At 51.2% G+C, this 137,557-nt stretch overlaps 9 protein-coding genes across 12 annotated transcripts; 3 read left to right on the forward strand and 6 right to left on the reverse strand.

Annotated features, from left to right (window-relative positions):
• The first annotated feature begins 7,657 nt into the window (after positions 1-7,657).
• FITM2 (fat storage inducing transmembrane protein 2) lies at positions 7,658-12,438 on the forward strand. Its single transcript, XM_050313785.1, is given in 3 exon segments — positions 7,658-7,709; positions 7,712-7,829; positions 9,719-12,438. Coding segments are annotated over 3 exon segments (813 nt in total). The 3' UTR covers positions 10,362-12,438.
• A 6,630-nt stretch (positions 12,439-19,068) lies between these two features.
• GDAP1L1 (ganglioside induced differentiation associated protein 1 like 1) lies at positions 19,069-31,650 on the reverse strand. The gene is made up of 6 exons (XM_050313779.1): positions 31,191-31,650; positions 28,190-28,382; positions 24,719-24,892; positions 23,439-23,536; positions 23,202-23,316; positions 19,069-20,466 (listed from the first exon to the last, which is right to left on the reverse strand). Exons 1-6 carry the CDS (start codon positions 31,368-31,370, stop codon positions 20,123-20,125), a joined length of 1,104 nt encoding a protein of 367 aa, XP_050169736.1. The 5' UTR covers positions 31,371-31,650; the 3' UTR covers positions 19,069-20,122.
• Positions 31,651-35,652: 4,002 nt separating this feature from the next.
• LOC126639180 (oxidative stress-responsive serine-rich protein 1-like) lies at positions 35,653-40,477 on the reverse strand. The gene is made up of 4 exons (XM_050313784.1): positions 40,403-40,477; positions 39,518-39,638; positions 37,938-38,048; positions 35,653-37,289 (listed from the first exon to the last, which is right to left on the reverse strand). Exons 2-4 carry the CDS (start codon positions 39,592-39,594, stop codon positions 36,605-36,607), a joined length of 873 nt encoding a protein of 290 aa, XP_050169741.1. The 5' UTR covers positions 39,595-39,638; positions 40,403-40,477; the 3' UTR covers positions 35,653-36,604.
• Positions 40,478-40,512: 35 nt separating this feature from the next.
• On the forward strand, positions 40,513-46,194 carry LOC126639179 (oxidative stress-responsive serine-rich protein 1-like). 3 transcript variants are annotated; one of them, XM_050313781.1, is made up of 4 exons: positions 40,513-40,561; positions 42,779-42,895; positions 44,528-44,641; positions 45,381-46,194. In XM_050313781.1, exons 2-4 carry the CDS (start codon positions 42,816-42,818, stop codon positions 46,069-46,071), a joined length of 885 nt encoding a protein of 294 aa, XP_050169738.1. In that variant the 5' UTR covers positions 40,513-40,561; positions 42,779-42,815; the 3' UTR covers positions 46,072-46,194. The 3 variants fall into 3 exon arrangements, with proteins under 3 accessions (XP_050169738.1, XP_050169737.1, XP_050169740.1); XM_050313780.1 differs by having other exon boundaries at positions 40,530-40,561; positions 42,782-42,895; XM_050313783.1 differs by lacking the exon at positions 40,513-40,561 and adding an exon at positions 40,839-42,311.
• Positions 46,195-46,304: 110 nt separating this feature from the next.
• Positions 46,305-77,635, forward strand: JPH2 (junctophilin 2). Of its 2 annotated transcripts, XM_050313756.1 has the most exons (7): positions 46,305-46,669; positions 49,748-49,878; positions 55,305-56,088; positions 69,421-69,539; positions 72,736-73,496; positions 74,580-74,677; positions 75,150-77,635. In XM_050313756.1, exons 2-6 carry the CDS (start codon positions 49,797-49,799, stop codon positions 74,658-74,660), a joined length of 1,827 nt encoding a protein of 608 aa, XP_050169713.1. In that variant the 5' UTR covers positions 46,305-46,669; positions 49,748-49,796; the 3' UTR covers positions 74,661-74,677; positions 75,150-77,635. The 2 variants fall into 2 exon arrangements, with proteins under 2 accessions (XP_050169713.1, XP_050169712.1); XM_050313755.1 differs by lacking the exon at positions 46,305-46,669 and having other exon boundaries at positions 49,290-49,878.
• A 2,241-nt stretch (positions 77,636-79,876) lies between these two features.
• Positions 79,877-87,382, reverse strand: LOC126639177 (thyrotropin-releasing hormone receptor-like). Its single transcript, XM_050313778.1, has 2 exons — positions 86,606-87,382; positions 79,877-82,823 (listed from the first exon to the last, which is right to left on the reverse strand). The coding sequence occupies exons 1-2, from the start codon at positions 87,380-87,382 to the stop codon at positions 82,437-82,439; spliced, it is 1,164 nt and encodes a 387-aa protein (XP_050169735.1). The 3' UTR covers positions 79,877-82,436.
• A 6,383-nt stretch (positions 87,383-93,765) lies between these two features.
• On the reverse strand, positions 93,766-96,287 carry OCSTAMP (osteoclast stimulatory transmembrane protein). Its single transcript, XM_050313777.1, has 2 exons — positions 95,205-96,287; positions 93,766-94,181 (listed from the first exon to the last, which is right to left on the reverse strand). The coding sequence occupies exons 1-2, from the start codon at positions 96,246-96,248 to the stop codon at positions 93,840-93,842; spliced, it is 1,386 nt and encodes a 461-aa protein (XP_050169734.1). The 5' UTR covers positions 96,249-96,287; the 3' UTR covers positions 93,766-93,839.
• Positions 96,288-101,585: 5,298 nt separating this feature from the next.
• SLC13A3 (solute carrier family 13 member 3) lies at positions 101,586-127,230 on the reverse strand. Its single transcript, XM_050313758.1, has 13 exons — positions 127,063-127,230; positions 117,809-118,074; positions 117,313-117,476; positions 112,964-113,030; positions 112,054-112,239; positions 111,051-111,176; positions 108,629-108,724; positions 107,223-107,327; positions 106,147-106,244; positions 104,793-104,905; positions 104,307-104,468; positions 103,835-103,972; positions 101,586-103,237 (listed from the first exon to the last, which is right to left on the reverse strand). Exons 1-13 carry the CDS (start codon positions 127,171-127,173, stop codon positions 103,052-103,054), a joined length of 1,818 nt encoding a protein of 605 aa, XP_050169715.1. The 5' UTR covers positions 127,174-127,230; the 3' UTR covers positions 101,586-103,051.
• A 5,697-nt stretch (positions 127,231-132,927) lies between these two features.
• TP53RK (TP53 regulating kinase) lies at positions 132,928-134,380 on the reverse strand. Its single transcript, XM_050313786.1, has 2 exons — positions 134,056-134,380; positions 132,928-133,542 (listed from the first exon to the last, which is right to left on the reverse strand). The coding sequence occupies exons 1-2, from the start codon at positions 134,378-134,380 to the stop codon at positions 133,064-133,066; spliced, it is 804 nt and encodes a 267-aa protein (XP_050169743.1). The 3' UTR covers positions 132,928-133,063.
• Positions 134,381-137,557: the final 3,177 nt, after the last annotated feature.

Here is a 137,557-nt window from a genome sequence, read left to right on the forward strand (position 1 = left end):
AGGCTCAGGTGTTTGCAAGAACCATTCTGCTCGAAGCTGGACAAGCAGAAATTGAGACTCTTGGGATGCTCTGAACGCACCCAATATAGGAGGGGTTCTCTCCATGTCTCTCTCAGTGGGGAGATAGCCTTCCCAGGGTCCTTCCTCCCCAACCCCTGTGCCCGGTTTTCCCTGCCCTGAAATCAGGGGAAGGGAGAGCTGTTGAGGGGAGCACACCCAGAGCCTCCCCGCAGCATCTTCCCAGCTCATGTCCCTCAAAGACACCCTCAAGGGCTGTGCACGCTCCCAGCTGGACCCCCTTTACAGCCCCTGTGCTTTCTTTTGTGTTTTCAACATCCAGCTGCAGGTCCCTGGCTGAGAGAAAGGGAGGGTGGCATTGCCCCAGGGCCCGTGTCCAAGCAGGAAGGGTTCTGGGTCAGGTTTGGGCAGGGGGGTGAAGAATGAGCCGAGGCTCATCCTTCTCATCTGGTGCTCAGCTGTTTCTACTTTTCCCTTTCCCTTTTCTTATTTAAGCTGCATTTTCATGCCGTGCTGATAAGCAAGGGGAAGCCTGGGAGTGCTGGTGGGTGGTTTGGAGTCTGGGGCTGGCTGATGGGTGTCCACATTTCCCCCTCTGCAGTACAGACAAGATGCATGGAGTGGTCCAGCAAAGCCCTCTTTCCAAAACCAACACCTGAAACCCCTGTAAGTGGCTTGGGGGGGAATGTCAGAAAGTAGAATTTGATGAATTCATGGAAGTGGGATATGGTGGTGTGTCTCCTGGCATAGGTGACTCACAGTGTTCACCATTAAACCTGCAACAGCAGGAGGGAGATCCAGTGTGCTCCAGGGCTCTGTGATGCCCATCTGGATTAACTGGGATGAGTAAATGGGTTATAAATGGATGGGTTATAAAGCTGCAGCAGCAGTGCCGGGAGCTGGACTGGTCTTCTCCCCAGACAAGAAGGAGACCTTCCTGCAGTGGTGGAAAGGATGAGGTGTCTCCAGGAGTTCATGGGCCGTGCTAAGGGGAAAACCTCCAGGTCTCCTGGCCTCAGTGTGCCGTGTCTGCCCTCCTGAAGTGGCTCAGCAAATCAACAAGGCTCCCCTCTGTGCCTGCTGAAACCCCTCCAGCCGGCTCGCACAGATGACCGTTGAGGTGGTGAGGGGGGTTAATCGACTCTGACAAATATTTACCTGTTTCTCTGGGTTGACAGAAACCTTGCTCCAGCCCCAGCTTTGAAGTGGAGTTCAAAGCCCCAGCAGCTCTGACGTCTTGGGAGGAGCGAGCTCTCTCCAGCGTGCAGAACTCTGCTCTACAGGGAGGGGAACTGCATCCCCCATCCTCCTCCTTGGGCACCTGGTGCAGTCCTGGTATTTTCCATCAACTCACAGGGCCCTGCTCATCTCCCCACACCAGGATAAGAGCTGCTTAGCCAATTGTTTGGGGCCTGCATTAAATAATCAGCCCAAAGAAAGGTCTTCTCCCAGCAAAGAAGCAGAGTATGCTTCCCATATATTTTTTTTCCTAACCTCTGAATGATGTCAACAGAGATTGGGCTGAGTTGCACATCTGTGGTGGGGTCATATTTTTAAAAAATAGCTTGTTTGAACTGTGCAAATAAACACTTGTGAAAAGAATCCTGTTTCTTTACATGAAGTTGGTAAATGCTCTGATTTAGTTAAAGCACTAGGACTTGGCTTTAATTTTATTTTTCACCAGACTCAGAGCTAAAGGAGGAAAAAAAATGTTGTGTATTCTCAGAACAGATAGAGTCTAGGCAGCAGGAACACAGCCTTCTTCACCCACCTCCTCTTCCTCCTCCTTGGGCTGTTGGTGCCAGGGGGTGGTCTCTGTGTGCTGTTGACCACCCTCATACCTTCCTTGCACTTGGTAAGATGTAGCCTGGATCTCTGTATTTTGGGAGATGCTCAGACTGGGATGTGCTGAAAGGTGAGAGCAGCCAGTCTGGTCCACTCACACTGAGAGACTGGGCCAGACCATAATGAACCAGTAATGGTCCTGCCAACCCCTCGTGCCTGACAGCAAAATGTCATGAGATGCCTTGGAGAAGGCAAAGAAGCTGCCAAACAAGCACTTCAGGCTTAATCTGATGTTTGGGAGCAGTTTTTCTATTCCTGGTGCTCCCAAACTCCTGCAGAAGACAAAGGGAAGAGTCCTGGCTGGGAAAAAGTGTGATAAACTGGGGCCCAGGCACCACAACAGCTCTGGGCTTCTTCCTGAGGCGAATTCATTCCCTCCCTGCCCTAACCCTGGGGATGGCTGAGCTGGGCATTGCTCAGCACACTTCACACTCCCCTCACTGTCTTTCTGCCTGTCTTGGCTTTCAGATGACACCCATGGCTGATGACCACACCCATAAACTCCACGCCCTGGGGCATCTTGTTTCTTCTGCCGAAGGTTGAGATGTGGTGAAAGAGCAGGGCAAGGTGAGCAGAGGTGTTGAGTGGTCATTATGGTCAGGACAGATGCAAATCCCACTTCCAGCCAACGCTTTTAACATTATCCAAGCCAGTAAAGCCCAGATTAAATATTATGTATAAATATATTTTAGTTTTACACTTAAATATTTGTAATTACATGTTGGACTGAAAGAGCCACAGCTCATGTTTTGTGTCTGGCTGTTCCAGGTACCCAGCCAAGAAACCAGGACTGTGAACTGTGGGGCTGCAGTTCATCACCACAAAGTCACTTCCAAATTTTACACCTGAGTACATGACTCTGATTCTTCCCTGCAAATATATGAGCTAAAAATGCACCACTAAGGTCTGCAAAGTTCATATTTCTGAATCTGAATTAATAAGCACAGACCGTTTCTGTCCCATATTTGATCACTTGCAATAAGTGGCAGTTTCTTCATCTAAAAAAAGGGCAGTGTTTTGGTACAGTAGCTCAAGGGCCACCCAGCAAAGGATTTTGTGGAAGTTGTTGTCAAGTTTTAGGTGTTCATTTAGGTAGGACTGACAATCCTTATAGAAAGGGAATAAACAACAAATAATGCTTTTGGTACGTGGGCAACAGAAAGGTTAATTGGTCTGGGCAGGAGTTAACTCCCAATAACTGCTGCTGGGACAGCACTGCCTGCTCAGCCTGCAGGGGAAAACCTGCTCAGCACCTACCCCTGAAAGACATCGGGAATCAAATTAATTCAAAAGCCCAGGTGTGGGGGGTGGGGAGTTTCTCTGGCAAACACGGAAGGTGTGAATTTTACACTGCGCGAAAAAAAGGGGAATATTTCAGCGAGGAGCTGCAAGTGCAGCCACCACAGCTGCTCAAGGAAGTCAGGCACTTCGAGACAAACATGACTAATTAAGGCCATTTTATGCCCAAGCACATGTACACTTAATCACATGAAATATATTTTTTTTCATGTGTAATCTCATTCCCACTTTGTCTGCTAACGGGCTCCTTCATTTGTATTGTAGGCAGAGTAGCTGTTTTACATCTTTGTGAACTCTGCTTATTTTGAAGCTCTTCAGCCCATTTTTGCAGCCCTCTGCAACCTCACCCTTTTCTCTGACAGAAACTGAAGAAGGAGGAGAGCAGAACCTCTCCCATATTCTTTTCAGGGTGTGGGGATACAGAGATTAAGGGACTTGCCTAAGGCTGGAGAAGGAGTTTGTCAGTCACAAATGAAACCCAGCTCCCCAGAGTCCATCAGAAGACCATTCTCTCCTGTGAATTAAACCCCATCATTAGTCTGCTCTGCTGGGACCTGGCTGTGCCAAGCAAGAAATGTAAATATTTTGTAGCAGTAGGTATTAATTTGTAGCATTAATAAAGTATGAGCCACTGAAAACTGAATTGGCTCTTTCTTATGCTTTGCCCCATGTCCCAAAATATTTTGATCTTTGGATATAACCACCAAACAAGCTGCAAATTCCCCGCAGCTCAGATCATACCCTTCCTATTCACCTTGGGAGAGTCAGAGGGGAAATGTGTAACCTGCAGAGGTTTTCAGCCAGGGCCCAGCAATGCTTCAGTCTGTACAAATTGTCTGGGGTTCATTTCCACACCTTTTTCTAAAATTCTTGGGGTTTCAGCACAAGGGAGAGACCTTTCCCATTAATTCGTGCAGCCACACAGGTGGTGAGTTACCAATGTCTTCCTTCTGTCTCTCCACTGAGCATCTCCACTGTAAATAGCACATCATCCACTCACAGGTCAACCTTGGCTCTGCCTGGACCGATGACAAGTCTGGGGCTTGTAGGAAGGGCATCCCTTCCCATCAGAGAGGGGCAGCAAAGATCCAGGCCACTGTGAGGGAAAGGCTGCTACGCCTCCACCCTGGGCTGCATTTCAAAGGCATCACTGACACAAGGGAACAAAGCACAATATTATTCTTTTCATCTTGTTTTCTAAGCCGACAGTGAATAGAGAAGGCTGCGGAGCTCAAACCACTGCGTTTGATGAACAGCGTCTCAGCAAAGGGCCAAAACTATCTTCAATTCCAAGCTTAAGCTCCCATTAGGCAAAGAAAATTCAGCTCAAATTATGCTTATGTAGCACCTCTCATGCAAACATCCCGGGATGCTCCAGGATCAAACTCAAACACGATCAATCATGGAGATGTGAGCAGAATCCACCAAGGAAAACAGAGAGCAGGGGGGGCTCAGCAGGAATGAGCGGCACGGCTGCCGTGAGCCCTTGGCTCCCCCAGGGAAGGGCTGGGGGCTGTGAGGGCCACTGGCAGGCAGGGATGGGTGAGCAGGTGCCAGAGGGCTGTGGGAATTGCTGTGAGGCAGCAGGACAAGCTGGAAAGAAAGCAGGTGGATCCAAATGGGCTGTTGGTAGAGGGGTAAGTCATCCCCACCGAGTGTGTGGACGCAGGCTGGTGCTCATGGCAGCAAATGCACAGCCTGAATGTAGAGATTTACTCTAAATCTGCAGAACACCTGGACCCGGCTGAGCTCTGCTCACTGCCCTTGTGAGAATCGGTGATTTACAGGGATAATCCTCAGACATTTCAAGCTGGGCTGGGGATAGACACATTTCCAGCCCGTGCCATCAACTCTATTCATCTGGAGCAGGTGCCAAGCTTACGAAATCCTCCCGGCGTGTGGCAGACACCACAACACGCCTCATTAGCAGCCAGCTGAGCAGCTCCCACCTCCAGCGCCGGCACTGCAAACAGTCTGGGGATCACAGGCCCAAACCTGGGAGGCAAGAGGAGGCAAGGTTTCAAAGGCAGAGGGGATTTAGGCAGACAATGAGGGACTCTGTGAAACCTGCCCCCAGCCCCTCTCATCCCCGCTCGTCTGGGTGAGCGCAGCTGCCTGTCGTTTCTCATCCGGGGTGCAGTGCCGGGGCTGCAAGTGCTGGACCTGGCTGTGGCAGCCTCATTAAAAACAACGTCTAATAAATTGCCAAATGCCATTTACCCCGGATAACCCCCTTAGCTGAGAGTCCCTGTATCTGCTGGGGCTGCTTTGATCTGCCCTCTCAGCCCAGATGTTGTCATAGATTTGCTGACGATGATGTCGAAACTGTTTTGAAATGCGCTCTGGCAAGAAACACTTTCCCATCCCTGTCTCAGATGGGGCCTGCTTTTTTCCCCCGCTCTCACATTTTTCTTACTAAGGCCACTGGGGTGAATAAAGGCTCTTTGTTCATTGAGCCATTTCTCTGCTTGCTGGTGCTTTTTTTTATATTTTAAAAACTAAGCTGAAATGACAGCGGCAGCGGTTCAATAGATGAAATGGGTCTCGAATACCACAGTGACGGCCAGTGCTTGGACACCACTTTCATAAACATGGACAGTGAAAAGGCATGGGAACCTTAACAGCTCCAGAAATACCTTCTCCCTCTCTCTTAAGCCCCAGGAAAAATTAAAATAATTCTACTGAGTGAGAAAATTCTCAGATTTCCTCTTGAGTATCATGGTTATCACCTCCCTTTCAGAGGTGCTGGCACCCTACTTAGAGGTAGGCACAGAATCATTGTGTTCCACCAAGAACTGTTACATTAGTTCTTTATTTTATCTTGTTTGGGTCTACAGAGCTTAGTTTGTGTCCTCTTAGTTTGAGTACATCCTTATCAAATCCTCCAAGACTTTTCTAAGATTATGTTTTTCCTTTGTTGGGCATTTCGGGATACTGTGAGAAAAGTTTCTATTCCTCCTATCTATCTATCTATCTATCTATCTATCTATCTATCTATCTATCTATCTATCTATCTATCTATCTATCTATCTATTTATCTATCTATCTACCATCTATCTATCTAAATGAAACACTGGCTCTTACTATGTGAGACTTTGTATTAGTCTTAACTCATTAGGATATTAATGTAAGACACACTGAGAGGCCTTAAAGGACATCCCTTCAATGTGATCTTGCACTGATACATTTGAGGGGTGTTTTCCATCGGTCGAGCACGCCAGTCACGTGGCTCCAGGCTTCAGAGCCTCAGTGAGAGTTGCTAACACTGACACTCTGGGGTCCCGTTCAAAACTTCTTGGATGTTTAATGCCACTTTGCTTAGGAGCAGAATCCGCGCTTGAAATTAGCGGTTAAAGCTGTATTTTAGTTGTTTTTAAGATATTCGCTATTAAAATGCTGCAATGCCATTAGGAACGAGCCCTTGGCGAGCTTTTGCCGTTTTGCGAAGGAACAAATGCTTAGACTTTGGCGCCTGGACGGGAGTTCAGTTACTCTCACCTGCATAGATAATTCTGCATATATATAAATATATATAGATGTATAAATATAATATATAAATATATAAATTATCTATATAATATGTAAATATTTATATTATACATAATATAAATATAATATAATTACATATATATATATTTATATATTCTTTGGAGCATCTCTTCTTGACGCCCTGCTCCGCCAGCATCGCGCCGCCTGGAAGCGGATGCAGAAGCGCGTGTGCGTTCTCAGTGTTAAGAGGCGGGCGGGGGACAGAACCACGCGGCACTCCCGAGCGCAGCCCTGTCCCCGCGGGAGCGCGGACCGTCCCCCGCGGCATCCCCACGGACGCGGGGTCCGTCCCCCGGGGAATCCCCACGGACGCGGGGATTGTTCCCCGCAGCATCCCCACGGACGCGGGGTCCGTCCCCCGCAGCATCCCCACGGACGCGGGGTCCGTTCCCCCGGGGAATCCCCACGGACGCGGGGATTGTTCCCCCGCAGCATCCCCACGGACGCGGGGATTGTTCCCCGCAGCATCCCCACGGACGCGGGGATTGTTCCCCGCAGCATCCCCACGGACGCGGGGACCGTTCCCCGCAGCATCCCCACGGACGCGGGGTCCGTCCCCCGCAGCATCCCCACGGACGCGGGGATTGTTCCCCGCAGCATCCCCACGGACGCGCTGCCCGCGGGGCCCCGCAGAGGGCGCGGGGCGAACCGCGCCGGGCGCTGCCGGCGGGGGCCGGGCGGGGGCGCCCGCGGGGCGGCACCGGGAGGGCGGCACCGGGGGCGGCACCGGGAGGCCGTACCGGGAGGGCCGTACCGGAGGGCGGCACCGGGAGGGCGGCACCGGGAGGGCCGTACCGGGAGGGCCGTACCGGGAGGGCGGCACCGGGAGGGCCGCACCGGGAGGGCCGTACCGGGAGGGCCGTACCGGGTAGGGCGTTATCGGGGGTGTTCCGGGGTGTTCGGGAGAGGGCGGTACCGGCGGAGCCGCGGCCCGGGCGGACCCGCCATGGAGCGGCTGGAGCGCTGCGGGCGGTGGCTGCGGGCCGCGCTGGCCGGGGCCGGGTGCGCCGCCGCCTGCCCGCCGCGCTCCTCGCCATCGCCCTGCTCGGCTCCGCGCTCAAGGACGGCGAGCTGGTGCCCGACACGCCGCTGAGGAACAAGCGCAACCCGCTCAACGTGTGAGGAGGGGCGGGCGGGGGGCGCCTGGGGCCGGGGGTCCGGGAAAGACCCGGCCCGCGCTGGGTCGGGGCTGTGAGGGGGGAATAATGCTTTAAATGCGTGTTTCTGTGCTGTAAATGGATGTTTCCGGGCTTTAAATGTGTGTCTCTGTCCTCTAAATGTGTGTCTCTGTCTTTTAAATGGGTGCCTCCGTGCTTCGAATGGATGTTCCTGGGCTTTTAAATGGGGCTTTCTGTGCTTCGAATGGATGTCTCTGTGCTTGGAGTGAGGGTCTCTGGGCTTTAAACGAGTGTTTTCTTGTGTGGTTCGGATGGGTGTTCCCCCTGAGATCTCGACTCCCCTGAAGACCTGCAGGACTGGGAGGTTTCAACACCTCGGGGGTTTCCGAGGTGGCGGGGGAAGGATTTTTTTTTGAGTGAACTGATTGTTACTGAACTGATCTGTATAGAAAATGATTTTCTGAGCTGCGGAAAACAAGTCTTTTAGAATAATAGAATCGTAGAATGTGCTGAGTTGGAAGGGACCCACCAAGGATCAGATCGAGTCACACTCCTGGCCCTGCGCAGGGCACTCCAGCAATCCCACCATGTGCCTGAGAGCATCGTCCAAGCACTCCTGGAGCTCTGGCAGCCCTGGGGCTGTGCCCACTGCCCTGGCGAGCCTGTTCAGTGCCCAACCACCCCCTTCAGCATCTTTCCTAGAAGCAGAGTGACTGCCATCCTCTTTTAGCACTTGAGCAGTGACTTAACTGCCTTAGTCATTCTGCAAAACTGCGTTTGAACATTTTGGAAGGGCAGGAGGAAGTGGTGAGCTGGGCCAGAGCACGTGCGCCGTACCTTCTGCAGGTCAGAAAGTGAAGCTAAAATCGCTCTTCTCACCTGTGACTTGGGGAGTTCTGTACTTTATTGATTCACATTTGTCATTTGGTGACATGTAGGAGAGGAGCTGCTTTTAGTGTGATTGAAAGAGCATTGACAGGAACACTTAGAGAAATTGATCTTACAGTGAAGGCATGCTATGGTTCAGTTCTCCCTCTTAAACAGAGGGAGGTGATCTGCACTGACATTTCCTGAAGGAAGTTTTTATCTCTACAAATTACTTGCCCTGCTGGTTTGTCAGCAATAAAGTTGAAAGTAAAGCCTTTCTTTGCTTTTAAATAAAATGGGGATTTTATTTTCAATTGCTATTCCGTGGTACATCATTTGTTGCTTTTCAAGATTTTACAGGCATCACAGCAAAAAATTTCAAGGCAGAGAGTGAATTTAAGAGATGGAAGGATTTGTGTAAGCCAAAGGAAGGCTCTCGTCGGCTGAGAGGACAGCAAAGGAACACTGTGCTGCTTCATTTATTTATAAGGACATGAGGGGGGAAAAGCTTCGTGGGCTGATTAGGGGAAAAGAGCCAGCCCTTCTGGCTGTCTCAGTGTTAAGAGGTTGAGGTTCTGAAGGGCTTTGGAAGCAAAGAGGGAGGAAGGGTCACCGTGGTCAGGGTGGCAAGCTAAAAATACATCCTTTGGAGCTGCAGTTTGAGTAGGGCAGAGTTGAGCAGGTTTGTGGGGTCAAAGTGATTGCAAAACTGAACTGCAAGTCTGCTGCACCGAATGAGGGCTCTGGGGCCGGGGGAACGCTGCCTGGGGTAGGAGGACCTGGCCGAGGAAGGGTTCAGGTGTTGGGCCTCAGGGAAGTCCTGGGGAGAGGGTTAAGATTTTAGCTAGGCTGTACTTTGAGGGGAGGGCACGAGTGTCTAGCTCAGATGGTTCTGAACGCTGATCTCGAAAACTCGAAGCACCGGCGCCCACCGCGGCTGCTGTGAAGCTCCGCTCGCACTCATTTCACTCGCTCTCGTTTCACACGTGCTCCTTTCTCTTTGGCTTTTTTTCCTCTGGCAGATACTTCGTGAAGGTGGCCTGGGCTTGGACCCTGTGGCTGCTGCTGCCCTTCATCGCTCTCACCACGTACCAGCTGGCCCGGACCAAGCTGCTGTACGGGCGGGCGCGGAGCGCGCTGCTGGCACTGCGGCGGCTGAGCGCGCTGGCCGTGGGCACGGCCGTCTGGTTCGTCTGCACCCAGCTCTTCGTGTACATCGAGAACCTCACCGGGGAGTGCTCCCTGCCCGCCAGGCCCGGGGACACCCCCCGGCTCTACGCCACCAAGCGCGAGTGCCACCAGGACAGCGGCGTCTGGAACGGCTTCGACATCTCGGGGCACTGCTTCCTGCTCTCCTACTGCGCCCTCATGATCCTGGAGGAGGTGGCCGTGCTGGAGGGCCTGTCCATGGACCACAGCTCCAAGCTGCGCGTGGTGGTCAACGTGCTGTTCGTCTCCCTGTGCTTCCTCACCGTGATCTGGGTGTTCATGTTCCTCTGTACCGCCCTGTATTTCCATGACTTCAGTCAGAAGCTCCTGGGTGTGCTGATAGGTCTGTCAGGCTGGTATGGGACGTACAGGTTTTGGTATTTGAAGCCCTTTTCTCCTGGACTACCTCTTCCAAATATACCTTTGAGTTCAAAGAAATACAGCTACAGCAGATAAAGTAGGGTTTTTTTTTTAAAATACTGTGGATTTTGCTTTCAGTACTGGAGTAGTTGAATGTAGGAATGGTTACTGTATTTCCACTGTAAGGAGGAAGGTGATGGGCTGGAGGAAACCAAATCTGTACTAGCCAGTGGCTGGCAGGTGGTAATGAGCTTCTTCCTTGGGAGAAAAAAAAAAGGTACTGGAAGATGTCTGCTTTTGATTAGGAGCTGATGACTGCCATTGTCAGCAAAGAAATCAGAAGTTGAATCTGATTCTTTCGCTAATAAATGAAGGAGCAGACCCAGGGCCAACAGAGGCCTTTGCTCTTTAGGAGCTTACTGATCTCAATTATTTCTCCCTCTTTCCTTTTGATTCACATCAAAATATTGTGGATGATCCAAACCTCATACTTTTTTTGTAATGTTCCTATTTATATTGCCTTATGGGAAAGCTCTAATAACGACAGTGCTGCTAAGCATTGCAAAAATATCAATTGTTAAAGCAGTCCTGTTGTGAAACTGGAACATCTTGTGTTTTCAAGTGTTAAAAACACTAACTTGCCACAAATGCCTCATAGCTGTCTGCACCTTCTGCAGCAGAGAGTAAATCTGAGGTGTAATGTCTGAAGCAGACTGTGACTTTAAATTCATGCCTGCCTCTGAAAAGGGAACTCCTGAGAAAACAAGCCTTAACTTTCTCCTTAGGTGAAGTAGAGACAATATTTTGTGATTTTATTCTTGAGAGAAAAACCCTAAACTCCTTCCTAGAGTTTTGCTAAAAAGTCTAGTTATGAGGATTGGGGTTTTAATTTTTAAAAAATCTAGTGAGTTGCACACTTTGCAACAACAATTTCTTTGTTTTTTTGTTCTTTCTTCTAGAAGAACAGTGAAATTCTGGTGTTCTGAACAAGCTAGCTTAGCCTGCTGTTTCCCAAATAGCCTGCTTGGTTAATGAGTGAAATGCATTGCTTATCCTGGGAGCTGCAAAGCAGAGTGTGCTTGAAGCAATATTTATTCTTTCTTATCCAGCAATATCAATAAGCTACTTAATTTTGATTGCACATAAAGCTACGGCCACTTTTGATGTGGCTGGAAACCCACTACTGAAAACACTAAAATAAAACACTATTAGATAATGAATAGGGGTGAGATGGGTCTATTCATCATACCGATTAGATGTTTAGCATAGTTTTTATCTTGGAAAGCTTTTAATTATTTGATAAAGGCTTATTCGTGACGCGGTTGCACAAAACGTGCTTGATGGTGATGAGCAGGACAGCCAGGGGGGTCTGTGGGCACCTGCACTGACCCCACAGCGGGCTTGGGGTGGCTCCAGGGTGGCTCTGATTGCTGAGTGCAGGGTGTGAGGCACCGCAGGTTAATCTTGGCACGTTTTGCCATCTCCACGTCTCTCTCCCAGCAGGGGAGTGGGAGCGTTTGCAGTTAATGCAGCAGTGTTAGTTCCACACTGTGTTCTGCCTCTGAGGAGGGCTGAATTCACTGCAGTTTCCGCTGAGTTCAGTGGAGCTGGGTGTCCTTAGAAAGAACAAATCACCTCTTGGAAAGAAGCTGTCCAGGGGGTTGTGTATTTTCTGTCAAGTTCCTCTTGGTTTTTGTATTAAATTGCCTCTTAAGCTGCCTCTTTGAAAATTGCACTGATTAACTCATATTGGGTTTACCTAAATTTGTTTGAACAATGCAAATTTATTTGCAGACATTCTTTTGATGTAATGTGAGCCTGCTCCCAATAGAGTTAAGATAGACCACAAGCCACTCTCACCATGAAAAAGGATTATATACCCAGAAGGTTTTCTAATTAATTTCATTAAGTTTCTGTTTTAGGTTATCTTTATGTAACTTTGCTGTACAGACAAGCCCTTGGAACAGGAAATGCTGTTTGCTTAAACCAACTGACTCGCTGAAATGATGTTCATTTTCACAAATGTTTTGTGCAATCACTGTGGATATTTCTGTCCACTTTAACCAGTGTCATACAGATTATTGTTTGTTTTTTTTTAATGGAAATAATGTGGGATATGGTTGTTCTCGAAACTTTTATTTAAACAATGAAAGAAAAACATCTGAAAACTTTATCAGTGTTTGTGTCTTTGAGAATCTGTTTCTGATATCTGTAAAGATGCTGCTGTTGCTCTTCATTTCCCTGGATGCTCCAGCCTGCCTGTGTGTGGTTACTGAGGTGTGGGATCAGACTGACAGTGGTGATTCTGCACTGTTTGAAAGGGTTAACAGAGGTTCTCAGGAGTGCAGGGTATAAAAAGAAGCAGAACAAAGCCATGGCTGACTAAAGCAGGTTTCCCAATGTGGGCCTGTTACACCAGGCAGCTCATTTCGTAGAGCAAAGGGAAAGCCTAATCCAATGAAATACATGGGAACATTCCCGTGGGCTGGGAGAATGCTTAGGAGTTTGGAAATCTTGGTGACTCTCTCAGTACCCAGAGACTGAGTGCCAGCTCTTGGCTTAGAGAGTTCCCCTGAGCTCCAGACCTTTCTGTGTGCTTTTTGGCAGGGTAGGAATCTGCTTCCCTGCACTTCAGCTGGAAACTAAAGGTTGCACATTTTTTGCTCACGTGCTTCCCATCCCGTTTGTCTGAGTTCCTTTCCTCTCCCAAATGCACTTTTATCATTAAAATAAAAATGCAGCCTCTACAATGGGATTTGCAGCCACAGAGAAACAGTGCTGGGAGCAGCTGGGTTTGGTGTCCTGTGCCAAAGGACACAAATCAGCTGTCAACAAGTATCACTGATTTGTTTCACGTTCTGGGTTTTTTTGCTTTTCTGCATTAAAGTCTCCCTCTTATCCCCACAGAGCTGTATTTCTGTGTCTGTAGAATTGCTTAGGGAATTTTTGTCTCCCAAGACCTTACTAGCATATTATTTATTTCAACATCTGCCTGCTAATTTTTCCCTGCCTGTCTTTGGCCTATTTTTGGGCTCTGTTTCACAGTTCTTTCACAGAATCAGCAGTTGGCCTGGCTGATGTGGGCAAGGCAAGTCTTGGTGCCTCAAACATTTTCCTCTGCTGGGAACAGCAATGAAAGGAGTCGTGGTTGGAGCACAGCGGGCTGAGTAACCGGCTTAGGATTCATTTCACTCTTCACTTTCCTGGGACTCTTTCAAGTGTTTGCGTCACTGGAGGCAAGACCAGCAAACAGGAAAGTTGAGGTCTTTCGTAAGAGCCACGTGAGCAGTTCAGGCTTCAAACACACCTGAGCCCAGGGTTTGATTCTTCCCCAAAATCTGTTCAGAGCAAACTTGGTCCACGAACTCCCTGCTGGTGCTAAATGGTGTTCCTGGTTTGCCAGTTTATTTGTGTGTGCTGAGGCTTGGGTTGTGGGTGGCTGCAAAAGAAAAAGAATCCTGTTTTCTGTTTTGGTGTGTGGCATTTGGTGAGAGTGAGAAACACCCAGTCATGCCCTGAGGTGCACTTTAATGGGAAAACCTGTAAGGGCTGCTGGGATAGATTAAACATTGGGAAAATCAGTCTCTAGCTGTGAGTACAAGTCTGTGGTCACTTCCCTCAGTGAAACAGTATCTGATTTTTCCACTGTAGCTTAAAGTAAATCCCTGCAGCTTCTCTGCACTCGGCCTTTTCCAGCTCTTTGATCAGCCTGTGTTTATCTCCATTTGCTCAGAAACCTGTTTCCTGGGATTATTCCTCTCAGAGCTTCATCTCTTCTCCTGGAGCATAGATTAGTAATAAATGCTCTTCACCTCTGCTTGATGTGTGCTCTCTCTCGGTGTTTTGCCTTCCCTTCTTTTAAGTGTTTTGATAAAGCTCAAGATGAAAACAATTAATAGAAGCAAAGAAAGGCTGTTGTGACTCTGAACTCGTGTTCAGCTGCTGTTAAACAGAGCTGGTCTGTCACTGTGACGGTGTTTACCTGGAAAATAGCACGTGCTTTATTTATTGAAGCACAACTACACCTGATGTGCTTGAGCTCGGGGAGGGAAAGAGGGTAATGTGACAGTAGAGCTCATACATTGGTAGAGTTCCCATGGTTGTTGGGGAGTAATCACTGCTCTCCAGTAAAGGGTGGTTTCACCAAGTGTTTAGGAGGAAATTATTAATTTGAATATGGGAAGAGTACCTTAGTGCTTAAATGAAGTGTGGAATGAGAGCATAAAGGTTACAAGCTGGAAAAGCAGAAATGCAAGTGACTGTCAGGGCTGAGTGCAGTCCATGAAATATCAGCCAATTATGTAATTGTGATATTTAGTCTGAAAGATTATTTATATTTAAGCTGCCTCCTGCCCATCACAAAACACAGGCAAGTGCCACGGGCATTCAGAACAGGCTTGAATAACTTCTCTGTGAAGATTTGGGACTAGAACATGGCACAGAAATGAAGAGGTAGGTGAAGAGCTTTACCAGCCTTTCAGGGGGTTGGATATCACGGGAAAGCATCACTCAAAAAACCACCCTTTTACGGACAAGGTGTGCAAGGGCAGAAGATCTGCAGCTCTACTGAGGATCTCCCCAGTGGTGAAGGCTGAAGATAGGAAAGCATGGAACAAGAATAAATACAAATGAGGATATTTCTCCAAAGCCTTTTCCCCATGTCCAGTCTGGGTTGATTTTTTGCAGCTTTGGGCCGTGTGTGCCCTCGGCCGTGCCATTTAATGCGTTTAATCCGTGGGAAGCTCGGCCGGTGCCAGAGCAATAACGAGGCACGGCCTCAAGGTAAATGTCAGCTCTTCTGAAGTGCCTTCCCTGATCCTGTGCTGCCTGCAGAGCCTTCCCCAGCCCCTGGGGACTGTGCTGGGAAGTTGCACGTGGCGTGAACTGCTTTTTAGAGGAATGGGGGTGATACAGGTTTGAGTTTGTTTTTTTGTTGTTTTTTTTCTGTTGATCAGCCTGATTTGGAAGTTTAGAGAAAAAATTATACCAGTGGTTTTTTGTTGTTGTTGTTGTTGTTTATTTTGTTTCCTGGGGATTTCTGTTTGTTTGTTTTCAGACTTTTTTGTTTGTTTTTTTTCTTTTGTGGCCAAGCATCCTCTCTATTGCTGTTGTGTACTGGTTGGCTCTAAGGGCAAGGAATGGAAAGAAATTGCTTTCAGTAAGGAAAAATAGAAGAATGTTCAGGAGGGTGGTGGTGGAGGGACACGACCTTGTGATGTAAAGAGCATGTGCAAAACAGCACTTAACTATGCAGGATACTTGGTTCTGTGTCAAGAACTGCCTGCAGCATTACACAGCACCCTCAAACCTGGTTACACTCTGTTCTGATTGCAAAGTAGCTTTATTTGGATAACTCTCCTGGAGCTAAAAAGGATTTAGGTCGCTGGAGAGACGAGGTGCTGGTAGGAAAGGGCTGAGGCAGGAGGCAACGAAAGTGGGGGGGTGGATGGTGTTATTTTTAAAGAAATCTTTTCTAAGCCATTGATCTGTGCTGTTTGATAAGAGGTTTTCAGCAAGATCCCATCTCCTTCATTTCTTAGCATTTCATCCTCAGACGGTGGAAATGGGAGGTGCTGTGTCCACCGATGCAGAACTTGACAGCCCACAGGCCCCTGACAACAGAAATGTCCCTGAAGGTGGTCACGGATTGCCAGCTGCCTGTGACAGCAGAGTGACACCAGGGACTGCAGGAGACAGGAAAGGGGTAGCACAGCACAGAGGGGTAAAGAAAAACGGGGCTGAAAGTAGGTCACTGTGCAGAGGGGGCAAAAAGGAAGAAGAAAACCTACTGTGAGCTCCCAAGGAGTGGGTGGAGGCTGACACTTGGCTCACCGATGCTCTTCAGCACCAGAGTGACGTGGAAACAGAAACAATCTGCTCCCTGCAGGTAGAGCCTGGCCAGCAGCACAGCACCCACAGCTGCTGCAGGGATGGACACCTGTGTTCTGGCAGAGCAGTTCTGCAGCCACGTTATTTATGGCAGATCTGGCATTCCTGCTCTCTCTGGGAGCTGTTCAGTGCAGGCTGGTTTCTCTGTTTAATCCTTCAGAGGAAAGTGTGTCAAAAGGAGAAGGAAAGGCAATGATAGTGAACATGGCATCTGGGCACATTTGGGGATCAGCCTGAGGGGAAAAGCAGGAAATGTGTCTGTCATGAATGTGCTTTATCTGAGATACAAGTTCCTGTGTGTTTTCACTGCTGTTTATTACTTTACTTTCAGCATTAGAATGGCTTGGTGTGAAACCTCTACAATTTGCCCACCGAGGCCCTGCTTTGGGAAATCCTGCAGGGGTACAAATCTGGTCCTGTTCTCCACATTCACAGATGTTTTCAGTCTCATTCATACCTGTGGGTTTGTGCATGATTTACTGGTTCTTTGGTTATTTAGTTTTTAATCTCATATTATCATCTTTTATATTATCCCCCTCAAAATACTATTTTCATATTATCTCATATTATTTTAATCCCATATATCTTTCTGAAGCCTGAGAAATTTAGCTGCTGTCACTGCCTGCATTGTGGATCCAGTCTGGGTGGTTTTGGCTTTGATCTTAATGACAGCAGTGAGTGCCACCAAACACAACCTGAGGTTAAATATTTTCACAAGCTTTAATGTTTTCTGCCTGCCGTCCTTACGTGGGGAAATCCTTCATTTATTTTCACAGCAGAAAGGAAGTTTCCCCTCAAAGTTTTGCATTTCAGCACAGATACAGATTTTAAAGCCTACCTTTGAGGTACCTAAAAGCACGTTTGTTTCTAAAACACAGGGAATTTTAAGGATAACAATTTGCTTGGGTAAATAAGTACACCCAGAGTAAAGCCTAAGAAGGACCCTGGCTGGGGTGGGATGAGATACACAGAGGGGTTTGGTGCAGGATGCAATGAGAGCCGTTCCCTCTGGTGTCTGAAATACAAAGTAGCACCTCTGAGGTGCCTCAACTTCCAACCTTACCCCACACCTCACTGAGAGCAGAGCACAAAGCCCTGCAGGGAGAAAACAGATTTTTGCCATCATCTCCATATTTCTGTGTACAGAACACGCTCTGGGCAGCGACCGCCGGGCCAGGGCCTGGCTCATGGCCAGGTGGGGTGGTGGGCTCCCCTCTGCAGTGGAACTAGAGCAGAAAAGGTCTGGTTAGGCTGAGATCAGCTAGAGCAAGACCAGCCTTTTCTGATGACAGCCTGTGATCACCACAGGGCTGCTTATAGCAACTGGCTGATCTGGATGGGTCCAGGTGCTGACATTCCTCTCCCCCAGGCTTCAGCAGGGTCTTGTACATCAATCCAGCCTCTGCCTGCCACAGTAATTGTCTTTTATTGCTCTCACGGATTGCTTTTCCCTGGAGCAAAGTCCTGCTACTTTTTCATTACCGGGGCAGGGAAACAAGGCTTAGCGACAGGGAGTGGCACCAATTTTCGCTTTCTTTTTAGTTTGGTACAAAACAAAGGCTTGTCAGTGACTATTCCTAGCTGAGAACCTGTAAAAACCCCTCACCACAGCATCTGTGGCTTCCCAGCAGCCCCCAGTGCAGCAGGGGTGAGAGCTGTCACACACTGATCTGGACCAAACCGTGCCTAGTTCCAGCTGCTTGGATGTGTCTGGTTTCCTTGTCACAGTTGTATCTTAACAGTGTGCTCCAAACAAAGCAAACACCTGTTTTCTCCAGTGTTTAGGGTTCTGATTTGTCTCATGATTTTAAATTTATTCTGAGGTTATAAGAAAAATAATAAATAAATAAATAAAAAATTGAGGAGCAAAGTAACCAGCAGCAGTTCTGCTAAGCAGCTTCCTTCTGCCTAATTCCTGGGCTAAAATCCTGGGAGTGGGGCACATATTTGCTCTCCTTCCCTCAGGGTTCCCTGGTCTTGCACCCCGTTAATATTCCTTTCTACAGCTGATCTGTGCATTTTATCAGCTTTTGGAGATCATCAGGGAATGTGTGTGTAGGACAAGGGACAAAGGTAAGAGGGTGAAATCCTGGTCAGGGTTTTGTGTTGGTGTATCTTTATAAATCCCTGGGGAGGTGAGGATCAGTTAGTGGACCAAACAGGTGATGACCCATAGTTCATCTCTGCGTCTTTGAGCAAAAGGAGTGACCTCAGGATACCCTCTTGCTTCCCTCTTCAAAAAGAAGGAAAATAACTATTTCTTTTGGGGGAATGTGTGTCTGCAGGGTTTCACCCAGCAGTCTCAGCTGCAGGTGCTGGGTGTGCATGAGCTGATGGTGGATTAAGGTTCTCACCCCCCGATTTTAAGGGCAGCTCTGATCCCTGGGGGGGTAACACAGAGCCTTTGCAGCCACACAGCCTGTTGTACTTCAGAAGTATGTCAGGCCAGCCCACACAATTGTGACAAGCACAGTATAAATGTGTGTGTTTTGCACTGTCTAATCACTGTGTGCTGGTTCCTTGTAATTCCTGCCAAACATTCCCAATCCTGTGGCTGCTGGGTTGTATTAAAATCTCCTGGGAGAGCTTGCTGCTTTCAAATACGTAAAGATAACTTTTGAGTCGAAGGCAAATGCAATTCATATTATTTCAGCCACACTTGGCACACATTTCCCAAGCCCAGAGATGCAGCACGGCTCGCTAGGGATCACTGGAGCGCCCGGAAAGCCAGCCAGAAGAGACCCTAGCAGGCTGAGTGCTTACAGAAATGAGTGCCTTGGAAGAGGAATACATCCTGTTTCCATGTGAGTTTTATACCAGTGCAGTACAGGAGCCAAAGCACGAACCACCTGCACATCCTGCTGCCCTGGGATGACAAGGATGTGGAACACATTCAGAGATGCGAGGCCGAGACTCCTCCCACATGGTTTATTGAGGATCTCAGTTTCCAAAGCATGAGTAGCAGTGAGGCCCGTTATTCTTTCCAGCATGCAAAAGGCACAAGAAAGTCATCAATGTGATTCTGTGCAAAGTGTCCCTAAGAAAACACACAGCGAGGAAAGGACAGAGAAGAGCCCCGGATGGAAGAAAGACAAAGCGCCTTCAGGGAAGTGCTGAAAAGGTCTGAAAATGGTTGTACTTTTTCAGAGTCCACAATATGCTCGGTCGGTGAGAGATGCTTTGCAAATCCGTGAAGGACAACTCAAGAGACAGAGCCGAAAGGCTTAAACCAATAATCTCCTTCATGTGCCAAAATCCAGGATGGAAGTCAAAATGATTTATCTCAAGGAAAAAAAAGCGCTGCAGTTAAAAGACAGACATTAAATTCCTTTAAAAAAAAAAAAAAAAGAATCCCACCGAAACCAGACGTAGAAAGTGGATACATTCTGAGAGCAGCTCAATAAAAAATATTCCTTTCGGTGAAAATAACTTTAAAAATGGATACTTGAAGAACGGAAATCCACCTTAAGCATGACCAGCTCCTGCACCCTGCTCCCAGGAGAGCCTCCGAGCACCACAACGCAGCGCCTTGAAAGTCCCCGCTCCCCGCACGTGTGAAATGTGGCCGTGAACAACTGGGAAACACAAACGTAGAGGACCAAGTATCCAAGTCCCATTAGTCAACTTGGGTGCCAGGAAGCTTCCTGGGATTCCTGTCTCTCCCACTGGAGCCAGCTGGTGCTGGAGGCGGCGCCGCTTCCCAGTGGGCTCGTGAACCCCTGAGCCTCTCACTGGAGTTGAACACTTAAACCTAAAAAAAGGCATTTACAAGTTGACACTTTTTGTTCTTGTTCTTGTTGTTGTCGTCTTATTTCCTTGAATATAGGTTTCTACTTCTAGACTATGGAATGTTACATTAAACAATATAATTATTCATTACCTTGCTTCAAATTTCATTACAGTTACTGAGGCTTCATCATAATTTCACACAGCACAGAGACACCAAACTAAACACCAAGCAGTCAGCACTAGATGTATTTTTTCTTTAAGTACCAATAAGCAAAATATCCCATTCCCCCCAGGGATCCCATGAGGAAGGAGGCTCCAAGGAAGGAGGGGGGTTTCCTCTTGACCAGCCTGAAGGCGTTGGGCACCACTGCAGAGAGGAGCGTGGTGTGGATGTCTCCCAAAACTTTCCTGAAGGCGAAGCGTTTCTGTATCCTGTCGAAGAAGGACTGTAGGTTAGGCCTGCTGCCATCTTCCCAGTATTTCTTAGAGAGTCCCAGAAACTTGAGGCGGTGCAGGGTGGCTCCTAACAGGACATCGGCCAAAGTAAAGACGCATCCGCAGAGCCAGAGTTCACACTTCTGCCCTGGAGAGGGAAGAGACAGAGCAGGTGAGGAAGGGATCCCTTGGGTGGGCACCTAAGGCCTTGCTCAAAAGATCCATGGGGGCAGGAGCATCTGTTTCCATTCTGGGATGGTTTTTCCCAGGTCTTTAATGGGCCAAGAGATCAGACCTCTCCTACCAGGCTGTGGGATAGAGGGTATGGGGATCGTAAAGCTGGGAATATGAGATGATAATTTATAGCTACAAGTGAATATACAAATCCCTGTCAGCAATATGGCTCTGCTGTCTCTCCCCCAAGTCCAGAGCAGCAGGAGATGACATCCTCTTGTACCCAGAAGGTCCTTGGAAAAGAACCCTGGAAGAAGCAGTGACCCCTTCTCCTGTGCTGGAGCAGGGGGAGAGCAGCAGTGTTTGCCCTTGGCTGCACCAGGAGCTGTTTCAGGAGTGTCACATCAACTTGTCCTATTTTAGGGATGCAAGAAATCCTCAGGAATCAAAACCATTTGCTGGCTGGCCTGGCTGCTCTCCCTGCATGCTATTTGGGGGGGTTCTGCCTTTGTTCTCTCTCCTGCACTAGGGACCCTGCTCCAGGACACCAAAACTGGCAGCATGTCTGTGCCAAAATCCAGGCTTTTGGGGGGGCAGAGCTTGATGTGGGTGCAGGGCATGAAGAAAGAAACCAAAGGGTTGGTGGCTGCTGATAATGGGTGACCCTGGAAATAACCTCACCAGAGAGACATCTAGAAATAAACCAAGCTGCTGTTAGGCTGGAAAAAGCAGTCTCAGGCCAGGATTGTTAAGCACTCCTTCAGTGCCCTTTCAATACTAAGAAGCAGGGCTGGGATGGAGCTGAGGGAGGTGAAGGTAAGGAAGAACAGCAGAAGGGGCACAAAACATGGCCCCATCCAGCCTCAGCCCCCAGCATTGCTCCAAATCCTTAATTCTGAGGCTCTTCCACTGTCCTGTGGCTATTATATCACAAAAGGGGAGAGAGGCCCTTGTACTGCACCCCAGTGCAGGCAGTGGTGCTTCAGGACTGCCTGCAGGACCAGCCCAGGGCAATTATGGATAATTAGCAGCCCTCATTTGTAGCTGCTTGGCAGCCTGCCTAATCCTGCTGGAGGCACTGCCCGAGTGGACAGATTGCCTGCGCCTAATTAGTCAATAAATGTTTTTGGTGAGTGATGAATTGTGGGGGTGCTGTAGCCATTCTCCTGGGTGCTGTGGGACCTTGCGGGTGCTGCGGCTCAGAGGTGGCTGCCTGACCCCAAACACTGCTGCAGGGGACGGAGAAAGCACCTCTGAGGATGGGGTGACTTCAGGAGAGATCCACCCCTATCCCTCCTGGCTCTGGGCTTACACCTGCTGCTCAGGCCTGGACCTGCCTGTGGGATGCCCCAGCCCCTGGCACCCCTTGCCAGCACCGAGGTGGGGCAGAAGCACAGGCCAAAGAAACTCGTCCCCTTTGCATCCACAGCGGCCCCAGCTTGGATCAGCCTGTCCCAGCTGAAGGGGGTACCCTTGGCAGGGGTCTCCCAGTGCTCCTGCAGCGTCTCCCACCACCCTCCCGCCTGCCCTGCCCTGCCTGCATCGCCGGCAGCCGGGGCTGCGTGGGAGGAGAGCTGCTGCACTGCAGATCCTGGGACCTTGCCAAAGGGCTGGTGCTTGTGCCCACTGCTCAGATCCTGACCTGGCCCTGGGCACGGCAGGGCCGGGAGCAGAGGGCAGGAGCAGCAGGCAAGGATGGAAGGCAGTGGAGCAGCCGGTGCTGGCAGAGGCAGCCACCCCTCTGCTCCGGGCACCTGGGGTGTCCCCAGAGGGCACCTCATTAGGCTGAATTCTGCTGAGCTGGCCCAGCCCTTGGGTCAGTTAATGAGGGTGTTGGAGGAAATTAGGGCAGCACAGGGGTCTGCTGTGAACACCTCAGGGCTCTCAGCAAATCCTCACCCCGTGCCCTGTAGGGTCTGGCCTTGGCAGCGCCGAGGGCCCCTCAGTGCAGCCCCGAGCGTGACGCACGGCTCCCCAGGGCCCAGCTGTCCCTCAGGGCAGGGGCAGCTCTGGGGCCATCCCCTGATTAACTGTGTCTGGGCTCTGCTCTGGATCTGGCACCGTGGCACTGGCAGCTGCCAGCCCTCTCAGGGCAGGGGTTTTGAGCCCTGCCAGCAGTGGGGACGGGAGGAGGATGGAATCATCCCGGGGTGACAGCAGGACAAGCTCTGCCCAGCTGTGCCCAGGCACCCCTGACTGCCAGGGCATGGGGGTGGCCCTCAGCAGGCACCCAGCACCGCGTGTTTGCTGTCAGGGATGGCTGGTGTCGCTCTCTCCCACCCGCTGGTGTGTGACGCAGGTCCTGTAAGGGCTCCCACCGCTCCAGGGCCCATCAGCTTCCTTGGCTTCCCTGCCCATGTTCCAAGTGGGATGTGCCACAGCCCCGTGGCCAGAGGGGGCTTGGCTGCAGCACATGTCCCCAGCCCTGCACTTTCAGCAGCCTGTGCTCTTCCTGCTGCAAGTGCCTGAGGCCAGCCTGCTGCTTCCAAAACCAGACAGAGCATCTCAGCCCCTCCATCAGGCAGAGGGAGACTGCATGGCTGCAATGACATCAGTGCACCCAAAACCAGATGAGACCAGAGGCAGCCCCAGGCTCACCACAGGTTCCCTGTGGAGGATGTTTATCAGGCACAAAGCTGTTGGCTGTTCCTGGTGTTGCACCTCAACCTCGTGTGGAAAAACACCCCATAAACACAGCCCAGTGCCTACCTTGGTACTCCAGTTTCCTCTTCTCCAGCTCGGCCTCAATCTGGTCTAGCACCATCCCCAGTTCTCCCAGGATCTTCTTCAAGTAGTTCACGTTGTCGTGCTCCAGGATCTTGGCCTGGGTGGAGAGCAGGGTCAGGATGGGGAATGGATGGATGCAGGGACAAAAGGCATCTGTCACCCATGGCAGGTCCGTGGGTCGTGTCCCCCCCACCAGCAGTGTGGCTTTGATCCACTCACCATGAGCTTCTTCTGCTTGGAGAGGTAGGGCTCAGAGAGCTGCTGCTCCTCTTCGTGATCCAGCTTCATCAGGTCTGTGCTGGCATTAGCTAAATGTCCTGGGGGGAGACAGACAGAGGGGCTGGGGGGCTGTGTTTGGCAGGGCTCAGGGTGACCCTTGTATCTGATAGCAAAGCACCTCCTCCTGCATTCAAATACTGTCTTACCACCAAGAAAAACACCCCAGAGAGCCAAAATGGGACGAATTCATGGCTTGCTGCTGCCATAAGGGTGGTGGCTGGGGCACTGCTCAGTGTCTGAGGGCACGTGGCTCTGTCAGCCCTGCCATCCACCCAGAGGGCAGTGCTGGCTGCAGGGCACGGCACATCCCCCTCCCTGGCCTTGGGGAGTCCCAGCTCTGCAGGTTTCAGGGAGAGTTCCAGCTCTTCATTTCCTCTGCTGAATTCCTATTAGACCTGCTGGGAGATCTGTCTGTTGTGAGAACATCCCTGAGCTTCCCCATAACTCAGCTCCTGCAGCTCCATTCCCAGCAGGGTTCACCCTCTCCCTGGGACAAAACTACATTAATTTTTCCTCAGCACCCACTGCAGCTGAGTCATCCCCTGGGTGCAGGAGATGTGCTGGGCAGGAAGGGCACCCTGGGCCCATGGACCTGCTCACAGCCCCTCTGTTGGCTCGGGAAAAACACCACCAGCGAGGGAGGTTTGGACAAGGGGATCTCAGCAGGGTGCTGGGGAGGTGATGTGAGGCAGACAGGGGCTGAAGCCATCACAGCAGCACCCTTTGGGGAGGGGACAAGGAAGGGAGAGACGTGGGACATGCCAATACCCTCCCGACAAGGTCGCTTTTCCGGCCAGGAATTCTCTCCAGGAGCAACCCTTGCCGTGGAGTTATATTAAGCATTGTCAATGTTTCATGAGCACTTGAAGGTCAGGTACACAGACTTATGCCGATTCATCCACTGCCTGCAACTCAATCTGGCTATGCTCTCCTGCCTGTGCCCTCAGAGCTCTGGGAGGAGAGGGACTAATTCCTGCGCCCCAAAAAGAGCTGGGGAGAATCGTGCATGGCCCACAGGAGCCCAGACACCTCCCCGAGTCAGGAAGCCTCTGCAGGGTGCCTGCAGCTCTCAGATCAAGCTGTGCTCTGCCATTTCCCAGCTCTGTCCGTGCCTGCATTGGTGGAAAGGGGGGATGAGCAGGAGCAGGGTGTCTGGCTGGGCCGTGGAACCAATCCCAGCCGAAGGGAGCCTGGGCAGCCCTGCGGGAAAGGCGACTTACTGCGGATCTCAGTGGTGGCGTACTTTGGGATCATGGAGTCGGTGGTGAGCTCGGGGTGCAGGATGCAGCCGTGCGTGTAGGCATCCATGGGGAGCGAGTCCAGCAGCTCCCGGTACTGCAGCACGCGGGAGTGCAGCAGGCTGCCCGGCTCCGGGATCAGCTGCGTGACGTTTTCTGCCGGGACAAAGGGAGAGCTGTCAGTGGCACCTGGGGTGCTCGAGGAACTCGTTAGTGGCTCATTAGCCTGCGCTGGACACCGGTGTGAAGTCCAGCCTGAGGTACCTCCCAGCAGGGCTGGCTGAGGCGGTGCATCCACTCAAATCTGTCACTCACACTCTGCCCTGTCCCCACTGCCCATCCCATCCAGGAGCACATCCAGCCCATGCCCAGCGATGGGCAGACCCACAGGACCACAGGGAAGTGTAAGGATGCCATCACCCAGCCCCACAGCACCCATGTCCCCGAGGGTCAGTGTAGCAAGCCCTGGTCTCTACAGCCCCTGAATCTCCACAGTGATTTCACATCTCTTAGAACAGGAGCAAAATCTTCATGTTCTGCAGAAAAGAGCTAAAAGACAGGGATTTGAGTTTGGGATCTCCTGAGTTACATGCTCTTTACACCAGTGGCAATGAGGTACCTCATTCTCTTGGGCTTCCTCGTAAATCCCAAAATGGGCAATCAAGGTGATCAAAGGACAGCCCAGTGGATTTTCTCTCCATGCTCAGCCAGTGCCTCATCTGCAGGAGCTCATCCCAGCCAGCTCTGCTCCTCCCTGCCTGTGTTGTGTTTTAGTCACTTCTCATGGATGGCAGTTTGCGTTGTGCCCTTTTTATTACACTTTCAGCTCCAAACACATGACAGATGACACCACAGGAAGAGATGCGTTGCTCTTGTCTCCCCCAAGAACACCAAGTCCATTTTTTGATGGGATCATAAATGTTTATGGTGTTTGCAGAGAGCAGCTCCCAGGTAGTGAGTAAATCTCCCACCAGGACTCAGTGAATCTGTTGCCCACGTGCCAGTGTCTCCACCTGAGCCAGGGCACACTGGCAGAAGGACTTTGGCAGGTGTGGCCAATGCAGCCCCTTCTTTCAGGGCCTGAAATGACAGCTCTGCTCTGCCCAGCCCTGCTACCAGGGGGCACAGCAATGCCCTCCTGGCAGGGATGCACATCTCGCCTTGCTATCGTCCTGCCTGCCGGTGTCCGTGGATGGATGGGAGCCAGGGAAATTTTGGCAGGTCCTGCATGGCAAACCTCCTCATAGCTCTGATCTGGACTGTCTCAGCTGGAAGGCTCCACAGAGTTGTTCCCACTGTCGGGCATCAGCGTCCCTGTCCCCTGAGCGAGGGGAGAGATTTTGGGAGCTCCTCCCCGCCCGTGAGCTGCTCACTGCCTGCACTGCCTGAGCTCCAAGCGGGGATTTTCCATCCGAAAAAAGCGACTGGATGAGTGAAATAACAATAACTGACCTACAGCCTGAGTGTTCCTTCCATAGGGCTCCTGGCCAGCCCTCGAAGGGCCAGGTGGAGGCTGGAAAGCAGCACATCCCCAGTGACTGCCCGGTCCGGCAGGAAGATGGAGTGACCACAATGAAATTGTGGCGTGCTGGCTGCTGGCCTGCGTCCTTCAGCGTGTCCCAGGGAGGTTTTCCAGTGGGATGGTGCTTGGCTTGCCTTTGCATGCCGTAGCAGGCCTGCATGTATGGGGTGCTGTTGCATACAGCCAGCGAGCAATGGGCCAGGCAAGTGGGTGCAGCCCTTGGAGGAGACCCTTGTCCAGGGGGAATTGCCCTGGTCTACTTGTTGGTGGTTTCTGGGCACTGCTGGGCACTGCCCAAGTGAGAAGCACCCTCAAAGGTGGCTTATTGGCACTATTCAGTGCTATTTTGGGGAAAGGAAATTATTTCTCATCACACCACCCTTTACTGATAGCTGACACTCAGTGTGTGTGTGAGCAGCTGAAAAGATCATGCTCCCAGCCCTGGGGAAAACACACCTCAGAAAATACACCTTGTAAAGGCCTTCTCAAGCTCTACACATTTCTGCAAGGTGGGTGATTCCCCCTCAGACTAATGCCACGGCATCGTGATAATGCCTTTCCCAGCTGCATTGCTGGGCGATGGCTGGAGCAGAGCATGGAGCAGGGAGTGATGCTCTGGGCCCTCTTCCCTGGAGATTCCCCTCTCCATTTCTCAGCAAAAAGGGTAAGAAACTGCACCTGGCTGGAAAATCTCAAAGTCAGGAGTTTCCCAGTGCTCCGGGCAGCTCTGTGTCCCCCTCCTGCTGGGCACAGCCTGTTGTCACATATGTCAGACCACCTGCCCTGCGCAGAGAGCAGGGGAAGCTGTGTGGGGACCGCAGCCCTGTGGGTCAGCTCTGCCCGATGCCCCTCGATCCAGGGATTGCTGCCAGGCAGGAAAGCAGCTGCCATTCCCTAGGACCTGCTGCTGGTGTGGGATGCTCCTGACAGAGCCCAGCCCTGCTGCCCCACTGGGAGGGAGCTCCGTGCCCCCCCTGAGCAGCAGCAGGGTGGCGGGGCCGGGAGAGGACAGCAGCTGAGCTGGCGAGGCGCCCTTGCTTCGGGAGCTATTTTGAGATGTTTTTGATGTCTCTGTTGCAAGGGGGGATGGATGCTGGGGCGAACGTCGTGATGGCACAGCCTGAGCTCCCTGTTCGGCTTTGAAGCCTCCCTGGTGGGTTTGGGGACAGGAGAGCAAAGGGGTCTGAGATGCCAGGGAGAGGCTGAGAGGCTGCTCTCTGCAGCAGCTGAGCTAACAACTGACTCTGAGCGCTGCCTCAGCACCCCGGTGAGCCAGGCTCAGCCTGTCACTGCCTGCAGCCCTGCTCCAGGGGGAATAAGAGCTTCCTTCTCTTGCCTGTCCCTTCCTCTGGGTTTGTGTCACATCATCCTCCCATGGTCCCCAGCACCACTGGCTGTGTTTTTAAAGAGGCTGTTTTCTCTGAGGCACAGCAGCACCAGGGACAGCAGGGTCCCCTGCCCAGGGGTCTTTGAGGAAGGGGAGAGGGGCAGCAGCACCTGGTTTAAACCCCAGCAGGGCCCCTTACAGCCACTTTTATACAACTATCAAAGGCCAAAGTACAAAGGTGGCCAAAGCCAGAAATGTTCCCACGGGCTGTGCCCCAGCACTGGCTCTGGTGAGACACCACCACGCACCACAGGAACTGACATGGGAAATGGTCTGGTTTGGGAGCATGGATGCCAAGGCAGAAAAAAGGGGGACCCAGCCACGCACCCCTCAGAGCCCCTCTCACAGCATTCCACAAAGCATTTGGGGATTTCTGCTGGAAAATCTTCAATTTCATGGGAAAACATAGAAGCCTGTGGAGAGACGGTGGCTTGCTGCTCCTCTGGGGTGAAGGGGAAACTTTGAAGTAAGAAATGGGTGTGTTTGGCAAACAGCATCTGGGCTAGACCCGAGTTTTATCTGAGACACAGCCACCCCTCGTTACCTCCCGTGAAGTTCTTCTCCATGTAGTCGATGATCTGGTTGTAGTCGCTGATGATGTTGTCCCTGTGGATGATGACGGGCACCTCCTCCCCCAGGTTGAGCCGCATGAACCAGGGCTCCTTGTGCTCCATCAGGGGCATGCTGACATCCCGCTCCTCGCAGGGCAGCCCCTTCTCTGCGATCACCAGACGCACCTGGGGCGAGAGGCCGGGGACAGAGGGCTCAGCCCCACGCACTGAGCTGCTCCCCAGGACCCCCAGTGCCCCCCACCACCCCGTGGCACCCCCAGAGCCTCCCCTGCAGCTTCAGCACAGCCATGTGCCAGGACACGTGCTCGTCCTGCAGGGAGCCCAGCAGCTGCTGGCGTGGGGCAGCTGCAAAACCCAGGCAGCCAAGGAAAGATTTGCTTTCCCAGCAAGGAGGGGATACCCAAACCCATCCTATATTTTCAGGATCATGAACCATTCGCCCTCTGTGGCTGGTGGACTGTGTGGCAGGCAGAGGGGCTGGAGGGCTGAGATCCAATCCCTCCCAGGTGGGAGGAATGAGTGATGCTGCTGTGGACCCCAGCACATACCTGAGGAAGAAAAGAAAGAGGAAGAGGAGGGAGCAGAGGCTGCAGCAATGTTATACCTCACACTTGCACCCAATGGGTCCTGAGACCTGGATGCTGACTCAGGTATGTCCCACTCTCGGGAGTGGACTCTGGCTTTGGCAGCACGTTCTGAGCAGGGGAAGGCTCCATTTCATGGGGAATTTCAAGCAGCCCCTGTGGCCCCACACAGGATTCCTCCTCCTCCTCCCCTTCCTTCTCCATGCTGCTGCCAGCCCGAGGCCATCGCCCACACTCTTTGCAGGTCTTGTGCCAAACCTGCTGCCTCCCCCTTCCCCTGCCACTGCCCTCCTCCAGCCCAGGGCCAGCCAGCAGCACTACTGGGGTGGTACCCACCCGTCTCATGGGTGGGAAAGCTGACTCCAGCCTTGTGGGAGGGCAGGATGAGGCAGGAGTGGGGCTGGAGGTAGGACACCATCCCCATCCCCATTGCTGTGCCTCAGGGCTGATCCTGCTGCTTTGCTCTGGGTGTGAGATGGTGTTGAATATGCACTCAGGGATGGCATTTTAGGCTTCCGGGTTATAAAACCTGACCATTATGAACTAAGTATGTCACACACACCAAAAAAAAAAGCCCTCGGGGGATGTGAGAAAGCCACGATTTACAGAAACACTGAATGAGAGAAAAGCGCTTGTTTTCATCCAGCTAGCAGCAGCTAAAAATACAACTTAACATATATAAGCATTTCTATGAGTACTTCAGAGTTTCTGGGGAATTAGTCATTAATTATTCACAGGGCTGGCAAGTTAATTTTTTCTTTTAAAGTCAAACAAGAGAGAGCCTGGGTCCCTCAGCTGCAACTTGCTCAGGGCCTTTTCCTCCCAGCTGATAAATAAACCTTAACCAGGACCTCTTGGGGTATCCAGCCCCAAGCTCCCTGTGGTTTCCCTGTTCTTCTCTCAGGAGCTGAGGCTGAAGGCCTGGCAGGAGGCAGCTGCTGGGCATGAGGCAGCACAGGCTCCCAGGGTACCCCAGAGCCTGAGGGCCAGGGGAGCCTCGGGTCCCAGACAGGGGTGATGAAACATTCCTGTTCCTCTCAGCACTGGGATATGGCTGGCATCCTGTGTAACACTCCAAAAATCCCTTTGCAGACAAGGCCAGGTCCTGGTGGGGCTCAGAGTGGCTCCCACAAACAGCCCTGTGCTCACAGAGGGTGGTTCCGAGCGGCTCCCGGGGCAGAGCAGGGGAAGCTCTGCCTGCAGCTGACTCCAAGCAAACCCCCTGTGCCCGGGGGTCCTGTAGAGGCCCCGCTGCTCCCCACCCTGTGATGTCCATCACACCAGCTTGTGCCCCTCCTCCTCACACCAAGTGCTTTTTCCTTGCGAGTGACCTCAAAAGCAAAGCCTGTCACGGTGCTGGAGACCAGCAGGTGTGGTGGCTCCAGGTGTCCCCTGCCTTGTCCCCTGCCCAGGCCTGTCCCCTGCCCCACAGAAAGAGGCCGATCGTAGCAAACCCAGAACAAGAAGTGCCTCAGCCGCTGCCTCCCAACCGTTGGCGGCCAAATGAGCAAGACAAAAAAATCACAACGAGCCCGGCGCGGGGCGGGGAGCACCACGAGCATCCCTCGCCAGTGCGGATCCGAAGCTGCCGAGGCCGACCCTGTGCACCCACCCTGCTGCATTGGGCATCCTCCCTCCTTTGTGCCTGCAGGCAGGAACGGGCCCCTCTGCCCCCTCCTTCCCACTGGGCTGAGGGGCTCGAGGAGGCCCTGGCACCGCGGAACTTGGTGTTCCCCCACCCCTCCGAACAGCCCATTCTCCGTGTAGTATCCACGGCATGGGAATTATGGGGAGGCTGGGTTGGGGCTGTGGAGAAGGTTGGGTTTGCAACACAGCTGCTGTGCTGCAGAATGAGCGTTTACTATTGTCTGGAAAACGGGATTTCTTGCTGGGGCGCCCCGGGAATAGAATTTCCAGGGCACTGCTGCAGTGTCAGGGGTGAATCATCGCTGCGTGCGGGGGTCCGGGATCCTCTCCCTGGCTCGGGGCTTCCTCCCCTCTCCCAGCAGCATCAGGGTGGTCCCGGGGCCCGGCTCAGCCTTTGTCTGCGCTCCCGGCCACGCCAGTGTGGGGATGCGAGCGAGCACAAAGCCGAGGCGGCTCCCGGTGCAAGCCGTGATCCCAAAACAAAGGCAGGATTTGACCGAGCTCCCTATCCCCATCCCTATCCCCATCCCCATCCCCATCCCCATCCCTATTCCGGTCCCCAGGCAGATGCTGGTAAAAGGTACAAAGAGCTGCCCGGCCACGCTGCTGCCCTCGCCAGCCCCCGGGGCTGAGCCCCTCGCTCTTCCCCGAGCGCATCCATCCTCCCGAGGCAAGGGGATGTCCTGCAGACTGGAGGTGATCCTTGCCGGGGGAACCCGGCCGAGCGATTGTTTTCCATTACCTTTTGCGAGCTGAAGGACTGGGTCCAGTGGTACAAAACCAATCTGTCCTGGGATTTGAGAGCGGGGTCCGTCGGGTCCTGATTTTCCTCCCCCTCCGTGGATTTCCCCGCGTTGTTCTCCAGCGCCGAGATGGGCCACCAGCTGCAGTTGGTGGGAGTAACATTATTGGGAGTCGCCATGACAGCCTGCGAGCGAGCGGGAGAGGCACGGGGAGCGAGCGGCGCTAGCCCAGCATCACATGGGCTCCTCCAGCAGCATCACTCCCGGGGCAGCTCCGTCTCCCCGGCCGGGGTGGGCAGCGCGGGGCGGTGGGCGCCGGGGTCACAGCACGGGGTGGTGGCAGCGCCGGCGGTGCTGGGGGTGGACTCGCAGCCCGTCCCCGCTCGTGGCGGGGCTCCCACGGAAACGTGCAGGCATCGCTTCAAGAGAGGAGCCAGCAGCCGAGGCTCCTGCTGCCTGCCTGCCTGCCTGCCTGCCAGCTCGGCAATCCGGGGCACCTCCAATCCCTGTGGCTCTTTAAGAACATTTTTTTTCAGCAGAGATTAAGATTTTTTTTTTTTTTTTTGGACTGCTTTAGATATGGTGGACGTGTAATAGACAGCCACAGGGATGGATACCGGCTTTAGAATGCCTAGGAGGTGTCCTGCCTGCCTTGCAACCTTCATGGGAAGAAGCAGCAGCAATGGCTCTTTAAAGGTATTCGGTGATTTTTGGAGAGCACAGATTAATTTCTGCCCAAGGGTGTTATGCAGCCTGTACTGGGGTAGAGCCCAGGAGCCCTTGCTCTGTACTGGAGCCCTGGGGTGCCTTCCCAAACTGGGCTGCTGTCCTGTGCCAAAGTAGGCACAGCTGGGGGTCACTTCCAGGATTAGCAAGGTGTGTCGCAATTCCAAACCAGCCAGGAGAGACTTGGAGAGCACTGGGGCTTCTGGAACTGCTGCTCTCCAGGTCCTGTGAGCATCACCCAGAGGTTTGCAGGTAAAGGTAGGTAGGCAGCTGACCCCTTTCTGGACACAGCGACCTGGACACCTGGACCTGTGCTTTGTGACACTTGGCTTTGCCATGATCCATCTCCAGCACTCTGGAAGCCTGGAGATAATTTCCCACACGTGGAACTGTTGCCAGTGCTGTTGCCCAGTCATGGGGGTTGTAGGAGCAGGTTCTGGAGAGGATGGGGAAGAGGGCTCTGCAGGCTCAGGGAGCCAGCCTGTGTCTGAGGGCTGTGCAAGGGCTCTCACTACAAACCCCTGGAGCTGGTGAGGTTGGAAACAGGGCAGGGTTTGGAAGAGCTGGTTCTAGTGGGGAAACTGAGGCACGTTTTACCCAGGAGCACTGAGAGGGTGTGGGATCAAACTGGTACCCAGCTACATCAACATACTGCCAGGAGCAGTTTTTTGGGGGACTGGGAGGTGAAAATGAATTCTTTGAAGTTGTGATGTCCCTCTCCTGAGGGAGTGCAGGAAGGTGATGGGAGGAGTGAGAGTGGGAAATGCTGTGCTATGCTCTGGCTCCTCTCTGCCTTCTCTCCCATAGGCAGCAGCCCCCCGAACCATCCTCCATTCCCATCCCTAGAGACCCTGCACTGGCCTCAGGGACACCCACAGGGACAGGCTCTTGCTTGGTCTCTGCTTTTGGGCTGCAAACTCATGGAAAACTGAGCTTTGAAGAGCTGGCCTCACCATGCAGCACCGTCCTGCCCTCCCCTTGCTGCCCAAGGAGCATCTTTTGGGGCTTCTTTCACTGGAAGGGGACACTTTGGGTTTAGAAAAGGCAAAGAGCAGGTTTACCAGGGAGCAGTTGTTCTCCCTGGATTGCTGTCTGGAAGGCCCCATCTAGTGGTACATTTTGTGATGAATTAATGCTGCACCATGGGAATAAAAAAATGACAGGTCACTGCATCTGCCTTGGTCTTGGGAGCACGTGGTGCCTCTGGAGGGGGTTATTTCTGTAGGTGAGTTTTGGCTTGCTAAACTGAGCAAAGCTTGAAGGGCAGGAGCGGTGACAGCCCTGTTTAGAGGTGCCCTGACCTTGTGTGACCTTGAGATCCTCCTCAGTTCTTGTCCACAGCCTTCCTGACCGCCAAAGGGGTCGGTGTGGGGCTGCCTCATGGGATGCTGTGTGGCTGGACCTGGTGGCACTGGCAGAGCTCTGGCAGAAGGTGCCATCGGGGCAGGATTGTGGATGCTGGTGGTTTGGAAATACAGAAACCAGGGTGTCTTGTCTCAGAGCTGTTGCAAAGGTCACTGAGAGGAGAGAACAGGAGGCTGGAGTCGGTCAAAGCTCTTTGCAGGCACAGAAGAACCTTCCCTGTTCTAGCAGGAGAGCGTGGAAATCGGGCTGTAGAAATGGCTCCATTGATTTTTTTTTTTTCCTGGTGGCCTGATTCAGCATCTGCCAATGCAAAGCTTAGCTTGGACTTGCTTTGGCTGTCATTGATCCAGAGTGCCCTTCTGCATCCCACTTTGGTTGAACTAGTCCTGGAAATAGAGAGGCAAGAACTTGTAAAGTGCTGGGAGTGGGGGAAGTCACTGGAAAACCCCCAGGCTGGACCTGCTGAGATAGGAAACAGAGAGGTGGGATCCAATCTGAGGGAAGTCCTGGAGCACTGCAAGCCCACTGGGGCTTTCTCAGAACATTTTATTCACATTCCTCCGTAGATTGTCTAGGGGCAGATCCCAGGGAATCTGTGGATAGGAAAAATCCCCCAGGGTTGTTGGGGCAGGGACAGCAGCAGGCTGGGAGCAGCGAGGCTGCGCTCAGCACGGCTTGTGCTGGGACACCTCTGCTCATCAATCACGCTGATGGTGCTGCACAGGCATTCCCAGAGGAGAGGCACTTCTCCAATAAATCTTGAGGTTCCAGGCAGGCAGAAAGCAGGAGTCACTGCGTTGTCAGACTGATGTGGATGAGCTGAACTGAGGCAGCTTCCAAGGGCACAGCAAGTTTGGGCTTGAGGCCTCTCTTAGGGCCCATCACTCACCCCAAGGGGTTGGTTTGTGCCGTGCCAGTGTCAGCAGCAAGGTTTCAGTGCATTGGCTGAAAACCTCACAGTTCCAGTCAAGAACCAAAATATCTGCCTTTCTTCTGCCCCAGGCAGCACTAGATGTGCTTAAACACTAGCACAAATGGGGGTTCAGGCAGAGCACAAAAACACTGACTTATTGTCTCTGTTTTCCCCCTTTTCTTTCCCCCCTCGCTACCAGTTATTTCAGCCCTCCACAGGACACCATGGAAGTGTTCCCTGAGAACCTGCTCTCAGACTCTTCCCTCTCACCCAGCCTTTTGGCAACCTGAATTCACTTCTTAGCCCTCAGTTTCAGGGCAAGCCTTGGACTAGTTGAACCTCCACGATTTCCCCAGTTCCTCCACTCTCCCTGGACACTGCATGTCCTGCCCCACAGCTGAAAACGTGCCCTTCCAGCAGCGTGGATCAGCACTGGGTTTATGTAACACCAGCCCAGACACTCCCAGGGTTGTGCACGCTTTATTAAAGAGCAGCACAGCAGAAACGGCCTGAGGTGACCTTGGGCCAGGCTGCCACACCACCCTTCTGGGCCACAGCCTCCCCAGGCCCCTCCACAGGGCTCCAGCTGCAGAGCAGAGTGGTGACAACCAACCCTGGGGCTTAAACAGCTGTATTTTTGTGCTCGTGGCAGAGCTGTGCCCCAGCCTCACACACACACACTCCGGGAGACACTCACACAGAGGCAGGGGAACTGTCTGAGTCCAAACCCTGCCTGTAGCAGCAACACCTTCCAGGAGGGCACAGAATGAAAACATAAATAAAAGCAGGAGTAGACACTCTCTCCCTGAAGCAGAAACACCCCTCAAAAAACCGCAGCAGCAGCAAAGGTAACTATTACTAAATATTTGTGTGTAAAAGGAAGGTACATGTTATACCAGATTTTCTGTAGGAAGAAAGAAGGGAAACTGGAGAAAACCCAAAGTGTGTGTGGGGGTATCACAGAATAGTGTTGGGAGAGGGAAATGAAGGAGACAGCAAAGTACTAACCCGAGAAAATGCAGAAATCAGTTAAATTTAATTTGAGTAGGAGCAAATATTGCATGCTAAACAACTGCATGAGACTCAAGAGCAAAGTAACAGTTTTAGCTGTCTTCTTGTTTTTTATTTGAGGTTTAAATCCGAACTTCCTGTAAATTTTAAAGATGGTTAGAATAAAATCTACAGTGATTATCATCTACAATGTCTGAGCCTTCTCCAGCACTGAATACAAGGCCAACTGTCCACATCTGCTATCATCTATTTTTACACAACTGCTTGTGACTCCCTGGCTTGCTGACCACTCATTTTTAAGCAGGTATGTAAACATCCCAGCACTTCACTCAGACATGGTTGTTGAGCATGCACAGCTGACACTGAAAGCAGTTTTGTTGTGGGGTGTTATTTTTTAGAAAAAAAAGGTCTTGAGGGGAGATGAGTGTAAGTCAAATTATTCAGTCTTTAGTTTGCTGGGTTTTGACAAACATTTATTAATGCAAGTCTCGGCAACAAAGTTTTTTATTGCAGTATTTTCAACCAGCAGGAATGTCACAGCTCTACAGCACAAAGCCAGGACGATACACACTTCTTGTTCACCCTGTTTCCACACTGCTTTGTGTACCAGACGTGCTCAGAAACAATCTGATGGCTCCACCATCTCCACTTCTGAGACAGCACAGCCCAAAAAAATCTGTTAGCCTGCTTCACTCCCCCCTAAATTATTCCATCTGTAAAGCACAAATAACAAAATATATTTTTTACTTCTAAGAGCTTCACTTATCTGCAGAAAAATAGAACTGCTTAAGAGTGAGCAAGTTAGATTATGGGAGGGTCCATGCACACACCAGCACGTTCTGGACCCCCCAAAAAATTTGTGAGGAAGAAGCATTCACAATTTGATCCAACTAAAAATGAGCCAGCTAGTGTTCCAGGAAAGGAGATTCATCCTATCCAAAATGCTGAATGCCTTCTCATCCTCCCTAGAGCAGGATGAGGAGCACAGAGCTGTAGCTGTGAAACTTTTCTCTTAAGTACTGGGACACATTAAGAATGAACCTTCCAAACACTGCAAAATTTCAGAAAAAAAACCCCTCACGTTTTTTGGTTTGGTTTTCTTTTTCCAAAACATAGTGAAAAAGCATACAGAGCTTCAATATCCACAGCACAAACCAAAAATCAAACAGAGCTCCTCTGATCTAGAGTGCTGTTGTTAAGGTATTTAGAGACTTTAGTGCATTCTTTTTAGAACTAAGCTTGGAAACTATATTTAATTTTTCATTTTATTAGAAAACTAAACTGTGTGAGGCAAAGAAACATTTAATCAAACACACAACAGTGAAAACATGGCACTGACAAGGCAATTAACCCAACCATTGTAACAAACTCCGCTTCAGGATTCTCTATTGCTCGCAGTCAAGTATACATCATCTCCGCCATGTGAGACATTTTCTTGGGAATATATAAGTAGTATTCCATGTATCCCGAAAGATCTTCAATAGTCACGTCATCCACAAAGGCTCGAGCTTGCTCGGAACAAGACCTGGGAGAGCTGGCTGAGGCTGTCCCACAGGGGGATCTGCTTTGGAGAGAGTGGGCATGGACTCCCAGGACCGCCTTCTCGCACTCGGACAGGACGCTCCGCAGGCCGGAGAAGGAATACACCTCCATGGTTCTCCACCGCTGGCACTGGCACTGCTTGTCCGTGCAAGGGCACTGCCTGCCGTCGCTAAGCATGGATAAGGACTGGAAATCCGAGGTTTGGCTAGAATGCAAGCTGGTTTCAAAGGAGGAGGGCGGAGCAGGGCAACGCTCTCTCAACTTCTCCAAAGGCTCTTCAGCGGTGAACGCTCCTGGCGGTTCCGTTCCGTCCTCGCCGGCCTCCGGGGGAGGATCCTGCCCGTCCTTCGTACCGTGTTCTGCCGGGACAAAAACGTCTGAGCTGATGATGCCCTTCGATGTGTCTGCCTGGGATTTGTGTTTCAGCTGGCTGTTGGCTTTCATGTTGCAGTATGTAAACTTGGGAGGGTGCAGGACCGGAGACTTGGAGCGCCGGCGGCGCGGGACTCTGGCCGATCCCCGGGAAGGCTTTCTCACACACCTGCAGGGTTACAGCAGGGGGGAGCAAGTAGGTAACTCCAGAATCGACACCTGAGCTCAGCAAGCTCTAAAATGTGGCTAAAAATGCTTCATAGGAATTTTTTTTTTCTGCTTAGAAAAACCAGGTGACTGGTCACTTACTATCTCTGATGGGGACAGAGAAGGACTCTGAGGAAGTTTGGGCTCTCCCAAAGGGAAGACATGTACAGAACAGCCCTTATTTAAGGTACTTCCCCCAAATCTCCTGTGTTAAGAAAATGATACTTTGTCATCCCAAGCTGAATTGTAGTGCAGAACCTGTATCGGTTGGAGCTGCTGGCAGAATCACACTGAATACCCAGACACTTCAATACAGATATAAAATAACCCAAGAATGAGGTGAGAGGAGGTTGCAAAGGTTTAAGGCCTGAAAAAAAGGACTACTGAGGAAATCAGTGGAAAAGGAAGTTTCAGGAACCCTCTCTAAGAGAAGAGGCAATTTGGTTCAAAACAAGGTTTTGAAGCCTTTGCTGAAATCCCCTCACAAACATCGTATCGATTATGGAAAAGAAATTGCAATAGAAAGGAGAGAAGAGACATGTTGAAGCAACTAATTGACAACAACTGGCACTGAAAGCAGCCTGCAACTGTTAAATGTCTCATGTTTTACCCATGCCACGCTTCCTTGGAACAGACAGTCTGTTGCTTGGCTCCATCCACGGCTGCTCTTGTTGTTGTTCTGAGGATCGTCCCGTCGCCCACGGCCAGAGCTGCAATACATCTGGGGACGAAGGGAAATGCCACATCACAGAAATGCCTGAGCACACAGCTCCAGAGGTCCAGACTCAGCCTGTTCCCTTTGGATGCTCAGATAATACGGTCAAATTCCCAGCCTTGACTTCCTCTGTAGTCAGTGGGTAAAAACAAGGCATTACAGAGTTTAATCCCATCCCTCTCTCCTACTCTGGCCTCAGCAGAGTGGCTAAAGATAGGTGAGATGAAATGAAAGGCGGCCAAAATGCCCACAGCCTGATGTCATGCCCTGTTTGTAGCAAAATGACACATTAAAGGAATGTAAACTCAGGTTCCAGGCGTTCTGGTCAGACAACAGTCGTTAAAATAACCTCCCACTCGTGCGAAATGCAAAGTCAGGAACCAGGAGCAGCAGGGTGAGGGGGAGTCAGTGGGGAAGGGGAGGAGGTACAACAGACAAGGACAGATTACTGGTTCACTTATCACTAAATTTCCCAGACAAACATGGACTGACCCTGGAGGTCCAGATGACAAACATAAACACCTCAGCACACGAATCTGTACTTATGATGGCTGTAGGTATGAACTGGAACACGGGATAGGAAATTGTAGGAAACGAAGCTGAAATTCTAGCAAAGAGCCCCAGCACTCTGCCCAAAGCTGATCTTAAGGGATGATCCACAAGACCTGAGCAGTTCAAAACACACGCCTGCAAAACAAGACCTTTTCTATGCCTAAGAAGGCATCATCAGTAATCACCCAGAATCCCACACAGTCTGCCACTGGTGCTGCATCAGAAGTGGGATGTTTAATAAGCACAGCTCCTTGTTAGAGAACAGCCATTTTTTTCCACACTTCTCAAAAGACCTCCTGAAGCAGAGTAGCAAAGCAAAGTGTATTTCCACACGCAGAGGAAGTCCTGAGTTTGCAGTACTGATGGCTGTGGAGAGGAATTCACAGGGTAACAATGTCAACACAAAGCTCTCTCTTGTGTCTGTGAATTCCTAAAAGACTTCCAAGTGAACTGCCTCGCAGAGTGTTAGACTGCATTTATTAGCTCCTACTTTTAGAGAAATCCTGCATATAATCAGCACACCCAGTGCGTTATGGAGCAAGTTTTTAATACAAGAATGGCTGCATTTTACTCCACAAAATCCCCTGAAACCAGAAACCAGCTGTGTATCACAGCAGGTGACCACAGCTACCCTGACAGTTAAGAGTGGGTTCACTGCTTTGGGCGAGTCACTCATATTTCCATAAAATCACTGTGCAATTTCAGCTGGATATTGTGTCAAAATTAGTCTGTAATAAAGTACTTCTTTGACAGTTACAATTACTATACTTCATCTGAAGTGATGCAAGTTGTCTTCTCCTGAAGAGCAAAGAAACTCTTTTTTTTTTCACATTTTCTTTTTGAAATGCAAAATAACAGCAAACAAACACAAACAAGTAACAAAAATCCGACAGATGACATGGCCCTTTTGATTGCTCACTCACCCTGCTGCATCCACTCTCAGCTTTTTGAATGCTGTTTGTAGACTCTCCTCCTCCTCATCTTTAGCTTCCAAGTCCATGGATGTGCTCTCAGTGGGTAACCAGCCGTGTCATGTAGAATAAACTGGAACACAGAGGTTGGGATTTGATGCTGAGGTCTGAACCCACGAGGTCTGTACAGAACTGACTGACCCTGCCAGGGGGGCAACACCCCTCCTTTGTGGTCAGGCCAGCCCAGGGCTGCTCACTGTGAGCCCCGCGTTTCTCAGAGCAGGCCCAGCCTGTGCCAGAAACAACAGGGAGACTTTTCACCCACGGGTGGAGAGATGTTATGGATCCTGCCAACCCGCAGCCGGGAGCAGGACACAGAGCTCCAGGAAGGACAGAACCCTAGGCTGGCTGAGCCTGGAGGGGATCCCTGGGGGTCCTCCCTTACTGCTCCAGCAGGGCCGTCCCGAGCTGGCTGCCCGGGCAGCTCCCGAGTGTCCCCAGGGAGGGGAGGCTGCGGAGCTGCCCCGGGCTCAGCCCCCTCCGCGCTCCCCCCGGCTCGGGCAGCACCCCCCGTGTGTTGGGGCCTCTGCTCCCGTCCGGGCACCGCTGAGCGCAGCGCGGCCCTGGCCCGTCCGCCCCACACCTCGCGGAGCCCCCTCCGGGCCCTCCTCCCACCGGGGCGGCCGCGCTGCCCCCCGTGAGCCCCCCGTGACCCCCCCCCGCCCCTCAGCGCGGGCCCCGCCGCCCCCGCCCCGCGGCCTCTGCGCGGGAACACCCGCGGCGGCCCTCCGCGGCCCCAGCGCCGGGGGCGGTGTGGGGGCTGTCCCGGGGTATCCGGGGTATCCCGGAGTATCCAGGGTATCCCGGGGTCCCAGGGGTCCCGGTCCCGTCACTCACCCTCCGCCTTCCCGGGGGCGCGCAGCACAACAGGACGTGACGTCACGGCCGCCTCGGGGGCGCGCCCGGGCCCCGCCCGCCCCCGCCCCTCGCCGCGCGCGTGCGCGAGCGCGAGCGCCGCCTGTTCGTGAGGGGGCGGCGGGCCCGGCCCGGAGCGCGGTGAGTGCGGGGCGCCCGCAGCCCCACCCCGGCATCGGCCCTGTCCCCTGTCCTTGTCCTTCACCCTGTCCTTGTCCTTCACCCTGCCCGCTCCCCCGGGGCCGCTGCGCGCTGCCCTGTCCCCCCGGCGAGCCCCCCCGCGCTGGCTCTGAGGGTGCCGGGGGAGCCCCGCGGGGTCCGCGCTGAGTCACGGCCTGCTCGGGGGGTCTGGGGTGGGGAGGCGAGCAAGGGTTGGGGTGGGGTGGGTGGTGTTAAAAACACGGGATTTAAAAAAAACAAAACAACAAACAAATAGGAAATTCGAAAGCGCAAAAATCTGAAAATGGGAGATTTAAAACAAACCAATTAAAATTAAACGAACGAAACGGAAGATTTAGAAATGAGATTCAAAGATGACCAAAAAAAACCAAAAACCAAAAACAAAACCAAAAAAAATAAATTTAATGCGGGTCTTAACGCAAAAATTTTTTAAAAGGTAAAATTTTAAAAGCGTACAATTTATAAGAGCGTAAAACTGGAAAGCTTTAAGATGTTAAAAGGCGAAATTTTTAAAAGTGTAAAATTTTAGTGCTTTGAAGTTTTAAAAGGCGAAATTTTTAAAAGTGTGAAATTGGAAAGCTTTAAAATTTTAAAAGGCGAAGTTTTGGAGATATGAAATTTGGGAACCATAAAATGTTGAGAGATAAAATTTTTGAAGATGTGAAATTCGAAAACTGTAAAATTTTATAAGATAAAATTTTGAAATATTAAGGTTTAAAACTGCTTGTCCTGGGGGCCTGTGTCCCTGCTCCAGATGCAGGAGCTCGTGATGATCCAAAGGATGTGCTTGCGCCGTGTCAGTGGTGGATTGCCCTGCCAGTGCACCGATCTGGGTTAATTGTCCAGTGTTGCTGGGAAATATCCAAAAATTAAATGGAAAAGGGTGGATGTGTATCCTCCTAGAAGACAGAAAACATCAGTCTCAGCGTGGTTTTTGGCACGACATTGAACTTGGGCTGTTCTTCGCAGTAATTGATTTTTTTAGAATCGGTGCTAGTTGGCTGGTGTGTCTGAAATGCTTCACCTGGAGGTGAGCGGGGTTTTATCCAGCTGAGCTCTGCTTTGTTCTGAGGGTTTGCTGTGTTGGTGATGAAGGGCAGCATGATAAAATATTTCATCAAAAACTGGTACTGTATTTTCAGTCGTGTACAGTGATTTTAAAACTTCTCATCCTCCCCTTAAGGTTATTCAATACAGGAGTTTGGTATTAAAAAGAGTAAAAAATATGTAGCCTGATTTTTTTTTTTTTTTAAAGCATCATCTCAAGGTGATTAAGGGGGCCAAGGAAAAACCTGAAGTAGGGACCATCTGTTTCACCAGAGCAGTAGTATTTGGCTAAGAGAATATTTGAAATAGTAACTTGCTCAGATTCCTGTTGTCAATGTCTGTGTAAGTTCCTCTGGTGTTTACTCACTCTCTGACTCACTGGACAACATGTGCCTTGAAATTGTTGTGATACATCGTCCTTCTGCGTGTGTCATCAGAGCTGTCTGCAGTCCAGGGCGTCCAGGTGAAATCACAGCTCAGGGAGCAGCCAGAACAACAGCGGGCAGAGCTGCCACCTCCACGGGGACTGGGGGGGTGAGGGAACAGAGATTGCCCCTCTCTGCATAAGTCACTGAGCTGCAGAGGCTCAGACAACCAGTCCCTTCATCATCTCAGTGGCCCTTTGCTGGATCCTCTCCAGTGTGTCAGTCAGCGTGTGTCTCCTGTACTGTGGAACTTTATCTTGTTCTAAGAAAAGTCTGTTGGTTTGAGTTTTTTTTAAAATATGTGTGTAACATCGAGTCCCAAACGTGGGAATAACAGTTGTGACAGGTTGACTCTTTGTAATGGTGGTGCTCCTTCTCACTTTCACCTCTTCTGCAATTATTGTGGTAACACTGTAAGACAAGTGGGAGACTTACTGGACTGTAATGGATGTGCAAGATGCTTTTTGACACCAAAATTTTACTTGGAATTGCTAATTCAGCTACAAGAGACTGTTTGTTTCGTTCTTGGGTATGATAAAGCTGCTTCTGAATCAGCTTTGAAAAATGTTCTAGTAGAATGACCTCAGCTTAGTGTGCTCAGGGTGCTATTTTGAGTTTATTTTCATGTGTTACGGTGCTGCCGGGCAACTCATGTTTTCAACAAGGATTTGGCCTTTATTTTCTTATGCCTTTTTTCTGCTTGTAGCAGTACATGGTAATTCCATCACCTCCTGGCCATCCCAATGATGAAATCAGAAGCTAAGGATGGAGAAGAGGAAAGCCTGCAGACAGCATTCAAAAAGCTGAGGGTTGACACAGCTGGGTAAGTAACACCACAGGGAGGCAGAGAGTTAACATTACAAATGGACTTGAGGGGAACACCCTGGCTGTGAAATTTGAGGGAATGAGGTAATTGCAAAAGGTTAGGCATGGAAAGCCTTCATTATAGTTAAACAGACTGAAATGAATTCCCTACCTGTGGACTGCACTTCTCAAGGAATTGTAATTTGCTTGATTGCTGTCAGCTTGCAGCAGGGCTTGAAACAAACCTCACAACCATCAGCAGCTGACAGCATGCTTGAAATGAATTTTGGCATTAATCTGCCTACCAGAGTCCATAGTGCCAGAACTCTGCTGTTGAAGTTAGCCTGTTGTCGTGGCTCAGAAGGCCTGTCATGAGAATCAACTCCCATCTTTTCCCAGGAGAGAAACTTTCTTTCCATGTCAGTAAAAGAGTGCATGAGGTTCAGTGCATGATTCCCACACAAACTATTTTCACTGCTGTCACAGATTTTCTATTTATAACCAAAATCACTACATGGGAAAGAATGCTTCCTGTATTGTCTTGTTTTGTGGGAGATCTGACATGTGGCACTTACCCTGACTGAGCCAGGTGAGAGAACACAAACACCATGTGTTTTCTGGTGGTGTTGATCATTTTTGTGATCAGGAAGCTGTTGTCAGTGTAGGTAAGGCAGCACATAAAGATCCAGGTGTTTACTAGAATCACCACAGAGCTGAGATTGTGAGTAGATGGCCTTCTAAAGTTATCTTTCTCATTAGGAGTGAATTGCCTCTCCTTTCTCCATTATCTCTAGTCCCACCCCCTAGCTGGGCATACTTAGTTATTACTTCATAATTTTTACTGGTGGCCTTCAATAGTCTTCTCTGTGTTCACTATCTTTTAAATGGAAATTAGTTTGGACTCTCTTAACCCCATCCCAGATTAGTGTGTGGGAGACTGGTTTTCATTTCTCAGGTAGTCCACCCTGCTTACGAACTAATTTAATACAGGATTCGGAAAATAATTTTCTTGTGAATTCCAGTGTAGTGTGTGAAGTCACAGCTTGGAAAAATTGTTCTTATTACAAGTCATTTAAAATGGGAGTCTGGGATGAACCTACAGCACCAGAAAATTTAGTGAATCTTTTAAGGTCCCTGACTTGAGTAGAAGTTGAGGGTCCAACACATCTGTGTTGCTCAAGTGATTCAACTTGCAGTAGCATGAAGAGTTTTAGCTTATGTTGCCCTAGACAGAGGCTCAAGTGTTCTTCATCTAAACAAAGTCTATTTATGTCCAAAGAACGTTTATTTTTAGGAAAGAAAGGCTTATTTGTCTCTGGAAAAAGAGACATGTTTCTTCAGTGATGGTGTTTTTCCCCTCCCCTCTCCCTGAAATTTAGTCATTGTGTGTGTTCGTCATTGACACGTGGGGTTTGGGTCTGCTGCTGAATGGCATCCCTTGGTAAAAGAGTCTGTTGTACAAACCTTTGAGATAGGGATTTGTAAACACTTTTCCTTCTGATTGGGGCCTTTGTGGGCAAGATTTTAAGACATATTCTAAATGTTTTGGAGCAATATTTGCTGGGAAAGAAGATTCATAAGGTTGGGGTTTTTTTCATAAGCATATTGCTAACCAGTCTAGGCTGTTAACTGTTCATCCTGTCTTTCACAGATCTACTACTTCTCTCTCTGTGGGTGAAGGGATGAGTCCCAGAGCACTAGTTAGAACAGTGGCAGATGAAACCAAACCTAAGACTGTGTGTGCTTCTAAGGAAACCTGGCATGGGTAAGAGGAGCTTGGGATTATCAGACTACTTCAAATGATACTGCACTGGAAGGGAATTTTAAATAGACAAGGTTTCTAGTAAGTACACCCCTAAACAAGGAACCTGAATGTGCTTTATTGAAGAACTGTTTCAAAACTGCACCCCACCTTTTTCTGTTCATATAGGACTGCTATTCTTATTTGCAGTTATGTGAAGTGAAATGAAATGCTGGTCAGCTGTAGGTTGCTAAATGTTAGAGATGTTTCTCAGAACAAGTGGGAGTTGCTGGTTTTGAATCAGACAATGATGAATGCACCTCTTTCAATCATCTTTTGACATTGCAGAAGCTCTCATTGTGCCTTGGGAACTAGATTAAAATAAAGAATTGATTTCTGGGGTGTCTATGCAGAACTTCATGCTCATCTGAAACAAAAGCTCCCTTTGCCCTTGATTCATTAGTTTTGTGCTGCCTTCTTGTGCTTTGTCCTTCTTAGGGGTTATTTTGTCATGTCTCACATGCTTTACTCATTTTCTAACCTTAAAAACCCTCTCTTTTGGGTTCATTGCTCTAGTGTTCCTTTTGTATTTTATAAGCTGCTTGGCTAGTACGAAGTCAGATTCCAAGATAGCAGAACACTCTGCGCTTAAGGCTCTTGCATGCAGTGTAAATGCAGTAGGGATTTTGCCCAGTGCTATTTGTGACCCAGCAGTAAGTCTTGTGGTGAACCTTCACTCCCCCTTTGTGTCTTTCCCTGGCAGGTCTATGAAGAAGCCTCCGAGAGGAGTCGTGAGAACTCAGCGTCGCAGGCGTTCCGAGTCTCCCATCCTTCATCCTCCCAAGTTCATCCACTGCGGCACAAAGTCGCATTCCCCGTGCAGCCAGCTGGTGCAGAAGAGCCAGGTGGACACCCAGAACGACAGCAGTGGGTTTGGGATGCCAGTCCCCAAGGAAGCCGGTGCACAGGAACGATGCAGCGCAGCTCCTGACCTTGGCCAGAAGGGAGCTGAGGTTGAGTCCGGGAGGGTTTCTGTTATGCAGTTGACGTCGGAGAACAGGCAGGAGAACTCTCCAGCTGCAGCTGCTCCGGTGTCCAAAGCCAGCCTAAAGACTACAGAGCTTTCTGACTTCCAGTCCATGTGCAAGCTGAACACGAGTAAGCCGTGTGCGTGTGCGGGCAGAGCCTGTCAGTGCAAACTGTGGCAAGACATGGAAGTGTACAAATTCTCTGGCTTGCAGAACACCCTCCCAATGGCACCCGACAGAACAGTTCCTGAGGATCACTCCCAGCCTTTGCCATCAAGAACTCCCTCAAGTTCTCCACGCTCTTGCTCTGAGCAAGCCAGGGCCTTTGTGGATGATGTGACAATTGAAGACCTTTCGGGGTACATGGAGTATTACTTGTATATCCCAAAGAAAATGTCTCACATGGCGGAAATGATGTACACCTGACAGCAGTGAGCACCAACGAGCACCAGAAGGGCGGCTGGTTTAAATCTGCTGTCACACTCATGTGAGGATCCAACCCACTCCCTGCTCACTGTGCTTGCAATAAAAACACTTCTTTGCATCTCAGCTGATGGTTCATTATTTAAGCTGGACCAACAGTTTAGTTTCAGCATTATAATTTAAGCTTGGAATAGGTAATGAGGTAAAATGTACCCTGCCTGTACTTAAGACCCAACACTTGGGAAATTCTGGTTTTGTTTTCAAAATCTTGGTTTTGTTTTGCTGGAGGGAAAGAGTCCCTGTTTTGTATGGTGATTAGAGCCCTTACTGTCAGACACCTGGTGTAATTCAGTTTGTTTGAAATCACTTTGACCTCAGGTTTTAACACTTAGGCTCGTGCTTTTGGATGCTTGTGCCTCTGATTTCTTTATTTTTTTTTCCATAAAGGAGTGTGACCATCTCCCCTTGGTGCTGTTACCACTCTGGGCAAATTTCAGGAGATGCAGTCACCTCTTCTTGAGTGGAGGCAGTGGTATTTCTTTGTGCCTAAAGAGGCTTTATTTCTGGTGGGCTGATCAGGCATCCTCCTTCCCTGTCTGGGGTAAGGTTAATGTAGTCAGATGCTCTTGGGTTAACTGCATCTCCTTGCTGGGCTACCTGTTGAGAAAAGAAACTTGGGTGATCAAAGCCAGATTGTTTCAAGAGGTTTCTGATCTCTGTAGCATCACTCAGTGGAAAATATTAGGAAAGTGGAAAGCAAAGCTTTAGAGACTCATCTGCAGCAGGAGAAACACCCTGTGTCCTTGAGGGGAATTTCTGCTGCAGTTAACCAAAGAAAATGAGTCTGTGGGCTCTGTTCAGTGGAGTTTTAATGAAGGTCAAAGCAGCATCCTTTCTGTGTCCCTGCTCTTCAATAGCTACATTTCTGCCCCCCTGTTCTGGATTCAAGGCAGTTATCTGCTAACTGTTTTGGTAACTATTGTCTGCAAAGTGACTTTATTTCTCAAACAATTATTCTTTACTGTTCCCAAATGCAAATTCCAACCACAGCACCGTTGGGGGGCTGAAAATGCCTTTCAAGACCGAGCTGCTTTTTACCTTTTCTTTTGTTAGTCACAGACCTGCAGGGTTTAGGATTGCACTGCCCACTGCTCAGTACTGCGTTAAAGGGGCTTGAAATCCAGGAGATAATGCAAAGACGCAGAGTAGAAAGACATGAACTGGTGGTGACTGTGGAGGGAGAGGAGCAGTGCTGGGCCACTAGAGGTCAGTCCTGGCCCTGTCGGTTGGCTGCTGACACGGGCTCAGCCTTCAGGGGAGAACGTGAATTTTTCTGCCAGAATGAAGGAATAAGACCAGCTCCGTGTGGTGCCCGTGTGCACACACACTGTTAGTGCTTTCTGAAGTTTGGCTTTGCTGGTGGTCAAAAAAACCTCTTTAAATGCCAACATCTGCGTAAGCTATTGATGTTTAAACAAACATTAAACGAGGTGTTTAAACACTGAAGTGTGCAATCCCTTCACAACTGTGCTATGTAATTAGGAAAAGTTGCTAAGTAAATAATTACGTGGTCCCGAACTTGGCATCCTCTTAGGACAGTTACGACATCTCTGGGCTCCTGAGTGCTGGAACACCATGGGTAGCTGCAACTGCTGCCTTAACACTTTCCCTTCTGTTACTGCGAGGTGTTTCAGGATGTTTTGGTCTTCCCAGAAACCTCAGAACTAAAACCTCTGGTTTTGCTTTGAGAAAACAGGAGTTTCCAGCCCTTGATCATGCAGCAAGAACTTTGAAAACATGCCTGAGTAGTCTAAAAGCTTGGATTCACAGGAAAAAAAAAAATCAAACTTAAGCCAATTTCAGGGTCTGACTCTTTTTTTTTTTTTTTTTTTTTTAATTAAGAAAGCTCTTGAGGGCTGGTTCTGCCAAGCAGCACTTCTGAGTAGCGTTGGAGTCCCTTACCAAAGTGCCTCTTCCTGCCTGTGGCTGAATAGAAGTGAAGCCTTTTGTAATTAGCTTTGTAGGTGACACTTGGTCCTTCTCACCTGTGCCTGCAGGTGTTCTGTGTTTATGTGCTGGCTGCACACACCTAGCTTTTCCTGCAGTTATGTATACTGTGTGGTTCCTCTGTACATCTTCCTCCTAGAAATGCCAATAAGGTTGTCCAAGCGGTAAAACTGTGCTGAGTGAGTCTGAAACTCCCCACTGCCTGTGGCAGCTTTGCCCCAGAGCTTGGGGTGGGGTTTTGGGAGCTCCCCTGGAAGGGCAGGGCGTGGCACGGAATGGCACAGCCTGCTGACAGCACCCCACAGCTCCTGCAGCTTCCCAGCGTGCTGGGCAGGGAGGGAAGGTCATCTCTCCGTGGTCTTGCTGTGAGTGTCTTTAGTGAATTGTTACAAAGTGGGCTGTCACTGCCCACTCTCTCTGCAACTGTCCCAAAGACACGGTCTCACCTTTCTTTTCCTCACGTTGTGAGGCTCAATCACGCTGCCAGCTGTTAAACAGAAGATTTTGGGAAGTGTGTTGTTTTTGGGGAGAGAAGAGTAAATGATTGCTAGTGAATTCCTTTCCTTACCCTAAAGCAGCTTTGGAAAGTCACTGTGACAGAAGCAGAGGGGCAGAGTGAGCCGTTCGCTGTGCTCTGGGTGATCGCTGTGCTCTTACTCCTTCCACCTCTGCACACTTTTACACACCCGCGAGCGAGCTGGCCCCGGGCGCTCCATCCCCGCATCCCGCGGGGCTCGGCGGAGCGGACTCGGCTCCCGGCGCTCCTGGGGGGGAGAGAAGCGGCCCCTTCCCAGGCTCTATTTTAAGCAGACATTTACTTTCCCAGCCTCTTCTCCGCCTGGATCCCTGCCCGGGGCGGGGGACGGCGGGAGGGGTGGGATGTGTCTCTCTCCCTCCTTCATAAAAGGGCCCCGAGGCGGGGGCCGGGCTCCGGGGGGTTATTTTTGGGAGCAGCTCCTGGGATCCGATGGCCTTGTTAGGGCAGCGCTGACCTTTCTCCCGGCGGGGGAGGAGAGCGGAGCGGGCCGGGGCGGGCGGCAGCGGCCGGGCGGGGGAGAGCGGCCGGCTCGGGACCCCCTTCCCTTCCTCCGCCGTGGGCTCGGGACCCCCTTTCCTTCCCCGTGGGGCTCGGACCCCTTTCCCTTCTCCGCCGCGGGGGCGGCTCCCGGGCGGCCCATGCCCGTGCCCGCCGGGCAGGTACCGGCGCGGAGCGGCTGCCCCGACGGGGGGGCTGGGGCTCGGCCCGCCCTCCTCCCCTCCCTCTCTCCCAATTTCTCCTTCCTCCCGTGCCCCAGCCCCTCGGCCGGGCCAGGCGAGGCAGGAGCGGCCGCTCCCGGTGCCCATCCCGCTCCCCCCGGGGATGCGGCAGCCCCGGAGCGCTGCCCCTGGGAACGCTGCCCGGCTGAGGGGCACCGGAGGGCACCATGAGCGGCGGCAGGTTCGATTTCGATGATGGAGGCGCCTACTGCGGGGGCTGGGAGGGGGGCAAAGCCCACGGGCATGGCATCTGCACCGGCCCCAAGGGCCAGGGCGAGTACTCGGGCTCCTGGAACTACGGCTTCGAAGTGGTGGGCATATACACGTGGCCCAGCGGCAACACCTACGAAGGCTACTGGTCCCAGGGCAAGAGGCACGGGCTGGGAATCGAGACCAAAGGACGGTGGGTTTACAGAGGCGAGTGGACCCACGGCTTTAAGGGACGGTACGGCGCGAGGCAGAGCATGAGCAGCGGAGCCAAATACGAGGGCACCTGGAACAACGGCCTGCAGGATGGCTACGGCACCGAGACCTACGCTGATGGAGGTGAGGGTGGCTCCGGAGGGGCTGGGAGGAGGGGATGAACACCAGGACAGCCGGCAGAGGTTGTGTGTTGTCCCTGCTGAAGAGGTGACCTAGTCCTGTCCCCACTGGTGAGATCCAGGCGGGCACAGTGGTCTGCCGTGAGCCATTGGGGTGCCTCAGTGAGGAGGCAGAGCTTGTGTGCGTGCCCTGATTTTCCCAGCTGGGCACAGCGTGCGTGGCTGGCTGTCCACAGACACGAGGGAGGAGCAGCAGGAGCACTGCCCCGCCATCCCTCCCGCGGGACCTGCTCTCAAGTGTCCATATCAACATTTAACACCAGCCAACTTGACTTGTGTAGTCTGTGGCTCCTGGTTCCCCAGGGACTGGGTATTCCTGGAGCGGCCCAGAAGCTCCTGGTTGGTGCACAACCACAGTGCACCAGGCAGTGAGTTGTGAATGTTCTCATGTCAGATATAAGCCACCCATGGCACCACAGCGCTCTTTGCCTGTGCATTGAACGCTGCCTGCACATCTCTGATGGGCTGCCTGGACATCTCCTTTGCCAAACCGTTTTGATTGAGTCCATCTAAGCTGTTTAGAATATGTGGTCACACCCCTTTCCCTAAAATAAATCCCTCTGATTACTTGGAAGCTTTCAACCCCTGCTACTACACAAATGCACCACGTAGTCAGATGTTTGTTGTGCTCTGTAAATGCTCGGTCTAATTGTGTTCTTGCATTAGTGGCGATTTTTGGGGTTAGAAACATCGCAAGAATTTCTGTGCGAGTAATTCTGTAGCTCTTCAACGCTGTAATGTTCCAGGCTGCCACATTTAGGATGGCTAAATAGGGAGGGTGATTTGAAAGAAATACTCTTCAAAATAGGGATCAGAATTGCATCTATATTTATCTAGGACAGGCATTGGAGTTAGTTTATAAAGCAAAATAGCTATAATAGTATAAATCTTCAGAATGAAAAGCATCACATTTGTAGGCATTAGAAAAATGGACTAATTCAAGACTGACTGTCAGGGCTATGCTTTTACACAAATATTTCTCAATCAGTTGCATGGGTTTGTGGCTAACTTTAAAAACTGGGAATACAGCCTTGAAGTTGACCCATTCTCTTTGTGCCATTGGTGGTTGTAGGTACAGACACGAACTGACACATCCCTCCAGCTCCCGAAATTTTCTCCCTTCTCTGTCCCGTGGCCATGGAATGGTTTAACAGGTGCAGCCTGCACGGCCACAGTGAGAGTTCAGTGCACAGAACCTTCCCATGAGGCCCTGAGAAGTGTAGGTGACATGTGAGGTGTGCTCTGATGAATGAGGAGCAGCGATCAGGTAACTGTCAGCAACAGCTGCTGTTGGGACGTTCATTCTGGAGGTGGCAAGGTCTGCTGTGAATTGGCAGAGCTGCTTCCTCACTGCTTCCTAAAATGCAGGTTCTTCTCAGGGTGAAAGGCTACTGGAGTTCCAGTTAATGGGGAAGAATTTTGAAAGGCAGAACTTGATGAAGGATATGAATTTGATTAGATCTTGGACTGGAAGCTTGGGAGAGAAGAGCAGGAAAGATGAGTCAATGTTTTCTCCTGTAAGGATATATAATATACTGCTTCTGTCAGCACAGCTCCCCGGGGTGTTGTCCCACACCCAAGAACGTGCCAGCTGCATGATCCCTGGTGCCACCCGAGGTTGGCACTGAGGTCCTGCTCCGTGAAGATGAGCCCTGCCAAAGCCACCCAGGGCAGTGCTGAGCTGGGCTCCCCAGGGCTCACGAGAGCTGTGCCCTGGCGCCCAGTGACTGCTCCTTGCCTTGGGCTGTTCCCTCCTGGCTGGTCCGAGCTGTTCATTCAGCACATGAGCTTCATTCAGCACATGGAGCTTCTCTGATGGCCCAGGAACACGCAGAAAGCTGCATCCAAAGCCAGGGTGGGGATCACCGTCCAGCATCACATCTGTAGGACAGGGTGACCTGCAGGACCTTTTCCTGTTCTGTCTCCTCACCTGCACACAGTAACCACCTGCCAGATCCAGATGTGGCCAGGCTGGTTAATGGGACCTGTTAATATCTGAATTTGAGGTTGCCAAGATAAGCATCTGGAAAGGCTTTGGAAATGGGCCATCCCTCGACGAGAGGACACCATTCCCAAGCCCCTTGGAAGCCAGCCACACGAGGAAGAGGGCTCTGGGAATATGCAGCTCTTGCCAGGCCAGCAGAAACTTTAGGTCATGGTTGGGCTGCCTGCAGATTTCAGGGAAATGTAGCTGATTCCAACGTTTTAAAATTAACTTTTTATATTTACATATATATATATATATAGACATGTATAAAAAATTTATACTTCAAAATACACTTATAGGGTTGTCTGTGTTTGGGTCTTGTGTCTGGCCAAGACTGGTGGCTAAATAAAGCCCATATCTGGAGTAAAGCTTTTTGAAATTCCATGTGATTTTTGGTGTCTAGTAAGAAGCAGAGTCATGGTGGAACTTAGCCCAGGCACTGTGTGGGTCATTCACTTTTTCTCTCTGCTACCAAAAGCCCATTTTTGTGAAAGCTGTGGGAGACTGATGGTTTAAAGGAGCCTTCTGTAACACCGAATGAAATCAGCCAAGGGGTTCAGAGCTCCTGGTGTGGCTGGGCAGAGGCAGTGACACTGTGATAGATCTCTGGGTATCCAGCTGGATATACTTGTGTCTGCTGCTGTCACCAGGGAAGGGGGCAGAGCCCCTCACAGGGGCAGGATGCTCCAGCTAAAGTGGATGGTGAGTGGGGGTTGTGAAAGGCACAGAAATAAGGGATTCATCATTTTGCACCATAAGCTATGAGTGAACACCTAGTTATTTGGTTTCCACTGGTGAGTTTGGTCCATGCTGTAAGGAAGGCCTCATTTTTTGGATACTTTTTTGTGTTTGACTCTGAGTCAAAACCCAGTGAAGTGTTACTGCAGAAAGCAATCTCGCTGCTGATGCTGAATCATGCTGCACACCCAGGATTCAGCCTTGTCTTTGCTGTACAAATAACTGCTTATGTATATCTGTGTGGGTCAAAAAACTCACTGGCAATCAAAGCAACCTGAAACCAACTGATTTTTGATGCTGCAGTTTGTTCTCCAGGGCATTAGGGAAAACAGAAGTGTCAATTAACCATGAGGAAACAATTAGACCAGTCAGTGATCACAAGACCACAGAAAAGGGGAAGAGAAGTGCAGAAGTGTGCTTTGCTGGGGAGATGAAATGGGTTGATATGGAGCAGCACAGCTCCTTGAGTGCCTGTGGCAGGGAAAACACAGTGGGAAGGGGCCTGGGCTGGGACAGAAGGAGCAGCATCCATGGGACTGCAGCCAGGAAGGGAGGAAGAGGCTCTGGAGCATCCCCTGCTTTGGTTGGGGATGGGCAGAGGTGATGAACTGCATCCCTGGGGGTCGCAGAGGTTTTTGTCATTACGACAAGTAAAAATGCAGGCAATAAAGGCTTAGGGCTGAGGAGTCAGGGGAGTGGGCTCTGTCCTGTTTTCATCCTAAATAAGAGATTTATTTGTTTCACATCCACTGCTTTTTAACGATTTTTTGCAGAACCTCAGGCACGTGTGAGCCCGTGCTGCCAACTCTGTGTCCCTCCTGTCCCCCCTCGCCCAGGCTGTTTTGACACTGGTGGCAGTGGCTCAGGGATGTGCAGCTCTGCTGCAGAGAGGTTTTGCACAGCCCCATTGTCTCTTGGACTGGCTGTACTGGGACGTGTTGGCTCCGCTCAAACCTTGCGTGCCCTGACACGGCCGCCGGCGCCTCCAGGCGCTCCCAGCGGCCTCTGGCTCCGCTCCAGGGGTGGTTTATGGCCCTACCCTGGCACCAAGCCTCAGGCAGACAGGGGATTGCAGCATGGCAGGGGCATGGCAGTGGTTGGGCAGCACCGTGTGGGTGCCCTCCCTTCAGCCAGGAGGGGTTGGCAGGTTTGGTCCCACCACGAGTCACAGGGATGGGGTTACTTGTGCTGAATGGGCTGAGATCAGGCAGCAGGAGCAGCCTGCAGAGCTGGTGTTGAATCCTGTGTTGAGGGCTGTCCCAAGAAGTGGCACCCCAGTCTCTGCTCTGTGAAGCCCCACTGTGCCATGTGGCTTTTCCCATCCGTGTGGCTCCAATGCTTTCAGGGGAACAGAGTGGGCCAGGGACTTGCTGGAGTGCAGTGGCTGCTCCAACCTGGCTCTTAAGGAGTAGCTGAGCCCCCCTAAACCTGCAAGACTTTTCCAGGGAATGAACGTGGCAGCACTATCAGCTGCAGCCTGATACGTGTGAAGTTGTTCCCATCCTAGGAGAAGGTCTCCAGTGTCACCCTGATCGTGTGTCAGCCCCGCTGCCTGTCTGGGCGGGTGGGATGGAGCACTGACCTCATGAGCTCTCACTGGGGGCACTATGGGGGTCTCTATAACTTCATTTTTCACCAGGGGCACTCATCACCATTTTATGGAGAGGGATTTAGGAGCGCGGTGAGGAACATGTTGAGGTGCCTGGGCATCTCCAGTGATGGTTCTTGGCTCCTGGATCATGCCCAAACCCACACTGCCCACCTTATTTTTCCCTAACAGAGCTTCAGGCTCCGCCAAGAAACTGGGCAAAGGCCCCCTGCTCTGGCAGATGGCTCCCCATGGCTGCCTGCTGTCTGCAGATGCTCTGCACCACCTGAACCCCTACTGTTTTTTGTAGGGGAGGCCAACTGTTTGCAGGGACCCCAAAATACCGTGTGCTGCGGGGTCGGCAGGGGCTGGTGGGGGGCGGCTCACTCGGGGCAGCAGCTGCTGCCTGCTTGGGCACTTCTTGTCTTTCCTGGCCCTCAGCACTGTAAGTTAACACTCCACAGGCGGGTCCAAAGAGGATTTTAACGAAACCTGAAGCTTGGGAGGAGAGATTATTCTGCAGAAGTGGCCTGGGAGACTGTAAAATATGCACTCCCACAATCTCCAAAGAAGGAACTGGATTTGCTCCTTGGGGAGCAGAGTTATCCCTGGGCTCAGCAACAGTGTCTGAGAGGGCAGATGAATGTCTTGAAGAGGGGTCACACCCTTCCATCTCATCCTGGTCCTGCCTGAGCCTCCCCAGGACTCTGGGAGTGCCTGCTCTCCCAAAATCATGTGCAGGCTGCCTGCCTCCTGCTCTGGTTGCAAATCCCACGCAGGAAGTGGCTTTGAGTTTACACCAGTGTTGCCTGATGCCCCAGCCCCTTTCCAGTGAGCTGTCACCTGCCAGCAGAGTCTCTCGGGTTAGTGTCCCCTGCTCTTTGCTCCCTGGGGGCTGATGCTTCCGCGTGTGGGCGAGCACCGGTGGGGTTGGTGCTCCCCTTCGAGGAACAGTGGGTACCTCTAGGTCAGCGCCGCCCCGCAGCCCCCTTCCTTCCTTTGCCGGCTCTCCCAGGGCCAATCCTCTCGCTGACCCCGTCCCTCTTCTCTCCCGCAGGCACGTACCAGGGCCAGTTCACCAACGGCATGCGGCACGGCTACGGCGTGCGCCAGAGCGTGCCCTACGGCATGGCCTCGGTGGTGCGCTCACCTCTGCGCACCTCGCTGTCCTCGCTGCGCAGCGAGCACAGCAACGGCACCCTGCCCCAGCAGGACTCCCCCGCCGCCCACCCCGAGAGCCTGCCCCTCTCGCCCACCATCACCCGCGGCGGCTTCGCCCTCAGCCTCTACGGCGACGCCGAGGCCGGCAAGCCCAAGAAAGGGGGGCTCTTCCGCAGGGGCTCCCTGCTGGGCAAGCTGAAGAAGTCCGAGTCCAAGTCGTCCCTGGCCAGCCAGAAGAGCCGCGTCAGCTTCCTCAAGAGCGAGAGCGGGATCAGCTCGGCTGCCAGCGACGCCACCTCCACCGTCAGCCTGGGCGAGGGCGCCGAGGGCGAGGAGTACACCCCCTTCGAGTCCGACATCGACGCCACCACCACCGAGACCTACATGGGCGAGTGGAAGAACGACAAGCGCGCCGGCTTCGGCGTCAGCGAGCGCTCCAGCGGGCTCAAGTACGAGGGCGAGTGGCTGGACAACCTGCGGCACGGCTACGGCTGCACCACGCTGCCCGACGGCAAGAAGGAGGAGGGCAAGTACCGCCACAACGTCCTCGTCAAGGGCATGAAGAAGCGAGTGATACCCCTCAAGAGCGCCAAGATCCGGCAGAAGGTGGACAGGAGCGTGGAGGGGGCTCAGAGGGCCGCGGCCATCGCCCGGCAGAAGTCGGAGATTGCGGCGTCCAGGTGGGTGCTTGGAGCTCCAGCGTGCAGGTCCCTGTGGTGGTGGTGGTGGTGGTGGTGGTGGTCCAGTGGCACCAGCCCTGGTGCCATCCCAGCAGGATGGGGAGCGTGAGCTGGAGGGATGGGGAGCACCCTGGTGCTGTGCCAGGCTGCTGGAGCTGCTGGGCACTGATGGGGCAGCATGAGAACCAGTGGGGTTTGAGGGTGGTAAACCCAACAGGCCCCACAAGCAGCAGGTGAGACGTGTCCAGACAAACTGGGGCTGCAGCAGAGCACGGCTCAGCCCCTGGTGTGGCTCTGTTTGGGAGCCTGTGGGATGCATTAGGGTTGTCACTTAGTTTTTAGCAGCTCAGTGTAATTACTCCAATGTCCCTCATGGGACAGAGGAGGGAGGAAATAAGAGTGGCTCCAGGGTCTGCCTGGCGAGGGCAGGGGAAGTTCTCCATCTCCAGCTTGCATCCCTGCCTATGTCCAAGCTGTGTTGGCAGCATGCTCCTCCTCCTGCAGGATTCCTGCAAGTCTCAGAGCCCACCTGGCAAAGACCAGAGATCTGTGAGGCAGGATTGCAGCCTTCCTCTTCTTTTCCTTGGGTAAATGGGGTTGTAACACATCTTGGGGTTTCACCTGGCCTCTCCATCAAAACCTCCCCACTTAGAGGCTTTGCTCAGCTGCTGGGTGATGGCTGCATCTCCACATCTGTCCTGTCTCACTCCTTTTAATTCCTGTTTAATTATCAGTGACTTCATTAGCAAGCAGAGAGGGGAAATAAGCAAGGAGGACACCTCTTCCCAAACCCCATCCCTCCCCTCCAAGGAACCCCAGCTTTACTCTCCCAGCCGCCGTTTCTGCTCCGGAGCTTTGTGGGGAGCGTGGCTGAGATTTTGTAGCAAAACACAGTTGCCTCAAAGAGTGGTGGAGGAAACCCAGCAGGACTGCAAGTGAAGCTCCGTGCAGGGCTAGCTAGGATAAAAATAACAGGCTGGGGCAGCGTGGGGCCCTCTGGATCCTCCTGGCAGGGCGAGCTCAGCCCAACACCAGCCCCGCCGTGCCCGGGAAAAGCGTGTGGATGCGGCGTGGATGAGGGGGCTGGAGCTGCAAACGCCGCTCCCCGAGAGCTTGGCCGGTTTACACAAACCTCTTTTTATTATACACTATTTACACTTTGGATCAAAAGCGGCTCTGCAGTGTTTTCCATCAGGGGCTGGAATGCGCCCGCTGCCCTGGCGGGGACTGCATCCCTCCCCAGTGCAGCCGGGGAATGATTTCCTATTAAGGAAACCTTGGAGCTGGAGGAAATAAGATGTGAGAGCCGGTTTCCTCCCGGGAGTCCTGGGCTATCAGACCCTGCAGTGGTGTGGCTGCTGGGGCAGGGAAGGGGTTGCTGTGCTCCCTGCCACTGTGGAACCCCAGTGCCGTTCCTGTGGCACTGCTTGCAGCTGAGGTGGAGCCACTGAGAGAGAGTTCAGGCTCCTCCATCCTCTAAACTATTACTCAGTGTTTATTTCTGGTGTATGTTGCTCTGGGCAGAGCCACTCTCTCTACTTGATGTCTCTTGTAAATCTGACTTGTGCTCTCCTCGCTCCCCCCTTCAGCTCAGTTTTGGGGTTGAGAGTAAATACAGAGAATTTTGTCCCGAGAGGGTCCTTAGGTTGTCCCCAGCTCTGCCCCTGACTTTTGCTTTGGCCTTGAACCTTTCCTCAGTTTCCACACTTAGGACAGAGTAATTGCAGAGAGATTGTGAAAATGCATTATTGCAGTTTATAGAGGGGCTGCACTATCATTAGCATCGCCCGAGCTCGTCACTGCGAGGTGGGGTTTTCTGGATGGAGCATTTATGTTTCTCCTCTGATTGCAGTGTGAACTTTACCCACAAAAATGCCTTTGAGGCTACACTAATCCCTTTCTGGGGGAAGACGTGGCCTATCTGTAGGTTAGATTGTAAGTAAGAATTAACTGGAAGGACACAGCAGGCTGTGCAGATTCCCAGCTCTCCCTGCATGCCTGTGCCATTGTACGTGAATGTTTGAGTTTCATTTGCTTCTGACACTCAGGGGAGCCCCTCGCAATAAAGAGCTAAAGTAACATCCAGCCTTCTGTTGTCTGGGGGTGAAATGTCAGGAGAAGACCAGATTTCTCCCTTTTGCACCATAAAAGGCTCTTTAGGGATAGAAATCCTGGGGAAAACAAGCCCAGGGGCTGGAAGCTGCCTCGGCCAGTTGCACCGCAGGAATGCCGGGCACGTGCCCAGCTCTGGGGGTGCTCTGTGGGCAGCAGAGATGGGAGCCCTGCCTGGGGCTGCCAGGGATGATGGTCAGTGTGGTCACCGAGCCCTCCCTGTCCCATTTCCACTCCAGGAGTGTCTGAGGTGCCAGGCTGCTTCACAGCTCCAGTCCCACCTGCCAGCTGGTGCCGTGGGCAGTGCCAGCTACTGCCTGCCCTGCTGCCTGTCCTGCCCCAGCAGCGCTGTCCTGGCCTCCTCAGCTCCCTCCTGAACCCCCTGGGTCAGCAATCCAGCTGCTTTCCCCATTGTGCAAGAAGCTGAGGACATCATCTCACGGTCAGCGGAGGGAACAGTGATTTTTTTTTTTTTCCCCATTCCGTTTTTCATTCTTTCAAAATGTGAAAAATCATCTGGCATAGGGTCCTGCTGTCCTGAGCAGCCCACCCAGGTCAGCCAGCTCTACCCCAGGCAAGATCTCTTGGTGCTGCTCAGATACAAACCCTGGGCATGTCTATTGGCAGCACTGGGGATCAGGTACTGGGATGGAGCTGATGGAAGCTGAGGTATGAATCCTTGCCCAGGCTGCTGGCACTTTGGGAAAGAGCCATCTTGGAGGGCAGCCTCTGTGGCAGGCAGCAGACGTGGCTTTCTCCCTGCCCAGGGGTAACACGAATGGACGTTGGGGTTTTAGCACAGTTTTAGTGTTCATTAGCTCTGCTGGTGCTCCAGGGCTTGTCCTGCTGTGATCCCAAGGGATTCCCATCAGAACTGGAGCACAGCTGTTCCCGAGGTGCAGGGTGAAGGTACCTGCTGTGTCTCTCCACTCTCTGCCCTGCTAATTGAAAAAGTGTTGGGGTGGATGGGAAATGCAGTGAGGGCCTGGGATCACAGCCAAGGAGACAAACTGGCTGGAGGACAGTGAGGAGGGGGCAGCCACCACCCAGCTGTGAGTGAGGCAGTTCAGAGCCATCCTGAGGTGTGCAGTGGGAGTTTTCTGGGTGCCTGGGGAGCAGTGTGTGCTTGCCTATCCCATGGGGAGGATGGTCCCACTGAGTACAGGGAGAAGGAGCATGAAAATGGTCAGTTTTCATCTCTTCACAACAAAATAGAATAAAATAAAGCAAGAGTAAGGGCAGGACTTGGCTGTAGGGGCAATCTTTGATTTTTTGAAAACTGTGTGCTCACTAGCTGGGCAGCTCATACAGGGGTTTTCCTTCTCAGTGGTGCTTTTGGGGGACAAACCGAGTGTAAATACTGCAAATCCCACCTCTGTCCCACTGCAGCAGTGTCTGACGTGCTCTGCCTCTGCATGTGGTTGTGCTTCCCGGTGACTTGGACTGAAGTCAATGGAGGGACTTGGCCATGTGTCCTGCAGGGCACGGGCCTGGCCAAGCTCTGAGATCCTCTGACGGATGCACGTCCTGGCAATAACACCTCAGATGTATCTGCCAGGTGTCACAGGATCAATAGGAAGGCAAGATAGTAGAGGCAATAATGGCTGCTGTGCTTCACCCTTTTGTCATCGGGTGCTGGCTCTGAAGCCCCTGAGGGGTTTATGCCTGGAGAGTACAACTACAAATGAATACATCTTGGATTAGTTTTTGTTTTAATGTAATATCTGTAGATACCTGTAAGAATTTCTGGACTGCACTCTGAAGCGTGGGGCGCCAATTCCTGATTAAGTAGGGTTTGCTCACCCTGGTGAGCCTGGGCTGTGTGGAAGCACCGCAGGGCTCCCGGTGTCAGGAATCACATCGGCTTCCCCGGCAGTGACACACGGGCATCGTTCACAGCGTGAGCTGCTGCCTGGCTTTGAAGCCTAAGTCGGTTTTCTGTCTGTCCCCATGGCTTTGGGGCACATCTCAGCTCTCCCTTCAAATAACAGGAGTGCTCCACGGCTCCCGTATCGCTTTCCAAAGCTCCCCTGCCCGGCCGCATTCCCGGCGGCGCTGCCGCCGTCTCCCTGTGCTCAGCATTTCCAGGCTGCGTGGCCGGGCAGCAGCGAGCGTCTCCTTGGGGAACGCGGGTGTGTGGTGCAAATGACGTCCTGAAATCGCTGCAGTCAGCACAGGCTCCTGACTAAATAAGGGCAGGCAGAGCAGGGCTTTATCGGCCCAGCGCGACAGCTGAGCCGAGGCCGTGGCAGCCCACGCCGCTGGGGTTCGGCCTCACAGCCCCACCAAGAAGGTGCTTTATTTGGCACAGCGAGCTCCTGCCCGTGGCCCCACTGCTCTCGGGGGTTCAAGGTGCCAAGGGATGTCTTCAAGAGGCACCTTTTGGTGAGGCACAGTGCGTGTCCAGCGCAGAGCTGGGCTGGACTGGTGGCCGCGGTGGCCTCGGCCCTCCTAGGGCTGACAGCACAGCTCAGCTTCCCCGAGGCCGGATTTCACATCTGGGATTTTGGGTCTGTTGAATCAGGCTTGGGGTTTGCTCTGAAAGTTTTAGGAGTTTGGTTTTTTTTAAAGCATGCATTGATTTCTGCTTTCCTGAGGCTTTTGGCCAGTGGCACAGGCATTAGACACTTCAGGAGTTCAGCACATTCCCAGACCCCCAGAGGGCAGGATGCTCATGGCCACCATGGAAGGGCAGGCAGCAGCAGTGGTTTGAGGCAGCCCCTGCCAGGAGGGCTCACTGCTCCTCTGCTCTCAAGGTGTCTTTGCTCTGGGACTCCACACCTCTGTGTGATGGATGGACATGTAACGAGGAGGCAGCAGCAGGCAGGAGATGGGCAGAGCTTGTCCTGACCCCAGGTGGGTTGTTGGCTGTGATTTGTCTCCAAGTGGGAGCTGCCAGGGAGGGACACAGGAGCTGGGAGCAGCATTTCTGCAGCTGTATGATCAGACACCAAGGATGTCACAGCCTGACCTCTCTTAAAACACAAGTGCATCAGGTGAAGAGGTGGGACAAGACTACCCCTCACCTCCCCATGGGGTGCAGGGCAAAGCTCACTCCCAGTAAGGTGCAACCACCCCTGTAGGCAGTGGAGTGGCCTGAGCTGAGGACAGGTCCTCGATGGCTGGGTATTCTGGCTGGCCCAGGAATTCTGGCTGCCCAACAGCCCCCACAGTGGGAATCTGCACCTCGGTGCTCCCACAGGCAGGGCTCAGAGAGAGCCAGTGCACACGTGAGCAGGGAGAGACACGGGCAGCCAGGTGGCTCCTGCTACAGCTGAGGGCCAGGACACAGCAGTGAGGGGACGTTCCTTGGTCCTGCTGTCCCAGCAAAGACCTTTCTCACAGAGCTCAGTGTGTTTATAAAGAGAATAATCTTGTTTCATCACTCTTGGTAGACAGAAACCCAGTTGGTGGCATCTATTTCCGCACCAGCCGGGGCTGGGACTCTCCCACTTTCTTTGTGGCACAGCAGCCTCCAGCTCTGCACAAGTACTGCCCTTTTCAAACCTCTCCTGACCCTCATCCCACCTGGACACTGGAGCCATGCAGGGAGAGGGCTTCTGGGTGTGGGTGAGCTCCTCTCCATCCCTGCTCCCGTGTGGCCTTGGGGACAGCGAGCCAGGATCAGACACCCACCCCAGCTGTGAGACCCCCGCAGTGTGTCCCCCCCATGTGTGGGCTGGAGGGGTTCAGGGTTGGGTGAGTGATGCTGAGATGCCTTCACCCCTTTCTTTGAGCCCCCTCCTGGAACAGCCCCATCCCCAGCCCGGGCTGGCTGCGCTTCCAGCACTGACACATTTTTGGCCCACCCTGCTCCTTACGCCGAGATGCGTTCGGACTCCAGAGGAGCTTTATCTGTTTTCCACCCGCCTCACAAGAATTTCTTCAGGCACTTTCATGCCCTATTAGGGTAAGAGGGAACGTGCACTTTTAGTAGCTCCAAGGAGAAAGCATCTGCTGGGCAGCAAACTGCTCTCCCCAGGGCTTCCCGGGTTATCGGGGTTGAAGCAGGAGAGGCTCTGGCTTGCAGGGATCCCCTCAAGAGGAGCAGAGCTGGGATGGCAGGATGCCAACCCCAGGGATGGCTACGACTCTGATACCAAGCCAGGCAGGGAAAGTGGAATTGATGGGCTGTTCATTCCGACCTTGTGGGAAATCCTTATCTCAAAAGCTTACACACACACAGAAAGGGAAAAATGAAGTGTGACTTTAATCTGCAAAAAGGACTGTGGAAAACGATAGCTTCTCCTTCAGCTGATCTGGTGCTGCGTGGAGCAGGAAGGCTCTGACTCCCATCCAAATGCCTGGAATCAGCCGGCAGGGAGCAGGGCTTTAAAATCAGCGGATTCAATCAGGCTTTGCTCAGAGGTTATCATCATCTCAGTGGAATTTGAAACAGGCTTATCTTGAAAAAGAAACAATATTTAAGTAAAATGTCCAATTAAAACAGAAAACCAGTGATAAAGAAACCCTCCCTCCTCCTGGAGGAGGAGCAATTTTTTCAGCTTATCCTGGTGCTGAGCCAGAACCCTTTGGCTTTCTGAGTCCCAAGATTTTTCATTTTGCTCCTGCAAAGCCTGATGAGCCTTCAGTGGCCACCAGGAGGGACCTGGTGTCCCATCCACCTGCGTTCCCTCAGCAGCCTTGGGTGCAGGTGCCTGGGAGCTGCAGGTGCTTAGAGTGAAAACACAGACTTTCTGACCCATTTTAGCTCTGGTGGACCTGACAGTCGAGTAAAACACACTCACTTTATGGATCCATCTGTTTGGCAGAGCTTGGGCCTCTGCAGGAGCTCCTGGGTGAGGCTGGGTTCCCTTGAAACAAATGACTGCTGCATCCCTGATGTTTTCTTGGAAGTGGGACTTCCAAGGGCAGGGCAGGGTGCAGTGCAGGTACAGGCAGGGAGGCAGGAGCACACAGGGGTGGAAAGGCTGGAAGACCCTGATTGCATGTGTGCTGTGAAGATGTTCTGGTGTGCTGTCAGTGGGATAACCTGGCTGCTTTGATCTTACAGTGGTGCCCAATTAAATCTGGGTGCCCAGAACTGAGCCCCTTTGGTAATGGAGTGGTTGGAAGGTGGGATAAATCAGTGGCATTTGTGCATGGCCCCAAGGCTGTGCTGCTCTGGGAGCTCCTTTTCATCTGCACCCAGGGCAGCAGGCAGGACAGCAGACCTGAAATCCAGGGGTAGGAGGAAGGGGTCCAGCTGGCAGCTGCAAATCACCCTTTTGCCCAAAGATATCTCAGTGGATGCTCTTATGAGCCGCTCTGAGCCTGGCTGTGCAGGCAGGACGGGCTCCAACAGAGTGAGGAGCTGCCTGTGCTGCCTGTCCGAGGCCAGGGCAGTGTCCCTGTGCCACGGTGCTGTCCTGGTGGCCCCTGGAGCCGGCAGGCTCTGGCTTGCTCTGCTCCATTTAGAGCCGGCTCCAGGCAGCTGCTGCCTGGCATCCCGGGGCTGTGGGGGAACCAGAGAGCAGCTGTGCTCTGTGCCAGCGCCCCCAGCTCCTCACAGCCCGTGGGCTCCCGTGCAGGCTGGCACAGCCCAGCCCTGAGGGCCGCTCTCGCTCCCGGGGTGGCACAGATTAACTGGGCAAATCTCCCGTGCGCGGGGCTGGGGTGCGTGCAGGTTGTCGTCTTATTGGAGACAGCTGCAGATCTGTCTGCCCTAAGATTAATGTCACTTTAACTGTTCCAAGGGGAAGTATCCCTCGGTGAAAGATGCAAGTGGCCCGGAGCTATTTAGAGCTAAGGATAACATTTCGGTATTTTAAAAATTCACGGAGTAATCATAAAGGCTAACGCGTGCTGAGCTCGTTGGGTGGCAGGCAGCTCTGGCAGGCCTGTGCTCCAGCAGCACTGCACAGGAAAGGATGCTTTTCTCCTGGCTGAATGGCCTGGCCTTGCCCTTTCTGTGGAAGGAAGGAGAAAAGCTCTGATTTATCCAGCTAAGTAGCCTGGGCAGGTACATACAAAGTGCCACCACTTCTGTGTAAGTGCTGGTACCGAGAGTGAAAAGCCTGGGGCATCTCTGAGCTGCTCTGCAAGGTCAGGATGGCTTCTCTTTTTGGATTTCTGTTTGAAGCAGTATGGAGGTGTTTTCTTTAGGAAGCAAGTTGTGTTGATTTATGCTGATTTCACAATTTAGATCACAACTTGAAGAGTCCATATTATAAAGGAGCAAAGGCTCATGCATCCCAGGGATGTCAGAGTCCAAGTCCCATGGGCTGGTTCCAGGTAAATGAGGGTAGCAGAGTTTTGCAGGTATCTGCATGCATGCAGAGGGAGAGACACAAAGGTCCAGATGGATTGGGACTAAGCAGGAAGAAAAGGATGCTCCAGCCCTAAAGGTGACACAAGTCCAAAGACAGGGCAGAAAATGGAGAAGCCAGAAAGTTCTGTCCTGGTCAGGATGTAGAATCATAGAATTGTCTGGGTTAGAAGGGAGCTTTAAAGGTCATCCAGTCCCAGCCTCAGCAAAGGTGTGTGCTGGTCAGGTCTGTGCTCTCTCGCCCTTCATGACTGTGAACACAGAAAGGATTGGTTGCCATCACCAAAAACACTTCTGCAGCCTTCCCTCTATCCCTTCTGAGTGCTGCAAACATTCCTGCCAACACAAACTGCTATCTCAAGTTTCTTCAGAAGGACAAAATGATTCCTGCTGGATGCTGGAGCAGGGATTTGGCTGGGAGTGGAAAAGTTAGTTTCCAGGAGAGGGGAGTTCAGCAGAAGTCTCACTTCCTAGAGCTGAGTGATGAATTACATTTGTTTCTTTGTCTTTTTGACAGCTCACGATACCAGGAATGGCAAGAATCGTGCAATGGGTTGGGTTGGAGAGGTGTTCAGGTGGTCCTTGCTCAGGGTTTGCTGTATCAGTGGGAGGAAGGAGACCCTGGAGAAGGAAGGACAGTTCTGGACAGGTCTGTCATTCCCTTCATAAGCAAATGTGAACAGTTTGGGCAGAGAGCTGAGCTCTCGCCCTATTTCTAGCAGCAAGGTCATTGCTGCACCTGCAGGCACCCCAACCCCGTCTGGTATTTGCAGTATTCTCTGCTAATTCCGATCTCATTTACAGTCTAATCCAATGTGGATGTGCAAAACAGCATAAAGTGTCCAAAGGGCCGGGCACGCTGGCTGGGCTTGGGGCTCACCTGTTAGCGCGGTGCTCAGCTGCGGCTCGGGTGTCCACGGGGGATGGCAGCAGCAGCCACAGGAACGATCCAGGCAGTGCTTCAGGAAGGACAGGAGCAGTTCTCTGTCCTGCACTAGTACAAAAATGATTGGAGCACTAGAGGCGAGCCAGAGGAGCAAATAAAGCAGCAGATGCGTTTAACCCTCCCGTCCCGCTGGGGTGTGAAGCGCGGCAGGCGCGGGGAGCCAGGCGGGAGGCAGCGGCAGCAGGGCTGGGACAGGGGCTGCAGACATTGCCCACGTGCCTCCCTCAACTCAGCTCAGCTCAGGGCTGCTGCTCCTCCTTGCAAAGAATTCACTGGAGCTATTTTTAACAGCGCTGCCCAGGGAGGTGGCTCAGGGTGCAACTGGGAAGTGTTCATCCCAGTGGCACTGCTTGGGTTGGGACAGGGAGCACTGCTAGGGGTTTGCAAAGGCCCTTCTTTGTGTTTATCCCCCCAGGTTGGGTGTGTTTAGTGTTTGTGGCTCGTTTTCCAGCGCTGCCTTGAAACGGGAGTCTTGAATTCTGCTCCTCTAAAACCCATGGGACTGTGTTTCAGTTTCCCCCTGACCTCCTCCATCTCAAGACTTCCTGCTCTGCTGGTTTTTGCAGGGGCTGCTTTCTTGCAGAGGTGCTGGGAGCTGACAGCACAACCAGCAGTAAATAAAAAAGTTTAGCCCTGGTTTAATTGCTGCCTGAAAAACATCAAATTTACATTCACATCATAAAAGGCTGGCATTTCCACTTTGCAAAAGCTGATTCAGCTTTTTCAGAAGATTTTAACCCTGGAAGAAATTTTTCCCTTTACATGTTTCATGTCTGAGGTTCAAAAATCACCCTCAAACCTCCCTGTGCTTTCCCAGGGCAGCTGGTGTTTGTCTCTTTCTTTGCTGCCAGAGCCAGGTTTTCCTCTGTGTTGAGCTCCCAGGCACTGCCAGCCAGGCAGATAAAAAATTCAGGAATACTCGAGGCCGTTAGATGTTATTGTTATGGCTGGGCCCTTTCCTCCAGGCTGGGCTTTGTCACAGTGATATTAAGCCCTCAGCGTGGGTTTTTGGAGGGTTGCAGCAGCTCTGCCTTCACTTGGTGCCCCGGGGCTGTGCAGCACAGCCAGGGGAGATGTACTGAAGAGGCTGTGCCATGCCTCTGAAAGCCAAGTGTTCATCACCTGGCTGCTGCCATAATAAATTATCTCAGCAGTGGAGGGACCCAGCACAGGGGGCATCAGCATCCCTGTTGGCTGGGAGAGCAGTGCTCTCCTGGGATGCCGACAGGGACAGCACGTGGGCTGCTGGAGGTGCCAGATTTGAAGCTGCAGCTGTGCTGACCGTAGTCCCTCCAAATCAAACACTTCTGGATGACTTTACAAGCAAGGAGGTGGGAGCAGAGGTCAGGTGTGTCCTGCAGAGCGAGAGAGCTGGGCAAAGCTGCCACGCGGCTCGCAGTGCCTGGGCAGTGCAGGATGCCAAAATTCTGCTGCTCAGCTTCTTCCCACCGCTCCTGTGTGGAGCTTGGGAGGTGCCCCGTGGCCTCCCTGGCCTCACACCCCTCTGTGCCCAGGAGGGCTCACAGCAGAGCCCTTCCAGCCTTGGGGCCACGGTGGCTGGCAGTGATGGCTCAGCTCCCCACTGCCCACAGTGTCTCACCACAGGCTCTGCAACCCAGGCTGGCATCTCCTCGGTCTTGCCATCTCTTTACCTGCAGGAATTGCAGTACTCAAGCCCCCCACAGCAGCCAAATAGCACCCAGCAGCCTCTCTGGAGGAAAGCAAATGTCCACCAGGAGAAAAGCATAACTGGGAGCTACTTTGTAACTCCAACACTCCCAGGCTGTTCTCTGGTGTTGTTCCGAGATGCTGGGAGAGAGCTGAGCATGTGGGAGCCATCTGCACCCGCTCTCTCCTTACTACTGAGAGCAGACCCCACGTCTAGTCCACTTCCAGACTACTTTTTTTGAGGAGCCACTTTGAGGAAAGCACTTGCCAGGAGCTGCCTGCTGCTCCCCCAGCTGGGGCCAGCTGGCTGATTGTCTGCCTGGGAATTGGTCAGGACGGCATCTGCCCGGCTCAGCGAGCAACTGGAAGGGAGAATTTTATCTCTTGGTGCTGAATCTCATCCTCCAAGACAAAGCCAGGGGCTGGAGCCCATCCTGCAGGGATGAGGAGCCGGGTCCCCCCTTTGCAAGGCTGTTCCCAGAGGTTGGCTCCAGGCAGGCTGTGTGCCCCAGGCACAGAGTGCCCAGCCTGTCCTGATCCCCCAGGCAGGGAGAGCACAGAGACATCCCCCTTGGCCCCTGCCAGATTATAGAGGAATTAATCACGCTGATTATTTGCTACCAAAAAAGGAGGTGCCTCTCTCTGTCTGGAGCTGGCTCAGACCCCCTGCTTGTGAGCAGCAGCTTAAAAATGCTGTTTTCTGCCTCATCGTGTCTTGTCTCTGGATTTGTCAGGAGCTGTAATAATTTTGGATAAAAAGACCAAGAATGACTGCAATCCCAGGCAGCCCAGCCTGCAGAGAAAGCGGGGAGATAACGTGTGAGTGTGGGCAGGGAGGTGAATCATGGCTCCAGTGGAGTGGGATGTCATCCCAGGGAGGGATAGGCTGAGCCACAGCAGCTCCACACCCTCTTCTCTATTGCAGGGCCCTGAACAGTGTTTTCAGCTCCCTGTCAAGTCACACTCTTGCCTGTGTCAGTTGGGATTGATGCCCCACTTTTAGTTCTTTCCTTGCAGCTACTCAGAATGGCATATGTGTGTATCTTCTCCCTTCTAAGGCTCTCAGAACAGCATTTCTATCACTTTTTCATTCCTCCTGTTGAGTATTCAGACTACAGCTAGTCTTGTCTGCCTACTGCATCTCAGTTTAATGGGGAAGAATTAATCCTGATTTCATGACTAACAGTCCAAACATTCCTCTGGAGCATTTTCACTGTAGGCATGAGAACTGCATCTTTTCCTCCTTTTTTTGGTCCTAAAACATGACCAAATACCAACCTGAGTCTGAAAAGGGCTCATCAGACACCTTAAGTCCACAATAAAGATTGTAATTCGGAGTGAATTGGTGTTTGATGAATGCTATAACTCCTTATCTTAACTGTCCACACAAAAATATGTGGATTTGTATGTAAAAGGGGAGCTATGGGGAGCCTTGGCAAACCTGACAGTGAGAGCATGGGGAAGGCAGCTCTTGGTAAGCCCTGGGTGGAACAAAGCAGATGAATATACGGTGCTTCACCCACCCTTATTTTTAAGGTGCAACTTTGCTGTTTGAAGTCAGCTCCTTCCCAGACTGAGCAGCTGGGCTGTAAAGCCACCCTGCTTTTAGCAAAAAGATCACAGGGCCCCGAGCGTGAGGCATGTGAGGAATACGACAGCTGGCCAGTAAAATAACTCCCAGAGCCCTGCAGCCCTATGGAGCAAGGAGGAGATGTGCCGGGAAGAAGTGGAGAGGACTCAGGGAGCCAAGATGGGACAGAGGCAATAGCTCTGTCTTTCCTACACTGATGAGAGCAGCCCCATGGGCTGGGACGAGTAAAGGAGCCCCTGGACAATGTGTGTTGTTTGCTGGAGAGCTCCAGGAGGGACATTTGGGGTAAAAGGTGTCTTAGGGGTGTGTGGGGCAGGAACACGCTGCCTCTGGTGAGGTGCAGCAGCTCCGGGCTGGTGACAGCACAGCAGAGTTCAGCCACCACATATTGTCCCCTTATGCTCCACAGATGCCTGTGGGATGCTCTGGGCATTGCTCTGAGCAGCACAGCAGCAAGCAGCACCTGCTGCTTCACTGCCACACAAAAACACGCTCACATTTGCAAACACACCTGCCCTGTGCCCTTGTGCAACCTTCCCACCTTATCCTTGAGCATCCGGGCCCCTTCCTTGCTGAAAATCTGGTCTTTCCTCCTTGGGTGTCGAGTTTTGGCTCTCCTGGGCAAATGCTGAGTGCTGTTATACCGGATGGGCTGCTTTGATTTTGGTGCTGGACAGGGTTTGGTGCTCGAGCTGGGACAGCCTTGGCTCAGAGGGTGCTCACTGTTGTCCCCTCTTCTCTCTGCAGGACAGCTCATGCCAAAGCCAAGGCTGAGGGGTCTGAGCAGGCAGCTCAGGCAGCCAACAACGAGTCGGGCATAGCCAGAATGATGGCCAGGGAGCTCTCCCCAGACTTCTACCAGCCAGGTAGGATCAGAGGCATTTTCTAAGAGGAGTTTTTGCAATTTCCTTGGGGAATCTGTTCAAATACTTTACCCACTTTATAACTCTACAAGTTACCCTCCTGTCTGTCCTAAATCCTCCTTTGCTCAGTTCTAGCCAGCCCCCTGCCCTGGCTAATTTGCTGTCCTCCTTACACCCCTGTTTTACCCACTGTGTTACCTGGAGGAAAATCCCACAGTCCCTCAACCTCTCCTCGTGGTTTTCCACACACCAAAGCCCTCAGAACTCCAGGCAGGACAGGCAGCAAGCTTGGGGCTATTTGCAGCACTCCTGTAGATATATCCCTTGTGGCTTTTTCTTGGAACAGCTGTGCACATTGCCTCCCGAGCCCATGTCCTGTGGGGCCCCACGACACATAAGGGCACAATCACACTCTGCTAATTAGGAGCTGTAATATCCTATAAGAAAGAAGCTAATGCAAATTACTATTTCTCTGATTCACTCTTTATTTGTCAGCATCACTGCTGATTATTCGGCTGGGCAAACACTTGGGAGGTTCCTTCTGTGAGACCAAGCACTGAGGATTAGTAGATAGGAAGTGTAATATTAGAAGCAGCATTGTGAATGCCATTACCTTTCCCTAGACTGAGTTAGCTCTTCCTGGAAAACTTTCCTTTCTAGAGAGGGAAGGTAGTAACAGAGCAGAAAATAAGATTCCAAGTGCCTACATTTTCATCCCATCTTTCTTATTATCTGGCTCTGTTGCCTGCAGTGAGTGCCCCATGGTTGCTGAGGCAGGATCACAAGGGACTATCATAGCAGCAGAACTGGGGTTAGAAGCCAAAGGTTGACTCCTGCTCAGCAAAACCTGACAGATGCTGCTGCTGCTCTGATTTTGGTGCCTCTGCATCTCCTGTACACCCAGCACAGGGCACACAGTGGGAGCAGGGCACAGCTCACAGCCAGCACTTGGCTGGGGAGCGTCATGCTGACAGATTTGCCTAAATTCCCTGTACTCCCACCTTGCCCTGCACCTACCAGCTGGGGAGACACTGTGCTGGAGGGCTGCCTGTTCCTCCCCACTGCCCAGCGAGGCCCATCGGAGCTGCTTTGAGTGGGAAACACCTCAGCACCCCTGCGTGGGCATGAGCCAGCGTGTGGCACTTCATTTAACAATGGCTAAACGTCTCTTGATCCTCACATAAGCCCTCCCAGCTGCCACTCACAGCTCCACATTCACCCTTTGCACACTGGGGTATTTATAGCACGGAGGCAAAGGAAACTGGAATTCCTGAGGGGAGGTTTTGGACATCTAGCTGGATTATTTTTTTCCACCCACAGCGATTGAATGAGACAGTTGAAGTGGTCTCTGCAAAATGCTTGAGGCAGCCTGACCTCCCCTTCTGGCTCCTCAGATGCTGGATGCTGCTGTCATGCAGGGCCTCGCTTGGGTCCTGGGCTGCCTCTCTCCAGGCCTTGTAAGCTGCTTCTTTTACATCTCCAAATTCCCAAAGTGCACAACAAGGGCAGATGTCTCTTCTTGCATGGCTGCACTATCTGTGAACAAACAGACAATAGTCCACCCTTGGATTTTACTAGGACTGGGAGCTGCTGGCCACAGAGCCAAGAGAGCCCAGCAGTGGTTTGTAGCCGTGTTTCTCCCTGCTGTCCTGGCAGATAGACCCTGCTGTGTCTGGCACAGGCAATCCTGCCCAGCAAGCCCCGTAGCTCTGATGAGTATTGAGCCCTGGATTTCAGTTAGGGTATCATCCCTAATAGCTTTGAGGAGAGGGATGTAAGCCAAAGTCCTTCCTGAAATGTTGTGCTGGGAGATGAAAGTGAGGAGGTGACTGTGGTGCTACTCCAGGCAGTTGGTTTTTTTTTTTTTTTGGTTTGGTTTGGTTTTTTTGTTTGTTTGTTTGTTTTGTTTTTTTTTTGGTTTTTTTTTGTTTTGTGTTTTTGGTGTGAATTATTCAGGAAGAGAAGAAAGCAGGGTGAGAGAGCAAGGAGCCTGGAGCTGCAGGCAGCCTCTTTTGAAGAGCCTGAACAACTGTTGAAACAGCTTCCAAATAACTTGCTGGCAGCCAGAAATAAATGGCCCTGAATGGGTCACCTGCTGATTGACAGGAGGGTGCAGGCAGGGCAGAGCAGATAAAATCAGTGCCCTCCTTCTCCCCACGGTCCCTCCAAGCAGAGGCATTGCCTGCATGGGGGGAAGGTAGCAGTGTGCACATCATACCCCTGATTTATTAGAGGGAAAGGAGCACCAAGCCAAATTTCCCAACCAGACTTGTCTGTATTAGTTCTTGGGGTGGAGGAGACAAGGGGAGGGGCCTTGAGGCAGCCATGGATGGCACAGCTCCAGGATCAGTGTGGTTCAGGAGCAAGCCCTGTGGGTCTGCACCCCTCAGCACCGCTGGAGTTCAGCAGAATAAGGCCAAAGCAGGTGCTTGGCTTTCAAACCAGCTGCTTTGTGACCTTGCACTGCCCATAAAGGGCATGATGCTGTTCTAGTTTTCACTTGCTATGATCATCATGGTGATGTGCAAGGACCCTTATCCCAGCACATGTCCCAGCATGCAGAACACTGCGCAGAGTTGTGATTCCACAAGATATTCCCAGTTGCTCAGTGGTGGATTTTGGTCAGCCAGACATCCACCGTGATGGGTATCTTCAGTGTCAGGCTCTGGCTGACTTCCCCAGACTTAGGCTGGGCTGCAATTTGCTGTGCAGACACTGCCTAAGGTTAATAAGAAGTAAAAGATTTAATGATAGGTGAATAATTGAAGTGAGGCAACATTGCTAGGAATTCACAAGTCAGCATGAGAGGTGAGGCCAGAACGAAACCTGAAGCCCTGAGTCACCTTGTGTGATGGTGCCAGGCATCCTCTTTAGCCCCAGCATGACCCATCTGTGTGACCACGAGATTTTCTCTGCAGATTTTCTCTGTTTCTTTTCCCTCATCTGTAGCTCCCCCACCTGCTCCTTCCTGCTTGGCTCTTCCCAACCAGGGAAGCACACGATGGGCCTTGGAGCCTCTGGCTGCTCCTGGAGGAAATCCCTCCTGGCAGCAGGCTCTTATTTGTGTCCTTCTCACAGCCTCCAACCTGGACCCTCGCCCAGCGACCCCCAAATCCCTCAGGGCTGGGGGCACCGGTGCCGAAGCCGTGATGTCCCCCAGCCCTGGGGCGACTCCTCACGCCAACCCCTCTCTCCGCAGGCCCCGAGTACCAGAAGCGGAAGCTGCTGCAGGAGATCATCGAGAACGCGGAGCACGCGGTCAACATGGAGGAGGAGGCGCCGCGGCCCGAGGGAGCCCCGCCGCCCCCCACGCCGCCCGAGAGCCCCCAGCTCCACGAGCCCGAGGAGCCGCCGCGCCGCGCCAGCCCGTCCCCCAGCCCCGCCGCCACCCCTCCCGAGGCCAAGCGCGCCAAGGCGGCCGCCCGGCAGGACGGTGCCCTCCGTCTGGGCAGCTGGGCCGAGGCGGGCGGCGGGAGCCCCGCGCCCCCCGAGGGTGAGGCCCGTCCGGCCTCGCGGGGCCGGGCCCGCCCCGCCGAGCAGATGGAGATCGGGCCGCTGCAGCGCATGGCGCTCGAGCCCGACGTCGAGCTCTTCAAGGGCTACCACAGCTACGCCGTCCGCACCTCCCCGGTCACCCCCGCCACGGACTATGAGGAGGAGCAGTTCCCCGAGCGTGAGCCGCCCTCCCCGGAGCCCCGGGGGGACCCTCAGCGCCGGGGGGGCACCCCTGCCCCGCCGCAGGAGCGGGAGGAGAAGCCGGCGGCCGTGGCGGAGGCCAAGCCGGAGCCGCCCCGGCCCAAGGAGCCGCAGCAGCGCCCCAGCCCCGAGCGCAGGCCCACGGGCCGGGCTGAGGACAGGAAGACTGAGGCCAGGGCACCGGGGCGGACGGAGCCCAAGGCGGGGGCCAAGCGGAGCCCGGCAGCAGTGGTGGCAGCACAGAAGGTGGAGGAGTGCGAAGAGGTGACGTGGGGCAGCCCTGCGAGTCCCCCAGGGAACTGCCTTGGCCTTTTGTTTATTGTTCCCCAAGAGGTCTGACAGGACCCACAGAGATGCAGAGCCCACAGACCTGAGCCTGCAGCGGGCCCCGAGTGGTGCCCAGAGGCTCTTTTTGGGATCCCAGCACTTGCTGGAGCAGAGCCTTGATGTTCCCTCTCCTGTCACCTTCCCAGCCTGCCCTGCTCCAGATGCTGGGCCTGGCATTCATAACCCTCCTGTTTTGACCTCCTCTCTGCACCAGGGCAGATAGGCTTTCAGACACATCGCTATTTCAAAATTTGGGGAAAACAGGCATCTCCCAAATCGTGTTTTACACTTTTCTCCCCTTTTCCCACCCCTTTACCAGCCAACATTGATCTGAATGTTGGGGGGCGGGGGGAAGCAGGGAAGAAAAATCTAGTGTGTTTCTCTTTTATCTGTTACATTTACTTTTTTGCCTTAGGGACACATCGTGAGCTGAACTGTGGTGTCAAATCACCAGCTGATTTCCCAGGTTTAAAATATACTCACTGAAATTCAATTCTGCTGTTAGCAAATGCATCTGGAAACCCAGACATTTTATTAGGCCACTGAGTCTCATCTCGCAGCCCTTTGGACATGAATGGTTCCGATGCGACCTTAGAGAAGCCCAGCTTGGAAATATTTCAGTCTGAAATTAGAGCATTGTACTGATCTCATATGGGTGCTTTTGTTCATCTTAAAAATGACTACTTTACAAACATGGGCCATGTGTGTGCAGAAAGGAGTTGGCAGGAGTAGCTTGACACGGGCTCAGCAGTTCATGTGCCTGTGGATGGGGTCTCCTTTAATATGATTTAGCCTCAGAAAAAGCCTCATTTAGTCTCCTTCAAAGGAGTTTGCAGGGAAGAAGCAGGAATAGGGGTTGATAAACGTTGCCTTAGTTTGAAATTCAGGCTGGTTGTTAAGTGCCAGATTTCAGTGCGTCAGGAGGGTGTGATTGTGGTATTTTTGAACAGCAGAATGAAGCTGCATCTGTCTCTGCTGGAGCTGTGGTGTGTAATACTCTGTTTTGGGTTTTTTCTGCAGGGACCTAACACAATCGTGATCTGCATGGTCATCTTACTGAACATTGGTCTGGCCATCCTATTTGTGCATTTTTTGACATGATGAGCCTGTCAAACAAGGTAAGAAGAGCAATAAGATTTTACCCTCAATTACAGACCTCACTGGATGTTTTAGGATTGACTCGCTTTACTGCCCATGCTAAGATGTCTGTCAGATTAAGGTTAATCTGGAGCTCGCTCAGGTCTTCCATTTGTATTTGGTGGCAGTAAAATCTTGTGAGGTCTCTCCTGCCTGTGGGATTCCTACAAACAGGAATGTGTCCTGGGCTTGCACAAGATTTCTGTCACCTTGGGCTCAAATATTTCAAAAAAATCTGCCATCAAGGCTGAACATGACCCTTGAGCCTCATGCCATAACACAAGGAGGCACCTCCCAGGCCCCTGTGAGGGTACTGGGCTGCCTTCCTGGGGCCTTCTGGGAGATGGGTCTGATTTCACCATGCAGGTGAAAGCTTTGCAGCCAACTGCAGTTATGTGTTGGTCGTGTGTCTTGCTCCCCCTTGACTCTCCTGTTCATCTGTGTCTGGGACAGGCGTTGCTGCTGATGGAGACCTCAGACCTTGGCGGGGATTAAAGCTCAGCCACCTGGAAACACCTAAGAGGAGGACTTGAGATCCCAAGGTTGCACGGCAAACATCAACCTTAAACGAGAGCACCTGAAGATCGGTTCAGTCTCCTGCTCCCAGGCTGTGGCTGGCCTCTGCAATCTACCAAGGAAAAGCCAGGATTTCTGCACTGTGGTCTCCTTCTCTTCTTTGTATAAAATAGCAGTTGCCTTAAATTATTCTCACCAAAGCCATCAACTGTCCTGCCATGCCGGGGATGAGGGATTTATCTGTAGCTGTAGGAAAACGAGTGAGAAGGTCTCATGCGTGCACACTGATGTGTTTTGTAACTCCCCTGGCTGACTCGGTGTCAGGGATTTTCCAAAGGTTCTCATCCATGGCGTGGAGATGAAGCAACCAGAATGACTCCTGAGAGCCGCGCCATGGCCAGGGGTGGACGATGTCACCCTCCGTGCTTGGAAGTCATCCAAAGGGATGAACAAAAAGTCTTTTCCTTTCCCCCGCCCCCGCCGTCACCTGGAGTCATTTTCCACGTATGGAGGACTGAGAGGGGGAGCAAGTTGAAATTGGGCTTGTTGAAGTGTAACCCGAGTCCTGCCCATGCCGGCCGGCGCTTCGCGGACGGGGCCGCGGGTGGGGTGCGAGGGACTGGTGGATCCGAGGCTGTTGGTGCATGTGGGGGTGCTGTGGGTGGAGATGGTGCCTGTTTTGGGAGCAGGCACCGTCTGAGTGTCCTCCTGCCACCAGCAGTGCTCTGCACAGAAGCGTCTTGCAGTTGGTGGCTTCCCGCTGTAACGGGAAAAGGAAGTACGTGTGATGAATTGGTCCCTTTACCCCCTTTTGTCAATGAAAATGTTGCAAGTTACAGTAAAAAGGAGGTACTTGCTGAAAATACCTCTGTATGCCTGCAGGTTCCTCCCCCTGGGCTCTCACTGCATGGAGAGAACAGACTTCCCAGCCAGAGGATGCAGGGTGGCTGTCGTGGGAGAGGTTACCTTATTCCTGACAGAAAAAAGGTGCAGAGACACGAGTGACTCCAGTGTATTTGGGTGCTGGGCTCAGACATAGGAGGCATCCAGGCTGTCAGCAGGGGCAGAGTACAGTGGGCAGTTCTAGCTGTTGTGTGTGCGAGGCTGAGGCCTGGGCGATTTGCACCGATTTTCCCAAAGCTGTGACAGGGAGTGACCTTTGGAAGGAGATTTTTCCACCATGATCTGCTCTGATCTTTAGCAGTGCGAGCTTGGAAAGTCGGCACAGATGAAGTTGCAGTTTAGTGTGAGGCTGAGTGCTTGGACATGTTTCTTTCTTTCTTTTAAGAGCAATGTGTATTTTCTATCCCTTTTTAAGATAATCGGAGATGTTGTTTATAGTTGGTTGTGCACCTCTGTGTATCCTGAAGTCCCACAGCACAGGACTGGGTGGGAAAACCTTGTTGGACTGGAAGAAATGGGGAAATGATGGTTAAGGAAAAAAACAGGTGCCCAGTCTGCTCCAAAGGTCAAGAGATGGGGTGGCAGACATGCAGGGGTTTACACTGACTGGAGACACAGGGCAAAACCTGCCCGATTTATCTACTCTAGCTATGGCATAAGAGAGTGAGAATAATTCAGTACTTTTCTTTGTGAACCAATTTTATTTTTTAACCTTATTCAGCTCAGGAACTTTGCCACAGTAGCAAATACGTGGTGTTAACTGTGGGAGAAGTGAATGTGATCCCTAAAAGCCATGTGGCTGTACCAGTCCTGAGAAAGCTGTGCAGCACCATCTACGCTTCCACAGAGCATAGCTTAGTAGCAATTTGCTTCTTTTCTTTTTTTTTTTTTTCCTCTTTTCTTAAGTATAAATGTATTGCAAACCCCAGGCTCTGCTGCCTTTGAGGTTTTATCTCAGTTTGCTGGCATTCACTTGCCAGCTCTGCAGTTTCAGTATGCCAACTGCTTTTATTCACCACCAAGACAATTTCCATCCAGAGACCTGAGGGGCTTTTATTTATCACTAAGCACAAAAATGGATCTTTTTCAGCAGTGCTAAGGTAATTCCCCCTCCCCCCCAATTTTTTATGCATGTGATATGCACTCAGTAATGTGCTTTCCTCCTAGTAACCTTCTGAGAAAAGGTGGTAGATTTGCTTTTATGTGACATATAACTATATCCATATTGCACTGAGGTATGGATATATACACACAGAGAGAGAGCCCCTTAGGGATTTCATTTCCTTAGATGCAAAATACCAGATTTACCTCAAACTGCATGCTTTCAAAACTGACTAGGATATGGCGTTATACTTTTCAGGTCTTACAGAGATGCAGATACCTTTCACTCTTCACACAAAGATACCTTCAGCACAGATTTCGCAAGCTGTTTACTACGATCTGTGTACTACTGTCCGGAGTTTTCTGTCGGTTGTTCTGCTGGATTACGTGCAATAATAAACAGTTATCTGCTCACTTTATCCATGTGGATCTTTGCAGGGGAATCTGCAGGTTCTTCTCTATGTTGACACATTCACTCAGTCCTAAAGGAGAGAGTGGTGCAGAATTTCACCGGTGGCACCTGGATGTTTTTTTTCAGCTTTTTCCCAGTTATCTATTTCAAAATATTGCACTCTTGTACTGACTGGGGGTGCTTTGCAAGGAGAGCTGCTCTCACTTACTGCTCTTTAGGAGTTTGGTGGCAGCCGTCTGAGGACACCCCCTGCTCTCTGAGCACACTCTGTGTGCCACCATCGTGCTGGCCCCTGGCAGAGGTTGCCCTGGGCCAGGAGGAAAGGCAGGACACCGGCCCAAAGCCCGCCCAGGACATGCAGGTGGCTGCTGACAGGTCCCTTTGCTGCCTCCCGACCCCAGGGCTGCTGCCAAGTTTCCTCCAAGCTGTGCGTCACTGGCTGCTCCTCCAGTGCCACATTCCTCCTGGGTTTGGGCAGCAGTGATTCTCCTTTGCCTGTGACCCATCCTCTCACTCAGCCTCTTGAAACAACCCAAGTGAGAGGAAAGCCAGACCCGAGGGGCAGGGAGATGGCAGATGGGTGATTTATGGAGGAGGGAGGAGGGAAGAGCAGGGCCCAGCACCAGCTTAGGGCAGCAGAGCCCCGGGGCCTGAGGAATCCAGAGTAGCTGAAACCTTCAATCCCTTTTCTATTTCTGGAGCGTCTCACATGAGCAGAGCTGGGCTGTGCAGAGAGCCTGGTGGGATGCAGGCTCGGTCTTTGCAGGCAGGAGTGCCACCCTTGGCTTTGTTCAGTGCAAGGAGTCTTGTGGCAGAAGATTTCATGCTTTGGTAGAGGCTTAAGGAGCTGAGTTTGATGAAACGATGGCTTTACTCTCCTCTGGGCTTGTTTTGCTTCTGGTATGCGAGGAACCAGCCGCATCTCATTCATCAGCTGGGGACAGCAGGGTAACTGGAGCCCTGTGCACCTCATAAATCTCAGGCTGATGAATGGAGCAGGTCTTTGGCCCGTGTGTGGCAGAGGCAGCAGGGAGGGAGGTGGATCTGTTGCTGAAGCAGTGACATGTTGCTTTAAAAGTATTAATAAAGGCAGAACAAGAAGGCTGCACCTTCCCCAGGGGAAGGGGAACAGTGCTGGGGTCTGTGCCTCAATAGCTGCTGGTTTCAGGGGTAGTGTCCCCTCACTGTGTCCATCTGAGTGTCCCCAGGGGCGGGCAGGGAGGTGTCTGATATGTGAGAACCAGGCTAAAGGCACTGGCCTGATCCTGTGTCGAAGGGCAGCCTTACCCTGCCCTGGTGGGAGGGAAGGTGCAATCTGAGCCCCAGTGTCCTTTGACAGTGACCTGCCCAGGCGTCCTGGAGACAGCTCCACTGTCCTTGCAGGGCATCGGGGCTCTCAGGAGCAACCTTTTCTCTTGGCCTTCATCTTTGCACGAGAGGAAGGGCCAGAGCTGGGCTGAGGGTGGTCCTGGCAGGGAGTAGGTGCTGGAAGGTGCAGAGGGGTTCCTGTGCTGCTTTCTGGCCTAGGAGCCAGGAATGGGGCTGGCTCCACACCACTGCTTTGCTTCGGGACCCTTCCTGGAGGAAGGCAGTGTGAGTCCCAGGAGCAGTAAGAGACACCATCAGCAACTCCAGTGAAATGTTTTCCCATGCCTGGCCCCTGGCTTAGCCCCCAGCCTGCTCTGAAAGCCAAGGGCATGCTGTGCCCAGCTCAGGGCTGGCATCAAGGGGCCCCACAGTGGCCACCCTCTCCTCTCCTGCCAGAAATGCTGGCACTGCACAGCTGGAAAAAGTTGCTCTTATTTTGTTTCCTCTGAGCAGCCACTCACACTGTGCCCAAAAGGGCAGACAGATCAGCCAGCTTGGGAACACCGTGGGCCCTCACTGAGGATCTCTAAATCACATTATCACCAGGACCACCCCAGGACCTTCCCCTTGAGAGGAAAGAGCTTTTAAAAGCTTCCCAGCTTGTGGCTTCAGGCATTCAGTCCCTACTGGAGGAGCAGTGAGCGGCCACCAGAGCAGTCACAGCATCCCCTGTCTCTATAGAAACAGCAGACTCAGAGCCCAGAAAGCTCACTCACCCCTCTCCAGCAGCCCCTCCCCAAGGCCCTGCCTCCTGCATCCCCCTCTTTGCACTGCTCACAAATTCTTCCCCTCTCCCCAAGGCTCTGCAGCAGTACCAGGTCCCTCCTCCCCTGCCAGAGGACGTATTTGTTTGTAATTGAAGAAACCAGAATGTGTTTAAGCAGGTTAACAAGCACTGGAAGGGCAGGGGTTAGAAATAATGGGCTTTAATTAGGAGAGTAGCAAGTTAGATTAACTTGAGGAGCAGCTTCAATGTGGTAGACTGTTTGGGAGCAATAGATTCTTTATTTGATGGCATATTTATAAACTCACAGCCTACACTCATGCCACTGAGACAAATAAATGCTGAGGGTAAAATACAGCTTCAGACTTTACGAGCAGGGTGGGATGTTGCAAGACATAAGGTAGTGCAGGCTGAAGCCTGAAGGGAGCTCTTTGATTTCTTACAAGGAATCGAGGTTTTTATTCAGACCCTGGATATCCAGAGGAAGTTACAGTGGTGAGTTATTTCTTTTAATTCCTTTCTGCTGGTGATTTATTTCCCAGCAGCACGTAGCTGCCTGTCCTCTTAGCCAGCATCTCTCCACCAAGCTGAGTGCTGACCTTCTGCCTCCACTTCCACCTAAAAATCTCTCAGCTCCTCCTAAAGTGTCAGAATACATGGAGGGGGAAAGAGCAGGAACTCATTGCTCATCTGCAGAGTTTACCGCTCTGGTGCGTTTGCCGGAGAACTCGTGGTGCCAGGGGAATTTATCTGCCAATTACTGCTCACAAAATAACACAGGGTCATGCTGTACTTGGCAGCTGAGGGCAGAAAGGGGAGAACAGAACCGGGTTTTAATTGAATGCTAAGTATGCTGAACGAAAATTTCAGAACTATCAATTAGCTGTTGGGCTGAGGCTGAAATTTAATTAAGAGAATAGTGCTTTTAGGATGTCTCTCTCTGGGGGAAGAAAACATAAATGGGAACGGTGAAGACTGGAAATGTGATGAGGAGGTGGAAAATATCCTGCTGGAGTTACTTTGGAGTTAAGCTGCTCCTTGTGTTTGCAGAGATCAAGGCTGTCTGTCAAAGGGCACATCCCATGCCTGAAAAATCCTCAGGTCAGGATGCAAGAGGGTTTCCAATCTCGGACAGTAAATCCTCTTCCCACATGGCCTCAGGGCAAAGCTGGCCTCCCTGCTGCTCTCTGCATCCACAGCTTCAGGGTGACAGGCTGGGGGACACAGGACAGCCCATCCCCCAGGAGATGCTGCCTGTGCTCGAGGCCCCAGGGAGGCTCCAACAATGGCCCAGGGCTCCTCTTCCTCCTCCCTGGTCCTTGCTGCTCTGGTTTTATCAATGGCTTGTTTATTGATGCTTTTATCAATGGCTTGTTCTGAGCTGCTAAGGAAAAATCTAAGGGGAAAAAAACCCACAAAATCTGTACCAGAGAAAATATTGTTACAAGCAAATTGTCCCATGTTAGCAAAAACACTTCCATCTTCTTCAAGAAGCAAATGCCAAATGTCTCTGCACAATTCCCACAACAACAATGAATAGGAACTCTGTGCCTAAGTTACCAATACACACAATATACACAAAAGAGTGCAAAAGTGGCATGAATCCTTAAATTCCAAATTTGAATGTTTCAAATCATTCTCTTTCCTCATCCTACAGTTATTTTAGGGACGAAGTAGCTGGTTTAATAATTCACAATGTAGTAATTATACATGCAAAGCCACCCTACACATAATGAGACAGGTCCTGGACGGTTCTGACAGACCAGGGTAACTTGAGGTCTTGTCCTGACTCGCCCAGCCAAGTGATGCAGAATGGTTACCGACATCTTGTGCTCTTAAACGTATCACACAGATATTTTTCCTGAGTGGATGAAACATTCTAAGATCTTTTAACACCATAGCTTGCTGAAAACCAGTGTTGACAAGTGAGACTGCACTGGCTGTTCAAATAATTTTTTGCAGTCACTCGAGGGTTACTGGTGGCTGAGACTTGTTTTATTTGGCAAGATCCTTAGGGTTTGGCTCATGTGTGTGTGCTTTTTCATTTTACTCATAGTCCAGATAGTCTCTTGCAAGTCTGGGTCAAGTGTTCTTGGGCTGGTTTCTTGGATGCTGAAGGTTATGAATAGCCACTTTGCTCACAGAATGACAGCAGTAATAAATGTGTCACCATGAAATCTTGGGAGGCATTGATCTCCTCAGCAGGGCTGTGTATTCCTCAGAGGACTGTGCTGAGAGGAGAGGAGACACTGCTTAGAAGTGCCCAGTTGTCCCCATTAACTCCAAAAGGACTCTGGAGAAGCAGCTCCCATGGGGTGTCTGTGTCAGAGGCATGTAAATTTGGGTAGGAGAGTCTCACTCTCTAAGAAAATGGCTCCAGCAAGAAGAGGTTGGTTTTTTATTTCCTTGAATGTTCTTCTCTTCCTGGGTTTCCTTTCAACGCTTTGGCCCAGCTCAACAAGCAACCGGTAACACAGAATGGCAGTGCACTGCTGTATTTACAAGAGATGCTTTAAAGATGCTAAACACCGACCTGTGCCAAACACTTCACCAAACAAGAACAGATTAGCGTGAAGGAAAAGCCGAGGGATTTGCCTTTAACGATGTGCTTTGTGAAATGCCCTGCAGGAGTGTTAAACGCAGCTTGCTGCCAACGCCAAAGGCCAAAGCCATTTCCCTCGGCATTTTCCGGAGAGCTCCCACTGCCTGCATCCTTTCAGGGTCCCAGGATTTGCCTGCTCTTCTTTGCAGGGCCAGGGAGCCTGCTGAGGTCCCCTTGCTGGGTGATGCTGTGGTCAGAGCTGTCCTGGGAGCAGTCCTTCCCCACGCTGTAGGACACGGGGGCGGCGCACGGGGCAGGGCGCTCAGCGCGCTTCTCCTCGCACTTGTACAGCTTCCTGAAGGCAGCCCGGAACTTCTGGGACATGAGGTTGTAGATGATGGGGTTGATGGCGCTGTTCAGGTAGATGCACAGGCGGCAGAAGAGGAGGAACCAGGTGTTGAGGTAGGGCGGGTCCATGAAGGAGTTCACCACCACCAGCGTGCGGTAGGGCATCCACAGCAGGGCGAAGAGCACCACCACGACAGCCAGCATTTTGGTCACCTTGACGGGGGGGATACGTAAAAAGAGACATAATCAGGTGATGCTGGACCTCCAGCAGAACCTTCCTGCCTGGAGAAGTGCTGCAGGCAGCTCATTCAGTTTACACAGTGCTTCTATCTCTCTTTAAGCATTTAAAACAGGCACCCAAACTGTGGAGCTCTTTGTCCCTGAAACCATTTTACTCAGGAAACATTCTTGCATAAATAAACCCTTAAAATATAGGTTTTCATCTATCCTTGAAGATCCTTTAAAATGCTTTAGAACCATCCACCATCCTGGAAATGGGCTAGGATACTCATAGGAATTTCTGTACCAGAAAACAAACAAACAAACAAACAAAACAACAACTTGACAATTGTACATAACAATAAAACAATGGGGAAAATACTTGTCCAAAGGTGGAGACCTGAGTTTTGGGGTGCTATATCTCATCTCCCTGCCTAGAGTTTCCTGGTTTCCTACATCAGATACATTGTTCCAGGAAATAGGCTCCTGACACAGAGCAACACTGGGAGCAGAGGACACTGTCAGGAACCTTAAAGAAATTCCTCCTTGTGCTGATATGGGAGTTACTTGGCTAATTGGCATGGGTTATTTTAATTTGCAGCACTCTGGGGAAGCACTACATTAACATAGTGGGAACAAAAAGAAACTGAGAATTCAGAAGTGAGCAGTAATTGCCCTCAGATCGACATAAGCTTGTTTAGGGAAATGGGTGTTTGTACTGAAACCTCAGTGATCCTAATAATTTCAACAGCTATTTCTGGGAGGTGACAATCCTCCTCCAACAAATACTTACAAAATCCACACGTCCCCACGGAGGAAAGTATGACTAAACACTGATGCCACACGCATATCAAGGCAGTGGTGTTGCAAACTCCAGGAGGGGAGTTGTGCAATAACTCCAGTTCTCGGTATGGAAATAATCACAGATCACATTTACAGTCTCTCGACTTTTCTTGGAGTGCTTTTTTTACTTCCTCACAAGGAACTATGCCTTCCTGTAATGCTGTGAGTAGAGTTTGGGGGTGGTTGGTAGTGGCAACAAAACTTTCCCTACAAGAAAGGGACTGTTACCACGCTGAGGCCAAAATAGAAGGGATTTGCTGTGTGTGGTTTAATGGAAATGTGAGGACACTTCCCAGAATAAGATCTCACAGTGATACAATGAGTGCTGAGGTTGTTGCTAAGACTCCAGCTTGTTTGCTGCCACAGTTTGCTGCCTTTTGGGAAAGATATGAGGGAATGTGCAAGTGGTGTCAGTAAAAGCTTCAGAGCTTTGCAATGCCTTTACAAGGGCTGGCTGGATCCAGAAGAGCAAGACACATCTCACAAGCTCTTGGTTTTAGGCCACCCTACCTAGTGGGCAACTGCCAGTGTCTATAGAATTACTCCTGGACAGGGGCTGCCTGGCACACTGTTGACCACAACCAAAATCTCTACAAATCCTCATGGTTGTAGCTGGATGTGACTGCAGTGAAGTTCTGTGGACACAGGATGCTTCCTCTGGATAAAACCTGATGGTTTATCCCAAACTCACTCTTAGATCTCCATCCTGGGAAAAAAACCCTCCAGTGTTCGTGTGACTGGCTGAAACCTCTGTGCCTCTCCTCATTCCACCTTGCTGAGGTGCTCTGAACTTACTTCAGGTGCTCTTGTGAAAAATGAACCTAATCAGCACTCAGGGAAGTTTGGGACATTTATCACTTTCTACAGCGGTCCTGAATTGTGACTCCCAACAAAAAAGCTGAACTCAAAAGCCAGAGCTTTGCTGTAGCCCTCAAGCATCTCTCTCTCAGGGTAGCACCAGCTCAGGGACAACAATTTTACAAGTGTTTTGCCACAACTCTCTTACATCCAGTGTGTGCACAGAACAGCTGTCAATGAGCTGTGGACAGAAGCAAGACAAGGCTTTGCTGACAGAAGGGGATGTTTTACCAGACCAGTTGATATTTAGCTGAAAACTACTTTTAAGCACATAAACCAGTGTTACAGGATGGCCAAGGATATCTGCTGTGCAGATTCCTGACAACATCCTGGGTCCCTCTGCCAAAGCTGAGGGGCAGCTCATCTCCCCGGCCAATGTCCCCCCTCCTTGTTCCCACACCATCGTCCTGAGCTGCATATCCTTTTTTTTAGGAATCCCACTCCCTCTAGTGGTCCCTCCCCAGCAGGTGAAATAAGTGCTTGGAAAGGGCTGGCGTTTGTATCAGCGATAAACACAGTAAAACTTAAACCTTGTGTTGTCCTGCTCTGGATTTGAGTGTTTTAGAGGCACCAGTGAGGGAAGAGCAGCATCTTCACACCCTGAAAGTGGTGCAGTGCTGGGGCTGTGCAGGAGCAACAGCAAAACCTGGAAGAACCAGCTCCTCTATACAGAGAGGACAGAGAAGGAACAGTGTACTCTGGTCAGAGGGACCTCCTGAGCTACACACACCCAGCCACAGGAAAGCCCTGGAAAACTGCTTTATAGTTTTAAAAACTCAGTGCCACCTTTATTCCTAATGATGTCAGGCCATCCAGGAGAAGCCTGCACACTGAGATATTTTGGGAGGTAATGACGATCTCGAGTGAACTCCTGGGGTAAGGGAAAAGAGAGTACAGGATGTTTCCAGGAGCTGGAGTGCCCCTCATCCAGCCCCAACAGCCACTTGTCCTAATGATGCTGCAGCATGCTTTGTGCAGCCCAGCCACTCCACGGCACAGCACCACGGGGGGGAGAGGCACAGCCCCTCCAGCAGCTGCTCTGGAGGGAGAGGTCCATCAACCTGCCTTGTATTGAGAGCCCTCGCTGCTGAACACCCTGCCCGAGGCTCCCACAGCAGCCAGTGGGGCCTTGGGAGAGCAGGCAAATACTTCTGCAGAAAGTCAGCACTCGCTTTAAACCTTTCAGTGCTGGAGAAAAAGGGAGGAAAAGCTGAACTGGAAGGACTTAGAAGTGCATGAAGAAATGCTTGTTCTCTGGGCTGTTCGCTTCCCCTCTGTGACTCTGACTCATCTCTTCTGGGGAATTCAGGTTTCTGTGCAAGGCAGGCAACAAGATACTGGGTTGGAAACACAAGGACTTTAGGGCAGGCTCAAACCCAACTCCCAAATTCAGCCCTTTCCTTTAAAACAGACCATGTCTCTGCCTATCCAGAAAGGGATGGCCTCCTGCAAGCAGCAGGAGAGTGGACAGGCAGGAGTGTCCCATGTCTAGATGCTGACCTGTCCAAAGGGATGGAATGTGAGGCAGTGATTGTCCATGTGTACAGGGAAAGAGGGGGAATGAGGGCAGAAGGAGGTAGAAGGGTTAGGATATGGGGAGTGAGCAGGCAGCTGAATGATAGAGGAATCACTGAGAGGCAAACACAGCACTGTGACATCGAAGTACCTTCTGCAGCTGCAGGGACTGAGGGGGCTGCAGCCAGGGTTGGGCTCAGAGGGAAGGCAGCTTTGCTCCTTTAAATCCAAGATCACCTGCCCAGGACACTGAGAGGTGAGTCTCACTGGCACAAAGTGACCCAGCCTTCCCCTCCTCGGGGATGCCATCAGTAATTAATTAACCAGCAAACATGCCTGCACTCCTGCAGCTCCCAAGTGCTGCTGAAGCCCTGTCCTGCCAGACCCCAGCTGGGCCTGGGGGAGGCTTCTTTGCAGCAAACCAACCCACTCCACTGCCCCCACAAAGGGAGGAGAACACTGTGGCACCCCATCCCATGCCACCACGCCCCTCAAAGCCCCGAGCCCCTGGCAGTGCTGCCTGCAGCCCAGCGGGTCCCAGCACCGCGGGGACCCCTTACCTGCTTGCGGGAGCTCAGGGCCCCCTTGTTGACCCGGCAGGAGAGCTGCAGGGAGTTGCCCTGGTGCACGGAGCCCAGGCAGGAACGCTGCGGGGTGGCGGGCAGGGGGCTCACGAAGAGGATGCGGGCGATGAGGCCGTAGAGGACGGTCGCCAGCCCCAGTGGGATGACGTAGAAGACGGCAAAGTCCAAGAAGTAAATGGGCATGTAAAGGCTTCTGGAGACCCGGTAGCCACAGCTGACCTGCGCCCCGTCCGAGAAGGTGACCTGGGTCGTGTCCACCAGGAAGAACCACATGAGGCAGTACAGGGAGGTGAAGAGCCACAGCGAGGCGATGATGCGCTTGGCGCGGGACACGGTGCACAGGAGCTGCGCCTTGATGGCGTGGCAGATGGCGATGTACCGCTCCACCGTGAAGGCGGCGATGGACCAGGCGGAGATGTTGATGCCCAGGTACTGCAGATAGGTGATGCAGAGGCAGCCGGCGTAGCCGTACACCCAAGAAGCCACCACTTCGGAGATGTTGGGCAGCCCGGCCGCCAGCAGCACGATGAGGTCGGCCACCGCCAGGCTCACCAGGTAGCAGTTGGTGGGGGTCACCATGTGCCTGGCGCGCAGCACCACCAGCACCACCATCGCGTTGCCCGCGATGCCCACCCCGCAGATGAGCAGCACCAGCAGGATGGTGACCACCTGCAGCTCCAGGGGCTGCCGGGGCATCCTGCCCAGGCTCTGGTTGCCGCTGCCGCCCAGCGCGGCTCCCGAGCCGTTCTCCATCGTCCCCGCAGCCGTTCGCGGAGGAGCCCCGCAAACCCTTTGGCGACAGCCGGGAGCCGGGGCTGCCCCCGCGCCCCCTCCCCGCCTTCCCGCCCACCCGGGCTCCTCCCTCCCTTCTTTCCAACGATTCACCCCAAGTCTTGCAGCCGCCCGGCTCTTTGCACCCCCCTCCCCTGCAAACTCCCCATCGAGAGGTGCGGGGAGCGGTCAGGACCCCTCCAGTCCCCGAGACCCTCCAGGAGTCCCCAGCCGTGAGAACCACTCGGGACTGCCCAGGACCCCCAGCTCCCGGGACCCTCCAGGACCTCCCTCAGCCCCCGGGACCCCCAGGAATCACCAGGACTGCCTCAGGACCGCCCGCAGTCCCCCTCAGGGATACCTCCACCCCCAGGACCCCCCATCGCCTCCCGCCGTCATCCCCCGCCTTCTCCCGCCGGGTCCTAGCGCACCGCTGAGCAGGAGAGGAGGAGGAAGGAGCCCAGGCAGGGGATGGGGTTGCAGGTTAGAGAAGCCGGGGTGCAGAGACACACGGGCTGAGAGTTCCCCAGCACTGTGTCCACTTCAGGACTCCGGGCTGTGGGTGCCTTGTGTCCCCAGCCCAGCTTCAGGCTCCACTGTTCCCCCCACCCCGGCAGGGGTGTCTGGTATCTCCCTGATGGTCGGGCTGGGGTGTCTGGTATCTCCCTGATGGACAGGAGTAGCCAGAATTTGCTACCAGCTCCGTGCTGGCTCCTGATGTCTCAGCACTCAGTCAGAAAATGCATTTTCATATTGAAAGAGCAATTGTTTCTGCAGGGATAAATACTAAGGGTCCCCTAACCTGTGGATGAGGAAAGGACAAGGGGAGAGCTTGCTTTTAATCCCAGTTAATCCCAGACACTGGGGTGCATATCCAAAATAGGAAGGATCATCCTGATGTTGAGTGATTCAAGTCTAGCATTTCACAGGCAAATTTTGAAGCCTGGTCTGTACAAACCTGGGGGAAAAGACTGCCAAGACCTCTGTGGCTTCACCTATTTAGTAAACAAAGCTGGGAGAAAGTGATCCTCTCACCCAAATCTGTGATAAAACACCTCTCCATTCCCTAGGGCTTCATAACCTACAAATATTAAACCCATAAAACTTCTGCTGTTAGAGCTGGGGCACAGAGGCTGCAGCCACACAGTGCCAGTGGGGAAATGGAATGACTGAAGCCACAAGTGGTTTTGAGGGACTTGTTACTGGGTTTAGGGCCCTAGACAATGGCCAAATTTTGAATTGCAAGTGATGGTGGAGAAGTAATTCCCACTTTGGCACCCTGCAGCTCAACAAGGACCAGGAAGGAAGGTGCTCATGGTTCTGCAAAGCAGCCTGAGGGCTGACAAGTGCTACTGGAGATGGGCTGTGAGTCAGTCTCACCAAAGCAGCAGTTATTGCTCATCAGAAAGACAAAGGACAGAGAAGTTCTGTCAAAGTCACCATCAGTGTTCCAGAGTCACAGCCAAGAAGCGAATCACTTTGGGGCTTTATGGGTTAATACTCTCAGAGATCGAACCCAAGCAAAAAAGGCAGTTGTGGAGGAATTAAACAGATGCAAAATTGACTGAAATGAACTACCTGGTGATTTTCTACTGGTTCCTGTGAGCAGCCCCAGAGGGACCAGCTCACAGACCTGGGCTGCACCACAGCTGTGCCAACGATGTGGAAGGGAACAGCATATGGAAAACTTCATGGATGAAGAGAAGGGCAAGGGAATGCAAAACAAGGAAGAGGAAGGTGGTGATACAGAATTTCTGTGGGTGATAACCAACTCAGGCTTGAAGACAGGAATATTCTCAGGCTCTTTGCTTGGGGAATGGGGCAGGCAGCATTTCCCATGGGGCAGTGGGTGCCTGATGGACCTGCTGGTGCCAGGCTTAAGGAGTTCCAACCACTTATTGTAGCTTTGAGCCCGGGGCAATGCTGTCACAGGGAAATGATGCTTTCCCAGCCCCAAATAAGGAGAGGGAGGGTTTGTTACTTCCAGGTTCAGGGAGCACAAGCAGCTCTGTGGGTCATCTCAGGCTCTTCTCTTCCCCATCTGGCTGGCACGGTTCCCTCCTGGCTTTTGGTTACATTTCTGTCTGGTTTGTATAATCTCTGTTAAAGATATGTTGTTATTAAACCTGTGATGCACTGTGTCTTGAAAGTGCCTTGAGGACACAGAGGAACTGGTGATCTTTCCTCAGCTAATAACTGGATTTTGAAGAAATCAAAATTTGAAAGAAATTTAAAGGAATTTTAAAGAAATCAAAGTGTGGCCACTTTCACAAACTGAAGGAAACTTACCCCTTCTCCCCTCCCTTGCTTCCTCACTGTATTTGCAGCCTGAGACCTCAAGGAAAAAGCCTCTCACTGCACAGAAATCAGCAAAGAGATGAAAACAGGTATTGCAGATGAGGAGCTTGGCCAGGGCCAGCTGTTGCAGAGCCTCTCACCAGTGGCAGTCCCCACCATGGCTCACACAGGGTGCTTGCAGTGGTTCAGCTCCGTGGCAAAGCTCCCCGTGGAACCACAGCTGGAGCATGGGAGAAGTTTTGCCTCTGTTTCCTGTGGTGTAAAAACGTGAATTTCTGCAGTTGCTCATCCCGAGGGCAGCAGGCAGGGTGGGAGCAGAGACAGGCGGTTCCTGGAACAGTAATCAGGATGCTGTGCTGGAGGGGCGTCCTGGGGGGATAATAGCACCAATGATGCTGAAGGGAGACAAAAGCTCTGCAGGCAATATAATGAAAGAATAAAACTCTGGCAGAACAATTAGACCGCAATTATGGGTTATTTCATATCCTGTGGCATCTAAATATCAATGCCATAACGCTGCAACAACAAGCACGTGGTACAGCACACCTGAGGAGTGCAGCAGTGTCCAGCTCTGCTCCCACTGCCCTTCCCTGCAGGCAGAGCCATGATGTGCAACAGGAGATGTGAGATCACCCTCACCTGGTGTCCAGCTCTGGGGCTCACCCTGTGGCTGGGTGTCACAACCTTCCCGGCAGAAACCCCCGTGCAATGACAGTCCCTCCACCACAGGGGTGGCAAAATGCTCCAGGTTCTCAGTCAGCACCAATCCAAATACCCAGGGACCACTGAAAAGGGTGTCTGTAAAGTTCTTCATCACTGGACTCCACCACCAAGCTCCCTCACTGCTCTCTGCTCAGCTGTCTGGGTCATGGAAGTGACCGAGGCTCCCCAGCAGATAAGTGAGAAATGTGTGGAAATGTGGTACTTTCTCACGTTATGTCTGTGTGTTTAAGACATCTCTTCTGGTGATTTCATTTCCTCAATTGCTCATCAGCAAAGAAATACAGAACTTCTTCTGCCCCAGTTGTTGCTTCTACCTCATTTCAACTGTCTCTGTGGCAGGATGAAGGCCCGTTACAACTAATTTGGAAATTAGTTACAACTAATTTGGAAATTTTCTAATGTGAGGCATTGAGTTCAGAATGAAGCCCTGACACAATCTGCATTAGAAAGAGCCTTGCTATGAACTGCATGCAAAAGGCTATGAAATCTCTTTATTTGCTTTTACTTGTGTTCATTAATAGTTCCTTCTCTAAAGTTTGGTGCATGGAAGTGTTGCTTCTCCACAGCAATAACAGTGCAAATAATGTGGATAGGATAAATGCAATAAAAATGGAGTTTGCTTAAAAATCAGGAAACACCTGTGGAGAGAGGTTTTTGTTTGCTTGGCTGTCTGCTCTGGTAGATGCAGATTTGTGGCTGATTTTGAGATCTTTCCTAGAGATTGTCTGAGTGGAATAACGTGCACTTGCTCCTCAGTATATTAAGGCCATTCATTCTTGCCTGCCAGCCAGCCATGAGCAGGAACTTAGCATATACTTTACCTATGAAAAATGCACTAAAACACACCACAGAACTCCAAGGGAATCAGGGGTTTCAGGGTAGAACCTGTCCCATGTCCTTCTGCCCCCTGGGCTTATTGCACTCCTGGAGAAGAGAGCAATGCAGGGGCCTTTCTCTCTTGTGATTAACACTTTTCTCTATGTAATTAAGAAGACCTCAAACCTCAACAAGTGCAAGGAAGCCCCCCAGCCCCCCCCAGCACCCCAGCCCTGCCTCTGCCTCACTGCACGTGAATATCTGACCCTGAACTTTAAACTTTCTGAATATCCAAACCTAGAAGGCAGATGTAGTGGAACCCTTCCCTGCAGAACACAGTCAGGGACAGCAAACAAGTAAATAAGTAGGAGCAGAATTGACCAGAGGTTTTCCCCATGGAGGAGGTGGACACAGGACCCACCCTCGTGGGCTCCAGACCCACGGGGGGCTGGTGGGTGACAGTGACACAGGGCAAAGCCTCGGCCCCTGTGTCCTCCTGCCTGTGGGACAGGAGGGGTGTGCTGAGTGAAAACAAAGGAAATGAGAGCCACAATGAGCATGGAGGGGCTCTGAGGAATGGAAATCCCTTAGCAAATAATGAGGCTTGTACATTTAGTCATACTTAATAAAAAATATGTGAATAAATGAGCGTTGCCTGCTGGTTCGTGTGTTCAGCATTTCTCTGTCGCGCCATTAAGCAAAGCCTGACGAGGCAGCTCCCATCTCCAGGGTACACAATGGCTCTGTAATGGTGATGTTTTTGCTGTTTTGTCACACCTTTATCTGGCTGAGGAACAGCACCTCTCAGGAGAGCAAAGCAATTTCCAGCAGCTTCTACCTCCTGCCAGCTCCCCTGCCCGGGGGAAGCGTGACAGCCCAGGTTGGCACCACCGTGATTGATGTGCTGCACAAGCTCTTCATTAATGCTCATCTCTGCCAAAAAGATGAGTCTTCCCAATTCCAAACTTTTTGCAAAGATGTTCCTGTTGGAAGGGGACATGCTGCTGGGATGGTTTGCCGGCTGGAGGAGCTCTTCTCTTCTCCCAGGCATTTTCACCCCTGACTCCAGATAATTTTGTCTACTTGGAAGCATTTCCTCGAGAAACCCCATGACAAAGCCACCTCCACTGCTGTAGAGGCAAAAAGGTGCTTGGACTAATCATCAAAACAGCAGGGAATTAAGAAACCGGGGAGATGAATGCACCAGGGTTTTCTTAGATAGATGCTTACAAAAATATAATCCAGACCTACTTGCTTCAAGTGCCTCGGAAGCTGAGAAAATTCGGTGCATCTGGCAGCAGCTGCCACTTCACTTCTGTCATTTAATCTCATTGAGGTGCATTAGTCAAATAATTACCTTAATGACTTTAATGGAAGAAGGGAGGAAAATAATAGAGGTGCTTCGAAGAAATGAAGCTGCGAAGTTGTTTTGTTTATAACCTGGCACGGATTGATCTCCCCCTCCTCTGGCTCCTGCCCTTACAGGGATGTCTGATCTGCCTCTCTTTCAAAAATAACACACTTCAGATGCTGCCCTAGTGATGGATTTAGGCATTTTGGATGCAATGGCTTAGTTTCTGAGTTTGAAACAACCCAGCATTTAAAGTCATCAAGTCCAACCCTTATCCCAGCACTGCCAAGGCCATCACTAAACCATGTCCACAGGTGCCACATGTACAAGTCTTTCAAATCCCTCCAGGGATGGTGACCCCACCACTGCCCTGGGCAGCCTTTTCCCATGCTTCATAAACCTTTAAGAAATGTTTTCCCGATATCCAATCTAAACCTCTCCTTGAGGCACAACTTTGAGGCTGTTTCCTCTCATCCTATCACTTGTTACTTGGGAAAAGAGAATGACACCCAAATTGACCTTTATTGGCTGCTCTCATCGTCTTTTGAGGTCCTTCAGCTATTTTATTTGTATTTTATTTTGGACAGCCATTTTGAAGAGATTTTTTAAAGTATTCATGTGCTGATTTCCATCACCACTACCCATGCCCAGGATGTATCTCTCATGGTGACATTGTTCTTGAATTTACTTCAGCAGGCTGAAATAACACTTTCTAAGGTGAACAAACTCTCTTCTAAATTTATCTAGTCTGCCCAGGTTTCTATGCATGAAACCTGAGAGAAAAACTCCTTGAAAATTAAATTCATCAAGTCAAATGAGTTTCCTTTCTTGCTGCCTGAAGGTATAACTTGAGAAAGGAAGTGTGTGCTTCTTCCAGCATGGATGTGGTGGAGGAGGTGAACGAGCTCTTCCCTTACCCCAACTCCCATGTATTTCCCAGTCAGCAGTTAGCCTTGGCTAATGCTGCAGAGATGCTCCAAGTCATATGAGCAATCTCCCACCTCCTGGAACAGCTGACTCTAGACCTTCTAGATAAAAAAAAGAAATTTAAAAAAAAAAATTAGCCCATTTTTCTCAAATTGATGCAAAATGTGACATTTAAATTTTTTTTTTCTTTTTTTTTTTTTTTATGGTAAATGTTTTCTCCCCAGACTCCAACACTTCTCTAACTCTGGGAAATTAAACGTGTGATGCTCTCACAGGAGCCACTGCCATGGCTCTCAGACAACCCCTCGATTTCCAAAAGCACCCTTAGTTTTTCACACAGTTTTGCTCCTTCTGCTGCCTCCTGGCCAGCTTCCTGTAGAGGTAAAGCACTCTCTTCTCCTCCCAGCTGGGGAAGAAGGAGGCTGCGGTTTTCCGGCACAGGCGGCGAGCGTAGGTTTCCAGGAACACGGTGGAGTAGAGGATGCAGAAGAGCAGCCCCACAACGAGCAGCACAGAAGGGTTGGGAGGCACTGGGGGGCTGATCCTGCAGTGGGCAGAGCTGGAGATCAGGTAATGGTGGTAGTTCTGCTCGAAATCCCGAAGTGGAAATTCCTCAGGAGGAAACCCGAAACCTTTGGTAAAAGGGGGCAGGATCCCTATCTTAGCCTGAAATAAAGAGAGTTAAAGGGTGAATGGAGTATGAACAAACTAAATTCAACTGGTTTCTACAGAAACAATAGCCTGGGGATGTGGAATCACCTTATAGCACTAAGAGAAAGACATTGAAGTGTCTGTACACTTCAGTCTGAGTGAGAGTGACTGTGCAGGTGCTGAGTGCTCAGCACGGTGAGACCCAGTCCTGTCATCTTTATGTGCTGTTACAGAGATCACAGCAGCTATTCAGAGTGTGAGATTCATGGTGAAAGGCATCATCCAGGCAGCAGATGATGGTGTGCATCCAGATATGCACCCAGGTTGTGTATCTGAAAATCAGAGGCTTTTGCTAAGCCCTGATTATTTTCTTTTAAATCCATCATAAGCAGGTGTCTGCACTGAGGATCCTGAGGCTGGGGAGGGAACTGAGCTGCATGACAGAAGAGGGAAGCTGAAACACCAAACCAGAACAAGTCCAGATAAAGGATATTGAAATACAAACTGAAGAGGTTTGTGAAAAGGATTGCACAGGGTGAAAATGAAGCCAGCGAGCAGGGCTTTCTACTTAAAAAACAGCCAGGGCAATAAGATCAGGAGACAGCCTCAATGTTCATCAGCTTCCCCCTTCCTTTTGGGCTTTCACCCAGTCTGCAGCAGAGAGACAGTGCCACAGGGACTCCCTATTCCTCCACCTTGCCCAGGAAAGGGACCTGGAGATGCAGGGATGTCTGACTGCCTGCTGCTGGCAGTGTCTTTGCAGCATGAGGCACTGTTTGCTCCCCTCCTCGCTCCCAAGGGGCTGCACTTTGGAGCAGGTGTTTGCTGCTATCTGATGCACTGACAGGAGTGACTGAAGTTGTGCCTCTGCCTTCTCTCCCCACCTCAAGCCTGTTGCTCGTCCACCTGGCTGCTGGGGAGGGAAGCCAGGAGCGTGTAAATAAGGGCACAAAGATTGTAATCCCCACCACCACCTCCTGTGATGTGACAGACGGCAGGGTCCCCGTGCAGGGCAGCCCAGGGGCCCCCAGCACTCACCTTGTATTTGATGTGGAGGGTGATGGGCACCACGGAGAACTGAGCTGCCCTTGTCACCGCAGCGTCCGCCACGCTGAAGGCAAAGTGCTCCATCGCCACCAGCAGCAGCAGCAGCAGCAGGGCCAGGGTGAGCAGCAGGGCCTGCACGAGGCACTGCACCCCTTCTTCCCGGGACAGCCTCAAGCCTGTCGGGCGGATGAGGCTTTTGGATGAGCCCACCAGCAGGTGAGCTGCCTTTCTGTCCACAGCCAAACGCTCCAGCCTGCTGGTGATGTAAAAGTTGTCGAAGCGGAGGTTGGTGAGATACTTTTTCAGATACCAGGTGGACTCAAAGCAGAGGTAGAGCATGGAGAAACCAGCAACCAGCCTGTTGCCTACTCGTACAGAATCCTTGACCAGCACCTCAGCAGACAAAAAGTCCCTGCTAATTTTCTCACCAGCAAGGTCCATTTTTTGGTAAATGGAGGAGGTGTTCTGGAGAGACGAGAACTTAAAGCGTCCGTTCATGGGCTTGTAAAAGGTGAACAGATGAACAGCTTCTTGGATGGCACCCCCAAACTCCTGGGAGGCTGCCTGTAGCAGGGCAGTGGAGTTCAGAAGACTGTCAGAGGAATTCTTGCAGATGCACTTGATGACCTGCAGGATGGTCTGAATGTTGTTTATGATGTTGGGTGTTATGTTCACCACCGAGATCACGACACAGGTCGACAGGAGGAGCTTCCGGCCTTGCTTAGTGCCCAGCGTGGGCATGGTCATGCTGAACACACAGCGGGCAGGGTGCACCAGCAACAGGGTCAGCAGAAGGAGCAGGCTGAAGGAGATGGAGGCTGCAGTGGAGAGATGCCAGGGGTACTCCAGGGAAGCAAACATCCAGTTGTAAAAGAGGCCTCCTGTCAGTGCTGTGATGCAGGAGCACTGCAGAAACAAGGTCCACAGCTCTCTGCTGTCTGCTGGGACAGGTTTGGAGTAAACCCACCACAGGTCTGCCACGGTTCTGTGCACCTTTGGGAAGAGAAAGTCTTCACAGTAGACACGGGCTCTCATCCTGTAAAAAGAACAGGTACCTGGGTGTACATAAACACACTATTAGGGGGCTTTCTTAAGATAATCACTCATGGGTTTTTATAATGTCCTTCTCTGAGTGCTTCTGGTCTCACCCTTCTTTACTTCCCTGCTAAGATGAGTAGCTGGGACCAAGATCTCCTCTGGAAGCTGCAGGACAGGGAAGTTCAAGGCATTTCGTGAAAGATCGAATACCAAGTACGATGCAACAGCTCCTCTTTTAATGTAAAACCAGGAAAACCTTGTGTTATTCCATAAAAACCATAATAGAGTCATTCAGAGGGGTCAAATCGTTGGCAGTGGCTGAGTGTGTTTTAGTTATTATTTAGAGGATGTTGGAGTGAGAAAGAGGAGGCTCCTGGCTGCTGTATTTACAAGGCAAGTTCTATTTAAAAGGTGGTACATGGATGAGAGGCAGTTGAGGGAGCTTTCTGCTCTCTCTGCCCTTTAAGAGGAGGCCAAACACAAATCTGCAGGTTTAAGTGTGACAAATAGAGAACTGAACAGAGAATACAGTTTCACACTGAAGCTGCAGGGCCAGAGGAAATCTCCAAGGACAAGAATTTGGCCACTACAGACAGGATGAAATGTCCCATTAAGCTATTTAAACCTCTAATGGAAACAAACATTTGGGAAGGAATATAATTTCTCAGGCCTTACATCTGGAGTGACTCCCTGGAGACCAGAAAACCTGGTGGGGAAGAAGAGCCTGTCCCCAGCCAGGCAATTCCCATCTCCTGCTGCTTGACAGCAGCCTCAGCTCTCCTTTGAGGGAGATTTTTGACCAGCAAAGGAGGTATTCAGTGGAAAAAGACTGTACAACAGCTATCAAGGCAGAGGGAAAGAGAGGTTTAGAGAAGACACTACATACCCAGCAGCAGTGAGGTACCCCAGACTTGCTCGAAACCTCTCCATGCTCCAGTGCCTTATTGCTCTGAGAGAGGATCCGGGATGTGGCTGTCAGGAGAGGCAGGGTAAAAAAACCAGGGCAGCACCAGAGAGCCAGGACTCAAAAAATAAGATGTTTTAAGGCAATTCAGACCAGCAATTCCTGAAGTGAGTGGGGCAAACCTGATGTGTGGAGCCTGGGGGATAACACCCCTGTGGAACAGAGCCAGGATGCACAGCACTGCTTGGGCTTTCCACCTCTTCTGGTCTCACTGTTAGTGCAGAGAAGGCTGCAAAAAATGAGTCAATAACATATGGGCTGACAAAGATGGAACAAGCATCACATGGAACGTGGGGTGTCACCATCCCTTGTTGGGAAATCAGATGACTACTCCTCACACTGCCCACCAGCGACCAGCAGGGCTGGAATCTCTCTCAGGGTGAAGGGGAGCTTTTCCCCTTTCAGACATCAGTCATGGCACAGAGGGCATGGCAGGATCCAGCAAACCATGTGCTGGTAACTGCTCCTCTGTTCTGACGGGCTGCTGCTCCCTGCTGAAACTGTGTGCAGGGCTCACAGACTGCTTCGAGGCTCACCTCACTGTCCTGGGAGAGGAAAATGAAGCTTCACACTTGAACCTTTCCCAATTCCCTATAGCCAGTAAACCCACTGCAGAGAAAACCCAGGCACAGTCAGGATTCCCAAACTGTGGAGGAACACTCAGATGCACAGGCCAGGAGGTGCAATCCCCAAGGGACCGATTTTGCTGGCCCCCAGGATGTGCAGGGCACAGAGCTCCAGCCACCAAACTTGCTCACCAGGAGACAGGAGCCAACCACAGTGGCTGCTCCTCGGTTATGAGCCCGTGGAATCACAGGAACCTTCCCTGGCTCCCACCAAACCCGCCCCTTTCCAGATACTCTCGTGCTGAGCCACCACTTGTGGGCAAAGGTGACACAGCTCACCCAGCTGAGCCCGTTCCTGACGGGGAGCTGCTGTCCCGTGCCGAGCTGGGAACCGCCAGGCCCCCGGGATGTTCTCATGCTCCCCTGGGCGGGAAAGGGCGAAGGGCTGGAGGTCAGCCCTGCCCTGGCCACCCCTGGGGACAAAGCACGTGGGGCTCTGCCCTGCAGAGAGAGCTGGGAGAGCAGCACCTTCCCCAGGGGCCGTGGCCAGACCCCACGGCAGCGGCATCGGAGGACAAGGAACAAGGAGCGCGAGAGGCCGAGCAAACCCCTGCCGCCTCCTCTGCCCTTCCTGCAGCCACCAGGCAAGGCCCCTGCTGCCCCTGCTGCTCCTCTCAACAGCTCTGCTTTGTAGTTAGAAGTTTTGTTTTTTCCCCGTGTGGCTGGTGGAGCAAAGCTTTCTTCCTGGTGCCCTGGAGCACAGGGGCCGGATGAGAAACCCCGACTGGCTCCAGCCGGGAAGAGGCACCAGCCAGGCGGGCGGGAAAGAAAGTGCTGTTTGTTTGGAGCAGCCATAGCAATGGCTCGCACGGGCCATGAATTAGGGCTTGAATTCAACTACAAGGGACTAGCCCAAAAGGCCCATGGCTGGATCCTGCAAGGCTCATCAGCTTCTCCTAAGACTAAACTTCTTTCTCGCTCTGCTTCAGAGCAAGCTGATATTCACATCAGCCCCTGGGACCCCATCCAGGCTACACAGGCAGCTTTCTGGGGCAGCAAAAAAAAAAAAAAATAAATGTTTAGCAATAGGCTATGAAGAACAAAAAACCCTCAAGTCCACAGCATTGTGGTGAGTGTTTTTCTGAGTCTGCTACATCATCTGGCAAAGGCACCTGAAGTCTGTGGGGAAACTGAGCAGGAACTCTGGCAGCATCAACAAGAGTTTGTTTGCAAAGTCAGAGTTAGATTTTTTTCCCCTCTGCCTCAAAGCAGAATTGATCCCTGCAGGCTGCACTACAGGACAGGCTAGATGTAGGATATCTTCTATTTTACAGCCAGAACTGATCCTCTGTAGTAGCTGGTGTGTTCATAGGGATACCCGGGAAAGGCCCGGAGCGGGACACGGGCAGGGCAGGACCGCGCATCGCCACGAAGCAACTGTGACATCTTGTGGTCATACTCTGCTCAAGGGCCTCGAGGTCTGGCTCATTCCCACTCAGAAACTAAAGAAGTCTGTCTGTGGCTGGGAGAGTTTTGAGGAAAACTGAGGAAGATTAGGAGAAATGCCTTTTCTTGCCCTGTGTGACTCCCAGGTGGTGGAAAGGGACTTTGCTTTCTTGACAAGTTCCAGTCCCTGTGGAGCTCAACCTCTAAAGTTTCTAACATCACTGATTTTGACTTTTTAGCACTACAGGAGAAGACAGAGCCCCACATGGCTGCAGGCAGCTTGCTGGAACCTATGAGACATCAGAGGGTTTCACTGGCATCGTAGCAAGGAAGCAGAGCCTGGCTTTACCCAGACTAGGGATGGGGACTGAGGTTTAAAAAACCCAGGACAGAGGTTTAAACCCAGTTTAAACCCAGTCCTGCTTTGCAGACTGCAGTGGGTCTGTGCCAAGGCACCTGCAAGTTCAATCTGTGGTGACAGAGTGACCCTGTGGTGGTGATAACTTACAGTAATACAGAGCCCCATCAAGTCTTCTACAGAAATATTGAAAAATCCCAGCAATACCCTCTCAGTGACTCATGAGGAGTAAATATGATAAGGGAACTAAGGCTATCTAACCTGCAAGAGCTGAATTCCCCCTGTCATGCTGGGGTTTCATTTGTTTTGTGAATCTTTCCCTTTCTCTCCTGAGCTTCCAGCATCACTGCTGGGTGCAGATCAGCTGAGCACAGAATCCTTCCCTGCTGCAAGGACCCACAGAGCAGCTCTTCTGTGTGAACAGTTTGTAAAGTGCCTTCAATGCTTCTGGGATAAAAAGACACTACAAAATGCTTTCCTACTGTAAATAAACCAAAATGATTTTCCTCCGAGTGTCTCAGGAGAACATGTGGATGTTGGTCCAGGATTGGATGGGGAACATCAAAGGAGTGAAGCAGAGATATTCTGGATGTTGAATTTCAATGTGTGAGTGGCATTTCCTGTTAATTAAAATTCACAAGGAGGCTGCTAATGTGAAAGGCTTTTGTGATGGTTGTTGGATTTCTACATTCCTAGAGAAATGGTGCATAGGCAGGCAGAGTTCCTTTAAAATAACACAGTCAAAGTTATAGAAGGTTAGTACAGCACTTGAAATACCCTTTCCTGGGAATTTTCATATCTCTGCTAGTATCACACATCCTTCAAGACTAATGGGGTTGACTGCTGCTTTTGGCAAATCTTAGTACTAGCAGCAGCAAATGGAATCAGAAATTATTCATGCAGCCCTGTTCACCTTTGAACTCCAGAAACACTAAATCTTAAAAAAAAAAAAAAATAATTCAAACTCAGGCATACCAGACTAGTTCTGCTATCACAGGTTTTTAACCAGATCCTCTGGGGAGCCCTGGGAAACAGGGGCTGCTGGCAGAGCTGGCAGACAGGTCTTTGACTAAAGAGGTTTAGGATCCAGGTGCTTCTCACACCTTTCCCAGGTCTGCAAAGGCCCTGTTGTGGACTTTGGGTTTGTCACTGTCCCCTTTCTGCCTCAGTTTGTCTTGTTGGCACTGAGATCATAAACCTGCCCTGGCTGCAGTTGTGAAACACCTTCTGACCTCTGCACAGGCAGTGCCACAGACACGCCAGGGCACTGGGAGTGATTTCTGGAGACTTTTGCTTCAGAAGTCCCAGTTCTGCTTTCCAGCTCAGGTAAAAAACCATCCTCCTGGATTTGATGAGGATGCCCCAAGCCAGAGCTGGGACCATAAGCAAACCTGTGACCCCAACATGTGCCACAGAGCTGCACTGGATGGTACCCTTCGAGCCTCGGAATTAGAGGATCCCAAGGCCCTCAGTGTCTGTCCCCCAGGCTGCAGGGACAGGGGCAGCTCTGTGCCAGTGACTGAGGTGGATCCCCTGCAGCAGCTCCAGGGGTGCAGGGCAGCAGGACAGTGGGGCTCCTTCCTGCAGCACCGACCATGCAGGGCTCAGCCTGTTCCCCAGCCCAGGAGAGCAATCCTGTGCTGCTCACAGGCAGCTGGCTCAGAAAGCAAACTGCAGGGAGCAGTTTTCCCTTCCCCATTCAGCGCATCTTCACGAAGGCATGATGAGCATCACCCATGCAGAATGGCAGTGCCCCAGGCCAGCCCAGCCAGGGGTGTGCCCAGCAAAGGCTCCTTGGCAGAGCAGCCCTGAGATGCTGGGCAAGGGGCTTTCCCATTCCTCAGCTGCCTGACAGGGCTCTGTCTTGCTCAGACAAGGAAGGAGACCTCACTCCCCTCCTGCTCCTCCCTCCAGCCCCGATCAGGGGTGGAGCTGAGGCAGGGGGAGGCTCGGGCTTTGCTTTTCTCCCCTCAATCTACAGAGCAAACAGGACCATGCAATGTGCTAACAAACGTGCTTTATTTTACGTTTTCCACAATCATTAAAGATTTTGTTGAACATTGAGGATTTTTTTGTTTGTTTTTAAAACTCGATTGGTCAAAATTCCATGTTGAATTGGTTTTGGCCATTTTGGTTCAACCCCCCTCAAGTCCTCACCTGCCACTTGACCCCAGGGTGACCCCCATAGGGTAACCCCAATGGGGTAACCCCCTACAGCAGCAGCTGTGGCTGGTAAGCATCACCCTGCCAGCTCTCCCACCTGGCCCTGGGGGTTTTCAGCAGCACAGGAGCAGGGGGGATGCACTGGATCCCTACTCTGGGCCAGTTCATCTTGTCAGCTCCACCAGTTTACATCATCAGAGAAACCTGTCCCAGCACAGGGATCCAGTCACTCACCTACCCTAAACCAAGAACCAGACTGTTTATCTTTCAATCATCTATTTCAATGACTGATCGTTTAAATGCAGTATTTTAGATTCTTACAGAAAATAAAATAAAAAGAATCAGATAAAATGGTGATTAAAATCACAGTCAATTTGCAATGCTTTCATTGAAAGTACCCAAGCAATCTGATTTAAAAAGACGTTAAGAATCAAAGCCTATTTTTCAGAAATGTCAATAATATTCCAATGCAACTTGTCCACTGACCTGTGACTCAGCGGGCCATTTGTGAGTGAGTCAATCTCACAAACCTAAGACTGGCCACATTTACCAATGGTGAAACACCACCAATGTCCAAAGTTACGTCAGAAGTTAATTTGGTCCCAACCCCAGTCTGCGTTCTCGGTGCAAAGAACCGGGCAGCAGTCGCTGTCCCAGCTTTCCAAAACACTGGCCACGTTTGGAAACAAACTGGTGCCTTCCTGTTTCCAAAGCGTGGAGCAATGCACCGAGTCCTACCAGCACGTCTCCTGAATCCTCCCTTCACACACAGGGAGTCTTCATCCTCCATGAGGGAATCACTCCTGAGATGGCAACGAGGCCCCATCCTTTCCATCCTGCCAGAAACACCCGGCCACGCCGCCGTCCCCCCGGCCACCCCCTGACACACTCACTCACACTGGGTTGTGCATAAATAATCCAGTTGCCTCCACCCTGTTCCCAGGGCTGCTCTCCAAAATGAGGTAGGGTCTCAGAAGCCAGAGCAGCAAAGCTCTCCAGCTCTCATGGGGGGACAGGCAACTACCCAAAGACGCTCCCGTGCTTACGGGTTGTCCAGTTAACAACCACCTACGACAGAAGGACTCTGGGAGAGTCAGATTTGTACCTGCAGAAGGCGGGGAAAGATCTCCAGAGAAAATAACAAATGGATGTTGTGACACTGGCCAGTGTTCCTAAAAATAAAATGAAACCAGAAGGTCCCACACAGTGTGAGCAGCCACGTGGCTTTTCCTCCTGAGCATACTCTGACGATTCCAGTGCCCCAGTCCTAAGTGAGTGAGTCCTTCCCCCGGGGTGGCTTTGTTCATATTTTATTTAGTGCACTTAAAGTGACATTTTCTACAGCTGTCACAAGTGAGGTGGCATTTTCTGCATGGATGTTGGCCCAAGCAGGGAAGGTCCCCAGCTGGAAGATGCTCTTGGCCCATGTGTTCATAGCCAAGCTAAGAAGCAGAACTCCCATAAGATTCATGAGCAACCCAGTTCTTGCCTACAAAAGAAATACAAAGACAACTGTTGAGTTTAGACTGGACATCCACAGCATGTGAAGCATGAAGCTATTTGAATGTAAACACTATAAAAATGGGAGGCTTTATGGCTGTTAATATTAGCAACATCTTAAGCAGGCTTTAAGCCACAAAGGCCATCCTGCAGATGCTTACCCAGCTTTGATCCATCAAAAACATTCACATCTGTTCAGCCTTAGGAATGTGAACAGGAACTGGGACTAAGCCTAATTTTACTCATAAGCTTTATTTCACTGAGCTGGGGAACTTTTCTGCATCCAGAAACCTACAAAAGTTGAGCTGCTGAGACTGGATGAATGGGAGCAGGGTTTGGGAGAGGCTGAGCACATTCAAGACCACTTTTGTCACCATTTGGAACCATGGTGGCTCCAAATTTCACTGGGACAAACTTCATACAAGCACTTTCCATATTCCTGTGCCTTCAAACACTGATGAGAGCAATATCAGGCTTCGGTCTTCTCACTTCACTACACATTGAACTTTTAACAATCCAGAAAATCCCTTTTTTAAACACTCAGGCTGATTGTTTTCAACATTTTCTGTATCTAAGAAGAACTTACCATATCCTTGACCATCAAATGTCCAGAAGAAAATGCAATTGAGTTAGGAGGTGTTGAGACTGGCAGCATGAATGCATAGGAGCATCCTATAGTTCCTGGTATCATTAAATAGAGGGGATTTACTTTCAGACGAATGGCCTGGAAAACCAGAAAGGAACAGAAATAGCACCTTGGGGATTTGGAATCACAGAGAGATGAATCAAAGAATGCAAACAGCCAGTGCACTACAGGGAGCCCTGTCCCACACTCTGATAAATAATCATGTATCTCTCCAACAGTTTGAAGGATTCTTGTCCTTCAGTGTCCAGGTTGTGCTCCAGGCACTTGCTTTGTTCCTCCCAAGGATTTCAAAGTGCCTGAAGCCCAGGAACAGAACCACCCAGCACAGACCCGACACAAACCTGCCCACCCAAGGGGCAGGGCAAGGGGGGGGACTGGAGGAGAAGCTGGGCTTGCCATGGGGTGACCTTACCAGCTCTGCCAAGACAGGCAGGAAGATGATAATTGTGGCGGTGTTGCTGGCAAACTCCGTGAACAAGGCGATGACAGCCGTGATGAGGATGACAGCCACGGGCGGGGGCACCCCCTCCAAGGGGTGCAGGCGGCCTCCAATCCACACAGACAATCCAGACTCCTGCAGAAGGGGACAGCAAAAAGGAGAGTTGTCCTCCTGCAGCCCTGGTCCTCTCCTAGAACCGCAATAGCCCACGAGCCCCTCACGAGCCCCTCTGTGCGGTGTCCTCGGCGTGTCCAACAGCAAGCAGTGTGCAAGGAGTTGTAACCTCCTTAGTTACCTGCTGTGATTGTTGTCACTTGGGGTTGAGAAACGTGTCCTTTGAGTGGGGTGACTCCACTGACACAAGTTTCCCAGAGCCCAAAGAACCCCGAGTGACCCCATGATAAAACCCCACCCTGCTGGGCAGGACAATTTCCATGTGGCGTCTGTGGTGGGTCTCACCTCACAGCCCTTGGCCATGGCAAAGCCTCCTCCAAGCAGCAGGATGATGTTCCAGGGCACGGTCTCTTGGGCCTTTCTCCAGGTCAGCAAGGGCTGTGTCTCTGTGTTTGGTGCTGGACAAAGAGAAGAGCCCCGTGTCACACCCACCCAAAGCAGAGCATCAGTCACCAGCTGACAGCATGACATCACGAGCTTGACAGCAGCACTGAAGCTCACTAACCATGAGGTGCTGATAAAATATACATATGGAGCCTCTCGAGTTAGACAACTAAAAGATCATTTAACGTAGTATTATATCTTTAAAAAAAATAAATAAAAAAAAGAAAAAAGAAAAAAAGAAAATAAATTCTAGCATTTAAGTTTTCTTGAGGGAACATTTAATATCAGGCTAATTTTCTCCCTGTAACATAAACATTGTCTTCAACAGATGGGAGCCCGTGGAAGGAGGACATTTTCTGCCATTTGAATTACAAAGATGTTATTAATTTTCCACTTGTCGTTCAGCAGCCCATGAGTTTTTATAGCAGAGAGTTCATCTCCCCTGAAGGCCATCTCTTAATATGTGATGAAGTGAGCTCTGTCATATGGAAGGATGCACTAATGGGACTGTAATTTTCTGTTGAACAAGGGCACATATTTTATCCACAGGAGGCCTGATTAAACATCTTCCTGTGTATGGACAACACAACAAATGTGCATGACTCAGAGCAGACGGTATTTTGTTCCCACAGACTCCAGGCAATGCTCCATCATCCACAAAGGGCCTTCATCAGCTGCTTCTCCACATTAAGACCATCTCTTATTCCAAGAGGCTTGTGAATTAAAATTTTTATCTTGTTGCAGCTCAAGGGAACAGACACAAGATCTCAAAAGGCTTCTGGTACCAAAACCTCCTGGAGTCTGGGCTTTAGGAGTTTAAATTCTAAATCATTCTAGGAGCTGAGGAAGGGCACCTATTTCTGAGTATGGACAACCAGCCCAGATCTGCCCTCTCAGAGGTTCATGCTTCCCTCAAAGGACTTTTTTTGGGGAGTCTGCTACAGTCAGTCAACACTGAGTTCAGTTCACTTCACCCCACCATGGCATCATCCCTGACAGCTACATGAGCAATTGAGCCATTCCTGCCATCAGCAGCAGCAGGGCAATGACTGCTAAACCCCTGCTGGTACTTCAGAAAAAAAGCCTCTGTGGGATCAAATGGCACTTTCAAGTCACACAGCTCCAGACAGCCAGTGCTGCTGCTGCTGCAGACTGGTGCAGCTCCAAGGGGGATTATCCTGCCTCCTGCTCCATGCCTGCCCTGCCAGGACACAGGCAGGCACAGAGTCCCTGCCCAGAGGGGTCTCCTGCTCACCTTTCATGTCAAACCACCACCTGAAGGAAGGTTTTTGTGAAGGGAAGAAGAACAGGATAATCACAATGGTGATTCCTGTAACTGCATCCGAGATAAACCTGTCCAAAAGCAGCAGAGACACATGTAAGAAGCACAGGCCTGTAGAATTACAAACTTTATGAGAACAGGGATTTACCAAAGAAGATTACAAGTTTCCATCAGTTTGAACAATGCTCCTTGTTCACAGTTCTTTTCTTTTTTTTAATTCCACGTTGAGCTACATTTCTATGATGGGCCGTGAAACCCCTACAAAAGCTGCCCTACAAAAGCAAAAACCAAGATCTAATTCCCACCAAACTGATGGTCTGACTGTTCTGACTGCAGAGTCGTGAGGACAAGTTTCCTTGGTTCACTACAGGGAGGGACAGAGGCAGAGCCCAAACATTTATATGAGCTCTTTGCAAAATGCTCAAACTCTCAGACTCCACCCAGTAAAGAGCTTAAGTGTGTGTTACATTGCAAGGAGCTGTTAACTGGTGAGGGAAAAGGCTATAACTACTTTGTTGTATTCAGGAATCATTTACTAAACTGGATCTTTATTTGACAAACCCACAAAACTATGAAGGTTTCTTCTGTTAAGAAATAGCAACACCTTCTCTGAGCTTTAGCATTCCCCAGGTGCTGAATCCATTCATCTTCCCATGGCATGGATGTCACAGGGGACACGAGCTTGCCAAACAGGCAGGACATCACCCAGGGGTCAGCTCCTGCCATCTCTTTTCAGTTTCCAGACCTCCAGTGAGATCAGTGTATTGCATAAAGAATTCAGTATTTCATTGCAAATGTACCTATAAACAGCATTCCCAACATTAATCTCTAGGGATGGCCTCAGACAGACACATCCCAACTTCCCACTGGCTTCAGGTACCTCCTCTGGGAGACAGAAACAAAGTTGGCTCTGCCGTTTGATGCTCAGTTTAATTTATTGCAGGAATCCTGAGTAACAGGGTTAAGCAGTACAATCAGAAACCCAGGAATCTCAGTGACTTGGAAATGCTGTTGAAAAATGGGACAGTGGAATGGACATTAAGTCTTACCCTGGTGCAAACAAGCTTGCCCAACCTGGAATGAATTTGGGATCCCTGGAGAACAGCATGATGGCAAACATGCAGAAGAAGAAGAAAATTGCCTGTTCTGCAAACCTGAAACGAAAAGAAATGAGGTTAAAATGCTGATGTGCTAAAAGGGGTGGATCCAAGCTAGGACAAGCATCCAGCTCCAGTTGAAGCAGGTTGGGTGAGAAGGGAGGTTGGTTTTCTGAAAACAACCACAGTGAAACATTGGAATAGATGTTTAAAATCTCTCTGAGCACAGGGAGGGGCATATCAGCCATTGGGAAGAGGCAGCTTGTGCTGATTTTTAGTTATGGGGCTGCTAATCAAATTGGTAGAGCTCAGCTTAATGGACTTTCCCACTCCTAGATCTCAAAGTGGGACTTTGATTCTTTCAGAGACATTTTGCAGGCTGCTTGATAATGTACTGAGTGGAACAAACAAACCAATTTCTTTCATTTACAGCACAGGCACAGACAATCATCTTTGAAGAGCCACTCCATGTTCCACACAACAGCAATAATTACAGTGTCAATAGCACGACACAAACGTTGCTGAATCTCCACAGTATTGCCCTGAGTATGAAAATATTATTTTACAGATGGGGAAACACAGATCATTTAAGGATAAAACCTACAGTTTCAACAACCTTCACTAGCCCTGGCTGCCCAGAACATCAGTGGATGTTTGGACATATCCAGGGGCTGATTTCTAGATACTCAACTTTTCCTGCTTCCCTCCCTCTTTTTGGCATTTCTCCTAAGTCTAAAACTCATATTTCCTTCTGCTTTTCTCCAAAATATGATCCCCATCATTGCAATTTGCACCAGCTTTTCCTGTCTTCACCCAACTAACACAGTTGAAGGAATTATTCAGAAAAAATAAAGTATTCTGTGGCATGGGTGCGACTTCTTCCCGTATACTTTTAGATTTCTTAAAATATATCCACAATCCATATGATTCACATCCATCCTATGACTAACCAGCCTTTGGAGCAAATACCTCCTGCTTTGTAGGACAGATAGGCACAAACCTTGGAAATTCAGACTGTGCTGGTTAGCACCTAATGCACAGGGCTGGGTTTGCTCCTGGAGTAGAAAAATCACAAGCAGTAATTAAACAACCCAGCACGAATTCCCTCCATAACAAGAACGATGTTCTTGAGAAGATTTGAGTGCAAGCTGCTATTTGCAATTATTCAGGCTGGCGAAGGTGGGGAGGCTGCAGGATGCAAGAAGCAAACTCCAGCACCTCACAAATGGGCTGAGTGGAAACACAGGTATAATTTTCTTCTAAAAAACCCCATTCTCCCCAGTCCTCCACTCTCAAGACAGGATGTCTCCAAACCCGCTCAGTTTCTTTCTCATTTCCATCCCAACTTTGCAACTCACTTTGTTGGACCCAGTTTCTGGTAGTCCTCCTTTATCACTTCCTTGGCTCGGGCTTCTGCATCCACTCTTATATTTGACTTTTTTGTTTTCCAGCCCCTGCCGAGAAACACAGTTACATTTTTACATACCCCTGACACATGTGACACAGCAAATGCTGCATTTTCTACTGCAGCACATCCATGACTCAGTGTGCTCCTCCAGGACCTGCTCTGCAAGGTCCAAAGAGCTGCACATCTCTGGCAGCTCAGTTTGTGTTCAGATTATGAAGACTAACAGTGAAGGTCTCTGGTGAGATAAAGGCAATAAGGATTTTATACATCCTTTGTCTTTGCATTCATACAAAGGAGACCCTGCAGAGGTGAGGATGTTTCCTCTCATTAATATTCTGAACTGTTTCCTCCAGCCTGGGCTGTGATTGCCAGATGAAAGCCCCACCATTCCTCGTCTCTAGCAGTTTCCTACTTGGGCAGAATGACCAGGAGTAGGGTGACAGGGAAAATGAATCTGTCCCTTCATTTCTCAAGTCACTTGTAATTTCCTGGGTGATCCCAGGATGCTGCTGAGGACCAACAAAAATGTGAGGAATTTCTAAGTGGCCGGGAATGTTAATGTGCTCCTGGCTAAGCCTCTTAGCCCGGCTGCCCTGACTGCACACTCTGTTTGCTCCTTTGTAGCATGTGCATACAAGAGATACATTCAGACCTAGCCCTGCATCTCCCATCACATCCCCATGGCACTGAACCTGCTTTCTAACTCTGCCTGTGACCTTGATTAAACCTACAAACCCAATTTTCTGCATCACATGCATCTGCCCATCCCTGTGGTGCCTGCCCTTCCTTAATTCATTTACTGCTTCAAAGGGATATGGTGGCTGGAGCTTCTCTATGGATGATCATTCAGAAGCTCCTGCACCTCAGGTAGCTACACCTGCCCCTTCAGTGTCTTATTTTTTTTAGGGAGGGGGAGGGTGGGGTGTTATTAACAGCAGCCTCAGCTCAGCCAGCCCATACCTGAGCCTTTTAAAGCCTTTGGGATTCAAGCAAAGCCGAACCCGTGATGGAGCAGCATCCACCTGCCTGGACTGTGCTGCTCACAGACACCACAGGGAGAGTCCAGCCACTGTCCCCGAGTCCTCACAGCCAAAGCATCCCAGCAGGCTCCTGTGGAGCCTTGGCTGCACTTGTGGAGCTTTGCAGTGTCTCATCCACGTGCCCTGCCCCTGGGGAACGCTGGCCCAGCTATCCCAACACAGCCGGCTCTGCGCTGACAGGGACCAGCCAAACAAAACACCAAGCATCACGTTCTCCAAGCCCAAGAGCAACTCTGCATCCCACCAGGGGCTCTGGCCTCTTCCCTCACCTGATGGTGGGGGCTGTGGCAGGACAATGCCTCAACCCTCACCACAGGGCACGGGAGTTCAGGCTCCAACTCCACAAGCCCTGGGCATGTGATGTGGAGCAGAGCAGGTCTGAGCCAGCCCAGCACCCCATGGCAGCACACAGAGCCTCCTGAGAAGCCCCACCAGCAAGTTAAGGACCGGCCTTTGGCATCTTCTGGATTAAAACTTTCCCACTGATTTTTTTTTCCCCCCTACGTCTGAGACAGTGTAAATATTTGGACACCTGTCCTCTTCTCTCCTCCTCCCCAACCTCTCCCCATCATTTGCATTTGAAACTCAAAACAACAATTACAGACTTCTCTAAATGTTACAAATTCTGTATGGCCCCCGGAGGAAGCAAGGCTCTGTCTCTGTTCCTATCACACACGAGAGTGTGGAGGGGTAAAAAGGGCTCCACGTGAGCAGCGTGGCAATGCTGCAATTGTTTTAAGTCCTGTACACCAGGGGTTGCATGTATCCAGCAAAGATTTACTGGAAAAACATGTTATTCTCAGTTACAGATTAACACGTTGTTGTAAAATTAAGCCCTGTTGTGAAGTAATCTGTTCCAAACCCAAGTTTCTGCCCCAGGAACAAATCCTGGCTCTCCTATGTTCTAGGAGATTTTTGCTTCTTATTTCAGGGGAGCCAAGATTTCTTTCTGGTCTTCCAGCCTAGACCCTGCTTTTTCTTTCTCCAGTGAAAGTCTTCCACTGATCTCCACAGACCCAGGTCAGGCAGTAAAACAACCTTTAGAAATTGTATGTTTAACTAAATGAATATAATACATACTCTGTACATGTATGTATTTCAGTTGGATAAAGGTAATTATGAGATACCTTTAAAATTTTCATAATGTATATCAGCTTTTTAAAAGTAGATGACTTATAGGATGAGCATGCTGGAGTTCATTATGAAGTCCCCTCATTCCAGGAGATGATCCTGGGTGGTATCAGTAGATTTAGGATGGGAATCAGGATGAACATGTGTTTCACAATGCCAGTATAACCAGGCTACATACATGTATAGTGCATATCAACATACCTCAGGTTAATTCCTCCATACAGGATGGAGATCCATAGCCATCCCATGAGAAGAAAAATCAGCATTAAAGGAAATGCAAACATAAACCAAGAACCAAAGTTCACCACATCACATTCTGGAAAATAACTAAGCAAACGGGAAAAATCAAGTTAATGCAAGAAGGGAAAGCAACCCTTGCATTCATGGGTAAGCAAACATCTGAAATCAGCAGTGAAATATCCCACAAACCTGCCACTGTGTGTTTAAAATCTGTTGCTGTGTGTGCCTTAGGAGTTCCCTGGGCACCAGGAGATGTGGGAGCATCGTGTTGGGACAACCCCCCAGGAGACCCTGCCACCCCCACCTCACCCAGCCCCGCTGTGCCAGCCTGCAAGGAAAGATCTGCAAATCTGTCTCCAGATGGCCAGTGCTTTCCTGCTCCTGAGCAGCCAGGATTAAACCCTGCTACAGCAACTGCTGAAGAGCCTGAACATGAACCCCACAGGGATGCTGCATGTGCCCAGGAGAGGCTGTAGGTACTTATTTACACAGGCCAGCAAAGTTAACAACTATCTGTGGGCACTTAGGCTGGCACAAATCTCTCCTGTGCACAAAGGAGGAATCTTTTACGACTAAGAAAACAGGCCAGAAGTGGTGGGTTCATTATTTCTCTTTCTACCATAGAGCAGCAGCTATAATTGCTCACAAAACACTGCACAGCCTGCTTCATCAAAACAGTTAGCAGGTTAATTGCAGGCCTGGAGTCAAGTCCCATTAAATTCAGTGGGTTTAAGAGCATCAGTGAGGTGAAGCACATATGCTCTGGTTTGGCTGACAGCCTGCCTGGCTACACTGCAAACCTGCTTATTACAGCTAAGGCTGGTGCAACCACTCTCTGCTTTCATTTTCCAAAATGTTCTGGAACAGCACGGCTTTTCCAAACCAGCTCTCAGCACAGAAAGGAATGAAGAACATGCCTCTGTCTTCCAGGGTTTACAGAGCTCCCCAGGACAGCCTCCCATACCTCTTCAGCTGCCCCAGGAGGATGAGGTTTGGTGCAGTTCCCGTCAGCGTTGCCGTCCCTCCGATGCTGGCTGCATATGGGATTGAGATGAGGAAACCTTTCCATATATTTGTTTTGTATTCCTCCTCTTTCTTTAAGTCTGAGAGAGCATCGCTGGAAATCTCCTTCTCCTCCGACAGATCTTTGCTTTAAAATAGTCCAAAAGAGAATCCGGTGAAAGCCCTGGTTTAAATACAGTGCAACCACTTCAGAGCCTTGACAGAAGGAAAATTCCCAGTTTTTAGAAATCCAAGCTAACACTGTCCCCAAGGACACCTGAGCTGCGGAAGGGTCTGCTTGGTGAACCCCTACCTGGGACCAGGAGCCTTGCAGGGGGCAGAGCACCCTCAGCACCCCTCTGGAGGAGCTGAGGGTGCCTGTGCTGTGCCCAGCCCCTCAGCAACTTGTAACCCTGAGCATACAGTCCACAGGACTGCCAAAAGGACAAACACCTAACATTTGATAGCACTGAGAGGAAAGAAACATCTGTCCCCCTGTTCCTGAAAAGATGCTTTCTTCCCATCCTTGTTATCAAAGCAGGACCATCACCAGTGTGTAAATCCTGGGGGGGGGGCTACATCATAAACTTCAGACATTTGATGTTCCTGAGAAAACCAAGGCAAAAATCCCCAGCAGGAGACACCTCTGGCTACGATTTAGGAGTGGGTGAAAAAAAACCTCTGCAACGATTTGGACATGCAGAGGGATGCTGGACACACAGAGGAGGGTTTCTCTCATCAGGCTGCTAGTGACTGGGATGTTCTGTATAATCAAAACATTGCAATGACTGAATTTCACATTCCTAAAACTTGGTCTAGCTCGGGGGATAATCTCTCTCAACTCTCTAATACAAACTTTATAGTTAACTTACTCCTCAGTACTTGCCAGAAACTGCATCTCAGTTGGTACAGTGTAAAGTTTATTCTGCTGTAAAGATGCTGAAAAAGAAAGATGAGGACTTTAAAACAGTTCAAAGCATCTAGAAAATTCTCCTTGAACCAAACAGAGGGACAGAGGAAACAACTACCATTTTAGAGGAGGGGCTGTGCAAACGAAGGGTGAGCTCACACCAAGGGGATGGGGTCAGGAGCACCTGGCAGGGATGAACGAGCCCAACTCCTCCTGCCAGCACTCCAGTCCCACCACAGCACCAGCTCCTCCTCCAACACCCACAGGCACTTGGTCCCTTTACTACTTCTGCCACAGGTCAGGCTTTGGGATCTTCTAACACAGTCAGGAGTTTCAGGGCATCCCTTGTCAAGTCATGGCTTTGAGGTGGTTTTTTGGGGGGAGGATTAACTGTAGGTCGTTCTTAGGAAGAAACACTGTTGGGCCTGATGTGTCTGTAAGGCAGGTTCCCCAAGGTACAGCAGGAGCACTTCCTGTCACTGAGCTTCATTCCATGGGATGAGAATTTTGCCCCCTGCAGACATCCAGTGCAGTCCCCACAAAGCTGTGATTCCCTCTTTAAAGACAAGAGTGAGACACATTTGGGGGGTAGGTTTGGCACCAGGTCCTCCGAAAGCCACCCCAGCAGCAAGGACCATTCTGAGCCCATCACCCCCTCCACAATTGACAGTCCCCAGGCTGAGCCAGCCCCTGGCACAAGTTTAGGGCCACCCTGAGGCGACTGTGTTGCATACCCAGTTCCCAGGGATCCTTCTCCATACTCCACATGGGCTTTGCCTCACTGTCCTCCTTATTGCCAACCACAGGGAAAACAAGCAGGACTCAGGAGACCTTGAGGAAAGGGATATTTTGACCAGTATCCCCAATGCTCTCTGGCAGTAAACTGGGAGTTGCACACCACTCAACCACAGATAGACATGGGAGGACTCAGAAATCAAAAGCTGGAAATGCAATACAATCATTCTCTGATACCAGACCTGACATTAAGGCTCATGGCATTTGCAGTCATGGCTTGACCTCCTGAGGTTGGGAGGTATGCTATCAACCCCTGTTTTCCATGTTTCTCTCAGGACTGGAGCACAAGTTTTATCCATCTTCAGCCCAGGTGGTTCTTCCCCATCACCACTGGCTCTGCTGCCTTTCCTTGTGTTCTCTGTGTGTTTTGGGACCCAAGGTCTGTGTCCCTGGTACTGCCACCCCAACAGTCCCCAGATTTCCTTGCACCCCTCCTCAGCCTGAAACACCATCCTCTTCTACCCAACGTGCCCCAGAGACCCAAGGCAGGGCATGGAGAGCAGCCACGGTCAAAGTCTCTGGACGCACTCGCGCGTGTGCCAAAGGCACCGAGCTCAGTCCAGCTCAGTGAACCAAGAGTTTTTGCAGTGTCATGTTTTACACACTGTTAATTTACTGAATTGGAGTTAATTGGCTCGGGCACACACATGCTGAGCTTTCATCCCAACCTTGCCACGATGGAGGGATGTAATTAGAAGGATGAACATTAACCCGTGGTTGACTGTTGATCCCCCACTGCATTTAGCCCAAGGCCTCTTACACTCCTGTCCCAACTCAAGCCTAGTCTTGGCTGTGCAAAGACATATTTCATCCTACCTCAACGTTTTTCAATTCTTTCTTTTCCCTGCTAAGCCCAAACTCCCATCCCATCTGGCCAGGACCATCTGTGAGTTCTCTCTCAAGGAAGGTTTGCAAAGGTAACCATGCAAAGAAAAGCCAGGCACACTGCAGAGCTTTTCCTATGAAACTTGTAAAAAGGAATTGAAAATGATTACAAGTCCGTAAGTCAGAAGAGGTCAAGGATAACTGAGGTTGGACCTGGCTGTGCACACCTCTCACAGAGCAGGATGAGGATTCTTGTGGCCATTTCACCAAAATACCTTGTATACCTTAGAGGCAGAAACGCTCTTTGTAGATAATTTTAGTTTAATGACATATTTATTGTTTCCAAAAAGTTGAAAAGACCTGAGAAGAAATATTTCCACCCACCAAGGGGTGCAGGCAGCAGTAATGTGGCTGTGCCAGCACAGCCTGGGTCAGGCAGTCAGACCAGGCAGCAGTGTCAAAAAATGCACATTTCCCACCTGCCCCTTTAAAGACGTTTCCAGGTCTGTGATTCAGTTACACCTCAAGCACTGACTGAAGTTTGTGTTGAGTTTGAAGAAGATATTCTCTATGACAGGAAAAAAAAGGATGGAAATATTTTCTTGTGATTTTTACCTGGAGGTGTTTAAGGTGCTCAGAGAAATGAAATATTGCCAGTGATGGGTTAGTGGGCAGAAGAAGGAGACAGGTCAGGCTCACCAGCACAGCAGCTCCCAGCTTGTCAAAAACCTATCACTGGAGATGTCAGAGAGAATTGCAGGGAATCTATAACCCACCTCGAAAAGGAAAATTAGAGAAGCTGAAAAAAAGCCTGTTGGTGTTCAATTTCTAACCCTGCTTCAATCAAACAGAACCAGCGGGGACTTCAGCCACCCAAGCTCACCAACTGCCCTCTTGCACCAGTGGCCAATCGTGCCAAAATGAAACATTACAGTCAGTTTTAGCTGTCAACAACACAAGCATGTAAGATTTTCTGGTCTGTAACATGGTTGAGCACAGCTATAAGTGACTGAAAGCTTGAGATTCATCAGGAAAAAAGTGTGACCAACTGATCAGAGATCACTCTAATTCTGGCACTGTGTGCATAAGCAAGGCCCTACACAAAACTGGTTTCATATCCTTGTTGAGATTTCTTCAGCAAATCAAATGCTTTTACATGACACATATTCTTTAATATATTTTTAATTATTATATTTAGCCACACAAGTGTTTTTTAATCGCCTGGACTCTACTACAGGGTTATGAAACCAAGCTGATTTGCAAACTGACCTTATCATATGCCATTGTACAAGTTGTCTTCCACATACAGCCCTCTGAGCAAATGTCTTTTTTGGAACACAGATTATAATTCAGTTGGATTATAAGAACTTAGTGTAACTATGAAACAAGGATACCTTTTTTTTCAAATGCTTGTTCCTTACACTCAACAAGGTTTCATCTGGTCTGTGGAAAAAAAATCCTAACTGCAACATCCCTGACTTTTAAAAGTCCCTACCTTAAAAAGAAATACATCGTCATGCCATGCCATGATATTTGCAAAGCATCACTTTATTCATTCTTCTGCCTGAGTGCCTCTGCCTTTGCCTTTTCTGGCTTCTCTCACCACTGCAAGTGTTGTGAGCCAAGGATGTTAATTCTCTGCTTGACATTGTCTAGGACAAGGGGGCATCTTCCTTCCCTGTGTTCCCAAACTCTACTGCATTTACAGTCACAGCTACACAGTCAAATAATTTCAGAGGTTGGGGTCAAGAGGGTTAAAAGCAGACTGACAAAACACAGTGCTTCTACAGAACAGGAAATCAGAGCAAGAGAGTCAGTGGGGCTGATTTTAATAGATGTGAACAGTCAAAAATTCATAAAGTAAATGTGATAAAGCAACCTGGAGTGCAAGTATCTCATGATTGCTAGATGTTAATGATGAATGATTAATTATAACTTTATTAGAGTGTGCATGTTTGAGTCTTCTTCTGGGGACTCATTTATCTGCCTTAGGACTCAGTGGGAACCAAAAAGCCATTGCTTTTAAATCATAGAGGCAGATGAATTACTCATTAGTGCAAGGAGAAGCTGTGACTATTGCTCCAGCTATCAGCAACAGATGCCAAGAGGACTTCAGGACTTCATTTATGGCTTGCTGTTTCTCATCACTGTCTGCCAGAAGCCCAAACTTCTGGTAAATGAGAGGGCTGGAGGAAGCCCTTACCTGACCACATACCCTTAACCCACGGCCTGCTCGGGAACGACACCAAAGGGTAGCATCAAGATGGAAAACCCAAAAAGAATTTAATAAACAGGTATTAACCCTACCTACAGCCCTCCCTGGCCCCAGCCATCCCCTCAGCAATGCACCCCTACAAATCCCACCAGCACTGTGCCACAGAGCTGCATTTAACCCATGCCAGCTGCAGGGTTGTGGAGCAGCTGGGCTGGGCATCACCACTCCTTGGTTTTCCAGGCAACCCATAAGCATTTCCTCCTGCAGGACGTGAGGAAGGGGCAGGATAAAAGGGAGTTTTATGCCAATACCCCTCCACTGTGGGAATAGTGTGCACGAAAGTGGGACCAGCACCGAGACTGAGCTGCAAATTGAGGAACATGGTACTTGTGCCAGTGAGGTCAATAAAATGGGGAGTATTTGATGGCAACAGGGCAGACCTCAGCTGGCTTATACTACTGCCCTGTCTCAATTACCTTGGTTTTCTTCATTGTCCCTGTTCATATCCTTAGATGTGTCTTTGTCCCCAAAGAGGCTTTTTAAAATTGCATTTGCAATTGGAAGCATCATAGCAGTGGAGGCAGTATTACTTAACCACATGGACAGGAAAGACGTTGTCAACATCATCCCTAAAATTAGTCTGGAAGAGAGAAAAAAGGGAAAAGCTGAACATCTGCAGTTTGGCAAGTTCGCTGACACATTACAGCTTTAGGAGGAAAAGCTCATGAGCAGGGATGACAAAACCAATAGCAAAAAGGACTTCTGAGACTGTCAGAGCACAGTCATGGGGCTGAACCAAACGACTCTCCCTGTGCTCCACGGCCTCTGAGCAAAGGCAAACAGCTGAACAAGAAAAGAGGAGTGTGGACATCCCCCAGTGTGGGAGACCCTTGCATCAGGGACCAGCAGAGCAGCTTCCTGAGCTCCTGCAGCTCCCATCCCCCATGGAGATCCCCCTGCTCCCGTAGTCACCTGGCTGGCTGGACTCCCACCAGCATGAGGACCCGGAGCGCAATCCTGCGGTGTAAATTCCACTCCTCAATGGCTGAGGCCATGATCAAGCCACTGAGGAAGAGGAAATTGGTGTCTAAAAAGTATTGTGGGCAAACTTTGTTAGATGGGAGGATCCCCAGGAAGGGAAAGAGGACGATGGGCAGCAGAGCCGTCACGGCCAAGGGCAGCGCCTCCGTGCACCAGTACAGGGCCATCAGCAGGATCACGTAGAGACATCTTCCTTCCTGCAAAAGGAGGGGGGGAAAAGTGAGGTGTGGCATTACAGAGGCACCTCATCACTTAGAGACACTTAGACAAGCAAAATGCACCAGTTACTCCTTCAAGGATGTAGTATTCCTCCCGAATCATTTCCATCAGGTACAACATTTTCCCCCCTGGATTGTGTAGGCATTCAGGACTTGCATTGACTCCCTGAGATCGCATCAAAACCCAGATCCTCCTTGATTACCTGAGCTTCCCCTGTGCTGCAGGGTGGCAGTGCACAGGGGCATTGACCAAGGAAGCTCTGGAGAGCCATGTTGAGTTGGGGTCTAATCCCCAGCAGGCACTGCTGATGACATCCTTAGGTGTCCCACTATCTGCCCCATGCCTGCTCTGCATGGCCATGGACAAACCGCCCCGGGAGATGCACGTTCCCCCACATCTGCAACAGGCAGCACACAGAAAGGTTCCTTCTCTTGGATCGGAGCCTCCCAGGAGATCTGTGAGAAACCATTCCATGGCAACCCATCCCGGCCCCGGTGGGAATCGGTAAATCAAGCGGTGTCACAGCGCTTCCTGAGGGCAGGGAGCTCGCCCTGCCCGGCACAGACCAAGGCTGGCACAGCCCCAGTGCCCCCAGGCCACAGTGGGAACCCAGCCCGGGAGGCACAGACTCGACCCAAGCCATTGCCCAAAATAACGAGCCGGGGAAGGAAGTCCGGGAAGCGGCCCCAAATCCAGGAGGGGAGAGCTCAGCACGGAGCTGGGGCTGAACAGGGACATTGTCAGTGCCCGTGTGGCAGGGTGCCCTCAGCGCTATAAATAACGGCTGGGAATCCTTCGGAAGCCACAGAACTATTTATTTTATCACTTTGCCAGCTTGCTGAACAGGTTGAATTGCTACTCAAAGGCACCTCTGTCCCTCTGCTGGGACCTTCCTGCCCTGGACCGGGTCTGGGCTTCTGCGAGGGAGAGGATGGCTCTGCTCCCTGCCATGGCTGGGGACTGTGGGGAGCTGAGTTTTGGGGACAACGTGGTCTCAGCACAGCCACCACCTGCCTGACCACCTGTGAACAGCCCACTGCAGGCCTGGGCTGAACGGGGTCAAAACCAATACGGATTTGTCCTTCAATACATCTGCAGTCAGGGCGTGAAAAGTGGCCAAAATGACAGAATCTGTCATTTGCTTTCAGCACTCGGGCTTTGCATTTACAAGTGGTTCTGCCAGTACTGCTCCAGCACTTCAGTGCACGTGGAAACGTGAACTGAGTGTAACTTGATTTTTTTTTTCTCCATACATTAATTATGGTGGTGCCAAAGCTGCACACAAAGTTCCCAAGATCTAAAGATTTCAAGACCGCTTTCAGACCTGATTTTAGATCGCAGTAAAATGACACATTGGACAGTGTGAAGTAAAATCCTCAGGCTCCCAGCTCAGCCCTGGCAGCTTCACTTCCCCCAAACCAGCAGGGCCAGGGCAGCCAACCTGGCAGAGCTAAACTTTGCAAAAATAAGGGATCATGTTTTAAAGTGTTTGCACACTAGATTAGTGATTTCATCCCTGTGGCAACTGGTAATTCCTCTTTACTCTGGTTCTTTTTATACACCAAAGAAATAGCTTTGCTCTCATTAAGCCCTTTTCCATTTGATCTCTTTAAGGGCTGTATAAATAGGAGTTTTTTTCTCCCACTGGCAAAATATGCTTCCGTTTCCTGGAAGGAAAGTTGCACCAAAGTCAACTTCAAAATAAAGACACTTTGCTTCTTACAGGGGTAGAGCAACTGAAAATATTTAATGACACCTTGATACAAGAGCATATCAGTGAAGGCTTTAATTGACATTATGAAACACATGAAGCACAATTTAGAAAACTAATTATAAATAATGGATATTTATTCTCTAGTGTATGGAAAATGTTCTGGAAAACACTGCAATGAAACACAGCATGAATCTAATAACTCATCTTCACTGGAAGATCAAAAGCCAAGGGGTAAAACTGAAACAGGGCAGAAAGAACTGCTACTAGGAGGGTTTCCCTGAATTTCTGAAGCCTGTATGGATCATCAGCAGACCACTTGAAGAAAGCTGCAGTGCTGTTTCTCCAATTTATTCTGCTCCAAAAGATGACAAATTGCATATGCAAAAAACAAATTTTTAATTTAAAATAGGGCCATTGTCAAACAAAAAATGAACTTCAGAATAACTTTGATTTGGACCAAGAACTCCCAAAATAAAAAAAAAAACAACAAAAAAGTAAAGCCATGAATAAAATTGAACCAAACTCCGTAAGAAATCGAAAGTTTTTTGCTTTCAAGATATTTTGCAGATGTTAATTAATTAATGCCCCCAGTGCCCAGCGTGTTTGTTTAGTACACAGGTAATAAATGCTAACAAATGTCAGGAGAATGGTCCTTTAGGGGTTTGGGCACAGCTGCCCCAGGATGAGCTGAGCTGCAGCTGCTGCTGTGAGTGGCACCATCACCCCCACACCATCTTTATCCTTCCAGCCCTCAGCTGCATCCCTCTCATGCTCCTTCTACTTCTCTCATCTCCCTGAAGCTTTGAATTTATTTTTTTTTTCAACAGTTAGTTTATCAAAGTTCAGGGGGGGAAGAAATGGTGGCACACACACGAACTTTAAAATGGGTCTTGTGATTGGGTTAATTTTATAACCATTTAATGATTGCCAGGGAAGTGCTGATGGCTCTGGACTGCAGCAGCCCCTCTTCCTGTTGCTCAAGAGCCTTGGGATTGACCTCTGCCCCTCCAGACACAGATCCTGTCTTTGCTACACTGAAAGCACTGGGGATTTTCCACACTGGGGGACCTGCTGAGCCGTGGCAGAGGAAGCCAAGCCACGAGGTGATCTCCTGTGGGCAGGAGAGCTGGAGCTCTCCGGGAAGGGCAGGTGAGGTGCCCAGGGAAAGGAGGCTCTGGCAGGGAATGTAGGTCAGATAAGGCGAGCTGGCTCACCCAGGCATAGCACCAGGACATGCATGGGCCACCAGGCCCCTCTGCCAGCCAGCAGGATCCTGAGCTGGACCTCGTTCTCCATCAGACCCAGTGCCCACAGCTGCCCCACCAGGCAGGCTCAGCGCTCAGAGGAGCCCTGTGGGTCATCACAGCCTCAGCATCCCCACCCAGGCTCGCCCAGCACCCCCTGACCAGGCAAAGGAGCAGCAAACAGGGCTCCTCCAGGACCTTGATCCCAATACCAAGAGAGAGTTTGGATGAACTGGAGCTTTTCAAGCTCTTTGGTCCCACCACTACCACAGAGGACCGTTCTACCTGCACCGTACAGAACTGCCTGGTGCAGAGATTAGCGAGTGTTCTCAAGTCACAGCTGGGACTGTGCTAGTGGCCCCCTCGCTCCCACTGCCTGCTCTCCAGTGGGATGGATGTGTGAATCTGAGCTCTGCCAACCCAGCTCCTGTAAACATTATGTAATCTGGACCTAACCCAAGCCCTGTTTGCCAGCCTAGCTGCCAGTGGAGTCGTTTCGCTCCCACTGGCTACTTCCAGAGTGGCTAGAAAGGGGCCAGTAACACAAGGCCACAAGCTGCAGGAGCTTCAGGGCACCTGTTTTGCTCTGCTAAAATTACATAAAGCTTATTAAACACTTTTATTTGAACTTCTCGAAGTATTTTTTAGTTTATAAAAAAAAAAGGAGAATTTTGTCTATTTTAAAACAAGACAGCTGAAGCTCAGATAAAGTGGGCAAATTGAGTGTGTGGCAAAAAGTCACTGCCCCAGAAAATATCAGGCAGTCCAGCTGCTGTGTTCAACTAATTACATGTTGAACATATTACACATGTTCAGATATGATATCTTTTTGGAGCCTACTTCCCAACAGGGAGCTACAAATCAGCCATGGTCAGCATTCCTGGTGATGTCCATCCACCCTGGGGCTTGTAGAAATGCACCCAGTTTATTGGTTCACAGAACCTCTTTAGGCTAGCTCTTAGGAAATTATTGTATAAAGCTACTTAAACCTGTAGATTTTAAAGTAGCCAGGGTTGGGCATATGTACTTCAGCTTCTCTCAGGTCACTGTCACAGTAAAAACATTTCATTGTCAGTCAACTTCTCATGCTAAAGGGCTGCACTATGAGTGCTTTGCTGAGTGCAGAACAAAGATGATTCACTGAATATGGTTTTTTCTGCATCTGGCAGTAGATTACCATGGGTTGGATTCCTTTGTACCACACCATTCTGCTCATCACCCTCAACACCCTGTCCAGGGTGTTCTTCCTCAATTCTTCCTTTCCACAGAATTATAGAATCGTTGAGGTTGGAAAAGACCCTTATGATTGTTGAGTCCAACCACTGCAGATGCATGCAGGAGTCAGGTAAGTTCTGTGGTCCTCAGCATCCAATTAATGTTGGCTCTTGTCCACTTCCCTTTCTCCCCACCCAAGTTCATTGCTGCTTTCACATCCTCCTTGTGCTGCCTTGCTCTTCTCCAGGCTTGCCCTCCCTCCAAACTGAAGCTCACAGTGTGTGTGACAAAAGGCAGTCACCCCACTTTCAGTTATCACCCCTCTTTCCCCACTGAAGTTCTTCCTCTCAGCTTCTAGCTGACCACTGGCTCCAGTTTTGTGCAACTGGTCTCTCCAAATCACCAAGCACATACAGAGCAGAGGTGGGCTCTGCGTATGAAATGTGTAATCAGGCTGCAATCGCCTGGCTCTCCTGCCAGGCTGCTCCCTACGCTGCTCCCTGCCTGCCTGTGCTCCTGCTGTGCTCTCCAGCCCAGGATCCAGTTGCACTCCACCTCACAGGACACCCCACTCCCACCTGCCTACATTTGCATCCCCCCTCTCCCCACGGAGCCGCCCTTCACAGTCTTTGCTTGCCCGTGCAAGCAGTGTAATTTTTCTTCTGGAAGTTCCTAAAGTCTCCTTGTTCTGACCAGGAGGACTCATTACATCCAAGTTAATTTTAAATTGCTCTATGGCCACCAAGGAAGTCAAGTCTGTTCTCTGAAGGCACTGGGCCCTATTTGCCTGCTCAGAGCTCCTTTTAGCAGATTTGGCTGCCTCAGCTGTTACCAAGCCAAGAGGCCATAGACATTGAGTTCATTAGAAGCTGTTGGAACAAGCTCTTTGCACAGCTCATTAAAAGTGCCCCCCATGCCCCTTCCAGCAGAACAGTTCCTCCAGCCCCTCCTGCCCTGCTCCAGGCTCTTTGCAATCATTCACAGCCCTCTGAGCAGGGGGGGTCGCAGGCACTTCCACTCACGGGACAAATATTCAGCCATTTCAGCAGCAGCCAGAGCGGGAGGTGACACACAGACCCTCGTGCAGAGAAGGCTCCACACAGAGCATTTCCTTCTGCTGTTTGATGTGGCACACACACAGAGGCCACTGTGCCAGCCAGGGTTTGGGGAGCGCACCCTGAGGTCTTGGCAGACCCACCCGCAAAGCAGAAATTTCATTTTGCTATGTGAGAGAAAGGAGGCTGCAGAAAAAAAGCGCTTATGCAAGTCTCTCTGCCCACAACTGCAACCTACAAAGGGCATCAAATAAAAACAAGGGCAATTAACATCACATCAGCACCGGTGCCAGCCCTGTCACCGTCCCTCTGTGAAGGGACTCACACAGAGATCTGGAGAACAACCACTGCAAGGGGAAAGCCAGCCAGAGCTTTAATTGCAGCTTGCAGATGTGAATGCTGGAGTCCATCTGCAGTAAGCAAAACCAGAATTAATGGATGATTATTTTTCAAAGGAGTTTTTTGTCCAGGGAGAGATGTCACCTGGGTGCAGGTTTCACTGGAAGACCCAGTTCTCCCACACCATGGGGTGTCACTCAAAAGGACACACTAATGCAAGAAGCCACATCCTATTTGTGGTTCTCTGTTATTCCAGCTTCAAGTCAAGATTTCTTGATCTCCAGATCCAAAACACTGCCCTTGAATCCAAAGCTCAGCTGCCTTTTCATGGTGGCAATCCCTCGGGGAATGAAAATTGCTGAGCATCCCAGTGGGGAGAAGAGAAATGGTGGCACGACATGGGAATATACTTTAACATCCCCAGAGCAGGAGAGTACTGTGGAGGTGCCTGTAAGATACCTTTTCACAAGGGAAACCTCACTGCTTCTCATCTCCCACCAGCCTCTGTCGCACCCTGCAAGGCAGCACAGCGACCATCCCAGCAGGAACACGGGGTTCTCCAGCCCGCCCAACTCCCCCGTGTTTCAGATGTGTGAGCATTTCACAGCACCACGGTTGTTACGGTGACCTCACCTCACCCAGCAGCTCCTCCTGCCCCAGCCTGCTTCCCCTGGACGCCCTGGCCTGGGCCAGGCTCCCAGTGACACCAGCAGCAGCCCAGCCAGTGGAGCACCTGGAGCAGCTCTTGGCAGCGCTAGGCTGGCCTCGAGCCCCGCGCTGGGACAAACCTCCTGACTCGGGGGGCGCAGCCCAGGGCACGCGGCTCCCATCACGCGCCAGGAGAACGTCCACACTCTCCCGGCCCTGCTCCCCTGCCTGCTGACCCCCCTCGGTGTTTTCACACTGTGGTTAAAAGCGTAACCTGCTCCTTCCTCTCCCGCAGCCCCCCTCGGGCTCGGGCTGTGGATGGAGGGTCAAGCAAGCTCCAGACGTCAGAACTTAATCCCTTGTTGATGCAACAGCAAGTTTCCTTTCTTGCTGAACAAGTGAGAGAGTTTAGTGTTGAAACTGTGGATGAATCATTGACCCCTGCATATGAACAGATACAACTGTGTCCAGCTGCTCACAGCTACAGGTTCACCCCTACTCCAGACTCTGGGATAGCTTGTGGAAGTTGAAGCTGGACTTGCTTGAGACATGGTTAACACCCAAGGGAGCATGGGAGTTAGACAGGAACCAGCACAGGTCCAGAGAGTCTCACTGCTCCACCTGTAATGCATTTAGTGTCCATGGGCAATAAAGAACAGATCCCTGAGGGAGTGGCAGAGCAGCCAACCCTGCCAAGGTCTCCTTCCTTGGCCACAGCTGCCCCACTGCTTTGCCACCCCCTCAGCTGCAAACATTTCCCCTGTCCCAATACCATTTTTTCCTTTGATAAAACAGCATGGATCAGACTGGATTGTGCATGAGGTCCTCCCTGGATCACACCCCAGAGCTCATGGTAGGAACAGAGCAGGTGTGAACAGCACTAGCAGTGATGTTTTCTTCTCTACATGTGGAGAAATCCCTTTCCTGAACACCCAAGTCTTTCCACAGCCTGTGTGACACTCTACACTCCTGTCAATACACAGAGCACTTAGATCTTCCCCCAGCATCGGGTTCATCTGTGATTTGTTCTCAGAGTTAGCCCCTGCACGGGCCAGACACAAGCCTGCACTGTATGATCAGTGCATCTCCTCACCCTCTAACCATATCTCACAATTTTACAGTTGCCAAAGTCAAATAAGATACCATTAAATACACTTGACGTCATTTGTTCAGTTACTGTAAAAGAAATGTAATTATCTATCCACTTACGAATTGGCAAAGTAATTAATTACCTCTTGTGCAATGTGCTTTCTGCTCTTTGAGGCAGACATTTAATACAGTCCTATTCAGAACTCGGCCAATAATGTAAAATAGAAAAACAAAGGGAGATTAAACCCAAGGGAATTTCTCTTTTAATATATGGTGTCATTAAGTAAAGCACGATCATTCCAAATTATTTTTTAATTTTGGAGGTTTATTTTGTATCTCAGTTGAAAACGTTTCACCTGACAAATGCTGTAGAGACTCAGTGCCAACTTGGTATCCTTACAGCTCCTGAACTACCCTGTATTCACTAAGTACTAATCAGTACTTATTTTCTGATGTAAACAAAGTCATTCTCAAATGGATCTGAGTCAGAAGGTAAGAGTGAAATCCTGCCTGCACTGAAGTCAGTGGCACAAGATTCCACAGTGACTTCACTGTCCCGTGGACTTCCACACAAGGCTCAGAGGCTCCTGGTGCACAAGGGCTGTGTACATGGGACAGCTGCAAAAATCCTTCAGCCTGCAGAGTTTTGCAACAGGTTGCTTAATGTGCAGCCTTGCACACATGCTAAAGTACAAACCTTAACAGGAGAACCATCTTTCCATGCCTGCAAAAAACCCTCAAATATCTCCCTCACAAAACCTTTCCGGATACGGCACCGAAGGTCCCCCAAGAACCACCCAGAGGGGTGCAGGTGGCACTCCTGGCTCCCTGGCATTCCCCAGCCCTGCAGCACAGGCACCCTTCCCCAGCTCTGCAGGTCCCTCTGCCCCTGCCCAGACCTCTGCCTGGTGCCATTCCCACCCCCAAGGGGATGGGACAGCGATGCCAGGCAGTCTCAGAGTGCCAGGCACTTACCTTCTACCCCAGCTCTGCCAGCCCCTCTCCAGGGGGTGCTGGCCATAGACCCGCCTCTCCTCACTTTCCCCAGCTGCCATCTGGGCACCACCAATAAAAACTTCAACAAGGCAGCAGGGGACCAGCAAGCGATACTAGTTAGTGCCACTGAGCTTGAGCTGGCGCTGAACCCCAAGTTCGTTCCACCTGCCAGTGTCTGTATGAGCAACAAACAGCTCACATTATCTATCCCTTCTTGCCCCTAAAAAGCTGAAGTAACCGCAGGATGCCCCCTCCATTCGCACTCTGAGGTGGTGCGGGAGGGTGAGGAGCTGTAGCAGCCCCCAGGCTTTGCGGTCCCCTCCCTCCTCCGGCAAACCCTGGCAGGCAGGAGGGTGACCCTCTCTCGAGCCGAGGCAAGGGGTGGCACAGAGCACCCAGGCTGTGTCTCCGGTCCCCAGGGCTGAGCTCCACGGGGTGTAACGCTGGGGCACACACTTGGTCCGTGTCCCGAGCCAGCGCCCCCAGTTTGTGCTCCTGGTCCGGGGCCCCGTTTGGTGCCCCCTATCCATCAGTGCATCCCACTCGGTGTCCCTGGTCAGCGCATCCCACTCGGTGCCCCCTGCCCGCCTTGCCGCGGGTGTCCCAAGCCCGCAGTGCCCACCCAGGCTCCCCGGCCGATGCCCTCCCTCCCCGCGGGTGCGGTACCTTGGCGGGCAGGCTGAGCAGGATGGGCACCAGCGCCAGGGGCGCGCAGAGCAGCACCACGAACCGCCGCACGCTCCACGCCTTCTTCACCAGCGCTCCCAGCGCCGCCATCCCGCGCCCATCACGGCGCCCGCCGCCGCGCACCCGCTTTATCCCCCGGGAACGGCCGGGGCGGAGCCCCCTCCCGAGGGGAGGGACCCCCGCCGCCCTTCCCCGTCCCGGGAGGGGCCCCCGCACCGCCCCACCGCAGTTCGCCCCGCTACACCGGCCCCCATCCCCGACACCCCCTCTTTATATGGCCCTTTTATCCCACCCTTTTGCCCATCTCAACAGTTTCCCAGCCTTTTTTTCCTTTCTTTCTTTTTTTTTTTTTTCATTAAAAATAAGCGAACACAACCAAACAAAAGGTCAGCGGTGCGGAGCGGGATGGAGCCATGGGAAATAGCGGAAAAGCAGGAGGCAAAGCCTTGGCTCACACAAGTGTGAGCCCCAGCAAGCAAGCGAGGAGCATATGATTATCCCCTGGGTGTCCTATCAGAGTGGACCTTAAGGATGCTTCAATCACGAGTCGAAAAGAAAACACAAAACCTGCCTGATTTGAACTCTGAGGGCAGGTTTTCCTGCCAGCTCTGCCCTGTGTTGGGGTCATAGGAAAGGAAATGTGGAGTAGATGGGACAGGACAGGATCTCCTCTCCTGGAGCACGGCGAATCCAAGAAAACACTGAGGAGGTTGCTGGTCTCCACCTGGCTGCAGGGAATAGAAAACATCCCAGGAGACAGAGCTGCTGCACTATCAAGATGAGCAAGGGATCAAAGTCAAGGGAGCTGGGTTTTCTCTCTGTTTTTTGCATCTCCTGGATTCTCACAACTGGAGGCTCAGTGAAGCTGGGTCGTGAGGAGAAAAGTGGGAAAGCAAAACAATATCCTTATTACTTCACCAACATCCTTTGAGTACTTTCAATATTTGAGTGCTTTCGTATTGAAATCTTGGGTAAATTGGCCCTGTATATATGAAAGATGTATAGAACTCACCTTCAGCAGAAAAACTCTTCCCTTTCACAATCAATCAGCTCTCTGAAGAGTTGCTACTCCTTGATCCTGCTTCCTAGAGCATCAAGGAAGTTGGAGTCAAATGTATCGGACAAAAAAGCAGACCCCAGAAGGGTCTGTCCACTTTATGCAAGCGGTGGATCAGTGGCACAGAGGGGACAAGACATTAAGAGAGGAAGAGTGTGGTGTTACAACCAGCATAAGACAGGACTGTGCCCTTGTCTGAGTGGATTCTTCTCTGTGTTTGGATCCGTTCTCCTCCCTTTCCTTAACGGCACACATATAATTTTGCACAAATAGCAACAAACCAGTTAATCCCCACAGCCACCCCGGGCAGGGGCTGAAGGGTGAGGGCATCAGCACTGCAGCTCTTTTCAAACAGCAGAATGGGCACAAAGGCTTTTGCCGGGCACTGCCGGGGGCCGCTGGCAACGCCAGGATCCGGCATTCGCCTGGCGCCCGGCCCCGCGGCCGCCCGGCCCTGCTGGCAAAGCACCCACCTTCTGCCAGGGCCCAAGAGAGCACAGCACCGACCCAGGGAAAGCCATGGGGGGGGTTATCTTGCCTTTCTTGAACTGCTCAGCAAAGTGAATAAGAAGTTATCATGACTACAAAAAAAAATTGTTGTGCTGCCTCAGTGCCGCTACAGCGGGCTGGGCCAGCACAAGCTGCTTCATCGCTCAGGTAGTGGTGTGTGATGGAGAGGATGGGCAGATGGATGGCTGGCTGATGACCTGAAAGCAAAATTGAGGCCATTAAAACAATGGAACTGCCTAAAACAGGTTCAGCTTACCCAAAATACCCCTGAGCCAGAGGCTGGGAGCCCATGTACGAGTGTGTGTCACATGCCGGAGCAAAGGAGCTTGACAAAACTTCTTCTCTCAGAATCAACCTTGCAAGTTAAAAAAAGCTTCCAAAGAATGATAAGCTGCCAGTGTCACAGTCTGTTCCTTCTCTTGTGAGGATACAGACTTCTGGCAGTGTGGGGGGCCAGGGGACCAGCAGCACATTCCCCTCCAAGACACAAGTCACGTCCCTGCCTGGACAGTCCGATCCCACCCGGCCCCTCTCGGCTCAGCAGGGTGGATGCTGGCTCAGCCCCCAGTGCTTCCCAGCCGAGCACATTGTGCAGGGGCTACATGCTGGTTCACTCAGCTTTTCTGGACTTCAGCTGGGAAAAAACGTATTATTAATTTGTTTTCTTGTGAGCTCCATCTCTATTACCCCCATTTCCAGTGCCAGCAGTGGCTGCAGCTGCCCTGGCTGTGCCCTCCCTGTGCTCCATGGCCATCACTGGGATCAGACCTCACTGCACTCCTGGGCCATTATTCTCTGCTAAATAAAGTGCATTTGATTCATTAGCAAAAGAAAGAGGAGCTGCATAGTGGCCCAAGGGACCACTGTGGGACACGGTTTGTGCTTGGGCCAGGGAGAAGTTTTATTTATCTGTAGTGACCCTCACGGAGTGAACCCTGGGTTACAAATGAGCTTTTATTGCACTGACTTGGTTTCCTATCAGCACTGATGGGAGAGGAGGGTTGCAAAAGGTTATCAGTGTTTTGCATCTTGCAAAATTGGAAAATATCAATTTCCTGCAGACATCAAGGCCTAGACTGAAAAAAAAATTCACAGCAAAAAGATACAGCATAGAGCCTGTATGCTCAGTTTTTATATCTACACACAGTGATTATGGGCACAGAGCTGCCACTGTCCAAAAGCCAAGGCAACAGCATTCCCAGATTATACAACAGCATCTTCATCCCTGTTCCTTGCTTGTATGTGTTTGGGGTTTTTTTCACATCTCTTTTTCCTCTTAGTTCTCCTATAGGTCCACAACTCATATTTATCTCAAAAAATCCCCTTAGTTCAGTTCTGCCCTCATGGCATCAGTGGGCAAAACACAGATTAGCATCATTACCCCAAATTAAAGTCAGTTTGGTATCCATGAGCTTGCAGCCTGGAAGCCCCTGGAAATGAAGCTGTTCCTGGCAGGTCTGGAGTTGGTCCCCTGAGACAACAATCTGTTCTTCAAAGTGGAAAGATTCAAGCAGCAGAAGGACCCAGAGTGACCAACTGTCCATCCAGCACACAGCTGTAAATACCTTCTGTTCAAAGATTTTCCCTAAACATACAGATTTTCCCAGTGCTAGTGATGGTGGCAGAGAGACCCCCAGTGGCTGGGTGCACCATGAGCCATCACCCTTCACATTCCACGATTCAGGGTCCCCCCAAAGGCAAGCAGGAAGGTTTTGGGGGGCCAGGACAGGACATCAGTTCTGCCAGTGGATCTGTAACCATCCTTGGTGTCCAGACCCGCACTCTGAAAAGGGTGGGACTGACTGTCATCTTCCCATTTCCATTAATTTACCTCTTTCCAAATATTATTGTTTTGATTTCACTTAATAGAGTAGCTTTTATTTTATTGGTTCTCCAGTTAAACTCAAATGAGCTAAACTGGGTTGCACTAAGCTGCTGCTTCCCTGGCTGTTTCACGGGGCAGTTTTCATCCAGTGAACTGCTGCTGCAGGCACAGAATCAGAATAACCTGAGTTGGAAGGAGCCCACAAGAATCATCAAGTCCATCTCCTGATGGACTGGTGGAGTGATACAGCTGAGGCTGCAAGAAGACGTGGGGTGGGCACTTTGCAGGTTAAGAGTGTCCTCTTTGCTGGACAAGCACCCGCTGAGATTTTTCCATCCTCAAACAGCAACAGCTCAGCATTCACTACAACAAACCAAACCACACATCAGGCTGATCAAGAGGAAACATCAACAAGCCATAACACAGATGTGCAGAAAGTAACACTTACATAACGGGAAGGAGTCGATCATGCAGTGAGAAAGCAAAACATTTTTGCTTTTCATGACCAGTAAAGTTCTGCTTTGTTTTGAAGCTCCATCACAGAGCTGATTTCAGCAGAGGCCAGTTCAGCAGTCGCTGCTCGAAGGCCAGTCCCACGCACCAGCTCCCCGAGAGGATTGGCCTCGCCACGGGCTGCCGGCCCCGGCTCAGAGCACCGTGCCGGCCCTGAAAGCTCCCCGCGGATCAGCTTTGTTTCTGCTCCGCTGTCCCGCGGGGAGAGCTGCATTTTAATAAACACCACGAGAGTCAGAAACAGGCTTCTTCAAAGGGCTTTGCAAACAGAACTCAATCCTGGCATCGCCGGGAGACAGCGAGAGCGGTGTTTGTACAGATGGTGCCGGAGCTCGGGCGTGCAGCCTCCTCTGGCACGGGGGGCTCGGCTCAGCCTCGTTAGGGGACTCGTTAGCTCGCATCCACCTGCTTCCCCCCGCGCCGCCAGGCCCCTCTCCATCAGCCCGCTTCGAGTGACCGTGTGCGGGGCAGTCGCTCTCCAGGAAGGCAGGAGAGCGTTCAGCAGCACCCGCGCTGCTCCCCGCACGAACACGCGGCTCTCCCTCGCGGGCGAGCACGGCGGCGATAAAAACGGGCTGGCTGCGAGCGGCAGCACAGGGTGTGTGTGGCTGGGCGGTGGAACCCGCACCCCACGCCGGGGCCGGGCACTCGCCCAGGCGGCTCCTCTGGCAAGAGGTGAATGCGCGCCGGGCACGGGCAGCCCGCCGCGCTAGGACACTTGCGGGACGCGAACCGGCGTCTTAGGGGATGGGAAGCAGTGATGCTGCGGCGGCGCCACCGCGCGGAATGAGGGCGAACGTGCGGAGGCGCCTTGTGGTTCGCAGCGCACCCGGCTCCGCTCTTAAACAGAGTCCCAAGTGGGTCCCGCCGGCCCCGACCCCTGCGCTGGGCTTGCTCTCAGCGTGCAGGAAGAAGCCCTCAAACCCCTCCCCTGCCCGGCAGAGCAGCTTCTCGCAGCTGCCTTCTCCTCCACGGGTGCAGATCCGTACAGGACACATCCATGGATGTGGAGGGGTGAGGCACACTCGGCACCCTCTTAGCCATTTTCAGCCAGAGAACAGAGGATCTTCCCGATGGGTAAAGGCTGCCCAGCACAGCAAATGGCTCAGGGAGGAGTTCACTGTTTCTTTCCCATCACTACCTGCAGTAAGTGATGAATCTCACACACTCAGTGAGGGCACAGCTCACCTCCCGATCTGCTCATAGCACAGAGGGCCAATTATCTTTGAACCCCCCAGGGTGTGTAAGGCTTTTCCTCTAGGACATCTTACATTCCACGTTAGACAGAGTAACCCAAAAAAGAACTGATATAGAGGAAATACTACAAGAAAGGGTAGTACCATCTGCCTCTGCCAACTGGACAGTCCCTCTTAAAAAGTGCCAAAACCAGAAATTCACAGCTGACTTCTTGCTTAAAGTGGAAGTTCCTCAGCAGAAAAGTGTTCTTGATTAACAAGTTTTTATTTCCTTAAGGAAGTACTATGGACTGAAAGGGGAAAATTTAAAGCCAAAATTACTACCAAAAGAAAATAAACCCAGGTTAGGTTTAGTGCTGTATTTCAGCATTGCCCATGTCCTGGAATTCAGGTCTCCCAAAAATGTTCAGCATGTGTAGAGTAATTTATACTGGAATTAAATGCCTCGTTTGTAAAGTCTTCTGAGAATAACAACACATCTTTTAATTAAAATAACACATTTCTCTTTCTCGGTTACCTTTTATAGATGCTCCAGCACCCCCAGTAAGAACCTCCCACAAATTCATGCTCTGCAGGCTGAGCAAGATGCCTCTGAATGATTCTAACCACACAAAGAACACGAGTGGAATGACACTGCAAACTGCTTTGTAAAAGAGATACTTAACATTTAGGAAAAAAGTGACTTTTAGTTGTTTCTCTCTTGGCTGTGCTCCCATCTCACAATTACTTTGGTTGCTTTACGACACTTAAACTCATTCAGAGTTATTTATTTGAAGACACGGTTATCAAAATAGTGATATGCAAAATAAACCCAACTAGAAATATAAATAACCCTATTTGCAGAACGTAATATTTCCCCATCCCCAAACCTGCCCTCTCCTACCCAATCATGGATCTCTTCCTTCCCCTCAGCCGCACCTCATCCAGCTTTTTGATGACAGGACCAGATTTTTTAGATGTGGCTGCATAGCTCTTCAGCAGAGCTTTAAACATCACTTCAGTATCTGGATGAGTGCTAATGAAGGCTTTTTCCAGAACATACAAATCAACTCCTTTATCCTCTGGAAGACCCGAAATAAAACTGAGTCCAAAGTCTATCAGCACCAAGTCCAGCTCCTCCAGGGGTGGCCGCAGGAGGAGATTGGCAGTTGTGAGATCCCCGTGGATAATATCTTCATCGTGCATCCTTGCTAACAGCTCACCCATCTTCTCTGCTAAGCTCTGGAGGCTGCTGGCATCATTTCCACTCCGCTGTACAGAGTAAATATGATCCTGAACTGTAACTGAGTCTACGATATCTTCAAGATATATGGAGTTGGTGACATAATCCACGAAGTACACGGCTGGAGCTGGAATCCCTATTTAAAAGGGCAAATCAAATGCTAACAGTTAATTTACATGATCCCCAAAACACAACCAATAAAAGCCTTGAACAGAATTTCGGGTTGAGAACACCCCTGGCCACCGCCAACCCACACCTTGGAAAGGCCTTGCCAACACTTATTCCCGACCCACCTGCACCGGCAGCCTTTATAACCCGCTGGCAGCTCCAGCTGGGTAACAGGATCAGCCCCTCCTGGGGTGAGAGTCCCATTGTGGGACACACCGAGGACAAGCTGCGTTTGGACGAGCAGAGCGGGTCACCCCGGGATGAGAAGAACCCCCCGCATCCTTCAGGGTGGGCGCTGGAGGTGCCGAGCGCCTGCGATCTGCTCTGAGCCGCGGGCAGAGCCGGGGAGCACCGGAGGACGTGTCCTGCGGGGGCTGCCCCGGGGTGTCCGTCTGTCCCTCCCCGCTCACCCCGCCCCGGGGTGTCCGTCTGTCTGTCCGTTCTGCCGGGGTAGCCCCCCCCGCTCGCTCCCCGTGCCCACCTGCCCGCCGGCAGCGCAGCAGCGACCGCGCCTCCTGTGTCATGCGGCGGCGGCTGAGCCGCTCCTCCAGCGCGGGGTGCCGGTAGCGCTTGGGGACGCGGAGCTTCGCCACGGCCGCGCGGCCCAGGAACAGCCCGCGGTACACGTGCGCCTCGGCGCCCTGCTGCACCAGCCGCAGCCCCGGCAGCGGCGGCGGCGACAGCTCCTCTCCCTCCCCCGCGGCCTCGCGGTGGTTCCCGGCGGGGCCCGCGGCCCCCACAGCGCCCGTGGCGGGCCCGGCCGGCACTGAGGGCTCCCCGCCCGCCTCCGCCGGGGCCGCCGCCATCGCCGCGACAGCGCAGCGCGCCTGCGCGGGGCGCCGCTTCGGCAACGCTCGGCGATCTCCGGACATCTCCGGACATCTCCGTCAGCGCTCGGTTCCCCGGGGCGGAAACGGCCGAACGCCCCAAGCCCCGCCCCCGCCCCGCCCCCGTGCCGCGCCCCGCCCCGCTGTGTCCCTGCGGTGCGCGGTGTTCCCTCTTCCAAAAACCCGCTCTGTGCTTGCTCCCCATAAATCCTGCTGCCCTGAGTACCTGCAGGATGGTGGGATGGCTCCTGAGCCTCCCCCAGCCGGTGCGTTCTGTGTTTCTGCCAGTGCAAGACCGAGTCCGGCAGCTGTACCCGGGCTTGTGAGGGTGATGCTGGATGTGCGTCTTCCCAAAGTAGCAGGTGGGATCTCGTGTCTCCCCTCCGAGGTGTTCCCAGTGCCACGTCAGAGCCCCCTGCCACCAGGATGCTCCACCACTGGGGCATCACCACAGGGACCCCACCACTGGCCATCATCCCCCCGTCACTGGGAAAACACCACCAGGATGCTCCACCTTTGGGACATCACCACCAGGATGCTCCACCTTTGGGACATCACCACGACGACATCAGCACCAGGGTGATCCACCACTGGCTCTTGGCCCGTCATGTGCCAAAGCCTCTGCTGGAGCCCGTGCAGATCCGTGCCCCATTTGTGGCTGGGGAAGAGAAGGGATTTGCCCGTAGGCTGCAGGGAATTGCCAGCCTGCAGCAGGGCGTGGTGTGACCTCAGGTCCCCACGCTGGGCAGCACCAAAGCTTCTGCCCCAGGTCTGTCACAGGCTCCTCAGTCAGTCAGCCAGGTGACTCCCCCTTCCTTGAGCAGTCAAGCCCCACATCTCCATCTTAGTAGAAGGTGGAAAAACCTCATTATTAGTTGGAGCAGTATTTGGTTTTTTTATGGCACCCTGAAAACCCACTGCTCTACTGGCTGATCTGCACATGCTGCAATTTACATTCCTCGGAAGATAGGCAAGAGAATTCAGCCCAGTTCATGTAAATATGTTTTCAATTGTTGCTTTTGGAGGTGTCACAAGTCCATTTTGCCCTTGTTTTCAAATCCACAACATTTGTTTCCTTTTCAGAGCATTTATATTTTATTAACACATTCCATACAGCTTACTTGTCATTGCATGGTGGGACCATGCCTGGCAAATATTTATCTTGCTTCAGTAACAACTTTTAAAGAACCTCTCCAAGTTTTCAATGATACAGATAATCCAATCCCTCCAGTCTGGCCACCCGTGGCATCCTCCTTCAGCTGTCCTCACTGTGGCAGGAGATTGACAGCTTGGCCAGGAAAAGAGGTGCATTCCTGGGCTCTGTGGCTGGAATTTGCAAGTGCCACAAACACTCAAATAACGAGAAAGGTTTTCCCCATGTTGTGGGCAGATTTTATCTAAGCATCCGTGCTCAGATGCCCCCACAGACACTCATATATAACCTATAAGCAAGTGCACAGAGACACCCTCGGTTCATTATTCTGGAAAACATGACAATCTCCGCTCATGCTGGCCAAAAACATCCTCCAGAGCTTTCAAAATACCAACGAAAATATTTTTGCTTTATTTTCCCATTTATTTTATTTATTTAAATTTTATCTTCCCCGTGATTTCACTTATTCTTTTCTCTTTGAACGCAAAAAAAAGCAGTTGACATAGCCCTTGGAAACCATCTAGAGCCATTTACAATATTTATGGTATCACACAGTATTTTTACTGGAAGGCTGAATCACCCCAGAGAACTGCACTGAAGCCACAGACTCTGCTAAATAGTTTAATTATGTAACTTTGTTCTCCTGGTGACAAGAGTTTACAAACTCTCCTTTCACAAACAACGTAATTAAGTCAAAAATTGCAGCTCAGCAAACCAAGCTAATGGAAACCAAGGTGGGCTCCTTCCTCCCTGCTGTCCTGTGGAATCCCTGGCCCTACGAGCAGATCTCCCATCACACCCCCCCAGCTGATTCAAGGATGGAGGCTGCCATCCTCAGAGCTCAGATGGGAAAAGGTGAATTTGGGCTACATCAGGCCCGGGTGGCTCCTCGCGCCCATCTAAGGCCCTTGCTGTCTCTGAGGTTGTGTTTGTTGATAACTGAATAGAGTTTGGTCAGATTGGTGCCTCAAAAGCCCTTCCTAAGGGTCATTCATAATCAGAGAGACGGAGCTCGAGTGTGCGGTGAGCCCTGCTGAGCACCGTGTCTTCCCCTTACCAGGATGGCTTTCCTCCTCCCGTTGTATTTGTATTCTAACTTGGGATTTTAAAGCCTCCCCTATCTGCCCAGAGGTGGAGGGTAAGGTTTTCCAGCCCTCACAGGCGGGTTGTGTTTCCACACACAGGCTGCCGTTCCAAACGCCGGGCTCTCCGGGCGGCGCATTCCTGCGGCTCAGCCCTGGAGTTGCGTTCCAGGCAGGAACGCTCCCCGCAAGCCCGGCAGCCAAGAGCCAGATAAGGATCAGATGGGGAAGCAGCACTGCCAGAGCACACGGTCTGGAGGGGAGGAGAAGGAGGAAGGCATCGAAGGAAAGAGTCAAGATAGAAACGTGCCGGCACACGTGAAGGGTTGGTGGATCCACCACTCCAGACCTTCTCATCTGTGGAGCCTCGGGACAAAGACACTGACTTCAGCAGGCCCAGGATACCCATTGATCATAAATGGTAGATAAGAAAGGTGTACTTTAAGAACCACAAAGGAAGATTTCCCCTCCCACACCCCAAATTATCCCTGCTGTACACCACAGCAGGTTTGCACCTTTGTTCCCAGATGACCATAACCCACAGCCACGCACAGTGCCGACGTGGCAGCTGCACTTCTGTACATACTGATGTCACCTTTTTGGCCACCTTTTGTAAACACACCATAAAGCTCTGCCTGTGCTCCCCAGGACCTCACCTCCTTGTTGTCTGTGCTAATAATAATTCTTGCTCTGTCAGAGACCAGGAAGCCTCCAGAAAATGGCTGGGCAGGTAAATGAAAGCTGAGTGACCATGGAGAAAAGTGTAATTTCTTCCTTCTCACACTGAATTAAATTCAGAAGGAAGGAATTGTTCAGGGAAACTGCAGATCAAGCAGCCAAGGGTGGGTTTGCCCAGCACCTGATGAGGACTCTGGGTCCTCTCTGGCTCTCTGCATAGTGGGGAACCATGCATGGATGACA

This window comes from Myiozetetes cayanensis, unplaced genomic scaffold (genome assembly GCF_022539395.1).
Source record: "Myiozetetes cayanensis isolate MyiCay16 unplaced genomic scaffold, myiCay2020 scf19, whole genome shotgun sequence".
Taxonomy (NCBI): domain Eukaryota; kingdom Metazoa; phylum Chordata; class Aves; order Passeriformes; family Tyrannidae; genus Myiozetetes; species Myiozetetes cayanensis.

Coding starts and splice junctions, on each gene's coding strand:
- GDAP1L1 (XM_050313779.1), bottom strand. CDS start 31,370: ATGGCGACTCCCAATAATGTTACTCCCACCAACTGCAGCTGGTGGCCC. Junction 24,893..28,189: donor GGAGAAGAACTTCACGGGAG/GTAACGAGGGGT, acceptor TTGTCCCGGCAG/AAAACGTCACGCAGCTGATC. Junction 23,537..24,718: donor CGCCACCACTGAGATCCGCA/GTAAGTCGCCTT, acceptor GTCTCCCCCCAG/GACATTTAGCTAATGCCAGC.
- LOC126639180 (XM_050313784.1), bottom strand. CDS start 39,594: ATGGACTTGGAAGCTAAAGATGAGGAGGAGGAGAGTCTACAAACAGCA. Junction 38,049..39,517: donor CTGAGAGTGGATGCAGCAGG/GTGAGTGAGCAA, acceptor CTTCGTCCCCAG/ATGTATTGCAGCTCTGGCCG. Junction 37,290..37,937: donor TCCAAGGAAGCGTGGCATGG/GTAAAACATGAG, acceptor GTAACCCTGCAG/GTGTGTGAGAAAGCCTTCCC.
- LOC126639179 (XM_050313781.1), top strand. CDS start 42,816: ATGATGAAATCAGAAGCTAAGGATGGAGAAGAGGAAAGCCTGCAGACA. Junction 42,896..44,527: donor CTGAGGGTTGACACAGCTGG/GTAAGTAACACC, acceptor TGTCTTTCACAG/ATCTACTACTTCTCTCTCTG. Junction 44,642..45,380: donor TCTAAGGAAACCTGGCATGG/GTAAGAGGAGCT, acceptor TTTCCCTGGCAG/GTCTATGAAGAAGCCTCCGA.
- JPH2 (XM_050313755.1), top strand. CDS start 49,500: ATGAGCGGCGGCAGGTTCGATTTCGATGATGGAGGCGCCTACTGCGGG. Junction 69,540..72,735: donor CCCAGACTTCTACCAGCCAG/GTAGGATCAGAG, acceptor CTCTCTCCGCAG/GCCCCGAGTACCAGAAGCGG. Junction 73,497..74,579: donor AGGTGGAGGAGTGCGAAGAG/GTGACGTGGGGC, acceptor TTTTTTCTGCAG/GGACCTAACACAATCGTGAT.
- LOC126639177 (XM_050313778.1), bottom strand. CDS start 87,382: ATGGAGAACGGCTCGGGAGCCGCGCTGGGCGGCAGCGGCAACCAGAGC. Junction 82,824..86,605: donor CCCTGAGCTCCCGCAAGCAG/GTAAGGGGTCCC, acceptor CCCCCCGTCAAG/GTGACCAAAATGCTGGCTGT.
- OCSTAMP (XM_050313777.1), bottom strand. CDS start 96,248: ATGAGAGCCCGTGTCTACTGTGAAGACTTTCTCTTCCCAAAGGTGCAC. Junction 94,182..95,204: donor CCCTCCACATCAAATACAAG/GTGAGTGCTGGG, acceptor TCTTTATTTCAG/GCTAAGATAGGGATCCTGCC.
- SLC13A3 (XM_050313758.1), bottom strand. CDS start 127,173: ATGGCGGCGCTGGGAGCGCTGGTGAAGAAGGCGTGGAGCGTGCGGCGG. Junction 111,177..112,053: donor CTCCTGGGGCAGCTGAAGAG/GTATGGGAGGCT, acceptor CCGTTTGCTTAG/TTATTTTCCAGAATGTGATG. Junction 104,469..104,792: donor CCATGGCCAAGGGCTGTGAG/GTGAGACCCACC, acceptor CCCCTTCTGCAG/GAGTCTGGATTGTCTGTGTG.
- TP53RK (XM_050313786.1), bottom strand. CDS start 134,380: ATGGCGGCGGCCCCGGCGGAGGCGGGCGGGGAGCCCTCAGTGCCGGCC. Junction 133,543..134,055: donor GCTGCGCTGCCGGCGGGCAG/GTGGGCACGGGG, acceptor CCTTTTAAATAG/GGATTCCAGCTCCAGCCGTG.